The sequence below is a fragment of the Eretmochelys imbricata genome, chromosome 23 (genome assembly GCF_965152235.1).
Source record: "Eretmochelys imbricata isolate rEreImb1 chromosome 23, rEreImb1.hap1, whole genome shotgun sequence".
Lineage (NCBI taxonomy): Eukaryota > Metazoa > Chordata > Testudines > Cheloniidae > Eretmochelys > Eretmochelys imbricata.
The window spans coordinates 847,727-981,837 of record NC_135594.1 but is presented as its reverse complement, the minus strand read 5'-3'; the positions used below and the strand labels follow the sequence as shown (position 1 = coordinate 981,837).

The window sequence follows — 134,111 nt, the reverse complement described above, 5'->3', positions numbered from 1 at the left end:
GGGGAGAGGCGGCGAAGGGGCGGCGAGGGGGTGTCCGGGGGGAGGGGCAGGGAGGAGTGTCTGCGGGGAGGGGCAGCGAGCGGGTGTCGGGGGGGGCAGCGAAGGGCTGTCCGGGGAGAGGGGCGGCGAGGGGGTGTCTGCGGAGAGGGGCGGCGAGTGGGTGTCGGGGGGGGGCAGCGAAGGGCTGTCCGGGGAGAGGGGCGGCGAGGGGGTGACAGGGGCTGTCTTGGGGGGAGGGGCGGCGAGGGGGCTGTCTTGGGGGGAGGGGCGGCGAGGGGGCTGTCTTGGGGGGAGGGGCGGCGAGGGGGCTGTCCGGGGGGAGGGGCGGCGAGGGGGTGTCGGGGGCTGTCCGGGGGGAGGGGCGGCGAAGGGGCGGCGAGGGGGTGTCTGCGGGGAGGGGCGGCGAGGGGGTGTCGGGGGGGCAGCGAAGGGCTGTCCGGGGAGAGGGGTGGCGAGGGGGTGACGGGGGCTGTCTTGGGGGGGAGGGGTGGCGAGGAGGTGTCTGGGGCGGGTTCAGGCCCCCTGGCCATGGGGCACCTCCCTGCAGTGGCCTTTGGCGGTTGCTGCCTGCGAGCTCGTTGGTGGGGTGAGGTTGGGGGGTCTCGCCCTGTCCCCAGGGGCTGGCTGTCTCGGGGACCCCCCCATGGCCGGCATCGCTGGAGGGCCCCTCGTGGGCAGCCCCAGCAGAGCGGCCCGTGGCTGAAGGGGCTGAGGAGAGCCAGCTTCTCCAGCCTCTAAGCCGATCGCGTGGGGGTGCCCCCCTGTGCCAAGTCCCTGTGCCCTGGGGTCCCATCACCCCAACTCACCTGCTGTCTCCTTCCCGCAGCCTCCAAGCGCCGGCTGCCGGCCGCCTCCTCCAGCATGGCTGATCCTCACCAGCTGTTCGATGACACCAGCTCCAGTGCCCTGGGCAGGGGCTACGCTGCCCCGCAGTCCCCCCCTGTGGGCTACCCTGCACAGGGCTCCTTCCTGGCCGAGCCCATGTCCAGCTTCGCCATGGCCTACGGCAGCACCCTGGCCAGCCACAGCAAGGAGATTGTGGACAAGAACGTGAGTGTGGGGCCAGGGGGAGGGGAGCGGGGGGAGACGTCCCATCCACAGCACGGCCTCCAGTTGTCCTGTTGCTGGGACAGAAGACTGAGTGGCTGCTTCTCTCTGATCCTACCCTCTCCTCGTGATGCCCCCTGCTCTGCACTTGGTGCTCCCTCCCACACATGGGGCCCCCCATCCTACACCCCTGCCCCCCTGTGCCCTGAGTTGCTTTCCTCTCCTTGCAGATTGACCGCTTCATTCCCATGACTAAGCTGAAATATTACTTTGCCGTGGACACTGTCTACGTAGGCAAGAAGCTGGGGCTGCTTCTCTTCCCGTTCATGCACCAGGTAAGCCCAGAAAGGCTGAACCTAGCTGAGTAACTGGAGCCACGGCCTTGTTCGTTAGCAGGTTGGGTGATGGGTGTTGCAAAGGGCTCTTTAGCCTGCAAACTTCAAATGGAGGATTGAAGAGTCCAGGACGTCACCTCCACCATCCACCTCCAAAATCAGCTGGCGCCTAAGTCTGACTGCGCATACAGGGTTGTGCGTGTCGTCCGCATCTAGGGCCGCTCCGCTCCCTGGTGTGGGGCACACTCTCTGGATGGTCAGTCTGACTCCACCGGGCCCATTCTGCAGCCCCTTACAACCACTCTGCTGTAGTGTTTGACACCCATGGGAGGGGGGACGCTGGCGGTAGGGCCGTGCTGCCGGCAGGGCTCAGGGTGATGCAGCACCCCCAGACCCGCACACTACATAAGTGACTCTCCAGTGCAGGGCTATTGGCCCCGGGGCGCTGGCTCCTGGTTGCTGAGTGCCGCACCAAGGGACGCTCGCTGGGTGGCCTGGGTTTAAAGCTAAACGAGCTTCCTGGCTGGCTCGTACTGTGAGACCGGTTCAGGAGGATGGGCACCATGCAGAGATTGCCCTCCCTTGCCAGCTCACCCCTTCTGGCTCTGCAGCACTCGGGTGTCTGGGGTTCCCCTCACAGGTGTGTCTCTTGGCAGGACTGGCAGGTGCGATACCAGCAGGACACGCCTGTAGCACCACGGTTTGACATCAACGCCCCTGATCTCTACATTCCAGGTACCTTGCTGGGCAGCAGCGCGTGGTCTGATTTGACCCCGTGCAGAGGGCAGGCCCTCGTCCTTCCGGGCTTGTAGGCTGAGTCCCGCAGTCCCTAGCCAATGCATCACTGGGCGCTGGGTGTTATGGCCTGACTTTCAGGGGTGCTTGCATGGGCAGTTGAAAGTTGCACAGGTCACTGTGGATCCGAGCAGCAATATAGATTAGTTTGCTCCCTGAAACCTTCCCTGGTTTCCGAGGCCTTGTCTACAGGAGGAAGCTGAGCGGCCTGGCTACGGTGGGGGAATTATTCTGCTGTTGCCAACTCTTCGGGAGTAAAGGCAGCAGAGTTACTCCCTCCACCATCTCGGAGTTTCCTGTGGGCATTGTGAGCCCTCTCAGCTTAGTAGCCCAGGTTGGCATCTCCCATGTGCTCTTTCAGGGAGATCTATGCATTCCCTATCCCCTGGGCCGGACTGGTCCCCTCTGCATGGGAGCAGTGACTCTGGGACTCACCAGCTTGTGTCTCTTTCCTTCGCAGTCATGGCTTTCATCACGTACATCCTGGTGGCTGGCTTAGCACTGGGAACCCAGAACAGGTGAGGAGAGTGCTCCCCAGGCATAGGCGCCGACTCGTGGATGCTCCGAGGCTGGAGCACCCACAGGAAAAACTTGGTGGGTGCTCTGCACCCACTGGCAGCTCCCCACCCCAGCTCACCTCCGCCTCTCCCCCTGAGCGCGCCTTCCCTGCTTCTCCCAGTGCTTGCTGCCACGGAACAGCTGTTTCATGGTGAAACAAGCTGAGGGAGGGAGGCGGGAGGAGCGGGAACGTGGTGCACTGTGGGGGGGCCAAGGCGGGGATTTGAGGAAGGGGCCCAATAGGGACAGGGAGGGTGTGGAGTTGGGGCAGGGGTTGGAATGGGGGTGGGGCGGGCAGGGGTGGTGCGAGCACCTACTGGCGCCAGGAGAAGCTGGTGTCTATGTCCCCAGGTACAGCAGCAGCCTTGGGTCTGTGCTGTCCTGAGGACTCGGATCTGCCCCGTCTGCGTGTGGTTCTCCTGAGCGTGGGGGTGCAGCAGCCTCGTGCTGGGGGTGGGCTCTTTCCCAGACCCTGCGCCAAAGGTCAGGCTGATCCATGTGAACAGAAGCTTGACCAGGGTAAAACTGGCAGCTGCTGAGTGCCCACATCCTTTCCAGGAATGCCCTCCAGGCGGGGGATTTTAGTGGGAGTGGGGGGACCCCAGCCTGAACCAGCCCCACCTTCCCAGGTATGTCAGTTGGGAACGCCATGCTCCTGTGCCTGGAGCAGACCGTTCTGTGGTGGCCTCTAGCCAGCAGTACAGGAGCTCTCTGCGTCTCTCCATGCCCAGAGGGAGGGCGTGGGGTCAGCCTGACCCTGCTGCTGGTGCCCGGCATGCTCTGCTGATCAGTGGCCTGCAGGCTCCCCTGGGGGCTGGGAGGTGGCCGCATGGGAAGCGTTGTAGGTCCTGCCAAGCCTAGGCTGCCAGGAACTCGCCCATCGGCAGGCTGGCACCCTTTGACCCTCCCAGTCCCAGCTGGTGCCCTTTGACTGTCCTGACCCCTGTGCGAATGCAGGTTTTCTCCCGACATCCTGGGCTTGCAGGCCAGCTCGGCCCTGGCCTGGCTGATCGTGGAGGTGCTGGCCATCCTGCTGAGCCTCTACCTGGTGACCGTGAACACGGACCTCACCACCATCGACCTCGTCGCCTTCTCGGGGTACAAGTACGTCGGGTGAGTGCTGGCCCCTCCCCAGCCTGGAGCTGCAACCACCGCACTCGAATGGGGGGAGGAGACCAGCCCTGTGCCCTGCAGGGAGGGGGGATCGTGTCCCAATCTCTGAGCGGCAGAGGGGCTGGGGTCAGCGCTCTGGTGCTGACGCAGATGTGCGGTGTGTGGAGTTAAAGGGGCCTGACTCTGGGTGTGGGTCCAGATCTCTGTCGAATTAAATTAGCGCCAGGGGGATGCGTTTGGAAACGTGTCCCTCCCCCCCAGCCCGTGAGTGACCACGCTGCAGTGGAGTGCTGGGCCAGGGCCCTGGCACGGGAGGGGGGTGCTGGTGGCACGGCTCTGCTACCCCCAGGGCTAGGGGTGGCACCCCACACCCACTCACTTCGTGCCTCTCCTGCGGCAGGATGATTGTCGGCATCGTGTCCGGCCTGCTCTTCGGCAAGACTGGCTACCACCTGCTGCTGAGTTGGTGCTGCCTCTCCATCTTCGTCTTCATGGTAAGGGCTGGCTGCGGCAAGGGGACAGGTGGCCTGGGTCAGTCACGGGGTGGGGTCTAGCTCTGGGGCTGGCTACTGGTTTGGCTGGTTCTGACCTCGGGGCTGCGCTGCTGGTGCCGGGCCCCGTGGTATCAGCGTCTCCCCTGCGCTTCCTCTCCGGATGCGGGAGCTGAGGAGAGCATCCCAGGCCGGGCCCTTGTCCTGGGGACCAACCGGCTAGCGGTGCCCAGTACATTGGGCTCGGACGGCTGGGTGGGGAAGAAGCGGCAGCATGTGCCATGTGGCCAGTGGCCCAGGGCTGCTCCCACCAGGCCCTGGCCTAGCGCTCTCCCCTCTCCCCCCAGATCAGGACGCTGCGGCTGAAGATCCTGTCGGAGGCGGCTGCGGAGGGCGTGCTGGTGCGGGGGGCCCAAGAACCAGCTGCGCATGTACCTCACCATGGCTATCGCCGCCCTGCAGCCGCTCTTCATGTACTGGCTGACCTTCCACCTCGTCAGGTGATGGGGCCTCCCTCATGCATCTCCTCTCCAGCTGCCCGGGACCCTGCCCCTCGCTCCCCAGCCGCGCTCCCTGCCTGGGGCCTGTTCACAGGCAGGCTGATGGCGGGGGTCAAACAACGCCGTGTCCGCTCCAGCTTGTGCTGCGGTGACGTCCTTGTGTTAGGGTTAGCGGGGTGTGGGGGGGCTCCTGGCCAGGATCCTGGGGCGGGGTCCCTCTCTGATGGGTTTAGCCCTTTAGTAAAGAGACACCGCAGGGTTTTGTTTAAGGGCCCCAATCTGGGGCGTGGAAGGGATCTCGCTGTCAACGGGGGAGGCGCTGCCCTTGGGGGAGGCAGCTGGAACTTGGCATATTCCAAGTGACTTGTCTCTGAGAATGGGACCAGCTCGGGAGATCTCAGGCTCTGCCCTGGCAGTGTCTGTGGAGGGGTGGGACCCTCAGCTGGGCAGTGTCTGAGGGGTGGGGGTGTCCCTTACCCTCCAGTGCCTCCTCCGTGGCAGCTGTCTTCCTGCAGGGCCGTGAAGAACCAGCTGCCTGGAGCTCCGTGTGGGCCAGCCCTGCCCCCTGCGCCACCTCGGGGTCTGCCTGGTTCTGCACCAAGCTGCTGGGATGGGGCTAGTTTTGCATGTGAAATGCCAGCCTGCGTTCCTGCCTGGAGCCGCCCCCACCTCCAGGCTGGGCAGCACCAGCCCAGGGCTCACGGGGTGCTGGGGGCATGTCTGGCTGTCTGGCCATTTTGAACCAACAGCTGTTTTTTGTTTCTCTCGGTGCTGGCCGGGGGAGGCTGCCAGGCTGGGGTCTAGGCCGCTGGGGCCAGTCTTGCCCTGGACACGGCCTTTGGGCTGGTGCTACGTAGGTCCCCCCTGCCCGGTCTAATGCGCTCCTGTCACTGGCCTTCAGGGCTGGCTTCCTGCAGCTCCAGCTAATGCCTGGGCAGGTCTCCCCCAGCTTTGCTAGACCCCCACCCCCCTGGCTGCATGTTAATGCATGCGTGCTGCTGCCTGGTGGTTTCTCAGTTACTCTGCTGCGGCTGGGGGGCAGGCCGTGTTAGGGCTGCGTCGCCGGGGCCCGCCGGGGCTGCATGCGGCCTGAGCCACCCCCCAGAGCCTCTGTATCCACAAGCCAATAAACAGTAGCTATGGTGGCTCCGTGTGCTGGCGTGCATGAGGGGGGCACTCACGTAGCCAGCAGCGGGGACACCCCAGGGAGACTGCCTGGCCCCCAGGAGCGCAATTGGAGCATCCCCAAGGGCACCAGCACCCATTTGCTGTCCACACTAGAGCTGGCTGGGCGTACGGCTACTCCCCAGCCCCACACTCTGGCCCCTGCTGCTCCTGCCCTGAGCGGAGCAGCTGCTCCCCAGCACCTGCCACAACTGGCTGGCTTGTCACACACCAGGTCTGCTGCAGTGCAGGCAGGAAGCTGGAGAGCCTGGAGCTGCTCCACATTTCTGCAGCTGGGGGCCGCTCACCTCCCCAGGGCCACCTGCCAAGCTGCTGTTCCCTTCCCTGCAGGTGGGGCTGAGAGCACCTCCTGCCACCTTCTCCTGACCCCTTCAGAACCTGTTCTGTGGGTCAGGCCACACCTGGAGGAAGCTGCCTGGGCTGGCCCTGCCCTAGGCTCCTGCTCGTTAGGGCAGGCTAATAATCCCCTGCCTCACACAGCATCCGCAGGGCAAGCTCAGACCCACCCTTGTTTATTTCCAATTAAGGCTCCAAAGGGACAGATAATGGCAGCGGGTGCCCGGCTGAGCTGCTGGTTCTCCTCCCAGCCCTGCTCTCAGGCCGGGTCTCTGCCCAGCGCCAGGTGTGCAGTGTGGGCCAGACGCAGCCAGTCCTGGTGCTGGCATCAGTGGCTCTTCTTTTCCTTGGACTTCTCCTTCTGCGGCTTCTTCTCCTTGTTCAGCTTCTTCTCCTTCTTCTTCTTGTGCTCGTGGCCTGGGCAGTGGGGCTGTGGGGAGAGCGTGGGGGTAAGTGGGGGAAGGACCTGGGCTCCCCAAGAGCCCAGCTCTGTCCTAGGCCTGCACAAGCCTCGGTTTCCCTCCTCCCTTCATCTGGTGTGTTCAGACAGAGCTTGCAGCGGGGCGGTCTCCTGCGGTGGGGTAGCACCTGGTCCCCTGGGGTCTCTAATCTCCAAGGCTCTGCTGCTGTGATCCACCTCTGTTCCCCGGTGGATCGGGCCCAGGCCCTGACCCTCCAGGACCGTGTTCGCCTGCTAGTGCCAGCTGCTCTCTGCAGCCAGTCCCAGCCCTGCTCTGCCCAGCAGCTGGGGCCGTGCCCGCCCTGGGGGCTGCAGGTCCCGCCCTGGGGGCTGCAGGTCCCGCCCTGCCGCCCTCTGGCCCTGACAGCGGCAGAGGCTGGATTCTAGCCCCAGGCTGGGCCGCGGGGCACCAACAGCCCTGTGGTTATCAGTGTGCGGGCAGCAGAGCTGCCAAGTGCCCTTGGGGGGCTGGGATGGCCCCCAGACCTGGGCAAACGGGGCCAGGAGAGCCAGGAACCAGGCTCCCTGCAGGGGCTGCTGGCCATGTACCCTCCCAGCAAGAACAGGCTGTGGGGCTGTCTGCTGGCAGGAGGCCCTTGGCACCTGGGTGGGGAACAGACCCGCCCCCTTCCCCTGGCATGGGGGGCTCTCCTTATCCCCACCGCATGGGGCTAGGGCAGAGCTAGGAAGAGCACCCAGGAGTCCTGGCTCCCAGTGTCGACCCCCCCCCCTAACGCTCAGCCCCCTTGTCCCCTCCCTACTGTGGGGAACCCCAGAACCCGCCGGCAATGGTGACAGCAGCAGGCGCTGGGGGAAGGAGAGGAGGAGGCTGGGCTGGCAGAGCTGCTCAGGAGGGTGCCTATCTCAGCCCTTCCCCTGGGGGGTCCTGGCCCCTCACCCCCTACCTTGCCATGGTGCTCCCCGCTGCTCTCACTGGAGCTGCTGCTGGAGTCCGAGGAGGATCCGTGCTCGTCCTGAGAGAGAGACGAGGTTCAGCCTTGCCCAGGCCCCACCCAGGCCCAGGGGCCCCCCAGCATTGCAGCAGAGTCAGCGCTGCAGTGGGCATGGGGGGATACCCAGAGCAGGTGCCCCCCATCCAGGCACCCTGAGTGGTTACCCCTCCCCCACCCAGAGCACCCCCAGACACGGGGCCTGATTCCTGCCCTGACCCCACCCTGGCTTCCTGAATCCTGCCCCCCCATACCTTGTGTTTGGTGGGGTGCCCCATTTTCTTCCCTTCCTCATGTTTCTTGAGGTCCGGGCCAACAGCTGCGGGGCAGAGAAGAGTGGGTCAGGCTGTGCCCAGCCCAGAGCCCTCCCCCATGGACGGCTATGGGGCACAGGGGTCAGGAAGCAGGGCAGGCAGGGCCCCTGTGCTGGGCTGCTGGTGTCTCTCCCCCGCCCCTGCAGCACCCAGCACTGGGCCCTGTTCCGCGCCTACCCGCCCCCCAGCCTGGGGAGCGCTGGGGGCCCCCACTCAGCACTGGCAGGGGGAACCTGGAAGACTGGACCCTGGGGTGGTTCTGCCTGGGGGGGCGGGCTCCCGGGGTCTCTGCTGGGGGAGGGCTGGCCCCCGTGGGCGCTCCTGGGGTCTCTGCCCCAGCGGGTTCCTGGCTCCTGGGGGGGGCTCTAGGGGGTCTCTGCCCCGGGGGGGGTTCCTGGCTCCTGGGGGGGGGCTCTAGGGGGTCTCTGCCCCGGGGGGGGTTCCTGGCTCCTGGGGGGGGGCTCTAGGGGGTCTCTGCCCCGGGGGTTCCTGGCTCCTGGGGGGGGGCTCTAGGGGGTCTCTGCCCCGGGGGGTTCCTGGCTCCTGGGGGGGCTCCCAGCTCACCCGCTGCCCGGTTACAGTCCATTACGCTCCCGAGTCGCGGCGGGGCCGGGCCGGGCGGGGTTTTATGGGCAGCTCCAGGGCGGGACCGAGCGAACCTTATGCCCGGCCGCGCCCCACGGCTGGGGGTGGGAGGGGGTCCCCCCCCCGGCTCTGGGTGCAAACGCCTCGTCCCCGCCTGCGGCCCAGCGTGTCGCAGACAGCGCGGGGGGGGGAACCCAGGCGTCCGGGCTCCCGTCCCCCCCCCCCAACCCACCAGACCGGCGGGTGTCACACAGGGCCGGGGGGGCGCGACACTCGCCGGGGCCCAGGGCAGAGCGACGCCGCGCCCTGGGGGGGGCTCCCGGGCCTGGCCCCCAAGCAGCAGCCGGGGGGTTACCCCCTGCGGGGTCCTGTGCCGGGGGCTGCCTCCTGGCCGGAGTTTTACAGCGGGGGGGGCGGGGAACCTGCCGGCCCCCGGGGCGGTTTCAGCGCCCGCCGTTGCGCGGGCGGCGCTAGGACCCAGGGGAGGCGGAGCCCGAGCGGGTCTGGGGATCCCGGAGCCAGAGGCCGCCGCCGCTCCCGGGTCCCGCTCGGTGCCGCGGGTGAGTGAGGCCCGGGGCCGGGGGAGGGGGCGGCGGGGCTGGGGGTGGGGAGGCCCGGGGGTGGGGGCACCGGCGGGGGCGGGGGCGGGGGTGGGGGGAGCCCAGGGCCGGGAGGGGAGGGGACTGCGGGTCGGGGGTGGGGGGGATCAGTGGGGGTGGGGGGAGCCCAGGGCCGGGAGGGGAGGGGGCGGCGGGGCTGGGGGTGGGGGGCATCAGTGGGGGTGGGGGGAGCCCGGGGCCGGGAGGGGAAGGGAGGGCAGGGCTGGGGAGGGGCACCGGCGGGGGCGGGGGGAGCCCAGGACTGGGAGCGGAGGACAGGGCTGGGGGGGCACCGGCGGGGGCGGGGACGGGGGGAGCCCAGGACCGGGAGCGGAGGGCAAGGTTGGGGGTGGGCACCGGCGGGGGCGGGGGGGGGAGCCCAGGACCGGGAGGGGAGGACAGGGCTGGGGGGCGGGGGCGGGGGGAACCCAGGACCGGGAGCGGAGGGCAGGGCTGGGGGGGCACCAGAGGGGGCGGGGGGAGCCCAGGACCGGGAGGGGAGGACAGGGCTGGGGGGCGGGGGCGGGGGGAACCCAGGACCGGGAGCGGAGGGCAGGGCTGGGGGGGCACCAGAGGGGGCGGGGGGAGCCCAGGACCGGGAGCGGAGGGCAGGGCTGGGGGGGCACCAGAGGGGGCGGGGGGAGCCCAGGACCGGGAGCGGAGGGCAGGGCTGGGGGGGCACCGGAGGGGGCGGGGGGAACCCAGGACCGGGAGCGGAGGGCAGGGCTGGGGGGGCACCGGAGGGGGCGGGGGGAGCCCAGGACCGGGAGCGGAGGGCAGGGCTGGGGGGGCACCGGCGGGGGCGGGGGGAGCCCAGGACCGGGAGCTGAGGGCAGGGCTGGGGGGGCACCGGCGGGGGCGGGGGGAGCCCAGGACCGGGAGGGGAGGAAAGGGCTGGGGGGGGCTGGCGGGGGCGGGGGGAGCCCAGGACCGGGAGCGGAGGGCAGGGCGGGGGGAGCCCAGGACCGGGAGGGGAGGACAGGGCTGGGGGGGCACCGGCGGGGGCAGGGGGAACCCAGGACCGGGAGCGGAGGGCAGGGCTGGGGGGGGGGCACCTGACTGGCCGGTTTGTGTTTTTCTGCCCCGGGTCGGCACGTGTCCCTGGTGCGCTCGGTGAGGACGCTCGTGTGACGCCCTTTGGCACGTGTGTGTTTGTGCCCTGGTGCGAGGGCAGCTGGGGTCGGGAGCACGAACCCCTCTCGGGCCGCAAGTCCCCCTGTCCCCTGCCACCCTCCCTTGTCCCCAGGCCGCAGTGTTCCCCCCACCACCCCCGTGCCCGAGGCTGCCGGGGGGCATCAGTGCTGGGTCACGAGGCCGCCCCACGGGCCCCTGTCGATCGCCCCGTCCTGGGTGCAAAGGGGTTTGGAAGCCGCTTGCTGCCAGGGACCCCCCGCCTCCCTGTTAATCCCCTTTGAGACCCACTGGTCTCCTGCCCTGGCCTTCTGGGCCGCGAGCACCGACTGAACCGCGAGGCCGGGGGCCCCGCTGGAGCCTGTGACCCCACGACCCGGTTGCCCCAGCGCCGCCCCCCCGCTCGGGGCCGGGAGAGCTCCCAGGGCCGCACAGAGCCGCCAGCCTGGGGCGGGCAGAGCGCCCCGCACACGCTGGGGCCACGTGGGAGCACACGCGTAGGCAGGCCCTGGTAGCGCCCTCGAAGGGTCCCCGGTTCGGGTCTCGCTCCCTGTGCGAAGCTGGGGGCTGCGTGCTGGGCCCCCAGCCATTGCCTGGTGCGGGCTTGGCGCCCTGCCCCCAGCCCGGGGTGCGGAGCTGCCCGTCCCAGCACCTTCCCTCTGCCCTTGGCAGGATGGCGTGTGAGCTCTTCCTCCTCTCCTCCCTCTGGTTCCTCTTCGTCATCTTCTGGATGGAGACCATCAGCCTCTGGCTCTTCCTGTGCAACTTCTACCAGGACCGAGCCTTCTACCACTGGGGGGAGCGGTGAGTCCCGCGGGGGGGCCCGTCTGGGCCAGGGCAAGGGCCATGTGAGCACCCCCAGCCAGGCCAGCTGCCTGTCACCTCCACACACACAGCCGCCCATGGGCCTTGAACTCTCCCCCCCCCACACCCCCCACCAGCTGGGGTGCCCAGGGCCCGGCTCAGCGGGACCCCCAGCTGGTAGGAGCTGAGCAAACCCCAAGAGTGGCACAAGAGGTTAATCCTGGGTAACCTTGCCTGGGAGATGGTCAGAGCAGGGGGCTGGGAGCCAGGACGCCTGGGTTCTCTCCCAGCTCCACCCCAGACTCTGTGCAAAGTGCCCTGCCCCAGGGTAGAGCTACGAGGGGTCAGGGTGGCCCTGGGCCCACCTGCCAGTTGTCTCCCTCCCCAGCTCTTTGCCCAGAGAGGGGCCAGTTCTGCAGGGTGCCCAAGGCTGCTCACTGACTCTGGTGCAACACGGGGCTTGGCTGCTCCCCAGTGACTCAGCATCTCCCTTGCCTCTCCCCCCAACGGCAGGGGCCCAGGCAGGGAGTGGAGCTGGCGAGGGGCCCAGGCCGGGAGCGGAACTGGCCTCAGTAACAGGAGAGTGGCCTGAGCTGCAGGCAGGGAATCCACAGGGGGAGAGAACCCAGGAGTCCTGGCTCCCAGCCCCCCCTTGACCCCCTGCGCTAACCACCAGACCCCACTCCCCTCCCAGAGCCAAGGAGAGAACACAGGAGTCCTGGCTCCCAGCCCCGCTGTTCTGACCACTAGACCCCACTCCTCTCCCAGCGTTAGGGACAGAACCCAGGAGTCCTGGCTCTCAGCCTGCCCCAAGCTCAGACCCCTCTGGCGAGTTGCCTCCCATGGCAGTCGATAGCAGGGGTTAGCCGTGGCTCTCCCCAGCCTCAGCGGGTGCCTCATGCAGCCGGCGGGGCTTGAGCCGGTGCCTCGAAAGCAGGCTGCTCCTGTGACCAAGCCCCATGGCCCCCTGGGGAGAGCGAGGCAGGGTCGGGCCTGGCCCCACGTGAGCTGGGTTCAGGAACCACCTCTGCTGACACCACCCCCTGGGGCAGCTCCATCTGTGTGAAAGGGGGACTGACCCCTAGGGAGGCCGGGAGGAAAGTACAGGTTGGTGGGGCCCAGAGGCCAGGGGGATGGCCCGCTGGCCCTGGCTGACGGACTGTTCCCTCCTGCAGGGTCTTCGTCTCTGACCCAGGCCATATGCTCTACGTCTTCGTCAGGTGAGCACCGGCTGGTTCCAGGCCCTGCCCGGCCGTTCAGGTACAGAACCGGCACCGAGCCTTTGCTGTGTGAACTCCCTGGGTCCCAGGCTGCTTGGCCAGGAACAGCCCCGAGCCAGCGGATGCAGTAGGGGCCCTGGCCCGGGGCAGCCCCAGGGCAGGAGCTCCCAGCTGGGACTGTTCCCCCTGCCTGGCAAAGACAATCCCTGTTGGCCCACGAGGGCAGCAGAACAGGCCTGTGCCAAGCGCTAAGCTGGGGTGATTCTGGGGGGAGACCTGAGGCTGTGTCCAGGGCTGCACAGCTGGTGGGACCCCCTATTGCTCATGGTCCGGCTAACAGCAGCAGGGCTGGGCCTGATCCAGCTCTGCAGCTCCGGGAGCACAAGGGGCCGAACGTCTCTGACCCAGGCTTTATCTCCTAGCAGCGCTGGGCCTGGCCAGCTGTAGACCTGCTCCAAGCACAGCGGCTGGGGAAGACGAGCACACAGCTGGTCCCTGGCCAGCAGGAACCGCCAGGCGGCTGGAGGATGCTTGGCCACTGCAGAGCCAGGAGGTCAGAGGCGGGGATCCCAGGGTAGGAGGCTCCTGCTGCCGCCCCCATGAGCCACGTGCCCCCGCCAGGCTCAGAACCAGCACAGGCTGCAGGAAGCCAGCCAGGCACCATATTGAACCCTGGCCATGGGCCAGGGCATCGGGCCAGAACTCTGCCCAGCTGCTGGAGCGTGGCAGGGGCACACAGACGCTGTCCCCTACCCCCCGCTCTGAGGTACAGAGGCAGCCCGGTGCTGCAGGCTCAGTGCAGGCAGCCTGGGCCATGGCTGGGATCCAGAGCCAGGACACCTGGGTTCTTCTCCCCTTTGTGGGGCCTCCAGGGATTCTGCCCTGTGTGCTAGGGCGAATATGGAGCTAGCTGCTGCGAGAGGCACAAGGCCGTTAGCCAGCCCCTCTGTAGGGGTGCAGGCCGCTGTACACCTTTGTGCTGGGCCCTGCAGTTAGAGCAGCCACAGGGTTGCTCTCAGTTCTGCTCTGCCCCCCATGGGCACCAGGGAGCAGCGATTGTGGGCGTGGAGACTTCTGCCCAGGACCCTGCTCCATGGGCACCAAAGACCCAGGGGACTGGTCCCCTCCACTGTCAGAGGAGCCCCCGGGGGGCTGAGGAGGCGACACAGCCAGGCGGTGCGGCCTGGACACCTCCACGACCCACGGGAGTCTTGTGTAAATAAAAGCTTTGGCACCAACCTCGTTTCCATTTTATACCAATGCTCCTGCCCGTCCCCCCCAGGGAGCTCTGCCCCCCCCCAGCGCCCGGTGCCACCCCCTGCTCTGCCTTGGACAGACACTGGCGAGTGCACCAGGAGCCCTGCAGCAGCCCCCCAGCATGTGTCACAGGCGTGGCACGAGGCCCCTGCCCACAAGCTTCAGCCAAAGGGGCCAGGTCCGAGGCTGGCTTAGCTCAGTGCCCACCCAAAGCCTGGCACAGGTTGACCTAGGCTAATCCAGCACGGTGCCAGCCCTGGGCCCAGCCATCCCACGGCATGTGTCCCTTAGCAGCTGGCTCTGCCCTGGGGGCCAGTAGCCTGGGCAAGACAGACGGACTCCCGGGGCTGATCTCCCTGCTCTGCATGTCACTGCAGCTGGACGAGTTGTGTGGCCCCCCAGCCTGGCCCTGGCCCCCAGCCTGGGCAGGAAGACAACGGCCAAGGCTCGGCCCCAACTACTCCCGAGTCCCCCAGCGCTCAGGGGATGGGAGAGCGGCTCCTGTCCTGGGGCGGGAGTGGGGAGGAGAAAGTCCGCTCTTGTGCACTCAGCTTGTCTCCATTAAAGAACCCCAGCGGGTGCGATGCTCACAGGTGAGCAGGTAGGGCTGGGGCCCAGGCTGGAGGCAGGCGCAGGAGAAGAACGGTTTCCTTCTTTCCTTTATTCAAAGAAATCTCAGTGTAAAAAACCAATTTAACAGCTAGCCCAGCGAGCTCCACGCCCCACACTGTAGAAAGACTGCCAGCGACAGGGGGCTCAGACGCAAGAACGGGCCCTGCCCACCCCCGCCAGTACCGGGAGCCAGGTGGCTGCGGCGGGCCCAGGTGCCGGCTGGCGTCAGACACCGAGCGGAGGCAGAGCTGGAATGGGGGAGTGAGTGCCCCACGGCCACAACTCGCTCCAGGGACCCAGCCCAGGGGAGACCCAGCCAGACCGGTCCCTGGGGTGTTTCAAGGAGGTTTATGCCATGGAAAGGCATTGGAGCGTGGGCTGCACTGAGCTCTGGTTAGTGCCAGCCACTGGGAGCACCCTGCAGGCCAGAACGGCCCTGCTCTCCCAGGGACGGGGCACCCTCCCTGGCACCCTGGCATAGACTTGCCCATGCCCCTATTGCGGCTGCCCAGCCCACGGCTGCAGAGCCCTGAAGAGTTAACGGGGCCTAACACACCCACTCCCTGGGAGCCTAAGGGGCAGGCGGCCACAGCTGCTGGGCTAGGGGGGCCTGGCTGGGCCCATGGGAGGACTCGGCTCAGACACTCGCTAGGGAAGCGCGGCGGGGGGGGAGGGGGATATACCCACAGGGCAGTGCTGGATCCCTCCAGCCCAGAAACTTCCTGGCCCCTGTTGTTATGCCAGGTTCAGGGCCAGGGTTTGAGTCACCCACCCCACCCACAGTGCTGCCACCCCGATCCCATGGCACCAGCGTGCCTGGAGCCAGGACAGGTCTGACCAGGAAGTTAGAGCCAGCATAGTGCCGTGCCGCGGGGCAGGAGCCTCGGGGCCTGCTAGGCAGGGGCTGGGCAGAGATGGGGTCCCCCAGGCAAATCAGCTGCTCAGTGGCAACAGGAGGCAGAGCGGAGGGGGGCGGTTGGGGACTGGGCAGGCTGCTCACAGAATTCCAGACCCCCTGCCTGTGGGGCACCCACCATGCGTTTATACCTCCGATGCTCACGACGCCCATGCCGGGGACATCCTACCACCAGCTCCCTGAGCAGCCCCGCAGGGCGGGACCCCCAGCGGCTGCTCCGCACTTTAGGGAACAGGGCCCCACAGCACCCCAGGCAGGCATGGGCTGTGAGTGGCCAGCACTCATGGGGATCTGGCTATTTAAATCTCTCCCAACCAGACAACACCCCCCCCCCCCCCAAGATTATAAAGGCTGGTTAAGCAGAGGAACAGCACCAGAGCCCCAGCGAGGCCCTGCTGGGTGGGCAGGTGTCTGAGACCCCAGGTGTCTGCCACTAGCAGTTTTCACAGTAATTATTCTGGTAAAAAAAAAAAGTTTAAAAAAAAAGTTTAAAAAAGTGGAACCGAGGACACCAAAAAGAGCCCTTGGTGCAATGAAGGCCCCGCCCATGTGGCCGGGGCACAAACACGCAGCGGCTGCTGGCGCGGGGAGTTTATAACCCAGGGATATTCCTACAGACCCGGCTGGTGCCGGTTCGAGTCGCCCTCTCCGGACATGTGCCGCTCTCTGCTGTATACACGCGGCCAAAGCCCAGCGGAGCAGGGGCAGCCCCTGGGCCGGCGCCCGGCCTCACAGCGTATAGGCATTGCTCATCAGGTACTCCTTGTCGTCCAGGGGGCTCCAGGGCACACTCAGGGACAGCTCCCGGCTCCTCCTGCACAGCCAGACGAAGAAGACGACCACGGAGCCCAGCAGGACAGCGACGAGGATGGCCAGCAGCACGGCCAGGGCCACCGCTGTGGGGAGGAGAGGCCCAGTGAGCCGCAGGGTTCGGAGCCAGACCCCTCCCGGCACAGCCTGAGCAGAGCAGCAGGGGCCAAGGAGTGGGGAGACCCCAGCTGGAGCCAGGGCCAGCTCTGCCCACCTCCCCAGCCCCAGGGCGGAGCCCAGCCCGGCCACGGGGATCCCACCCAGACCGCGTGGCAGACAGAGCGCTCGAGCGCCGCTTACCTCTGGTAGAGTGAACGCCCGGCTCCGGCCCCTCAGCACCCCCTACAAGCGGGAAAGGCGAGTTGAGACGGGCTGCGCCCTAGACGGCCCCTTTCCTGTCTAGCCCCCTGAGCATCTTCCAACTCCCTGGGTCAGCAGCCAGCTGAGGGCCTGGCCCAGCGCCCCACGCAAACCGCAATCCCCAGGGCCGTGCCGGCCAACCCAGAGCTCCGCCAGCCAGCCAGCCCGCCAGCCCCCTACCTAAACCCTGCCTCGCTGCAGGGAGCCGCCCAGGGGGGCCACGAGCGGCTCCCAGGGAGCAGGCACCTCCCTCACCCGCAGCCCCACGGCACTGGTGTAGACACAGCTCCTCCTGCAGGTAGTTGTTCTTGTTCCCCTTGCAGCCCCCGTAGACGAACTGCTTGCAGGCCTGCGCAGCCGGGTCGTAGTACCAGCGGGGGAAGGCAGCGCGGCAGGGGCCGGTCAGGCGGGGCGCAGCACAGGACTCTGGGGGGGACAGGTCAGCGCATTAGCACAGGGACTTGGCTCCCCACTCCCTGCCCCACAGCACCAGCTCTGCCTTACAAGGAGACGCCCACAGAGGCCGGTGAGCCAGCCTGCTCCTAGCCCCGCACTCCCCCCGGCGCCAGGAGCCCCGGCCACGGCCACTCAGCCTGCCCCGTGCGGTTTGATGGGGCAGGGACAGAGGTTGCCCAGGGACTGGCCCCGGCTCCTCGCCCTTTGGCACGCGACGTCGGGGTGTCAGGAGGGGCAGGCCTGGGACTCAGAGGCCCACACATGGCCGCACTCACCTGAGCACCTGGCCAGACACTCGGCCTCACTCAGGTAGTTGTTCGGGTTCCCTCCGCAGCCCCCGTAGGTGAACTGGCGGCAGGTTTTGGACTCCACGTCGAACCACCAGCGTGGGAAGGAGGCACGGCACAGGCCGGTGGCGGCTTTGGCCAGGCAGCGTTCTGGGCACAGGCAGGGCGAGGGAGCAGCGTTAAAGCTCTCGCCTAGAGCAGGGGGGCACGGTTATCCCCCGCCCCCGGGGGGTCCCCCCCCCCGGCAGCCCAGGACAGAGGAACCGCTGCCCCAGCAGGACCCGGCTTGCTTTCCCTAGGCTCACACACTTGGTGCATCGCCCCAGTGGGGCAGGCTCAGTAACCCGCCCCCAGCTCACCTGCTCCAGCCAGCGTCCATCCTGCCACTGCAGCAGACGGACGGACACAGCCCTCGGAGTGCAGGGAACCGAGCCCCTCGTCTCCGCTCCTGCCAGCGCCGCTCGGATCTCCCTGCGAGTCGCCGCTCAGCGAGGGGGCAGCGTGACCAGTTCTCCGGACACCCACCCCCGGCACGTGGCCTCACCGCCCTGCCCATGGGGCCCCGGCCCACGGGGCAGACGAGCCTCCCCAGAGGCGTGGAGAAACGTTACCTTCGTAGGTGAAAGTGTTGTTGGCCGGCTGGACGCGCCCGGGGGACACCTCTGGGACAGAGAGAGAGAGAAAACAGGCATGTCAGGGCGGTTCGCGGCAGCCGATCCAGCACCCAGAGCTGCTGCAGAACCAGCTCCAGGCTCCCTTTGCAGGGCAGGTCCCTACTGAGCCCTGCAGCCGGGTGCACCTCCGTCCTTCCAGGCCACCGCCCCCGTTCTGCAGACAGGCCCAGGGAGACTCACGCCAGGGCACAGGGAGGCAGGGCAGAGCCGGCAGTCTCAGGCCCTAGCCCAATGCCCTAAGCGCGGCCCATGCGCCCTGCTAAGGAGGGGCGCCAGGTGGCTTTAACACCCCCACTCAGCCCCAGAGCACTGGGCTGGATGCTGCAGAGCCGCGGGGGTCACACGGGAGCAGCCTGGGGCCGATGGTGGCCGTTGCAGATTGTTCTCCAGCCGGTAACTCCCGCAATACCTGGCCGCTTATTCAGACTCGGGTGGGGTGGGTCCTGCCCCCGCTGTCCAGGCACAAGGTTCCCAGCCCTGGACGCAGCCCGGGACTCACCGCAGGGCAGGAGGCAGCCCCCGGGGGGAGGAGACCTCAGTGACCCTGGCCTGAGCGTTCTCCCTGCCTCGGGGGGGGGGGGGGCAAGAGCGGGGCTGAGGGGCTCCAGAGTCTGCCATGCAGACCCCCACTCTCAAGGGAATGGGAAGCCGGGGCCAGGGGGAACAGCAGCTGCCAGTCACTGGGAAGGGAGGGTCGAGCCGCCACCATCAGTGCCCACGGTCCAGCTCCACACAAAGCCCTGGGCTAAGGGGAACGACAGGCCTAGACGGGCTGCAGGGCTCACCAGGGCTGGGCCGCAGTCAGCAGGGTGCTGAGCAATGCGCCATGAGATGTTCCTGGTTCACCAGAAGGGCACATTCCTGGCAGCTGCTTATCTCAATGCTACGCAAGGGAAAGGCGCCCGGCCCCAGCAAGGAGCCACTCAGCATGTCCTGTTTATCAAAGTCAGGGCTGGGAGAGCCCTAAGAGGGCTCTGTCCCAGGGTGGGGAGCAGGATTGGTCCCTCAGAAGAGCCAGAAACCCCTGCCCCCCCCAGCGGCAGGGGCTCCTGATGCTCACCGTCTGCACTCTGCACAACTCTGTGGCTGGCCTGCGGAATCTCGTTCACGTCCTCCCCATCTGGCAATCAAGGGGGGTTAACGTCAGACCTGCGCTGAGAGCGAAACGCGCAAGCCAAGCGTTCCCCCTCCACTAGGCCAGCCTGCTAGAGGAGACCGCGTCAGTGCCCGCTGGCTATGGGTACCGCACCTGGCGATCTATTGCCTTGCAGCCGAGCTTGGGGTTCCCTGGAGCCAGGACAGATGATTGTCCGTTACACAGACTCTCCTGAGTCCCAGCCCCTTCGCCGCGAGCCCACTGGGCCTCTGAGCAGCTCAGGGGCGAGAGACGTTTCTTCCCTAGTCTCCTGCTCGGTCCCCAACCCTGCCTTAATGCTCCCTGCCTGGCAGGCGTGTGCTGCGGCCGGGCACCCCACAGCCCCCTAGACCTTCTGCCAAGCTACGCAGCAGCCAGGCCACACGAGGCCGCAGCCCGAAACGACAGCGGGACCCCCCCGCGCACTCACCTCCGGCCGCCACGCACCTCACCCGGCAGTCGTCCTCCACCAGGAAGTTGTTGAGGTTGGCCCCGCAGCCGCCGTAGGTGAAACGCTGGCACGCCCGGCTTGTGGCATTGTACCACCAGCGCGGGAAGGCGGCCCGGCACTTGCCCACCACCTTGGGCAAGAGGCAGAGCTCTGGAGACGAAAGCAGAAGCGTCTCAGCAGCGGTAAGCTCACGTTTCGTAAGCGCCCGACCCCGCGGCACAAACCGGACCCAGACGGGCCCTGCCCCGAGCGGCCGGCAGCCTAAGCACAGCACAGACGGCCCGACGGACGGGGAAATCTACAGACAGCTGGTCAGCGCAGCAGGCCACCCGCGCACTCAGCCCACCCAGCCAGGCGTTAGTCGGCGTGGCGGGTAAGGAAGTGGCCTCAGCTCCTCCCGTGGCCAGGAGAAAGCCCGAAACGGCAGCTCAGCCGAGAGGACACTGCGCGGAGGGGGCCCCCCCTCGGCAGCCATCTAACCACTGCAGGGCGAGCGCCGCTCAGACCTGTCCCATCCGCTGGGTTTGGCAGCGGTTCTCAAACGGTGGGTCGGGACCCGGTTTTAATGGGGTCGCCGGGGCTGGCGTTACGCGCGCTGGGGCCCAGGGCAGAAGCCCGAGTCCCGCTGCCTAGGGCCGAAGCCCTGGGTGGCGGAGCTCAGGTTCCAGGCCCCCCAACTGGGGCTGTAGCCCTTGGGCCTTGGCTCTGATCCCCCCCACCCAGGGCAGTGCGGTTCGGGCATCTGCACGTGGTGCAAGCGACGGCCTGGGATGCCAGGCCGAGAACTGGGCCAGAGCGTTGCAGCCATTGCTCTGCCGGGTGGAGCCCAGTTTCTTCCCGCAGCTGCGGGACCAGGGCTATGGCGGGTCGAGAACCCCAGCTCTCCCCAGGGCTGCCTGTAACGGTGAGGGGCTGCCCCCCCCCGGCCCCGTGTGGAGCCCCCAAAATGCTTTCTGGTTTTCACAGCACTTCTTGCAAAGCAGTTTCTAAATTAGACCCTCCAAGTGCTTCCTGGTTCCAGGACTGGTTCCATGGTTGGTAAACAGGGATTTAGCAAAGGCCTGGCAGAAGGCAGAGGGGAAAGCAGGAAACGCTCAGAGAGGCTGTTCGGGGTTTGCCCGCCCTCCTTTCTGTGTTGTTTCAGGTGGAAGCAGGTCTCCCCCGTTCCCCCCCCCCCCCCCCGTCAGTGTCTGGGCCAGGTCCGGATTAACTCTGTACCCAAGGCGCCTGCATCCAGCCAGGGAAGCCTTCTCCCAAACCAGCTAGCACAGCGGGAGGGCAGCCTTGGGGCCACAAGCAGCGCTCAAGCCAGCTCTCCAGCACCTTCGTCTTGCTTGGAACGAAGCACAGGGGTGTCAACCCCTCTTAAAACGGTCAGACACGCAGGGCACCAGGAGCCAGCAATGCCTCCACAGCCAGGCCCCTCCCGCCTGGCCAGAGCCAGACTTGTTTACAGAAATCCCCATTGCGCAATCCCAGCTCCAGCCCCTGCGCCAGGGGCTGCACAACAGGCCACCAGCGCGGGAACAGCCCTGAGTGACCCAGATGCAAACCTGACCAGCTTTCTCCCACAGAACCGTGACCCCAGGAGGAGCCCAGGTCCCGGCCTGTTTACAACGCACTCCTCCCACAAGGGGCAGGGAGGCTGCCAGCTAACAGTCGCTGCATTCCCAGCTCCTCGGGGGGGGGGTCCCCATAAAAACCCCTTGGCTCTCCGTACATCAGAACTCACTTCCCCAAGTGCCTGCTGCAGGCTAAGCCTGCTGTTCTCCAGGCCCACGGCCAGCCAGGGGGTAGCCAGGCCCCAACGGCTGTCCTTTATTTTAACCCTTTCAGGCTTGAGCCACCATAAAGCAGCAAAGACTCAAGCCCAGTGGCCTCCCCCCGCCGCTTTGTAAGTCACCTTTAAAAGGCAGGTAGCAATGAAACAAGTCTCCGTGCCCAGCCCCTCAGCCAGTGTCCCTGTCCCAGACCCCTCAGTCCATGGGGCTGGGAAGAGGAAGGAGGAGTTAGAAAACAAAGGGATCAAAGCAGCTTTCCATGCCGACCTATTCTGCCAGACAAGACAATCCCCTAATGCAGCTCCCAGGAAAGGCAGGTAAAAGCCTCCATGGGGCCCCTGCACCAGCCCTTCGGCTGGTTGATCAGGGAGCCGGGGAGGGGAGGAAGCTGTGGGAACAGAGGCTCAAGCCTCCCATGACTCCTCCAGCGCGGCGAGTGCCAGGAACGCCAGCTGCCAGGCAGGGCAACTGGAGCCCCCCCCGAGAACACCGGCGCACCTGTTCCTGGCACAAGCTATTCCGGCCAGAGCCTTCGGTGACCCAGAACAGGCTGGACTGGCTTTGCCACCCGCAGTTTCATTCTGGATCACGCCCCGGAGCTGCGGCTCTGCAATAACCCGAACCCCCGGACGCTCGGTTTGCTGAGGGTGCTTGCCACCATTATTTACATGGGGTAGCATCTCAGAGCCTCAGTCCCAGACCAGGACCCCCCCCCCACGAACCAAGAGACACCCCCTGCCCCAAAGCAGTCCCCTCCCAGGGCCTGATCCAACCCACTGGCCTCAGTGGGCTGCTGGCTCAAGCCCCTGGCGCCCAAGCCACGTGTGTGAGGTCAGAGAGGTGCCCTTATCTGTGAGCTCGCTCAGCCCCCTCCCTACCCCGCTGCAGCTCACAGTGGAACAAGGCAGAGAGGCAGGAGACATGGGAAAGCCCCTGATCCCTGCTCTCTATGGACCCTCTCAGCAAGGGAGCCGCAGTGACACTTTGTGCTCCTTGGCGGCGCTGATCGACTAAAGCTGCCAGGGGCTGGGGTTTGTTCAATGCACCAGAGCTCACCAGGCCGGCATCGTCCTCTCGGCACACGCACTGCCCACTGCAGGCAGGGCCTGAGCCAGACGTGCACTCGTTTACTTCCCGCTGCCAACAGGAGGCCCACCTCCAGTCTAGACAACACCGAGTTCCTCCCGCTTTCCTTGGAACAGAGGGCTTCATTGAGAGACGGAGCTATGATTCACTCCACTCAGACACAGGGAGGGGCGGGGGGAGACAGATGCTGTGAACCTGTTTGCTCTGCTTCTGTTCACTGAGGGTTTGTTCTGTAATCCCAGACACGTAGGACCTGAGAGAGGAAGTTCTGAGCCACCGATCAGACCGTGACCTCCCTGGGCCAGGAACTGGGTCGCCCTGTGACCCACTGGTGTGGGCAGCTCCCAGGTGTGTACAGCGCCTGGCACAACGGGGCGATTGCAAAGAATAATTCTAGCCCCATCAGAGGCCACTCCAGTGTGCCCACCCAAGTTTAAATGCAAGTTGCTTCCTCCCTCCCAATGGAGAGGCGGGATTGGAGTGAGTATTTACCTGCTGGAGTTTCTCACATCTCCACTACACCCCTCCCCGCCCCTCCGGAAGCAAGTGACCTGCCATTGGGCCGGGCAGGGACCGGCCAGCAACTGAGACATCACAGCCAGGGCACGCAATAGCGTAGTTACCACCTTGGTGTGACCCCAGCACACGCCCTCCCCAGCCAGGCCACCGTGGTTTCAGGAGAGCAGTTCTCATCGGCCTCATGACTCATGGCTGGCGCACGCATGGCTGACGAGCCAGGGGAGGGGCGGGTCACACACCAGGTTCCAGAGGAGCTGCCAGCCCCGTGGGCACCATTTCTGCTGCCCTGAGCCTTGTGCAGGCGTTTAACCCATTCCAGAGCGGGCATGAAGCAACCCATGTCAGAAGGGTGGCACTTTGCACCTGTCACGGAGCCCCCGGGCGATGCTCTGGACCTGCTCCCCATGAAGCCAGGCAGGACTCTGGGGCAGTCGCCTTCCTGGGAGCAGCCTGTCTTCAGGACACACAGCTCCCCCGGCTCCAACTTCCTGGGTCTGACCTCAGAGCATTCAGCCTCCTCTGCCCCTCCGTGCGCTTCCCACAGCGAATCCGCTCAGGCGAGGCTCCTGGGGAAGCCAGAGGGTCCTGCCCCCCAACTCTGCAGCCAGACGGACTCTCAGCCAGCCAGTAAAACAGAAGGTTTACTAGACGACAGGAACATGGTCTAACACAGAGCTTGTAGGTGCAGAGAACAGGACCCCTCAGCTGGGTCCATTTTGGGGGGCAGGGAGCCAGACAACCAAGTCTGCCCTTCACTCCATGTCCCAGCCAGCCCCAAACTGAAACTCCCTCCAGCCCCTCCTCCTCTGGGCTTTCCCCTTTCCCGGGCCAGGAGGGCACCGGTTTCCTCTGTTCTCCAACCCTTTAGCTCTCACCTTGCAGGGGGGAAGGGCCCAGGCCATCAGTGGCCAGGAAACAGGGTGTCGGCCATTCTCTGTGTCCAGACCCCTGCACACACCTGCCCTCTAGGGCTCTGCAAGGATCATACACCCTTACCCCACCCCCCCCAGAGACTTAAGAACTGCCTGGGGAAAACTGAGGCACCCACACACTATTCAGAGGAAACAGTAAGAACAGTCCCACTTCGTCACACCACCGTGCAAACAACAGCACAAGGAGACTCAGACCCCGCCTCCCGCACCGAGTTTCCCTGCCCCAAGGAGAGAAATCGAGCTGCCCTGGCCTGGAGAAACACGGGAAATAACCCCTGAGCCATGGCCGTCTCGCACGGGAGGAAAGCGCTGTGCAGGGCTCAGAACAGCAACAGCACTAGCTTTGGAGATGCAGCTGCTGCAGGAGAGCCTCCTGGCCTGTGTTCGTACAGCCCCTCCCTCGCACACCCGGCCCCTCCCTCGCACACCCGGCCCCTCCCTCGCACACCCGGCCCATTCTCAGCCAGCCCTTAGACGCTCCCATAATAGATGCGGTTAGCAATGTTTTAACAGCCCTTTGAGTGCAGGAGGGTGACCGGCTCCCACCCCACGTGTGTGAATTCAGCATCCCACAGACTGCACGTGTCCAGTAACAATTGAGGCTATCCCCTGTGATGCTCTCGCACTTCGGCCTCACCGGCACCCCTCTGAAATTCTTCAGACAACCCTGAATCGGCAGGTCCCGAGTCTCCGGACCACACGGCCTCAATGAAGGGCAAGTCCCTTCATCTTTGCCACCCCCCAGTTTTAGCGCTGGGGAGCTATCGCATTCCCGGGGCCCCTCTGTGTCTCTGCACATTACACCCTCAGAACAGACTTGTCTACGGGGGGAATCCAATGCCATTTATATCTATTTAAAAGCCAAGTCCAGTTAAACAGTGCGAACCCGTGTGAGCACTCGGGTTTCCTCTCGCTGGCGGGAACAGGGTTAGGTTAAGCAGCAACAAGCTGTTCTTCAACCCAAATCGGAGCAGCCACCCTGAGGGTTGCACCCGTTTAACTAGCCCTGTTTAAATTCACCCCTTGGGTTACACCGGTGCAGGGTGAGCTCACCCGTGGGAGGCCGGGGCCCGCAGAGCAGCCAGCGCTGGGCCGCAAGCAGCCTGCGCTCACCAGGAAGTTGTGTTGTTGACAGGGTGGAGGTGGGGTGGGGAGAGGAAGCTGCAGAAAGCTTCCTGCTGGAGGCCAATGACCTTCAGTCGGCACAGAGTCAGAGCAGCAGGGCAGAGGAGCCATCTTTACCCCGCGGGGGCTGGTTCTGGGTTACAGAGGATTGCACGGTACACCAGGGAAATGGCAGCGACTGGCACCCTCTTCACCTGTGAGCCACGGTTCCGCCCCAGGGTCTGCGCTGCTCGGCTCCCCTGCAGCCTGGGCCTTGGCGCCCCTCCATGGCGAGCTGCCTGGGGCTGCCCTTAGCCGGATGTGACTGGCCCAGGTAACCTGATCCTGGCTGCGAGAGCCCCGCCAGCATAGCCCCGCCAGCGTCCCTTTCCCTCCAGCCCCTCTAACAACACTTCTGGTGCTGACAATCCCTAGTGTGGGGCGAGGCGGGGAGGGAGGTGTCTTGCGTACCCCAAGTTTCGCTTCACTTAAACACTTGCTTACAAAATCAGACACAAAAATAGGGACGTGTCCCAGCACAGGAGTACTGAACAATTGCCGACTTTCTCACTTTTACCATATAATTATACAGTAAAGCGACTGGCCTATAAACAGGGCACTTACATTTCAGTGGATAGTGCATAGAGCAGTATAAACAAGTCATTGCGTGAAATTTTAGCGCGTACGGACTGTGCCAGGGCTTTTCATGTAGCCTGTTGTAAAACGAGACCAGTCTCCAGGTGAGTGGACGGACCTGGCACCCCCCAGGGTAAGCACACCCCTGGTTGAGAACCACTGCGGGAAGTCACTAGAGGGGAGGGCAGGCAGCCTCCTATTGAAACCTGATCCCATCCGCCTCCAGGGATGAGCAAGGGCGTGAGAATGCCCATTGCTAGAGCCCCTGCCCCAGGAAAGGATAGCCCAGAGACAAGGTGGGGGAGGCCATCTCTGTTACCAGCTTGGCTCTCTCACCAACAGCAGCTAGTCCAATAACAGACACGACCTCACCCATTGTCTCTCCAATATCCTGGGACCCACAGAGCTACACAGAGGATACTCGGCCCAGTGGTGAAAGCACAAGGTGCGAGGGTCAGGACTCCTGGGCTCAGGTCCCAGCTCTACCACCCCGCCTTAGGGACAGCAGACCAGCTCTTTGGGTCAGGCGGCACCTTTTTGCTTTGTTTGTACAGCCCCTTGCACAGCGGGGTCCCAGCCCACAGTGGGGCAGCGAAGGGACCTTACAGGAGGCCTAGCCTCGGTAAAGAGCTTTGAGACCCTCTGCCAGAGAGCGCAGTGTAAAGGCAGGGGCAAACCTCAGTGAAGTGCAGCCACTTCTGGGGTGGGAGGGCAGCAGGCAGAGGGGACCCTTTGGCCAGGGACACGAGCGCAAACACCCTGCCAGTGCCCTGGGACTCAGAGTCCGCTTCCGGTGGCTGTTAGGGCTCCCCCACCCAGTCGAGTCACTCACACACCCGCCATCTGGCTGCACAGCGCCAGGGAACATCCACCACCCTGCCAGGTGGTTCTTCCAGGAAGTCTCACCAAGCCGGGGTGGGCTGGCTGGTGTGCGAACCCCCCACCCCGGTGTCAAGACGGGCTCCCTTTTGCTGGGGACCCCAGCCAAGGGAGGCTCCCGCGGCCCCCGGGCGGGGGCAGGGCAGGGGGTGAAGTCCCTGGCAAAAAGCCAGGCCCTGAAGGACATTGAACAGGTGTTAAAACCCCAGCAGCAGAGCTGGGGACTGGAGGAGGGGAAGCGATCCACACCCCTGGCTACAGCCCCAGGGTTTGACCCGGAGGCTGCCAGGGCAGCAACTGGGGTCACACGCCCCCGCCCCACAGTCATGGGGAGCCAACGAGCAAGGCCCCCCTTCAGCCTACACCCCTATCCCCACAGGGCTCCCCCCCACATCTCTCACCCATGCTCCCAGATCGCACCCCCACATTCTCCCCAGGGGGCCCCCTATGCCCCCACTTTCCTAACGCCCCCCACAAGTCTTCCCAGCGCACTCCCCACACCCGCTCAGCACCCACGCCCCTTATCACACTGCCCCCGCCCCAGCTGTGCTCCCAGCCCCGCCCCCAGGTCCCCCGGCCTTACCCGGCGGCCCCGGCGCGGGGCTCCCCGCGGGCTCCCCCGACCCCTCGTGGCCCCGGACCCCGGGGCCGAGCGCGGCCAGCAGCATCAGCATCAGCAGCCCCGCGCGCCCCATCCCGCGAGCGGCTCCTACCGACTGAGCCCGGCCCAGCCCCGGCCGCGCGCGTCACACAGGTGAGCTCCCGCCCCCCCGAGCGAATACCCAATCGCAGCCGCCCTCACCTGGGACGCGCCCCCCCGCCCCCCTGCACGGGGAGGCCACGCCCACTCGTTTGCATACGGGGCGGGCTCTTCCCCACCGTCCTGGCTGGCTGGAGGCGGCGGGAGCGGGTCCGAGCCCGGGCGGGGGGCGGGGAGGGGAGATCGGGGGGCTGCGGGTGCCGGGGGAGGGGCCGCGCGTGGGGGGGGGCTGCAGCGCCCCCCACCCCGGCAGGAGCTGCCCGCGGCCCCGGCGGCTCCAATTTGTGCCGAAACGCCACAAATCCAGAGGGGGCGAGTCTATGGCCCCCACGTGCTGGGGACCGCAGAGGGACCCCCACTCCGGGGCTCTGGGTCCCGCCTCCCAGTTCCGCAACCCACCCCCAAACTCCAGCCCCTCCCCAAAGCATGTTCTGAGGGGAAATGGGGTCTATGGCCCCCCCGTGCTGGGGGCTGCAGGGGGACCCCCACCCCAGGGTCTGGGACCCTCACCCCAGTTCTGCAACCCACCCCCAAGCTCCAGCCTCTCCGCCCCTCCCCAAAGCGCCGCCCGGCCTGGCACACCGCAGCACCCAGTCTCAAGGTGCAGGGCTTGTGGGGGGCTCCCGGGGAGTGGCTGCCCCAGGGCCCAGGCTCCAGGCGGGGTGCTGGGGTGAGGGAGGCCGGCAAAGAGGGCCAATGATTGAGTCGGGCTCGGCCTCTGTGTCGAAGCGGGACTGTTCTTAATGTTTCCTCTGAATAGTGTGGGGGTGCCTCAGTTTCCCTTAGGCAGTTCTTAATTCTCTAGCTGGTGGGATAAGGGTGTATGATCGTTGCAGAGCCCTAGAGGGATCTCCAGGCAAGTCTAGCTGGGCCTTCTGTCACCATACCTAGATCTCCCCTTCACTTGAGATCCAATCTCCACACGATTCAGAGGAAACATTAAGAATAGTCCCGCTTGGTCACAGCCTCCTCCTGGGGTTATTGCCGTGTTATGGCTCTAACACCCTCATTCGTAACCCCTCCTGCCCCCGCCCGGAATCACACACACACCTGCCCCAGTGGGAGCCTGGCATGAACTGGGGGGCTCACGCCCCCACAGGGCACCAGCCCGGCCAAGCTGCTGTATCCCGGCCGGCGGCCAGTCGTGGGCAAAGAGGATGGGGGTGGGGGGCGGGGGATTTTCCTGGCACAGGAAGCGGGTTTCTTGTCAGTGTTCTGGTCTGGGAGGTGCTTTTCCCTGCGGGTGCAAGGCCAGGCACCTGTTCGCCCTGGCTGGCAGCCCCCCTCGGCCAGGGGAGAGCCCTGGGGCTATGCCCTCAGAGCCGTGATGAGGTGTGTTTCTGCAGAGCCTGGGGCCTCAGCCACGAACCCGGCCCTGCCCACACCAGTCCCTGCCCCAAAGAGGGACCTTACGCACAGCTGCCAGGGCTGCACCAAAACCTGGCCAAGTCTCTCCCCTCGGGCCTGACAAAGCCCCTTTAATTCAGGCTGATAAAAACACTTGGGGTGTTGCTTAGGGCAGCGTTCCTATGGAAGACCGGCCCCCGGCTGCAGTAATGGGCCAGGGCTCCTGGTGGGGCTGCAGGCTTCACCCCTGAGGAGGGGTATGTGCATGTTAAAGATTCGAGCTGCTTCCAGCTAAGGGCTGTAACGATTCTCAGGCCACATTTCTGCAGCCTCTGGCCAAGCAGACCTGCCACACCACCCGTCTGTTTTCAGCGCGCCCAGAGCCTGCCCCACCCCAGGCCACCTCTGAGCTGGGGCCGGGGGTTATGCCCGGTCCTAACAAGCTGGAGGTAAATGAGGGACCATCTAGGCAGGAGAGGTGCTAAAGCTGCCAGACTGTGTCCCACGCCAGCCTGCGGGATGGTGGTTAATTACATTTGTCTTCCCACTGCAGAAGGAGAATCGGGGCCCCCTCGGGGGAAAGGCCCCGTGTCCCACCCCCCCGAGCCAGCCAGAGCATGGCCCAGTTCCCACCTCCCACCCCTGGGCCAACCAGTCTCCCGGACCCAGCGCTGGGCCAGAGGTGGCGCCCCCTAGTGGAGACAGACACCTGCCATTGCCACAGAGTCCCACAATTGGGTGGGGGGATGTCGCCTCAGCTCCGGCCGGTGTCGACGCTGTGACCTCCCTCCCCCACCAGGGGGCAGCAGGGGGGTTCTCCTTGGGCACGTGGAACGGCCCCCAACACAGGGCCCGACCCAGCAAAGAGGCCCTGGATTCCGGTGCGGGTCACGGCCTGTGCCACTCACCGGGTCTCCCGGGCCCCCCCGGATGGGGAGAGCCGCCGAAAGGCTCAGTCGCCGGTAACAATAAAGGCTGACGGGGCGAGGTGCACAAGGGAGACCCGCACGCTGGGTTGGGCCACCCGGGTCCCAGCCAAGGGCGGTGTGGAGATCGGGTTCGGTAAACAAAAGAGAACGGGGCGGAAAATGAATGGACCAAAACTGGTGCACTGGACACTAGGCTTAATTGGCAGACGACATAACGAGGAGGCTGGACTAAGCCGCCCACTCCCCCTCTGGAGTCCTTGGCAAGAGATGGTGGGGTGACGAAGTGGGGGTTTTATTCGTCTTGCTCTGTTACATGGGAGTCCTGCTGTCCTATACGAATACAGGGTGTGCCTTAGTGTCCCTGTGTGCTGCGCCAATGCCTCGGGGGTGGGAATTGGGGCTGTGGGTTTGCGGAGGCCCTCGGAGCAGGTGAGGCTGCCCAGCTATTTGCAGCTTTGTAACCTGAGACCTAGGCGGGGGGGAGGGGGTGCGACCAGGTGACACCTTTGGCCCGGGAAGCGAGACAAAGAGATGGAGGAGGGGCAACGGGGGGGGGGGGGAGGGTCGGACGTCGGGTGGCTGGTGGCTGGAGCCTGGCAGTCTCCGTGGGGGAACTGGAAGGGGGGAATCCAGGGCGTCTGGCCCAGGATTTCCAAGATGGACTTGGCTGAAAGTCACTGATGTCTGAAATAACAAGCTCTGTTCTGTGCTGTGGTCCTGTCGACTAATAACCTGTCTGTTTTACGCTGGCTGAGTCCCATCTGACTGCGGAGTTGGGGGGCAGGACCCTCTGGCTTCCCCAGGACCCCGCTTGGGCGGACTCGCTGTGGGAAGCGCACGGAGGGGCAGAGGATGCTGAATGCTCCGAGGTCAGACCCAGGAAGGGGGAAGCCGGGTGAGCTGTGTGTCCTGCAGACAGGCTGTTCAGAGAGAGGAGGCTCCCCCAGAGTCCTGCCTGGCTTTGTATGGAGTAGTTCCAGAGCATCCCACTTCTGCCACCTGTCACGGGGTCCCTGGGCGATGCTCTGGAACTGCTCCCCATGAAGCCAGTCAGGACTCTGGGGGAGTCTCCTCTCGGGGAGCAGCCTGTCTGCAGGACACACAGCTCACCCGGCTTCCACCTTCCTGGGTCTGACCTCGGAGCATTCAGCATCCTCTGCCCCTCCATGCGCTTCCCACAGTGAGTCCGCGCAGGCGGGGTCCTGGGGAAGCCAGAGGGTCCTGCCCCCCAACTCTGCAGTCAGACGGGACTCTCAGCCAGCCAGTAAAACAGAGGTTTATTAGACAACAGGAACATGGTCTAAAACAGAGCTTGCAGGTGCAGAGAACAGGACTCCTCAGCTGGGTCCATTTTGGGGGGCAGGGAGCCAGACAACCATGTCTGCCCTTCACTCCATGTCCCCAGCCAGCCCCAAACTGAAACTCCCTCCAGCCCCTCCTCCTTTGGGCTTTGTCCCTTTCCCGGGCCAGGAGGTCACCTGATTCCTTTGTTCTCCAGCCCTTTAGCTCTCACCTTGCAGGGGGGAAGGGCCCAGGCCACCAGTGGCCAGGAAACAGGGTGTTGGCCATTTTCTGTGTCCAGACCCCTGCACACACCTGCCCTCTAGGGTTCTGCAAGGATCATACACCCTTACCGCACCACCTAGATGCTTAAGAACTGCATAGGGGAAACTGAGGCACCCCCACACTATTCAGAGGAAACATTAAGAACAGTCCCACTTCGTCACACCACCGTGTGAGGATGGGGTGGGAGGGTGGAAAGAAACAGCTTTGTCATCTATCTGCTGGGCCCCAGGATCCCATCTGCCATGGCACCTTCACCGTCCAAGTCATGGGACGTCCTGGCCAGGCCAGAGAAAGGGCCTCGATGAGATCGTCCTCTCCAGCAACTCCGGCTAACTCTCTCAATGCCTTCTGGGCCACGAGACGGGGGCTCCTGCGGCTGCCACGCCCGCCCTTGGTTTCGTTTGTCTTCCTCAGTGTATTTTTTCCTCGCTGGTTCCTATCTGAGCCAGCCGGGCCTGTCTGGTTGCCAGGGCTGCTGGGAGCCCGTGCCCAGAGAGGCAGTTAAAAGCAACGCCCTAAACAGCCCATGTTGGTATGAGTTTGCCAGGTCTCGGCGCGGCTGCTCAGACCACGGCCTGGGCCCCTGTTTCTCCAGCACTGAGGCTGCATATGAGAGTCAGCAGTGGGGACAGACGCCGGGGCCCCCTCTCTCTCTTTGCCTGGGCTTCGCTTGTTTAGTTGTAGGAGAAGCAGGGATGGTCTTTAACGACAGCAGAGGGACGGTTGAGACCCTCTTCAACGGTCTCTGAATCTGTGCACGCTGCTGCAGCCGCAGGGATTGGGGGTGCTGGGAAAACAAAAGCCCGACAGATGCTCCAACTATTCGCCCTTCTTTTTTCCGTAGTAAAAGGCTATAAACAAGGACCGGTGCCTTTGCCAGGGGACCGAGCGGGCTGTGTCTCCCTGCGCAAACCCCTGCCCCAGGCGTAACTCTGCGTGGTGCCAGGGTCCCGTCACGCCAGGGACTCTCTGGCCCATTCATTGCACTGCAGGCGGCATACGGAATTCGGACCTTTGTGAGCGACCCGGAGCCGATGCTGTGCCGGGGAGCGGGACATCAGGAGAGGAGCGCTAGCGATGCGGGTGGAACAACGAAGACTGCAGAAGTCCCCGGAGACGCTCACAGCTCCCGAGGTCGGGGGAAGAGAGGAGAAAATGGCACAAAGACGGAAGCAGCGGAGCCGTCTCGATGCAAATGAACGTTTGGGGCCAGGCCACTTCTCCATTCCTGAGCAGCTCACCCAGCCCAGGGGAAGCACTGGTGGGGCCGTGGTCAGGGCACGCACCTGGGCCACGGGGAACCGAGATCAGATTCCCTGCCCTGCCTGCCCGTGGGCACGGCCCTGCCTCTCTAGGGATGTGCCCAGGTGTAGGGCCACTGAGTGCTCCCTGGGAGGACTGGGGGCTCCCCGAGCTCTGCCACGATGCTGGGCACGCACCTGACACCAACCTCTGCGGAGAGGAAGCACAGTCTAGTGGTTAGGACGCTGGCCTGGGGTGCAGATAGCCAGGTTTCAATTCCCCGCCTCCCCAGACTGGCTGTGTGACCTGGGGCAAGTCACCAGGGCCCAGACCCTCCCTGGTGCAAAGTGTCCTCACACAGTGAACGTGGATTGACACCGGCTGAGGGTTGTCTTCCTGCGCCTCCCTTCCCCACCTGCCAGAGCACGGGATCCGGTGAGACCGGGAGCCACGGCAGAGCAAGGGCCCAGCCTGACCGAGAACCCTGGCCAGCCTCCCACATCAGACCTGCCCAGAGGCCGATGGCTGATGCGCTGGGGGGGGCTGCCACCCAGTGCCTGGGCCTAGCCTGGGAAAACCCCTCCCCCAGCGCCTGGGTCCTGACTGTGGGCACCCCAGGCCAGGCAGTGCGCTGGCCTCGCACCGAGCCCCCCGCCGTGTGCCCCCAAGCACCAGTGCCCCCCAGGCTCCAGCCCTGCCTCCCCCAAGCCCAGTGCCGCCTTGGCCCTGCCCCGCTGCCCCTCTGCCCTGCCTGCCTCCCTCCCGTGCCTCGCTGCCCCCCAGTGCCCCCCACGCGCGGTGCCCGGCTAACCTTTCCCCATAGCGCTGCCCGCCCTCCCCACGCACCGTGCCCCCGGGCCGTGCGCTTCCCGAGGGGCAGTGCCTAGCCCGGCCCGAAGCCCCGCCCTGCCCCGCCCCACGCCATAAGCCGCCGGCTGAGCGGGGTTGCGGCTCCCGTGGCGGCGCAGGGCAGGGATGGCTGCGAACCGGGTGGGCAGGCGGCTGGGACGGGGGTCCCCGGCGCGCTCTCCGGGGAGTACCCGAGCGGAGCCGGCCCGCAGCCCCGGGATCCAGAAGCGCCAAGCCCGGGTGACGGTGAAGTACGACCGGCGGGAGCTGCAGCGGCGGCTGGACACCGAGAAATGGATCGACGGGCGCCTGGAGGAGCTGTACCAGGGCCGGGTGAGCTGCGCCGGGGCGCACGGGACGGGACGGGAGAGCGCCGGGGCCGAGATGGGGGCGCTGGGGCACGCAGAATTTCTTCTCTCGGAACTCGGGACAGAACTTGGCACCTGCCTAGCGCTGGATGGAGATCACTGGGTAGGGCCATGGGACAGCCACTAGCCCCCACTGCCCTTCCAGAGCCAGGAGAGAACCCAGGAGTCCTGGCTTCAGCCCCCCTGCTCTAACCACTAGATCCCACTCTCCTCCCAGAGCCCTTGGCCGAAAGGGGAGCTCCTGCTGCTGCCAGGGCCCTCCTTCCCTGAGAGCCAGGCTCGGTGCTGGGGTGACCCTGGGTATGAGGCACCCTCTGCCAGGGGGTCTGTTAACGATGTGGGGGAGGGGTCTCTGCTGCGCCCCACGCAGACAGCAGCCCGCGGCTCCTAGGGGTGCACAGCGGCTGGCGGGGGTGTGCTGACTCGGTGCCTCTGGCTGTGAGGTTGGAGGGGCTGTGTCTGAGCTCGAGGCTAATGGCTCCCCAGCCCTTTGCTTTCGGGGGCCATGATGGGGCACGCTGGGTATGTACTGCAGTCAGCCCCGCTCTGGAGGGCCGGCTTGGCAGCCCCTGGCCAGGCTGGCTGCTGGGGCCACTAGCCACAGGTTGGACAAGACCCTTTGCCTTGGGCTGGGCTGGTGTCGTGATTAGCCAGGACTCCCCGGCTGTCCCGGGTCTGGGGTGTAGGGATGGAGAGCAAGGAATGGAGACCTGAGACTCGGGGCTCCCTCCCTCTCTTGGGTCTCCACAGGGCGGCTGCATCCCCGGCTGCCCTGTGGGTCTCTTCACTGCCCTGCTGCTTCTCAAAGGGCTACAGAACTTCGGAGGGGCTAGGGGCAACTTTCCAAAGCAACCAGGGAGTGTGGGGGACCCACCAGGAGCTACCCCAGCCTCAGTGCTGTCTGGAAAGTCATCTGGCCCTGCAAGGGGTCTCAAATTGGGGCTCTGACAGCCCCTGGAGCCGTCTCCAATCCAGGGCTTGGCCTGAGGGCTGGACCCCTGCACCAGGCTTTCCTGGCTCAGCTGAGCCGTTGGCTGGCCGTGCTCTCCATTTCTTCCTGATCCCCCCTGAGATCGGCCGTTTGATTCTGTTAAGTGTCTCCGGGCAAGACCGAAGTGCCGCCCAGTCGGGCCTGGGCCAGGTGCCCGTGTGTGGCTGTGTGAAACGCGAGTCTCTCTGGTCAGGGACGTGACTGTCTGAATTCCTAGTGCGGCCACACACCCGGCACCGGTACTCGTGCAGAACGCCCGGCCCAGGCTGCCCGCTCTGGGCTGCCCCAGGGGCCGGTTTAACACTGCAATGTCTCTAGCTGGGGGGCTGGTCTGCAGTCAGCACGTACCTCCCCATCCCAGCTGACCTGGGCTCCCACCTCTGCCTTCCTCTGGGGCTAGGATTAGCCAGGTCTGGCCCTTGTGGCGAGAGGCTGAAGTTGGCTCTGTCTCTGCTGGGGTCCGTTCAGCATGTCGGGCTGCATGCGCCGGGGCTTGTGCCAAGCTGAGCCGATCTCTGGGGGCGAGCAGCCGCGTCTCACGCTTCAGAATATTGGGCCCGATTCTCTGCTGTCCTGCACCCAGCGCGGACACTAGAATCCGGGCCAAACGCTGCCCCTCCGCTCTGCGCGGGTGGACGTGGCTGCCCAAGGAAGTGCAGAATCAGGGCCTAGCTGCCTCCCCCAAGCCCTGAAATGCACCTTGGGGCTGCTCTTTAATTTCTCCTTCAGTGTTCAAACCCTAAAACACTTTTGCCCCCGCCCGGCTGGCCGGCCTGGGGAACCTGCAGCCTCAAGTGCTGCGAGTCGGGAATCTCCAGCTACAAAAATAGCAGACTTTCCCTTTTGCTTCAGCCCTTCCATGAAAGGAGAGAGCAGCTGGTGCGGGCAGCCTGGAGAGCTCCAGCTGCGTTTCCCTCCCAGGCGAAGGGAGATCTCTGCTCTCGCCCAGGGCTCTTCTCGCACCGAGGGAGCTGCAGGTACCTGGTGCAGATGAGCCGTGCACGGGTGCAGCCTTGTCACGCCGCCCCGGAGCAGCGTCTGCAGGAAGGGTTTGCCCCACTGCAGCGTAGAACAGGCCTTGGAGAAGGCAGCTGTTAACGCGGCTGCCTGGGGTGTGAAGGGGCCAGCAGGCGAGACCAAGCTGTTCCCTCTAACTCACCCCTGCTTCGGGCCAGGGCTCTGAGGAAGCCAGCCCCCAGCACGGGATCCCTGAGGCAGCTCCTACGTGGCGCTGAGGGAGCTGTTTGGAAGAGAGTCCAGCGAGGCTCAGCTCCAGATGCTGGGGAGCAGCTGCAGCGGGGTGTTGTGACAGCGGGGCCCTCCTGGCTCGCCCTGGCTGGGTGCTGGGTGAGGTGAGGCGAGGCAAAGCTCCCTGCAGATGCACGTGAGGCCTGGTGCTGCCCAGCCTGCAAGGGACTGGCCCCTGGCGCTCAGGCCGGGTACTGGCTCGGGCAGGGAGGGGGAATGGCTGCAAACCTGTCGCAGGGGAAAGCCATGGGGAATCCATAGACACCCCCCCGTCAGGCCCGGGGAGCCCATCCCTCTCTGCAGGGCTGGCTCCCCAACCCAGGCAATATGAACGCACCTCTCTAGCTGGCGCGTGGGGCAGGAGCCTGCGGGGGCCGGCAGGAAGAGGCGGCTTGGCAGCTGGCTCCCACGCAGATGCCTGGCTGGGCAAGGCGCAGGTGTTCTGGGCTGGGCTCTCCACATCAGGAAGTGGATCTGTGGGTGGCCTGTGGCTGGAGGCATGGCTCAGACTTCCTCAGCCACCTCCACGTTCACATCCTCTACTGGGGGGGGGGTGAAAGGGGGGGCTTCGATGGCCCAGAGCCTGGCCCAGCTCTCAGGCAGATGCCATAAAACCCAGGGCTGGAGCCTGCTCCACGTATCCCGCTGTTAACCCGGGTGCAACGCCCAGCCCCTTCTCGAGAGCAGCACCAGGCTCTGTGCCACGACTGCCCATGGCCTGCACCCAGCTTGGAGAGTGGGGGGGGGCGCTGGGGGGCATAAGGACCTGCATTGGTGGGTGAGGGGTCGTGGTACCTCGATCCCATTGGCTGTAAGTGTGTGGGAAATTCTGGTTTAACCCTTCACATGCCCGGCTCAGGCTTCCCCCGCCCCCAGCCTCCCTTTCTCCAGGCCAGATGGGGTGGGACTGGGAACAGCTGTTCCATTGTCCTGAGTTGTTCCCCTCCTCCTGGGGGCTGATTGCTGGTGGGGGATGGGAGCCTCTTTCCGGGCCTGGACACTGGCTTGGGGAGGGGGGACCGGCAGGTCCCTGCAGAGCAGCCCCCAAGCCGAGCGGACCCGTGGGCTGGTCAGTCCGAGCTGTGTATGGCCCAGAAGGAGCGGAGTGTGGGGGGAGGGGCCTGCAGCCTGTCTGGTGACTGGTAGGGCTGGGGGGTGCCGGGCACAGGGTTTGTAACCTGGCAGCGCAGGGCACCAGCAGGACAATGGGGCTCTGTACCGGGCAAGTCCGGAGCAGCCTGGCCCTGGACCCGAGGGAGGGGGCAGCTGCCAGCTGGATCTGGGGTGGGAGTGCCCAGGGGGGTGTGGGGTGTACAGAGGAGCAGGCTCTAGCAGGCCCCTCAATTCACAGGGGGTGCAGGGCTGGCCCCTGGGCTGCAAGGCTCCGGCAGGTCGTCCGGGATGCCAGGCCAGGAGAGCATGGTGGAGGGGGCTCTGCCCCAGACAGGCTAGGAGAGGTGGGCGTGGGGGGAAGGGCTCTTCCAGAACTGGGGGAACAAAGGGGTCTTAAAACTACCCCACCACGGGGCCGAGCTCTCTGCCCTCACCCGCTGGGCTGGGTGCCTGTGGGTGCTGTTGGGTCAGGCTCTGGCACTGGGTGTGAGGATGGACCAGCTGATGTGGGCCTTGGGGCCTGGCCCGGCTCCCTTCGCCAGACCGGGGCCAGCTGCTCTTGTATCGGGCTCTGGCAGGAAGCAGCCTGCATGCCCCAGGCTGATTGCTGGCATTTCCTGGTGCTGAATGAGCAAACGGGCCAGGAGGGAGGAGATCCCAAGTGACAGCAGGGCCCGGCCTGGGGTCACATGCAGGCTGGGCACCGTGAGAGCTGAAGGCCCCCGCGAATGTGCACGGGGCACGGCTTTGCCTGCCAGAGGGGCTGGAGCCTGGCGCTCCAGGGCTGGGGGGTGCTGGCTTTAACAGGCTCTGGGGGTGCCCAGTGCTTCTGCAGATCTGGGCAGAGCTGGGTCTGGAGCCCAAATTCCTGCCACCTGCTCTAACCCACAACCGCTGCTGGGGTCCTGCATCCCGCTTGGGTGCCCACAACTCATGGAGGAGCTGGGTCAATTGGAGGGGTCCGAGAAGAGCCACGAGAACCAGCAAAGGGTCAGAAAACTTGCCCTGGGTTGGAACGAGCTCCGTTTAGCCTCGCAAAGAGAAGGCTGTGGTGACCGGAGCCCAGCTGATCCGTACCTACGGGCCCCGGGGGACCAATACTGGATCCTCGGCTCGCCCGTCTAGTGCAGGAAGATCTGACATGCCACGGGCTGGAGGCTGAAGCAAGACAGATGCAGACTCTTAAATGTTTGCACCTTATTTCCGGCGAGCAAAATCCCCCAGGAACAGTTCACCAGGGGGTGGGGGGATCTCCATCACCCCCCAGCTCAAAGCAAGAGCAGCTCTGCCCTAGGAGTTACTGGGGGGGCTGGGCCCTGTGGGGTCAGCTGAGATGAGCACAAGGGTCTCTTCTGGCCTCGGGAGCTAGGAATCCTCTGGCCCCAGCTTCCCGGAGCTGGCAAGGGCGGCTTTCAGTGTGTGTGGGGGGGGTGCTGGGAGACCCTGCAGGGCGGGAGGGAAGCCCCAGGGTGAGGTTGGGGCAGACAGGGCCCCTTGCACATGGCTCTCCTGTGGGCTGGCATGGGATCCACTCCCCAGCACAGAGCAGCTTGGAGGAGATTACAGCAGAGACCTGGCAGCTCTAGGGAAGTTGGGGGGGCTGTCTGGGCTGCTCAGTGCCCCGGGCCATGTCCCCACGGCTGCAACACCCCCACCACCCTCCTGAGCCCCCTCTCATTGCAGGAGGCAGAGATGCCGGATGAAGTGAACATTGACGAACTCCTGGAGCTGGACGCAGACGAGGCACGGGCCGCACAGCTGCAGGTGGGTGCTGGGGTCCAGCCAGCCCCCTCCCCTCTTGTCGGCTCGGGGCTCTGGCCTGGGGCCTGTCTGTCAAGGGCGCGTCTGGCCCTGTGCTGCCCGCAGGACTGTGGGGCATGGCCCGGGCTCTGTCCTGGCACGGAGGTGGTGCCCGGGGGGGTCAGGTGGCGCTGGCCATGGGTTGCAACTGCTGTCAGAGGACTTGTTCCACGGCTTCTCTTCTGAGCTGTGTGGGGCTTTGACCAGCAGGGCCCCCCGGGGCTGTGTAATTCAGGCAGAGAAACAGCCGGCGCTGACAGGGCCAGGGAGAGACCTTCTCCTGGGGGCCCGGCAGGCCGCATTTCTGCCTCTGCGGTGAGGCAGACCCCCTACACTGGAATCACTCCAGAGCGCAGGGACGGGGAAAGCTGCTCCACTCTCAAGTGAGGGGGACGGCTCTGCCCCTCGAGGCCTCCTGGCTTGGCATGCCGGAGTCTGGGGAAGGATTGAGCCCCCCTGCTGTAGGGCACGTGCCAGTTGGGGGGCAGGTCCTGAGCTGGGGTGGGTTGTCCCATGGCTGCCGGGGCCCGGAGCTGGCAGGTCCCATCCTCCCGCATGGGTCGGGGCGTGGATCTGCAGCAGGGACCCCGGGCGCCACGCTCAGGTCCACCTGTCTCTGTTTCCAGGGCATCCTGAAGTCTTGTCACAACAACACGCAGGTGAGTGGCGGTTGCCGAGACCCCAACCGCGTCACTGCTCCCATCCTGGTGGGGCCCCAGCGCCCGTATCTTCATTCGCAGCCCACGGGGGCCCTGCCGCCTCGGGGGAGAGCCCGCAGCTCCCCAGCAAAGGGACCCAGGGCTGCTGCCAGCGCCGGGCTGGCCCCTGAATCTACCCCCAGCCCAGCTCAAGCCAAGGGCTTGGTCGCCAGCCAGCCCAAGGGAGCAGGCTGGAGCTCCCTTCCCAGACCGTGCCCAGTGCTGGCTCCAGTCACAGCTTTCCCAGCACTGACCCCGGCCAGCGGTTCCCACGGGACCTGGCTGCTCCGGAGCATCGCGGCCCCACCACAGCCGCCGATCAGGGCTTTAAAAGGGAAAAACATTCGTCCCTCTGCTTCCTCCTTGGTGGCGGGGGGCGAACGGGTGGGGGGGGTGGGGGGCAGCCTTGGAACTCCCCTCCCCCACCCCCGCTTATCTCCAGCTCAGCCAGCTGCCCCATCCCCCAGGTTGGCGACAAGCTGCTTGCAGGAGGCAGCTCTGGCCCCTCTAGCGCTCTGGGTGGGGGGCAGGCAGCTCCAGGGACCGGGGGGTGCAAGGCCCAGGGCTGGCATCCTGCCCTGCCCCCAACAGTCCCTGCACCGAACCCTGTTGAGGGCTCCCCCTTCAGACCCAGCTGTGGCCTGCCGCCCCCTTGCTGCACATCTGGCCTTGTGGCTAAGAGCTTGGGGAGCTGGGCCCTATTCCGGGCTCTGCCAGACACTCTCGGGGCCTCTGCAGCACCGGGGGTCGGGGTTGGAGCCTTCCTGTGTCTGCTGCGACCAGGCCCCTCCCGCTGTGGGGCTGCAGCGTGCGGTGCTGGGGCCCTGCTCTCCCAGCAACGGTCTCCTCCCAGCCCAGACCTGGCTCCTTCCCTCCTGGTACTGCAAGGGCACCTAGACTGCAAAATCTTACCCCTCTTAGGGACGCCCTGAGCCCCAGCACCCGCTGGCACTGACCTCCACGCCTGGTACCCAGATGCCCTGGTGATGGGCACGCTGGGGCTCCCGGGAGCTGGCATCCCAGGGTTTCCCAGGCGGTGAGGGGCTGGGTGGCGTGAGAGCCGCTGGCTCGGGGCAGGGCCGCGTCAGCTCCTCCAGCTGTTGGGCCCAGCTGGGAAGCCTCTGGCAGGAGCGATGATGTGGGAACAGCTGCAGATCGGCCTCCAGTGCGTCTCTGCTCCCGTGCCGCCGCCCCCCGCAGCGGTGTTCCCGGGGAGATGTGGGGCAGGCTTATTCGGGGCTCCCTTCCCCCAGGGGGGTGACCAGGGACGGATGCTCTGCAGCCTCTGTCTCCCGCAGGCCTTCGTGCAGGAGCTGCTCCTCAAGCTACGGGGGCTCCAGAAGCACCAGGCCCTGGGGCGGCCCAGCCCGGAGCTGCCGGAGCGAGCGTGACCCCTGCCCGGGGAGGGCCCCCGCGGCCCTTGGCAGCGGCAGCTTCCCCCAGAGGAATGGGACCAGCGAGGCCCTGCAAATCCAGCCTGGGGCCGCTCGGCGGAGCCTCCTGACGCCACAGCTTGTGCCCCTGCAGCCGGGGGTGGCACAGGCCTGGCTGTGCACAGAGCCCCCCCCAGCCCCCTGGACAGTGTCCCCCTGCCCCCGGCCTACGACTGGCCCCTGTGTAAATCTCGGACGAGCTGGGTGCTTGGGGCTCAGCGGCTGCCTTTGGTCTGTAATAAAGCCTTGCTCTGGCGCGCTCAGGGCCGGCTCTGGGGTTTTTGCTGCCCCCGCTCAGGTGGGGCTGGGGCTCGCGGGCAGCCCTGGAACGGGAGGGAGTGACGTCGCCTTCCCCCAGCGCCTGCAGGGGCTTCCCTCCCCCCCCCGGCCGCGCAGAGAAGCCCCCATCTAAGGGGCGGCACAAGGTGGCACAGGCCTGGCTCCCCGGCAGGACTCGCCCTCTCCGCCCCAGGTAGCGGCTGGGCCCTGGCCGCTCAGCAGCCCGGGGCTGGGGCTTCCCCTTCCCGCTGCGGCCGGGGGCCCGGCGCCCTCGCCCCGTCTATGTGGTGCAGCGCCGAGAGAGCCGCTGCCCCGAAGGAAAAGGCGGGCTGGAAAGGGGCCACCCCAAGCACGTGCTTGCTTTGCTGGTGCCTCGAGCCGGTCCTGGGCGTGGGGGCCTGGTCCCTGCCGCGGGCGCCGGGCCCTTCAGGACCTGTGGCTCTGCCGGCACTGAGCCACTGTCTAGACGCCCAGCCAGCCCCGGGGCTGGGCTGACCTAGCTGGGACTTGGCCTTGGGCCTGGGGCACGCTCAGCTGAGCCTGGGGGAGCTGCCCTGCCTGCACCCTCTGTTCCTCTCTCTGGCTGCAGGAGGGATTCCCAAGCCAGCAGCCTCGGTGGGGCCATGCTGGGCTAGGCTGCAGTGGGGGCAGCTTGGGGGGTGAAGCCCCACCCCTCTGACTGCGGGGCAGGGTGGGGAACCCCTCTCGTGGCGATAGGGCACCTTGTCCCTGTTTTCCCTTGCCCTGCCCCAGGCGGGGCTGCTCCCCACAGGACAGTGCCAATGGCACGTGGCCTGGCAGGGTGCTGGGCAGGGGCCGGGGGAAATCCCCCTTCTGTGGGGCCGAGCAGCTGCTGTAGCTCCCTGCCCTGGGGCAGCGCCCACTGGCGCTGGGGAGATCGGCTCTCCCTGGGCTGGGTCTCAGGCCGGTGCCTCGCTGGTGAGGAGGCTGGGTGGTGCACCAGTACCGGGCTCATCACTGTGCAGGAACCTGCTTCTGCACCTCCCCTAGCCAGCTGCTTCTCCCTCTTTGCTTTCCGCCCAGCCTGCACTGCCGAGGAGCCCGCCCAGGTGCCCTGTGCAGCTCAGCTGGGCTGGTGAGCAAGGGCTGGGCCAGCCCCGGTCAGCTCCATATTTAGCCATGTGCTGGGCATTCCCGGTGGTCCTATCCATCCTGCAGACAGCTGGCATGCCTGGCAGCCATTCCTGGGCGGGCCTGGAGCCGAGCTCCAGCCGGGAGTTGCAGGGAACGGCTGTGGGAGCGGGCCAGTGCTGGGCCCCCGCCGGGGCCGGGGGCAGCTGGGACACCTGGCAGGGACCTCACCTGAGCTGTTCACCTCTCTTTGCCTGGCTGCGGGGCACTTGGCACAACTGGACACTCCCCCTTCTGCCTCCCGTGTGGGACTTGGAATGTGGCCCTGCCTGGAACCCAGGGCCAGCTGGAAAAGTTGGGCCTTCCCCTGGGAGCCACCTGGGTACAATTCCACTTGGGGGGGTAGAGGGCCTGGCCCCCAGAGCCACCGGGCTGGAGTCCTACCTTAGCCAAAGGTCACAGCAGGGCCTCCCACTGCCAGATGGAGGCTGGCTTAGTCACTGAAATGGTGCCACCTCTGGGGTGTAACGGGGCAGCTGGTCGAGCAGCTGCACAATGACAAAGCCGGGCCGCCAGTGAAGGCGAATCCTGTGAGTGAATCGGGCTGCGGGGCGCAGCTGGGTGAGCGTGAGTGGAATGGACGCTGTCGTTGCTCTTATGCGCCCTCTGCCCTAGGGGTGAAAGCAGCCTGCCGTGCGCTGCTCGGGATCCCTGCTTAGGCCTGAGCAGCTGTGGCTGCTGGCGTGGGGGGCTGGGGATCAGGCAATCACCCTCCATCCGGTGTTTATACCTCCCTGTAAACACTGGGAGTAAAACGCTCTGCTGGGGCCGCTGGCTCTGGACTATCTGACCCCTCTCAGCGCTTTCCTGGCGGCAGAGCACGTCCCAGGACCTTCTGGATCCCCAGGGGGCCGTGCGCCAGGCGCTGCTGGGCACAGTCACGGGGGGCATGTCAGACTTTGCCTTACATGGTGTATCCTGCTTTCTGGGGTCCTATCACTATCACGCAGCCGAGGGGGGTGGGGGGAAGCCCCGTGCTCGAGCCAGGTCACCTACTGCTGGAAACACACCCAGGGGCTTGTCATGGGGGGGCCCTTAGACCCGTGGGCCCAGGCCCTCAGCTGGCACAAATCAGCTGTTTACCGGGACTCCTGGTGTTGGGAGCTTCTGGCCAGGACTCGTCCTTCCCCTGCTCTTGGCGGAAGGCATCAGCGGGGGCTGTCTACAAGGAAACAAAGTCCTGGTGACTGGGGTCCTTGCAGGCGGGCTGGGAGGAGTGAGGGGTCTCTGGCACGATGGGGCCCTGGTCTCGACCGGAGTCTGGGCTGCATCCTGCCTGGCGTGACGGGGCCCTGGTCTCGGCCGGGACCGGTAGGTGCTACTGTCACGCACAGGGTAATTAGCTCCCTGCTGCCCTGGCATGGTCTGACACCCGCCCCCCGGCCATGCTGAGCACTAGGGTCTGCGTGGATGGAAGGGGGCTCGGTCTGTGTCCTGGCAGCAGTTGGGCTGAGAACTCAGCTACCGAACCCCCCCTCCCGCAGGGGGAAGGAGCCCTCTTCTGCCGAGTGATCCCGCCTAGCCGCAGGATGGAGATGAGGGCTGGCTGCAGCAGGAATCCCAAATCCCCAGAGCATCTAAACCCAGGTCTGTAAGCCCCAGGGCACCAGCCTGCAGCCAGGTCTGGGGTCAGCACGGGGCCAGGGGAGGCACCCAGCTGTCATGCCTGCTGTGAGGGGGTGGGGAGGGGGAACGTAGATCAGAACAGGGGTACTGCTTCCCCTTCGCCCCTGGACATTGCTAATAGAGGAAGGAGGCTGAAATAAATGACTTAAAATAAGAAAGTGTTACGGGGAATTAGAGTCTGGTATGGGCAGGGGGACCACTAGCCCCCACTTCCCTCACAGCGCTGGGGAGAGAACCCAGGTGTCCTGGGTCCCGCCCCCTTTCTGAGGGGTGGGGGCACAAGCTGCTCTGTGCTCGGAGCCACGGCCCAGGCTTGGCCACTTCCCCACCAAGGGGGTGAGCAATGCGTCCCTGCAGCGATAGCCGGAGAGCTGCACAGCCTGGGCTAGGGCTGCTCGGGGAGATGCGTGTGCACACGCCCACCCACGCCCACACACCACTGGTGAGTTACACTCTGGACCGAGGCCGCCCTGCGATGTGCCTGGGGAAGGAGCCAGGCTGGCAAGGCCCAGTGAAGGGGGCACAGGGGGCTCGTTCTCCTGGGTCTCAGACCACCTTCATTGTTACGTTCTGGTTCCCGCGCCCGGAATCCCCAGGCGCCCAGGCAGAGTGGGGCAAGCAGCTGTCCGGGAGCCCAGCGGGCAGGCAAGGGGGCACCTGCCCCCTGGCGGCCAGGCCAGGTCTCTGCCAAGCCCTAGGAATTTGTACGGGGGGCCGGGTCTGTGGGTGCAGATGGAGCAGGCAGGAATGGGCCATTCTAAAGCTTTAGGTCCCAGCGGGTTTGTTAAATCGTCCCAGGGTTAAACTGGCCTGCGTGAACCTCGCCCCCTCAGCCCCAGGGCCAACACGAGGGAGACATACCAGAAAGTCCCACTTCAGCCCAAAGCACCCACTGGTTAGAGCAGGGGCTGGGGGCCAGGACTCCTGGGTTCTCTCCCAGTTCTGGGAGGGGAGTGGGGCCTAGCGGGTGGGGTGGGGGCTGCAGCCAGGGCCAGGGCTGCCGTTGCGCTCTGCAAGGGGCAGGAAGGCCAGGGTGGTGCTGTCTGTGTACCTCCTGGGGAGCCCCGCGGAGCCCCCTGCCCACTCAGTCGCTGGGAAGCAGCCAGCCGTCAGAGCCAGGGTCAAAGCACGGGGGGGCGGGGAGGGCTGGGGCAGAGACAAACACTCCCGAGGGAAAGCCCCAGCCCCACACTGCTCTGCTCAGAATAACAGCCCCGGGCCTGCAGCGACCAGGGAGACCCTACAGAAAGAGCCCAGAGGAATGGGAGACCATAGGTTGTTCCACTCACCCCTGGAGCACCCCCTGGCGCACCAGCATCCCCACCTCCAGCACCCCCTGCACCGCCAACTGGTCTCTGGTCACAGGTCCGGGCCCAGCCGGGTCGGGGTCAGCCCCAAGAGAACAAGTGTCCAACTGACGGATCCAGCACAGCCCCCACAGGCGACGTGGCCATTCCCTGCTCGTCACCCCACCCCTGGGTGCTGCAGGGCTCCTGCTTCGCCCCCCGGCGGGGTACAGCTCCCTGGGGCCCTGCCTGCCAGTCGGTGGCCCCACGGCCTCCCTGCTTCTCACAGGCTGTCCCTGGACCTCCCCTGCGGCCTGGCTACTCCCTGCGGCTCCTTCACTCAGCCCCTTCCCCTCATTTGCCGCCCTCCCCAGGAACCCGCCACAGCTGGGCTCGTTAGTGCTAACTACTGCTCAGACCGGGATCAGCTGGGGGCCAACTGCCCCCTCACAGGCCAGGCTGAGCCCCACTCCTTGCAAAGGGTCACCAGCCTGTAACAGGCCCCACTATAACAGCCCCATGTGTGCAGCCCGGGGGGCTCACGGGAGACCCTACGATAACAGCGCAGGCTATTTGGGATGTCTCAGCCCCGCAGCGCAGGGCCCGTAGCTGTGGTGACTTGCGCACAGTTCGCACGCTGTCACCGTGCACCGGGGCACGTCTGAGTGTGTCAGAGCCCAGGACACTGGGGCGGCCAGGCTGATTGTCACGGTCACAAGGAGGTGGGCCCCCCCCAGCGAGTGAAGGGCACAGACAGGGCCAGATTGTGCGCTGGGCAGCGAGGAATGCCAGGCTGGTGATGTGGTGCGCGGCCTGTCACACCCGCTGCATGCCAGGGCCCTGGGTCACCCACTGGAAACAGCCACCCACCGTGACACTCACCGCCCGCTCTGGAATGCAGCGGTTCAAATTCCCGGGGGTGGGGCCAGGAGCCAGGACTCCTGGGTTCTGTCCTCAGCTGTAGAAGAATCAGAGTTGGGGAGCCTGGTGTAACTTCAGGGCTAGACCAGGCCTGGGAGTTTGGTGCCAAACGTGGCTCATGAAGCCTGATTCTGTCTCCCCCGATCCCTGTGCTGGCATCTCCCCGGGGGCCAAGCCCTGCCCCTCAGGCTCAGCGGTGACCGCCCAGGCGCTGCGACAAGGACCAAGGCACTAAGCCCTCTGGGCGCTCTCAGCGGGGTGGAGAGGGAGCGTGGCCCAGTGGTCAGGGCTCTGCCGTGGGACTCGGGAGACCTGGGCCAAGTCCGGGCTCCAGGGAACTGCATGGCCCTGCCTCACCCGGCACAGTGAGGGCAACGCCGCGGCTCTACGGCGATGGGGGCCAGAGACGAACCGGAGCACAGGACAGAGCCCTGGGAAACCGACCCTCCTGGCGAGGGGGGGCTGTTTCGAGCCTTGCCCAGGCGGAGGGGCTCTCCCCTTCCCAGGCACCCTGGGGTTCTGGCCTGTTTGGCTGCTGAGGATGCAGAGCCGTGGGGCTGGGGCACGCCCGGGGCGCAGCCGGTCGGGAGCCTGGGTCACTCGCTGGCCCTGTGGCGCCCGTGGGGGCCGGGCGCCATCACAGGAAGCGGGCGCTGGGGACGAAACACTTTTATTGCTGACACACGACTCCAGGGGGCAGGAGAGAGAGGGGTTCAGAGGCCACAGTGATGGGCAGAGGGGGGATGCGCTGCGGGGGGCTCACGAGGGGAGGGCAGGAGCCGTTCTGCAGGGGGCAGGGGCTGCTGAAGGGCCAGAACTAGACGCCAGCCAGACAATCCCACGCGAAGCCACGCACCAGCCTCTGTGGTTAGAGGGGCAGGCGTCACCAGCTGGGATTTGCCAAGGATGCTGCAGGGGCCCAGGGCAGAACCTGGGGGGGCCTGGCTGTGGCTGTGGGGCGGCCCCCCTCCCAAGGGGGCAGGAAGGTTTGGTGCCTGAACCCCAGGGGCGCTCCCCCGGCCTGCTCCATCCCTCAGCCTGGCCCCCGCAGAAGGGCAGCAGCATCCGCTGGCTGAGATGCAGGAGCCGCTGGGTGCTGGCAGCAAACAACCCAAGAACAGTATGAGTGAGTGTGTGTAGGGGGGGGTGTGTGTCTAGGGGGGTGTGGGGGGGTTTGTGTGTATGGAGTGTGTGAGCATGGGGCGTGAGTGTAGGGGTGTATGTGGGGGGGCAGGGGTGTGTGTGTGTGTCTCCCCACTCCCCTTCCCGGCCACCAACCCTCCCCGTCCTTTCCCACCTCACGCCCTGGCGGCCCCCAGTCCTCGGGGCTCCGTGCGCAGGGACGTGGGGGGAGGTGGGGGAGGGCTCTGGACAGGGGCAGCCCCTCCCGGTGGGAGGGGGGGTCAGAGGTGAGGATGCTGCTGCGTGCCTGGGCGGGGACATGCCCAGACCTTCCTGCTGTGGAGCGTCACATGGGTCACCCTGGCCCCAGAACATTCGGGAGCCCCCCCACCGGGGTCAGCAGCCAGCCAAGGCCCATGGCAGGAAGCAGGGACGTTTGGGGGAGGGGTCTGCGGTTAGGCTGGGTCGGGGGGTTAGCGTTTAAATCTGGGCTCTGTGCCCAGTGGGGCAGGATCCCGCATCCCCGAGCTGGGTCCCAGCTCGTTCCACAGGGCCCGCGAGTCTCCAGCTGCGGGAAAACCCAGCGGCGGGGCCGCAGAGCGAGGAGCCCGGGGCTCAGCGCACGGCTCAGCCCGTACCCTCGCCGGCCCAGAGCCAAGCCCGCCCCGGGGCAGAGCCGGGCAGGGAGCGCCGAGGGCCTGAAACTTCCTGAAATCCAGCTGGTGTTGGTGACAGGCAGAGCCGGAGCGAGTGTCCATGCGCCGGGTTCCCCTCCAGCCAGGCGACCCCCGAGGCCGGTTCCTGAGCCGCGATGGGTCAGGGGCTAAGCCGTGCCCCTTGGTCCCCTCTGGGGGCCAGTCCCAGCAGGCTGGGGAGCTCCCCACAGACCCCAGGCTGCTCGAGCCACGGTGCCCCTCCTGGGCCCAGGCCGTGGGCGGCTCAGAGGTCAGGGCGTTTTCTGAGTGGGCAGCACCCTGCAGCTGGGCGGGGGGCTGCCGGGCCAAGGAGCCTCCATGGCGTGGAGGACGGATCTACAGGGCCTTGGCGCCCGGCAGCTTGTACTCCTCCATGATCCGCAGCACGTCGTCCAGGATGGAGGGGCCCAGGTCCAGGTCCAGCCCCAGCAGGGACTCGGAGCGCGGGACAGAGGCCCCGGGGGAGCACGGGGGCTCCTGGGTGTCCGTGCCGGCCCGGGTGCCGTAGCCCAGGCCCCAGGGGCCCGGGAAGGAGCCCTCGGAGGAGTCGGCGGAGAAGGAGACGGAGGAGGGCAGCTGGTCGTAGTGCGGGAGGGAGAAGGGCAGGCCCTGCCCGCTGTGGAAACAGCCCTCACCGCAGCTGACGGACATGGAGCGCTGGCTGCTGGGCAGCTCCTCCAGGTGCAGCCGGGGCGGCTTGGGGGGCGCTTGCTCCGGGCTCGGCGCCCCGCTGAAGACAGGCAGGGAGACGGCGCTCTTGAGCAGGCTGCGGTAGCTGCTGGCGGCGGGGCCCCGGGCCAGCTCCTGGCCCACGGCCTGGGCGCTCTGCGAGGCCAGGCGGCGGCCCAGGGGGGGCAGCAGGTCGTACTTGCCCTGCAGGAAGGAGAGTTCCCCGAACATGTCGCCCTCGCCCGCCGGCCCGATGTGGGCGCTGTGCCGGAAGTCCCCCAGCGGCGGGCTGATCATGTCGCTCGACAGCACGTCCCGCAGCCGCAGCTTCCGGCCCCGCTTCGGCGTCGAGGGCTTCAGGTAGATGGGGGTCTTGGCGGGCATGGCGGGGCGGCCGGCGGCTCTGAGGCCTGGCAGGCGCCCCCGGGGGCCAGGCACTTCCCCGAGGCCCAGGCCCTCCCCGGCCCGGTGGGTGCTCTCGGGAGCCCGGCTGGGATGGTACCTTGGGAGCTCAGCCACCAGCAGGACCGGCCCAGGACGTCCCCTTCTTCTGGGGTTTCGCAGGCACCCCCGGTCGGCACGCCAACTCAGGATCCCGGCGTCGGGGCGACCGCCCTCGCTCTCGCCCCCTCAGCCGGCCGCGGGGGGCAGCATCTCCATCTGTAACAGCCAGAGCAGGGAGCGTTACCGGGGGGCCACGGCGCTGCCTGGGGCACCCAGCCTGGGGGGTGTTCGCGAACCACGCGGCAGGGAGTGTGGGGCCGGGGCTGAGGCTGGGTTCCCCCAGGGACGGGCCAAGGCAGCAGGGGGGGCTGGGACTTGCAGAGCCGAGACCTGGCATTGCTGGGTCTCAGGGACGCGGCTGCGGAGCAGCCCCAACCCCAGTGAGAACGACCCCCTCCCTGGGGGCTGGTTCCTGGGGCCACTTCCACCCAGCCGGCCTAACGTGCTCCGGGCTCAGACACCTGCTGTCCCCAGTGGGATGGGTTAGCAGCGGCTTCACGTGTGCAAACACCCCCCCACACACAATGACGTACACCGCACACACTTGACAGCCACATGCATACACACACAAAGCTCCCAGCACCGTGCGGACCCCCCCCCCCATCCCACCAGCAGCTCCCTGCCCTGCCCGGGGCACGTGCATCACTAGCCGCGGGGGGTCAGGCCCTGCTCCACTTCCGCCGTGCAGCGCGAGGCTCCGACTGGAGCCGCCAAGGGGCCAGGAGCAGACCAGGGAACCCTGGGCTGGGCTGTGCTTGAGGGACCCCAATGCGGGGCGCTGGGCAGCCAGCGGGATCCTTCCCACGGGCACGTGGACCGATCCACGGGCACCGCTACAACCCGGGCCACCAGGGCTCCCTGGGGCAGCTTTCCAAGAGCCTTCAATGGGGGGGGGGGCTGAGTGTGTGCACGCATGGGAGTGCACACGCGTGTGTGCATGTGAGTGCGTGTGAGTGCACATGTGAGTGTGTGCATGTGCAAATGTGTGAGTGTGCAAATGTGTGAGTGTGCATGTGTGCGTGAGTGTGTGAGTGTGAGTGCACGTATGTGTGACGAAGTGGGACTGTTCTTAATTTCTCCTCTGAATAGTGTGGGGGTGCCTCAGTTTCCCCTAGGCAGTTCTTAAGTCTCTGGGGGGTGGGGTAAGGGTGTATGATCCTTGCAGAGCCCTAGAGGGCAGGGGTGTGCAGGGGTCTGGACATAGAGAATGGCCGACACCCTGTTTCCTGGCACCTAATGGCCTGGGCCCTTCCCCTCTGCAAGGTGAGAGCTGAAGGGCTGGAGAACAAAGGAATCCGGTGACCTCCTGGCCCGGGAAAGGGACAAAGCCCAGAGGAGGAGGGGCTGGAGGGAGTTTCAGTTTGGGGCTGGCTGGGACATGGAGTGAAGGGCAGACATGGTTGTCTGGCTCACTGCCCCCCAAAATGGACCCAGCCGAGGGGTCCGGTTCTCTTCACCTGCAAGCTCTGTTTTAGACCATGTTCCTGTCGTCTAATAAACCTGTTTCCCCGGCTGGCTGAGAGTCACGTCTGACTGCGAAGTTGGGGGGCAGGACCCTCTGGCTTCCCCAGGACCCCGCCTGGGCGGACTGGCTGTGGGAAGCGCACGGAGGGGCAGAGGAGGCTGAAGGCTCCGAGGTCAGACCCAGGAAGGTGGAAGCCGGGTGAGCTGTGTGTCCTGCAGACAGGCTGCTCCCCGAGAGGAGACTCTCCCAGAGTCCTGACTGGCTTTGCGGGGAGCAGGTCCAGAGCATCGCCCGGGGACTCTGTGACAACCGGTGGCAGCGGTGGGATGTACTGCACCCCGTGGATGGCGCTTCCTGCAGTAAGTGACGGGGGAGCAGTAAAACGAAGGGGGATTGACGCGGACCAGGTGTGCTGAAGATTCAGAGAGAGACGGTTTCAGGGGGCGGTTAACCCCTGGGAGTGTGTGACCAGCGAGAAGGACTTTTGCAGTAACAGGGGCCCCCTGGGGATCGCAGCGAGCAGTCCAAGGGGCGGAGGAGTCTGCGGCTCGACCCTGGCAAAGAGGGGGTGACCTCGAGAAGGGCTGGCACATGAGGGGTTCTCCCTGGAAACCGTGGGGAGCTGAGAGCACACAGGCCTGTGAGTCCACAACAACTTGGGAAGAGCGGAGTGGCCTGTCACCGTCTCCTTCAGAAGGACATTGTAACCCTGTGCAGAAAGAGAGGGTTGAGCATTGGAAAGTTCACCAAAGCACAGTTCATCGTGCAGCTGGAGGAGGATGACCGCTCTAAGGAACAGATTCCTGACCCCAAATGGGGCTACAGCAGGATCTGGGAGCAGCTGGAGTGGGAGCCAGGCACCCCCAAGACTCCTGTCCCCGACCAGACGAGGGTCTTCACGATCAGGTTCCCCATCAGGGGATCGGAGACGGACGGGATTGGAGCTGAGTCCGAGAGAGCAAGAGGACTGTGGGAGACAGCGAGAGCCCGACAAAGAGCTGCAGAAGCAGCAGCAGCATGAACTGGCGGTGGGGGAGCGGAGAGGCCTAGGGGACCCCCCAGAGGTGAGTGGGGATAGACCCCGGGGGGCCAGTTCCGCAGGGAACCTCGAGACTAAATTGCTGCCCCTGGTTAAGGAGGGGGGGATGTGGATGCCCACCTCACTGCCTTTGAGCAGGCTGGTGATTTGAACCAGGGGGACCCTGCGGAAAAGCCCCGGTGTCTAGCTCCCTTGCTGGGTCCCAAGGCCATAGACTCCGTCAGCCAGATGGGTGGGGAGGTGGACAGGCTCCCACTCCTGATCCCAACCTATATGTCTGTGTGGAGTTTCCTGGGGCCAGGCCCCTCGGACCCCCAGTGGGAGAGGAAGGGGATGGTCAATGGGGAGACATTCCTGGGGTGGCGAGATCCTGGGACAGAGAGAACTGTTGTCAGGCCCTGGGTGGTGCAGCCTCAGATGCTGAGGGGCTGTGTGAGCTGGGTGAGGGTCCCAGGGATGAAGCCCCTCGCCCTGCCTATGGCCCAGATCCCTGTGCAGACCCAGGAGGAGTGGGGCTGGCTGGTCGTTGGGGTTCTCCAGGACACCAGCTACGAGACCCTGTTGTGGGGTGACTGTCTCTCTTTGGAACAGGATCCAGGCCCTGTTCCTGTAACGGCCAAGGGTTTGAATTTGAATCCAGGGAACCTATCGGTGGAGAGGGAAATGGTCAGTGAAAATGCAGATGACCTGGCTGGCAGGGGGAAGGAGCGGCTAGGCTCAGGCTACCTGCCTGCCTGTAACCAGAGCCCTGTGGCTGGGTGGGACAGAGAGATGCTCCCCGCCCCCTTGCACACCGGAGAGGGGGACTCAGGGGGCTCACCCTGGCTCTGATGCAGTGAGGAAAGCAGCGAGTTCGCTGCCTACCCCCACTGGGACAGCAAGGGCAGCGCTGAGCACAGTGGGAGCTGAGACCCCAGCTGAGTGGGGGGAGACACAGGCAGGGCAGGGGATCTGTGGGGAGTGGCAAGGTGCTCGGTAAGGAAAGTCTGGATGAGCCTAGGCAGCCTTGTGAGCTGATGGCTGTGTCTAGTCAGCAGTGGGGGAAGGCGAGGAGAGTGGAAGATGAGTGTCCCTGGACCTTACCTGTTAGCTGGGTGGAGAATTGTGACAGGGAAGGAAACGTGTCTGTCAGGGGTATTGACTTGCCTGTGGAGGGAGCTACCCTGGTCTCCAAGCAGTTGTCTGTGACCAGCCTTGTGTGCTGGGACAAGGGGAATGAGATCCCAAGCTGGGTGTCTGGGAAAGGAGAAAGTGTGTCCGGCTCTTCTTTGTCTGTGGAGCAGACAGAAGGGGCCTTTCAGCCTGTGATGGTTGAGGGGAGTGCAGTTGTCTCAGAGCTGGTTCTGGATTCAGCTAAAGCCCAGGAAGGGAAGGGTCCTAAGTTTGTGTCTGCTCGGGAGAATGGCCCTGTAACAGGTCGCATCCAGTTAGTGTCTATGTAATCCCAGAGACCAGACAATTCGGGTGCTTGTATTTTGCCTGTTGCTAGTGTGTTGTTGGGAAAGGGTGTAGCAACTCTGTCTAATCAGGGTGAGATCCTAGCCAGGGCACAAGGAGAGCATGAAGGTGATGTGATTGTGTTACCTACTGAGGGTGTGGAAACCTGTAGCAAGAAGGAAAAGATTCCTGAACTTGTGTGTGGCAAAGGGAAGGAGAATGCTTCTGACCGTTTATCTAGGAAGTCTGTCAGTTTGCCTGAAAGGGGATTGTGTAGGAATCCGCCTGATGGGCCAGAGGTGATTCTGGATGTAAGGGAGACCCAGAAAGAGTCTGTTGTTGCTCAGGAAAGTGTTCCTCTAGAGCAAGCCCTAGGGAAAGAGGGTAAGAGCAGAATTTCTGTGAGGGGTGACTTGTTGCATAGAAAAGCCCCAGGGAAAGGAATCCTCCTGGAGTCTTTGCAAGCAGTTTACTGCCACTGAAGGGTGTGAAAGTGATTTAAACAAGAAAGTTTCAGTTCCTAACAGCCAGAAATTTTCTGTTGTGAATGGATCCACCGACTTTCCTGTTGAAAGTCCCAGTGTGGAGAGCTTTGAGAAGGTCTCAGATGGAGTGAAAGCTGTTAAGGAAGTTAAACAGTCCTATAACCAAGTGGCTGTGTTTGGCCAGCTTGTTGGGGAGAAGACCCAATCCCAGTTTGACCCCCTGGAGTTTTGGGGTGTCCAAAGGGCATGGGCCGCATAAAGCTTCCCACATGCGGCCTGCAAGTGCTATCGACCACCCCCCCGACCTAAGGGAGGGCGTGAAACTGGAAGGGCCTGGTGTAACTCCTACCAAGGAATGGGAGAGATGCTGGGGCATCCACGGGAACGTTGGTGGCTTCGAACTTCCCCAGTTCACCGGCTAAAGTGACCCCACTCAGTTCGATCTCGAAGGGGGGAGAGATGTGACGAAGTGGGACTGTTCTTAATGTTTACTCTGAATAGTGTGGGGTGCCTCAGTTTCCCATAGGCAGATCTTAAGTATCAGGGGGTGGGGTAAGGGTGTTTGATCATTGCAGAGCCCTAGAGGGCAGGTGTGTGCAGGGGTCTGGACACAGACAATGGCCGACACCCTGTTTCCTGGCAACTGATGGCCTGGGCCCTTCCCCCCTGCAAGGTGAGAGCTAAAGGGCTGGAGAACAAAGGAATCCGGTGACCTCCTGGCCCAGGAAAGGGACAAAGCCCAGAGGAACGGGGGCTGGAGGGAGTTTCAGTTTGGGGCTGGCTGGGACATGGAGTGAAGGGCAGATGTGGTTGTCTGGCTCACTGCCCCCCAAAATGGACCCAGCTGAGGAGTCCTGTTCTCTGCACCTGCAAGCTCTGTTTTAGACCATGTTCTGTCATCTAATAAACCTTCTGTTTTACTGGCTGGCTGAGAGTCCCGTCTGACTGCAGAGTTGGGGGGCAGGACCCTCTGGCCACCCCAGGACCCCGCCTGGGCGGACTGGCTGTGGGAAGCGCACGGAGGGGCAGAGGATGCTGCATGCTCCGAGGTCAGACCCAGGAAGGTGGGAGCCGGGTGAGCTGTGTGTCCTGCAGACAGGCTGCTCCCAGAGAGGAGACTCCCCAGAGTCCTGCCTGGCTTCGTAGGGAGCAGTTCCAGAGCATCGCCCGGGGACTCTGTGACAGCATGTTCATGTGAGTGAGTGTGCATGTGTGAGTGTGTGTCCATGTGCAAGTGTGCACACATGTCTCCCCACCCGGCTCCTTCCATCCTGCTCCCGCTCTCCAGCCAGTCCCTAGTTTTGTTACCATAAATGGCCAGGCTGACTCCACTTCCTGCCGGGAATGGACCCAGCGGGGCAGATTAAGGGGGAGGAAACCCCCCCCCCCCCCGCCCGCCCATCTTTGCACTGGGGACAGCAGGGCCCAGCCCGCCCCCTCCCAGCCTTTGTGCTGTAGGGCTGGAGACGACACAGTGGGGTCTAGTGGTTAGTGCTGGGAGCCAGGACTCCTGGGTTCTATCCTTGGCTCTGGGAGGGGGGTGCGGGCTAGTAGTTAGAGCAGGGCGGGGGGGGGGGGGACTGGGAGCCAGGACTCCTGGGTTCTCTCCCCGGCTCTGGGAGGGCAGTGGGGGTTGGTGGTTAGATTCACTGACTGTGCCATCTAACAGGGGAGGCGACTGAGTGCAGGAGACACCCCAGAGCAGACGGCACACGGAGTCCTCCAGCTGCGACAGGCACCAGCAGAGCAGTGGATTCATTCAGCGCCATGTCCTGCCCAGGGCTGCCCTCGCGCGTCCCACGCCCAGGGCAAATCGAGGCCAAACCTCGACCCTGGGGGTGGCGCAGATGGTGGGCAGATTGGACCAGATTCACCAGGGGGCCCTTCCCTGAGGCCGCCGACTCTGAGACCTACGGAACCTGCCCGGTGCCGAAGATGTGTCCACACAGCCCAGCGTCAGCCTGCAGCAGGGGCCCAGAGCAGCCCCTTGCACACAAGACCCAGCCAGCATCCTGCCTCCCACTGCAGCCAGGCCCAGCAGCTCCAAAGGAAAGTGCCAGGAACCCGGCCTTGGGCAGCCGTGGGACAGCACAGCGCTGCCTGGTGAGAGCCGTGTTCCCCGAGAGATGGCCTGTTACACTCCCGTCCATACCACCTGGAGCATCATCCCAGCAAAGCCTCAGGGCCCCGTCGCGCCAGGCGCTGCCCAGACCCCAGCCAAGATTGGGGACCCGTCGCGCCGGGGGCTGCCCACACCCAGACTGTCTCCATACTGAAGAGCTCACAACAACCCTATCAGACAAGGCAGACTCATCACCCTGGTTTTATGGATGGGGAACAAAGGCCCAGAGAGATTCCCAGATTCCAAGGCCAGAAGGTACCATGGTGACCGGCTGGTCTGACACCCCTTGACCCCGGTATAACACAGAGAACTGCCCCCAGGGGAATCGCTAGAGCAGAGCTCTTAGGAAAACCTCCTACCCTGGTTTACAAATGGTCAGTGCTGGAGAATCCCCCAGGTCCCTGGGAAGTTGCTCCAGTGGTTAATTACCCTCACTAGCAAAACTTACACCTTGTTTCCCGGCTGAATTTATCTAGCTTCAAATCCCAGCCGGCAAGCCTGGCGAGCAGGCCAGGAAACATTTGTTCCCCGCAGGCAGCTACAGACGGGGATAAAGTCACCCCTGAACTGTCTCTGTGCTCAGCTAAGCAGCCGGGGCTCCTGCCGTCTGTCGCCCCCAGGAGCTTCCGAACCTGTCAGTCATTCTCCTGGCTCTTCTCAGACCCCCCGATTGAGCCAGCGGGCCGCAGAACCGGCCCCAGGCTCCCAGCAGCGTCCCACCAGGGCCAAACACAGGGGAAACCACCTCTCTGCTCCTGCTGGAGATTCCCCTGTTCCGGGGCCCAGGGTCGCCAGACAGGGTCGTGTCCAGCTGAGTACTCACCACAACCCGCAAACCTTTGTCAGGGTCCCTGCTCCCCCGGCAGCATCCCTCCCCTGTCAGCACGGGCGTACGGCTCCCGTTCTCTGCTCCTAGCCGTCTACATTTGCGTTCAGCCGCATTAAAACACGCAGTGTTCACCTGTGCCCAGCTTGCCAAGAGATCCGCATCGCTCTGTGCCAGTGACCCGGGCTCGGCTTTGTTTCTCTCTCCCCTTGGTTTAGTGCCATTGGCAGCGACTTGCCTGGGAAGGGTCTGCAGCAGAGCTGGGACAGAATCCAAGTCGCCTGCATCCCTGACCGACCCCGTCACCACGTCGCCACCCTGTGCGAGGGCCCCCGCATCCCTGGCCCGCTCCTCCCTGCCTGGCCCAGCCTGCAGCTGCCAGGACTAGCCCCGGGGCTCAGGACCCCCAGCCCTGAGGTTCAAGGACCTGGGAACAGGGACTGGATGGAAACTCCCAGCCCAGTTTCACTCCTAACCAATGTATGGGGAGGGGCCCCTGCCTGCCGAGACCCACCTGGCTCCCCCCTTGGTCCTGCCTCCTCGGGGGCATATGTTCCTGGCTGAGTGGGGTGGGGAGCTTGACCCCGGCTCAGGGCCGGTACAGGAGTGGGGAGGGGTGCATGCCGTGCCCGGCCCAGGGGGGCCTGGCCGTCAGATGCGAAGCCAGGAATGGCAGGGGGGCGCTGAACCAGCCGAGCAGAGCGTGGAGCGCCGCCCTGCCCTTCCCGGCGGCACCAGAGGGGGATGCTGCCTGGGAGCCAGGCCCCGCTGCATCTCGAGCTGGGCACCCACCGTCCGACGCGGCCTTTGCCTCGCCCCGCTGAGCTCTCCTTGCCCCGGGCCCGTTCCCGTCGGTCCCCATGCGCCCAGGCCCATCCCGGCACCGTTCTCCACCCGCGGTGCACCAAGCCAGGCCCAGCGCCTCCCACGAGCCTCTGGGCGAGACCTACCCCCTGGCCAGGCCGCAGGGACCCCGCCAAGCCCTGGGTCGCGCCACAGGGCAGCCGAGCCCCAGGATGCCTCCGGCTGGTGCCTCTGCACCCGTCCACCCTTCTGGCCGAGAAGAGCCGGCACTTGGCGCTCCCCCCTCTGCACACACCCCGGCGTTGTGTAACACTGCAAGGGCCCCCCTGCCCCCGGGGGAGGATGTGACACGCTGGGTTATAAATAAACCGCACGCCCGGGAGCGGAGCCCCTTTAATGCCAGGGCCGGGGAGGGCGTCCGGATTAGGGACTAATCCTGCCCCCAGGGCAAACCCCCCATTCTGGGCTCTGGGGCGTGAAGGGAGCAAACAGAGACGTGGGTCTGGAAATCTGCCCCTGGCAGCACCCGGAGCTACAGACCTGTCCCCGCGCCGGCCACAGCCCCTGGCCCAGGCCAGCCCCCCTGCCCTGTGCCACGGGGAGGGAAAGGGGTTCACGGGCGCAAACTCCGTGGGCAACCCCGGCTCACCCCCCCCAAAATAAACCACCCCCCACCAACACACACATACAAATCTGGCTCCCACGCAGAACACACCACAACACGCGCTGCTCTACTGAGCCCCCGTGTTAACGCACCGTGTGCACGCAGGGCACGGCCACGCACACCCAGACACACCCACCCGCTGACACGCGCGCCCTGCCCAGCGCAAACGCCCTGGCCGGCCCCAAGCTCCCCCCAGCCCCGGGTCGCCCCCGCACCGGCGGCCCGGGGCCCGGGCTGGCGCCGTTCTGCCCCCCGGGACCCCGCCGCCCCCATGGGCGCCGCACTTGCCTGGGGCCGCCGGCAGCTGCCCCCGCTCGGGTCCCGGCGGCTGGCGCGTCCTGCGCCGGGCTCTGGCTCCGCAGCCTGGAGCCGGGACTCGGGAGCCGCGGGGCGGGGGACGGGGTCGGCTGACGTAAAGCCCCAGTCCGGCCCCGCAGCCCCCGCAAATCCCGGGCCCTGGGGCTGGGGGCTCGGGCGGGGAGGGGCCGCCCGAGAGTGACACAGCCTGGATGTGCGCGTGCAGCTCGGTGTGCAACCGCGAGTGCACAATGTCAGTGCAAACGTGTGCGTGCAAGCACGTGACGGCGCAAAAGCGGCAGGGTAGGCGCGTGTGCAAACGTCTGTGCACCCGTGTGCGGATGGGAGAGTGTGCCCACGTGATTGTGCAGTGGGTGTGCAAATCAATGAGCGTGCGATGTGTGCAAACTTGTGAGTGTGCAGACGTGTGAATGCAGGGTTAGCTGGTGGGGCATGTTTAGACAGGGCTTGGGAGGGACAGGCTGCAGGTGGGGGGCTGTGAGGGGCACAGGCAGGTTCGGGGGAGATCTGGGGGGCACAGAGTGCGGGGCTGTGTTTATGGGGGGTCACACAGACCCATTTATCTGCAGAACTGTTCCATGAGTCAGGGCTTCCTCTTCCCCTCTACAGGGAAATGGCTCCCTCCTGAGTCTTTGACCCCCCTGGGAGTGGGGGGCGACAGAGCGAGGGTGAGTCAGGGACTGTGACTGTGTGACACACGGATTCCCCCCCCCCCGCCCCGACAGACAGACAGACAGACACACCCTGTCAGCACTCAGCTAATAATGGGCGAATGAAGCAGGGCGCATTGTGGGGGGAGCCAGGACTCCTGGGTTCTCTCCCTGGCTCTGGGAGAGAAGCGGGATCTAGTTGGGGGGGGGGACTGTGAGCCAGGACTCCTGGGTTCTCTCCTTGGGTCTGGGAGGGAAATGGGGTCTGGTGGGACGCGGGGGAGGGGGGCTGCGAGCCAGGACTTCTGGGTTATATCCCTGGCTCTGGGAGGGAAGCGGGATCTAGTGGGGGTGGGCTGTGAGCCAGGACTCCTGGGTTCTAACCCTGGCTCTGGGAGGGAAGTGGGGTCTGGTGGGGGGGACTGCGAGCCAGGACTTCTGGGTTATATCCCTGGCTCTGGGAGGGAAGTGGAATCTAGTGATGGGGGGAGGGGGCTGGGAGCCAGGACTCCTGGGTTCTCTCCCCCGCTGTCACTCACTCGGTGGGCAATAATGAATCATCCCTCTGCACCTCAGTTTCCCCATCTCTCAAATGGAGCGCCACACCCGCCCCACATGGGCTGGGGTTGGGATGTGTGGGGCGTGTTGCTGGGTCGGGGCAGGGCACAGAGTCGAATGCCGCTCTTGGCCTCGCAGCCCCTGTGGCACCTTCAAATCCAGTGGAAGAGGCACTAAGCCCCCCAGCTCCAGCAGAGTTTGGACAGAGTGTGAGGCCCTGACACTGGGGCCGGGGGGGGGGGGCAGGGCTGTCTGGACCCCCCAGGGCAGAACAGGCCCCGGGTGACCCTGGGCCCCAGTGTGTTCTAACTGGGAATCCCCTGGGGGATGCTGAGTGGGAAGGTGTGGGTGGGGTGTCCTATGGGAAGAGTTTGATGTTGTGTGGAGCTATGGGGCGGGGAGGTGGGGGGGTTAATCTGTGTGGGACGGGGAGAGATTGTTCTGGGAACTGCAGGAATTTCCCTTCTTTGTTTCCTGCAGAGGAATCCCAGGAACCGGAAGTTGTTGTCCATCCGTCCCTCCGTCCCACACACACACAATCACCCCATGGGGACAGGAGGGGGAAGAGAAGGAGGGGGCAGTTTCCTGACAAAATAAAATAGGAAATTTCACAGGAAAATTAAATTGCAACTAAACAAAAAACCCTGATCCCAGCTCCCAGCACTGGCCAGACCCATCCCCATAGGTTTGCCAGTGCCCCTCAGTCCTGACCCACACCTCTGCAATCCCAGCCCAGGGCTCCCCACACCCAGCTCTGCCGGTGCCCCTCACTCCCGACCCGCAGCCCCTGCCAGCCCAGTCCTGCCACCCCCCCACACCCTATAGCTGTGATTTCTGTCTTTGCAACCGGCCCATGTTCCAATCTCAGCTGGCTGCAAAGAGCTTTTATGATTCCCAGCATCTCTCACTGCCTCCCGCCAATGAGCCCTGTGGAGTCACGGGGGTCCACGCAACACGGGGCCTCACAGCCGCCCCGTGTGGCTCTTGATGCCGGGCTGGGGTGGATGCCTCCCCACGGCACGCAGCGGCCCCACTCACAATGGAGCCATGCCGTTGGCTCAGGTCACTGGCTCAAGCCGCTTCCCCCAGCCAGGCCTGTGCCTTTGAGTCCAACCCCCCATGCCAAACAGCACGATCCAGGTCCCTGAAATCACAAGACTGGCTTGAATCGTAGCCAGCACTGCCTCTTTGCCTCCTAGTGACCGTTGGGCGTCCCCGTTCCTAGCTTCTCTCCCCAACCAGCAGGGATGGAAATGAGCCCTGTCCAGTTAAACCGAGATTCTTGCCTCATCCCAGGACTCCAGGAGCTGGGGCTTTCACAAAACACCAGAAATGGTGAGAGTTGGCAGCACCGTGGAGGGAGCAGCTACTAGAGCCCAGCCAAGGGAGAGTGCAGGGCACGGGGGGCAGCCTGGAGGGGCGGGGGTGGCCTGTGGGGTGGCCTGCAACTCTTCTATTCCCAGAGCAACACCCGCAGAAGTGACAGACACCCTCTGCATCCGGCGTCCTCACTGGTCCCCTCCCCAGCGCAGGGCTTAACCTGCTGCCCAGGGGAAGGAAGCATCAGGCTCCAGCCTGAGCCAGGGCGCCCCCCACGCACACCTGCCCCAAGCACTGCTCCCACCCCAATCTGCCCTGGAGTCCTGGGCCATGCTGGTCTGGGCGCGGTCTCTGCTGCCCTAGCACGACGGCTGAGCGGACAGGGACTGAGCCGTGTGCTGGGGTGGCTCAGAGGGCACTGGGGCTTGGGGGCCAGGGCTGCGTCCCCCAGAAGCCTGGGCCCACAGGGCTCCCTGGCCACTGGGGGCTTGCACATCCTGGCTGCAGAGTGGCATGTTCCCAGCCTCCCCTGCAGTCAGAAGGATGGTTCTGGGCTCGTCCTGGCATCGTCCGCTCAGCACCGCCCCCCACTTGCCATTCCCATGGCCGTGGGGCCCTGTGAGATTACCCAACTCTAGCTGCCAAGGCACTAATCCACCACGGGTTTGGAGCTTCATTAGGTCCCTGACCCACTTTCCCTGTAAGAGGATGAGCATCTATATATAGCGGTCCTTCAGGCGGGGGCTGCATTAGCTCCCCCAAGGGTCGATTAGTCTAATGAGATTGCCCACAAAGACCCTGATCCCAGCATACCACCTGCCTGGCACTGCTTTCCAGGGTGCCAGGCCAGAATGAGATTAATCTCCCAGGAGGAGAGGCAGCTGCAGTGGGAGGGCAGACAATAGCCATCTCCAGAGCAGCTTGTGGATCCACGGGGGCTGAACGACCTGGGACAGTCAAGGCAGGAGTGTCAGAGAACTTGGCAGCCCCATGCTCTGAGCTCCAGGGCCCCCATGTGCTGGTCTGTTACATAACCGTCCGTCTGCAGCAATGACTGTGGCCCTGGACCAACGTAACCAGGCAGGACCATCAATGCAGTAAAGGGCTCCGTGACCTTGGGGGAGCCTTTGCTGTGGGTCAGACCCTGTCCGTGCCCTGAACCTTAATGCACGGTTAGTCCCTTTTGCACCTACTCCTGCAAATACCCCCTATGCGGGGCACTGACCCATGGCCTGATGGGGCACAGTTTCCAGGATTTGGGCAAAACAGCCCTTTGCTTGATCTCACCCCCTCACCCCAGGCTGCATTAAGCTCTGAAGCACTCAGACAAATGCCATCAAATGAAGGCAAGTGAGTTGGGCCAGGTCCACACTAAGAATGGCTAAGTCATTATGCAAGGTAACCTATTTCCCCTTGTTTTTTCCTACCCCCCCTCCCCCGCAGACGTTCTTGTTAAACCCTGGATTTGTGCTGGAAATGGCCCACCTTGATTATCATACACATTGTAAGGAGAGTGATCACTTTAGATAAGCTATTACCAGCAGGAGAGTGGGGTGGGGGGAGAGAAAACCTTTTGTAGTGATAAACACCCATTTTTTCATGGTTTGTGTGTATAAAACATCCTCACTGCATTTTCCACAGTATGCATCCGATGAAGTGAGCTGTAGCTCACGAAAGCTTATGCTCAGATAAATTGGTTAGTCTCCAAGGTGCCACAAGTCCTCCTTTCCTTTTTACTAGGAAAGAGGTCGGTCTAACTACATAACTCGGGGTATGAACAATCCACCCCCCCAAGCGATGCAGTTACCCGGTGCCGACAGCACTAGGCAACGGGAGAAGTCTCCTGTCGACCCGGCTACCCCTCCTGGGGAGGTGGATTAGCTATGCCGACAGGGGGTGGCCTAGGCAGCGTCTCCACTGAAGCAATGCAGCTGTGATGTTTTAAGTGTAGACGAGTCCTAAGTCACGGTCACAAAGCCCTGTGTAGTTCCACCTCTCCCCAGGCACCAGGCCCCTGTTGCTACGAGCTGGCCGTGTGCATGCCAGGGAGCTCCTGTCCCCTGTCCCACCCAAGTCTACCAGTAACTTAGGGCACATCTACACTTGAAATGCTGGATCGCCCCCATCTTGTGTCAGTGTGACACTGCCTGCACTCCCACTGAGCTGTTCTCTCGCCCCTTCGCATGCACCAGGCCTTACTGCTGCCTGCACAATCTGGGCCCCCCATGCTGGCTGCTGTGGGTCGGATCCCGCTCGGCTATGGGAACGTTAAGGCCCCAAACGCCAGCCAGTGGTAGGGAGGTGTCACGGCACCACCTAGAGGGTGTCGGGGTTAGAAGCAATACGCAGACAGCAAAGAAATCCGTCATGCAAAAGACTCTGGGTGTCCCACACCTCGCAGCAAAAGGTGGCTGTGATAAAGTGGGACTGTTCTTAATGTTTCCTCTGAATAGTGTGGGGGTGCCTCAGTTTCCCCTAGGCAGTTCTTAAGTCTCTAGGTGGTGGGATAAGGGTGTATGATCCTTGCAGAGCCCTAGAGGGCAGGTGTGTGCAGGGGTCTGGACACAGAGAATGGCCGACACCCTGTTTCCTGGCCACTGGTGGCCTGGGCCCTTCCCCCCTGCAAGGTGAGAGCTAAAGGGTTGGAGAACAAAGGAATCCGGTGACCTCCTGGCCTGGGAAAGGGACGAAGCCCAGAGGAGGAGGGGCTGGAGGGAGTTTCAGTTTGGGGCTGGCTGGGACATGGAGTGAAGGGCAGACGTGGTTGTCTGGCTCACTGCCCCCCAAAATGGACCCAGCTGAGGGGTCCTGTTCTCTGCACCTGCAAGCTCTGTGTCAGACCATGTTCTGTCATCTAATAAACCTTCTGTTCTACTGGCTGGCTGAGAGTCCCGTCTGACTGCGAAGTTGGGGGGCAGGACCCTCTGGCTTCCCCAGGACCCCACCTGGGCGGACTCGCTGGGGGAAGCGCACGGAGGGGCAGAGGAGGCTGAAGGCTCCGAGGTCAGACCCAGGAAGGTGGAAGCCGGGTGAGCTGTGTGTCCTGCAGACAGGCTGCTCCCAGAGAGGAGACTTCCCCAGAGTCCTGCCTGGCTTCGTAGGGAGCAGTTCCAGAGCATCGCCCGGGGACTCGGTGACAGCATGTTCATGTGAGTGAGTGTGCATGTGTGAGTGTGTGTCCATGTGCAAGTGTGCACACACGTCTCCCCGGGGGCCTGGCCACCCGGCTCCTTCCATCCTGCTCCCCGTGGGGACCCCGTGACAGTGGCTGTAAAAAGTTTTTGGGGTCTGATTTCCTATTAGCTGAGACAAGCTGGGACAACTTCTGATGGTGAGAGACATGTTTTGGGGCTTACACCGAGCTCTTCTTCAGATCTGGGGAATGTACTCGGTGTCACAGCTAAATTCCTCCGAGCTAGGCTGTTTCCAGTCCTAACGAGGATGAGGAGGCGTTTCGGCAGTGATTAGATCGCCTGCCAGCTCAGGAGAAATCCCAATTCCCTGCGCAAGGCTCCTGGTCTCTGTTCTCTGCTCATCTATAGTGAGCAGGATTCTCAAGTGAAAGGAATCTGGTGGCACCGGCAGCTTTTATGGGCACCCTTCACAGAGGAGAGAGCCACAACTCTGCATGAAGTATTTTGCAGTAGTCAAAGATGCTAATGAACCCTGCTGGAGAGGCCAGTGAAGGGCTGCTCCCTACAGTCCATTCCCCATCCCTTGTCCAGTTCTCTCTCAAATGTCTCATGCATTGCAGTTTCCATGCAGTCCCTAAGAAAATTGTCCCACAGCTTCATTGTCTGGAGTGGGCTCCCAATATTAGCCATGGAGTCTTTATCCTACCCCACACAGCAATAGCCCCTCTGGAGCACCCTCAGTCTCCACCCACTCTTCCACTGTGCAGTGCCAACCTGCCTCTCACATCCCCTCCTGGCCACATCCAGGCTTCCCGATTGCCCCCCAATTTCTCCCAACTGCCACCATCCCTTCAGTACTACCGGGGCTTGCCCTCATGTGGTCTCAGCATCTATTGGTGCTAGACAGCCACGCTTAAGGAAGAGGAAGGACAGGCTAGGGTGCTGGACTGGGGCTCAGGACACCTGGGTTCAATTCTTGACTCTGCCACAGATGTCAAGTCACTGAATCCAACTGGTGTGGCAATTCCCCGATAACATGGAGATGATACCTCAGAGGGGGAGTGTGAAGATAAAGTGCCCAGTTGTGAGGTGCTCGGGGCAGAGAGACACACAAGTGCTTGGACAGACAGCAAAGTCACCTTCTCTTAGCAACTCTTTCCTGAGAATACAATCAACCCCTTTAACCCTGCCATTATTTCTCTACGGTCAGCACTCTGATATTCACAGCCAGGATTATTGCTGTTCTCCAAACAATGTTACATGCCTGAATAGGATTGGATTAAAAATGAACTGGAAACATGCCTGCAAAGTGCGTGTCCTCCCACCCCATCTGTTAAACACAGAAACAGTGAGCGGGTTTAAACTCTCTCCCCCATTCTTCAGACCGTAGAACAGTCCTGCCCAAAAGAGTGCTGCAACGAGAAGAGACGGGATTTTTTAACTCCCCTATGAAAATGAAGGGTTACAACTACTTTGTTGCTATAATTTGTAAAGAGCTATCAGGAAACACGTATGTAGTTAACCCACACGTGAGCCAAATGAACCAGAAACCTTTAAAATAACTGCATCCTTTAATGGCAGTAATACAATTACAGAGGATTAAAGAGCTCACAGGAGAAATATAGATGACATTTTTGGAAGACAAATGTGCAATAAAAAAAGGGAAAAAAAAAACACAAAGCCATGCAACGAAACAGTCATTGTAAAAACCCCAAGACAGTATATACATATTTGCATCAACAGCTTCAATTCTGAAATAGTATTTACAGCTTATTACAATCTCAGTTAGAGCATTATTTTTTTTTCTCGTAAAGCTCTGGCAGATGGAAAAATACGAATGAATTAACGATGGGTGACTATATTCCACAATAGAGCGTCACTCCTCTTCATATTCTGGATTGGGATTAATAGGGTTTTTTTATGTATGTTACAAATGTTTAGGGTTATGGTACAAACGCCACTGAATTCACATCTCTCTCACTAAAAGCAATCTCACATGGAGGAACAGGACACAAATGATTGATTTCACTTCTCTCTGTTTTGTTATAGTGATACCAGCCAAACTCCAAAGCCACAAGTCCATGTCACGCGTCACTGCAGGTTAAGAGCTGAGGCTGTACCAAGAGAAGGCATGAGGAAAACCACTTCAACAGTGCCCTATCTACTACACACACATGCCACACGGATTCACTGAAAACCAGTAAACAATTTCAGGGAGAGATGCAAGCAGAAATTTGAATAGATTAGATCTCCACTGGACATCCACATATCAAACAGATGGGCACAATCCATTGGCATCTGAGTTTTCTGGAATCCAGCTGGTTTGAGAGACGTTGTTTAGAGTAAGTTTGATATAACCTTTTGCCTCAAATTAAAGTGGGGTGCAGGAAGAAGTAAAACACATAGCATCCAAAGGGAAGAAGACAAGTAAATTAACACCAAACATAAACGTAACAAAACTTCAGAGTCCAGACTGGGTTTTGTTAATTGACGAGAGTTAATTTTGGCATTATTAATGTTAATCTCACATGCACCAAAAACAAAGAACACCCATTATCTGTAGAACTGTTTCAAAACAAATTATACGCTTACAGCAAAACTGAGTTGGTTTTTAAGCAGCTGTTCCACTGTTGGACAATTCATCCTAAACCAGATTCAATGACGGTAGCCAGCGTACTGAGAAATGTTTTTCCTCTCACACTACTCCTTATGCAAACACCAGCCCGATGACAAGCCACCGTGACATGATGCAATGGATGAATTCTCAAACCAGACAGGTACAGCCACTTGGGAAATATTCTGCAATAAAACGGGAACCTCTCTTGGTGAAGGTGGGTCAGCTGGGATAGCCTGGCACCAGATCCCCATCTAAGCTGGTGTAGCACTCCCTGGTGCGAGGCTCTGGGGAGGGAGAGTTACGACACGCACACTGTGCCTTTAAAACACTCACCAGCACCAAGTATTTGGTCTCTCTGATAAAAGTTCTGGCTTGTACCTCCGTCAGAAGAAAGCGCTGTACTCAGTTCACACGCCATGGACATTTTTCTAATCGTACCACAGACATTGAGCTGGCTGGAAGCGTCAAGAAGAATACACCTGGCTCAGCCATGGTCATAAAACTGTGTTTAAAATTTAACTTAGTCTCCATTATTTCACAGGAGTTGATACTGCATGTTGGTCATGTACATTGTACAGATCCATGTCTTAACATATGGCTAAAAAGGTGCGAGCATTTTAGCTTTTCCTTGCTGCAGTTTATGCTGTAAAGACACTTTGCATAAAATGTCTTTACCTTCCAATACTTGTGAGCATGTTTGCCACAGGCTTTGCCAGCCAAATACTTGTGAGTGTGGGATACTATCAATATTCCCGTGACAAATGGTGGAATCCAGTTAGCTCCACAGTGATACAGCTATCAAAAAAACAAGAAGTAGGGGGTAGGGGACACCGTGACATCGAGTAACCACAGAGGCTACCAAGGGGAACGTGGGAAGGAGAAAAAAAAAAGTTTAACACATTTTCATCATCAGAGGCAAAAGGAATTTTGCCTTTCTGTGTGCAGTGTATTCTAGATTGAGAACAATCTGGGCCTGTGAGATCAGCGGTTTTGACCTATACAAAGAGGCAGCCTCACAAAGATCTAGCACGTCTAAGACAAGTGCGGGGCTGAGGGATGATCAGGAAAACGTAAGCTACAGACTTGTCTGTTGGAAAGGTTTATAAATCTGTTACCCCCTTTACTCACTGAAACAGCCTGTAGCAAGAACACTGAGCCACAGAAAGGAGTCACCCCAGATCTTCCTTCCCTCAACAACCATTTTCATAACCACAGATTCTACAGTATCCCGTTCATCTTTTGAAAAACCTGATTATCTGCCACTCATGTCCCTTCCCCTGTAGCTGCTTTTCCCTGCACACACTGAAAGCACAGTTCATTGTACTCAACACTTCCATCTACACATTTGTTTCTAAACACACAATGAATCAGAAAAAGTACTCAGCACCTAACATCACTTTGCTTCATCTTTTCTGAAGAACAGCCTCTCTTTCTTAGGGTGGCACTATAGGACAAAACTCGGCCTCCTGAAACGCACGGCATGCAGAGTTCACCCATCCCATCTGGATGGAGATGGGTTTTACCCCTGGTGGGATGGGGTGGGGATCTTCTACTGAAAATCTTAGAACACAGATTTGTGTTTATGGAAAAACCCTCCATACGCAAAATGCATACAAGTGAAATCTGATTGAGATTAATAATTTAATTTCAATAATACAACCTGTTTTTGGTAGACTGCACAACTTTTTGGGATGCAAATACTCCATGGCCATCCACGGACGGCCTCGAGAACGCGAGTCCTGTTACAACCCAGCTGGGTCTTACAATCAAACCACCTCCAGAAAATGGCATAAAATATTTACTTAAAACAAAAGCAAACAAACCCCCCACAATTACAAAAATAATCCCACATGGTTATGTTTCCATGGTAATTCTGTTCATTGTACTAGAATTTTAAAAAAGACTATGATACAAATACTTTAGTTAGTTACAGTTCAGAAGTGAACACATTCTACTCATCTGCATGGCTCACAGCTTTAATCTGCTAAGCAACACGTATGAACCACGTTTCTCTGCCATCCAGTCTGTCACTACCCTTGTCCTGAATGTAGTATAGGGGACCTGCTCAGCTACTGCAAAGAGAGAGGACAAAAGGGTGGCGTGACAGATCGGCCACAGCTTCCCAAGGAGATTTCAGACAATTCATTATTTTCCAAGAATGATTTCAACTGCACTTTGAAAGAAAGCTCTAAAACAAACGATTGGGGTAGTCAAAGAAAATGCTGGTTATTACTGCACAAGGATACTTTGATTATTAATTTAAAATGCACCTTTGAGACTATATGTTACAGCACTGACCAGAACCAAAATGATTTATATACATGTTATATGGCTAAAGTGAGCACTAATGGAATAAAAAAACGTTACCAACACTGTGCGCTGCAATTCAATACATGGACGCAAGGTCAGTCCTTTAATACTACTGGCAGAACGGTGAAGCTGTGGGATCAAAGCCCTTAAAAACATCTTTCAGAGATCCAGCATCCTGCTGCTCACTGTCCTGGGCAGGACTGTTGCCTGCAAAGGGGCTGCCTGACCCAGGCTTTGTGGTCTGCTTAACCATGCCATAGACGGAGGGCACAGGGAGGTTATGAACCCCTGGCTGAGGTGCAGTCTCCTGGGTGGGTGTGGAGGAGGCAGCGGGGGCGGTGGAGGAGGAGGAGGCCTTGGGACGCGGCCTGTTATAGCTATTGTATCTGTCTGTTGCAAGATCAGTGCCTGCCTTCTCGGCCTCGGGCTGATCCAACGCAGACCTGCGCACAAACAGAGGCTCCTTGGCCTTGTTAGCACTCTTGCTGGCCTCTGGGCCTTTAAGCGATGCATTCCCTTCGCTGGGAGACTCTGCGGCTTTGCCACCTGAACTCGGAGTCCTGGGGTCATACAGGCTAATCCCACTGAGCACGCTGCTTTGGCTACTCCCTTTGCTTAGTCCTCCAGCTGTCAGCAGCCTGGGGTCGTAGGGAGCAATGGTGGGAGCTGTCTCGCTGCTGGGCGTGGTAGCAGCCGTTGGCTGAGCTGGCTCTGCAGGTTTAGTGGCTCTGGCAGCTGCTGGCTCTGCTGGTTTCTGTAACCTGGGATCAGCTGGTGCTTTGCGCATCCGAGGGTCACTCGGTTTATCGCTCTGCCCGGGCCCTGGACTGCCAGACGCATTCACAGTCTTTAATATTCTTGACAACAGCTCGAAGTCAGGGATGTTGGTGCCAGAACTGGTGGCAGGCTCTGCTTGGGCTGCTGCTCCTCGCTGTCTGGGGTCAGAAAGGCCTGTATTTTGGGGCCTGTTGAGTCGCGGGTCAAGGGCAGGTAATGACTGGAGAGCAGCTGGGACAGGAACAAATTCTTGCTTTGGGACAGGCAGTGGGATCAGATCCTCTGGGCTCCACAGGACCATTCGGGCAAAGTTTGGCTTGTTTAGGATCACGTCTTTCTTTATGTGGCTGAACTGCTGCAGCTGAGACCTGGGGTCTCGCAGAGCGTGGGCTGGCAGTGCGTCTAAGGGGATATTGACCGGTTTGTCCCTTAGTGCTCTTTCCCCTTCTTCCTCCTCAGGAACCAAGGCAGCCTTCTGACTGGCAGCAGTGTTGGAATGAGGAGCATCCGGTTTCAGGGCAGGCGTGGGAATGTGTCTTGCTAGTCTTGGGTCAGTGGGCCCTGCGTCCCCAGTGCTAGATGGACCACAAGTATCGGCATTTCGAGACAGCCTGGGATCCCGCAGCACACGTGGATCCGCAGGCCGACTGCTCCCTGCTGGCTGGGCCTTCTGCAGGCGAGGGTCACTCACACCTGGGCCGATGCTGCCACTGATTTCTCCATGGGATGCCTGGGCATGAGGCCTGCTTGAACTTTGCTGCCTTAGGGTTTTCAGTATGGAAGTGACGCTACTTCCACCGTCATCCTCGTCACTGGAATACCAGTTGCCAGGATCACCTGGGAACGAGGAGAAGAGAGTAAGCAAATACCACAGTGTGCACAGCTGCAGCTAACCGCAGGGTAACTGGTTCTGTTGGGTCTGCAGCAACTGGTCTCACACGAACAAGCAGCTCCCTCAACCCCTTGGCAGCTCACGATGCTGCAGTGCTAGAAAGGGGGATCCACAAACATTTAGCAGGCACCCAACCTCACCAAACTACATTAGCTTTGCTGGATCTTTCAGCCAGCTGCTCTTATTTCTGTATCATACTCTTGCCATTTTTCCTCTCACCTATTTCATCCTTCATGAGCACCTTCATCCTCGGTGCTCACCCCAGGCCCTCCTTATGAAGGGAGTTTCTGAATCAGTGCTTGGAAGATTTTTTGGCAAAAGACCCGAGTGCACATTCTTCAGAAACCTCCAGTGCCCTTCAGTACAAAACCAAGATGGCCATCTGCAGAGAATATCTCCCCAGCTCCAACGCGGAGGCCCACGCTGGCACCAGGCACTGTCTGTCGAGATCACAATCTCTATAGCTCCTCTTTTTGTTTTAAGATTTGTCATTTGTAAAATAAAAGCACAAATCCCACCGCCAGCCTGAGCTGTCAAGTATGTTCAAAGAGGAGCTGGGGATGGAAGGGTTGGGATGCAGAATGACATTCCCACAGGGCTGCTAATTTGGAAAACAGGGAGGATGTCTGCCCCCCAAGACATCTTAGCCCTGATAGGGAGGGGCTGGCCAAAGACAGATCTGGGACAGCATTCTCATCCCTGTCACTGACAGACCTGCAAGCGTAGGAGTGTCCAAACACAGCATAGAAATGCAGACGTGCCAGTGCTCACAGCCCACACGGAGGGGGAAGGCAGCGACCAACTCCAGACAACCAGAAATGGTGGGAGGAAACAGGCCAAGGCCTCCTAAGCCAGGACAGCATGTTAGTCTGGTGTGGGACCCCTGGTCGGTAGGGTGCAGGGGCATCCTTCACAGACATATCTTTGAACAAGCCTGGTACTCTGCCACTTGCCTTCCTCATTCTCCCGCTCCTGCTTACTGCTCTCGGCCAGTCTTCGAGCCCTCTCCTCCTCTTCCTGCTGCTTCTGCTGGATCCTCAGGTACAGGGCTCTCTGGGCAGATGGCAGGAAGTCAGGGATGTTGGCTGATGGTTTGTGTAACCCTGGAGCCCCTCCTTCACACAAGGAATCGGGTTCCAAGGACTGGTCAGGGAAAAGATGCTCTGCCAGAGGCTCGTCCATATCCTCGTAATTCCCATAGTCCTCTGCATAGAAGGAACAGGGCAAACATTCACAATCACAGGACACTGAAGTTATTTCTCATACAGCTGAATATAGCAGCCGATTCTCAAGAAAGCAGTAAAGAGAGACTTATGCCCATGAAACCAGCCAATGTTTGAGTCTTGTCTGGTGCAAGTTCTGCCCAGCCACCCAGAGCAGCACGTTAAGTGCTCACAGGCAGCTAAAAGAGACCAGGCCAACATGGCATCTCCAGCCACCCAGAGCAGCACGTTAAGTGCTCACAGGCAGCTAAAAGAGACCAGGCCAACATGGCATCTCCAGCCCCCCCTGCATCAGACCAACTCCTGTCATGGTAAACAGAGACAACCGAAGGACAGTCAGTAAGAGGAACATACCTGGGTCACCCATCAAGCCAGGGTCCATGTCCAGGCCCCCCTCTTGCTGTTGGTAGAAATTATCATAGAAGCTTTGTGCAGGTGGGCCAGGGGGCATCATTCCGGAGTGTGGAGAATCGTCCGGGCCATATGGCATCATTGGGGGCCTGGGACCCATTGGAGGCCCAGGATTCATCCCTGGGCCCATAGGCATATCTGGGTGCATGTCGGGGTGCATATCTGGATGCATGTCCGGGTGCATGTCAGGGTGCATGTCAGGGTGCATGTCAGGGTGCATGTCCAGATGTATGTCAGGATGCATATCTGGGTGCATGTCAGGATGCATATCTGGGTGCATGTCAGGATGCATGGGTCCTGGCATAGGCCCAGGTGGTCCACCAGGCCCAGGGAAGCGGGGAGGTGGTGGAACTGGGTGCCTGGAAGAGAACAGAGGGAAATTTAACTTTTAAAATGCAAACCTGAGATCAGTCACATTTCCCTACAAAGAGCAGGGCTTGCAGCAGGGTCCTGGAAGGACAGGCACAGTGCTGCAGGGAATGCCTGTTGAGGATCCCTGCAGGAACAGACCATGTTGTTTTAATGCACCCACCACAAGAGCTGCCCGAAAAGCCTCATTTCCACACAAAAGGTGCCTATTCCACATCTCTCCACTCCAGCAGCCAGCTCTTTACTGTCAAGTTTCAGTAGCAGCAGGACTGTGTCCTCAGCCCTTCTGTACACTGCTATGAAATGGCAGCAGGATGTTGAATTCACACAGTGCACCCCCCTCCTGCCTAGACCACCATGCCATGGCACAGAGGTCTCTCTGGGCAAGGAAGACAGGCTAACCTTGTAGCAAACCAGATGTCAGGAGCAGAACCTTGGCTGGCCTGTTTCCGAGCCTACTCCATAGCGAGAGAACAGGAAATACAGAATGTTCTGATTACACTGTCTCCGTGACTGCAGTAAGGGGTCAGTAGCACTCTGCGTGCAGTGAAGCAACACACAGGTTCCTATTTACCCTGTACTGTGTCTAAAGGATCCACAGAAATTCCGAGATGCATACAAGGACAATTTTACTACTATGCCAATAACACAAAGAAATTCCATATATTAACTACATTAAATAACAACTAGGCTACAAGTGGGAACATTCTGCTTGTGACTGAGAGAGGCTGTGGATGAATTTCATCCTGTAAAACTACTTTAAGACCCTCAGAGAAAAGAGTATGAATAATAACCTATCCATGGCATACATAACCCCCCCTTCCTATTCCTGACTCTCCCACTGAGCGTTATTCCTCTTAACGCATCCATAACTAGTTGGAAGGGAGGGTCATGCTTACCGCACGCCTAGTTTCTCTGCCAGCTGCCCAGTGGGCCGCACCACAATCTCAAACAGAGATGGGATTTTCTTATACATGTCCTGCTGCTGCTGAAGCTGCTGTGGTGAGAGAGGTTCGTGCGGCGGAGGTGGCAGCTGGGGTGGCCCTGGCGGTGGAAGGGGGGGTGGTGGAGGAGGTGGCGGTCCTCCAGGAATTGGCCTGCCATTGGGAGAAGTTGGAGCTGGGGGTCCAGGAGGACGAGGGGGTGTGGGCAGCAGGCCCACTCCGGGTGGAGGTTTCGGTAACGGATTGATGCCCTGTTTCTTTAGCTCTTCAACTTCCTTCTCATCTTCTGCACCTGCTTCTGCATCATCAGCCAGCATCTGAGGGAGAGAGAGAAATGAGAGGCAGTTAAAAGCAACGCCCTGAACAGCCCATGTTGGTATGAGTTTGCCAGGTCTCAGTGCAGCTGCTCAGACCATGGCCTGGCCCATGTTTCTCCAGCGCTGAGGCTGCACATGAGAGTCTGCCAGCACGGGCTTGTCTCCTACGGTACATTAAACAGTGTTCTAGCAAGCTGAAAGTGTCCCAAAGCATGGGGCTTCTGCTCTGCAGAGTCAGACCAGGCTCCCTGCACTTCCCTTTTCAGAATTCAATCTCAGGACTCCAAATGACACCCTTGTTACCCGACCTTACAAGCTCCTCTCTCCTTGCTGTGAAAGTTTCGCATGGGCAGCAAAATCAGCCAAGGAAAGCCACTCCGAAAGGAACCCACATTACAATTCCCTTTTACCTTGTCCAGCAGCTCCCGCGTTTCGTCTGTGAGCGGCTCATGGGAAAACATACAGTCGTCCCCATTGATACAATTCCCAGTGGTGTGGAACAGTTTACAAGGAAAGTCTCGTACAAAGTGTTAAGGAAAATAAAACTCCTTTGAGTAATTAATAAAAAATCTGTCAGTGGGCAGACAGGTTATTTTTTAACAGTGCTCCACCAATGGCTCTGATGTGGTACATTCTTACTAAGAACGTGAAACCTCTGCAGTCCTGACACTGAAAATAAAACACAACTGCCCCACACCCCACATTTTCCTTTTCTAAAACTCCTGCAAACTCACCTGCTCTGTGCAGCTCTGCAGCCTGAAGACCCCATTCCCTTGTGCTTACTCCATACTGTATTGTTCGCAAGCTGAGCCCACCTTCACCAACATGAAGCCACTCGTGTCCCTGCAGCTGTCATACACTGTTAAAAGCCTACACATCTTAAGGTATATGTCTTCCACACTCCCATGGCTAGTCCTAGCCTCCCTCTCCCCGGGGAAACATTAGTGCAGATCTTCATCATGAGACCCTTCCCTTCCTTTCTGACACGCTCTGGTGAGCTGTGAAATAATGAAGATGCCATCACTGGCCTCTGAGTCAGCACCCACTGAAATGAATGGGGCTGTTCACACCTCAGCGTCCAGGCTCTCTGCTGGCTCAGGCAGGCATAAGTTACACTCAGGGTAGTCTCTCCCCCAGTTCCTCCCGTTTCAGGCTCTCTGCAAGCTTAGGTAGACGTCTCTGCATCAGTTAACTCAGATCACAATGTGAAGGGTTTGTCTACAATTCTAACAGCTAGAGACCGACTTTTTTTAAACCGAAAGCTGAGACTGAAGAACAAATGAGAGTTCTGTCTCTACCTTCAGCTAGCCCCTCACGGCCCCCTCCCATAAGCCGGTGCACCCCACATTCTGGGAACCGAGATCATACAGGCACTTGCCTGTAGATCGTAAGCCACTTGGTGCAGGGACCTACTCTTCTGGCCCATTTTCCCTGTTGCATAGGGCCGCACACGACTGACTTAAAGCCACTGATCTCCGTGGTGACTGGAAACACAGTGAACAAGAGGAAAGGATATCATGCATGTAAGGGCAATTCTCTGCCCTCGCACAGTAACCAGTAATGTAAAACTTGCACAGTTCCCGTTTCTTTGGTAGTTCGATGTCATGGCTGAAATTGCAGTGCTCCCCCTGTATAGAAAAAGTACAACACCCCCACTGTTAATGAAACAATAAAAGCATACACAATAACAGGGGGAAGCAAACACCTATAAGGCACTTGTTATAGAACTGATTCTCTGCTGGGGTTCTGGCCCTGAAATCCTTGGAAACTGGGCTCTGTGGCCCACGGTTATCCTGTGTTTTTAAAATTGGAGAATCAGGAAGTAGAAAGTAAAACAAGTGTTTGTCTCAGTTTGGTGTTTGCACACTTGATTTTCCTTACACTCGGTGTAACTCTCCTAGCACTCAGCACGTTATCACTTTCAACATGTATTCTAGACTCTATGTTCTTTAATGCAAGGACCACGTATGTCTCAGTTCATATCTTGTACAGACCTGGATGCATTTTAGGTACTACTGAAATGCTTAACAGTAAAGTCAAGGCCACTATTAATTATCTCCTTACCCAGGTACACCTGCCTTCCACAAAGTATTTGCAGATAACTTTTCCTTTTTTATCCGACTGCTGGTGGGGTTTATCATGGTCATTCCGTCTGTAATTTCCACCACTTCCTCCGTCCTGCAGGAATTGTAAGGGTGTAGTTAACAAGCACGAAGAGGCAAATCCTAGCCATGGAAAGAAATTAACCATCTTCCTACAAAATGCATTTCAAAGTGCACATGAAGGTCTTGCAGGAAGGCAGCATAAGACTTGCAGCCTGACCAACTGTAGCTAGATGGAGGGACAGATTTCAACTTGGTTTGTCAGTCAACCCATCAGAATCCGAAAAATCCATCCTGCCTAGAAAAGGGATTATTGTCATGAAGACTGGGTCAGTCCCACTTTTACACTGCTGGGAAATACACAAAGATGAAGTCTAGACTTTGGGCTCATTTCAAGGTATTTCAGAGATCTTTTCTGGTGGGTGGGGAATGGGGGTCATTTTCTGACTGTAAGGTCAATGCATACACTTGGTGACATGAACTCCAATAAGGGCTCCCCGAGATGCCTCCCTCTTTTTAGCATTACTTGGTGCCAGTCGAACAGTGCCTGAGAGCACTACATCCCAGACAAAAACAGGCAGAGGAGCCCCTTGAAAGAAGGGAGAAAATCAATGCCCGAGGTTCAAAAATTGGGCTGCTTGAAAGCTTGACTGCCAAGCTCAGGAGTACGTGACCGATTGCCAGTCTCCTGCCACTGAAGTGCAGCTAGGATGAGAAAAGTGGCTAGATAAAAGGAGCCCAGCCTCTTGGCAGATCCGCTCTCTGTGCCGGTCCAGTGTCACTTTACTGAGCAAGACCAACCGTTACTGGCTTTACCCCTGGAGGCCCTGCCAAGCCAAACCCGGTGGGAAAAGGAGCTGGGGGTATGCTCTGCTCTGCATCATCAGGACTGTTAATTATTTCCCAAGTTCTGTATTCCAATGGGGTTGCAGAAGCCAGAGGTCTGGATCTTTACTCTCAGCGATGATGAATGAGATAGAAGGAAGTCAACTTGTGGCTCTGAGCCTAAGGCAATATGCAGCACTGGCGGGCAGAGAGCCCTGGGCAGGCTCAGAAAGTCCAACTTCAGTCCCAAATTTCAGAGTTCAATACATGCAAATGAAATTATTTCTGGGGAAGCCTGTCTGGTATGTTGGAGAGAAACCCTATGGGCACCTTTCCACAGGTGACCCAAGTGCAGCAAGACCCCAACGGAGACAAGGCAGAGCTGCTTACCCCCATGTCCTCATCATAGTAATCGTCATCCTCGTTCATTCCGCCACCTTTCCCCATTCCACTTCTGCTCCCGCCTCTTCCTCTTCCCCTGCCCATCCCCTTGCTTCCTCTCCCTCTGGGGCCACGGCCACGCCCCCGATTTAAACCTGCAATAGAGCAAAACAACATAATTATTTATACTCCCCCCCGCCCCCCAAATAAAACCTGACCATTATGATACCACAGGCTGGCTCTACTCTTCGGACTGCGCAGAGCCCCCGAGCACCGTCTAATTCACTCTGCTCTGGGCTCAGTTGTGTACCTCGCCCTCTGCCCTCTTTGCTCCTCCGGTACTGGTTCAACTCTTTTGAATAGTCGTCGTACTCCTCGTCACCCATTGGCTCTTCATTGTCACCATACTGCAATTCAGAAAGAACAGAGCGGTCAGTGCACCGGACTCTTGGCCCAAAACTGATGCTCACCCCACCGCTTCTAATTCCAGAAAAGAATGTTCTCCCACTTAACGCTCCCCATCTCTGGGGGACTCAGATACAGCTCAGAAACGGGCCTTACTTCCATTTCGTCCTCATACATTTCCTCCTCCTCTTCCGGATGTTCACCTCTCCCTCTCCCACGGCTTCCTCGGCCCATGCCTCGCCCTCTCATTCCACCTCTGCCTCCACGCCCTCGGTATCCTCGGCCTCGGCCTCGACTGCCTGTAGAGCGAGCAAACAAGCGTCAGTCTGCTACTGCAGTACTTGAACACTCCGACAGCCATGTGGCACCACGCCTGACGACTGGCTGTCTTTGGAGCAGGTATCAAGTCAGTTCACAGGAGTAACATGGTTGTCTCTCACTTACAGAGGACAATCAGATCAGATTATGACAGCAAATGATCTCTTAGTTACTGCTAGTGAGATCAATGAGTTTGCGAGGGTGTGCTGGGGCTTTTTAAGCCTACTAATACAACATAGGGTCATTTTCCTAAGGAACACAAACGTAAGTGCATACCTAATTGAAAGGAAAGTCAATGGCATTCCAGTAAGGGTTATCCGTCACATTTAAATAGTGAAGAATATGGCAAAGACAATACATGCCGGGTACAATATCTGTACTATGGTTCTGTTTCAGGCTCTATCAACCTGTAACCAGAATCCATCCATTTGTGGTAGTTACCTGCCCCCCATTACCACAATATCTGAGTGCATCACAATCTCTAATGTATTTATCCTCACCACACCACTATGAGGGAGGGCAGGGCCACTCTCCCCACTTTACAGACAGGAAAACAGAGCTATAGAGAGACACGGTAACCTGCCCAAGGTCCCACAAGAGGTCTATGGAAGAGCAGGGAAAAGAGTAGGGAACTGAACTCAGATCCTCCGAGACCCAGGTTATCACCTCTACCACTCAGCGATCCTTTTAACAGAATGTATATATACACATATATATTACACACCCGCTTAGTAAAGACATTAAAACACCGGCCTCCTCCTTGTAAGAGCAGGTTCTGTGTATTTTAGACTTTTCATAGAATAAGTCTTGGTGCTATTTGGTTTTAAGTGGGTTAATGCTTTTTAATATTCTGAAGCAATTACTTTTAAAGTGCCTAAGATGTAAACATTTTAAAGTAGCCATTGTGAATGCAGGGCAATTACCGCACATAAAGTTTCATCTTTCATGCAGGATTACCGACATGGTACACTTCAGAGTTTACTCTGAATACACTTTAGCAGGATGAAATCTGACTTGGCATATTATCCTGGCTTTGTTTTCTTTGCACACAAAGGACACACACTGTTTTTTAACCTCACCTGTATTTTTAAATCTATCTAGATATAAAAGAAAGAATGTGCCTTTAAATATAAAGCTACAAAACTGGGATCTGACCTTTGCCCTCGCATAATAAAAGATGTAAAGAAATGGACGTCTCTGGGTCTCGCTGTGCAGAACTAATGGGTTATTTGGCCCTGCCACTGCAACTGCAGCAGACCTCTGTCGTACCAGGGGCTCAGAGCAGGCACAGCAGTCCACCTGCATGCCGCCAACTACAAGATCAGAGCCTTACGTGGTGACTGATCATCAGCCTTAATAAGCCAAGCGTTGTAACATGTTGATTAGAAAAGCGTGTTGGCCTCGGAAGGGTGTTGGCAAAGGCAGCCATACCTCGCCCCCGATGTGTCCCCTCCTTAGCTCTCCGGTACTGGTTCAGCTCTTTTGTGAAGTCGTCATACTCTTCTTTCCCCATGTCTTCATCTTCATCCCCCTCGTATTCGCCATAGGCCTCATTCTCGTAATCCTCATACATGCTGTAATTCTTGCTCTCCATTTTGGAGTAGCTCTTCTTTGGCAAGGGGGCACTGTGAGAGGACTGATACTGCTGGTGAGACTGAGAAAAGTAGACAGACAGGAAGGGGTAACAATGAAGCAATGATCAATTTGAAACAGCAGGGTGATGGCTGACGCACAGCAGGTCCCTGGGGCATGCCCTCTTTCCAGACTTGCCAAGAAACTGTGGAAGTAGAGCAGTCTTTATCCCCAAACCTGCAAAGCCACAGCCCCCTCATGGTTTCATTTAATACCTATCATTCACCCCTTCCCTGGCAGCTTTCTCCCAGGGCCTCCAGAACTCTGTAGAGACAGACGAGCTCTTCATCAAGATTGTATATACAAAGTGCGGTTAGAAAGGGTGTAACAGACCCATCAGACAGAACTAGAAGGAGACACTGAAAGATGCACTCAAGTCACCTTCCTTCTCCCAGCCACTACTCTACAGGATTAAAGCTTGGGAATAGGTAGCTCCTTGAAGAGGGAATCACCAGCATTCTTCAGTGTCCCCTCTGGAGTCAGAGGACCATGGCCTCTGAAAGAAAACCACACCTGCTTCAGGCCGAGTTCCCAGGGTAACTGCATGCAGCACCTACTGTTGTTTGCTCATTTCCCTCTGCTCTTCCCTGTCTCTTTGTTGGGAAGTGGCTGTTTCAGGTCGACAAGGGAAGGCCAAAGGGGACATCTGATGTAATGATTCAATTTTTAAAAGAAACGGAAAAAAATGAAAGATGGAAGGGGCTCAGCACCTGGAGCAAAGCCAGGAGCCCATAAGACTGGCCTTCAGCCCCTGCGTGCAGCGAGACAGGTCTGTGTGTGCAAAGCATGCAACATTTCCAACACAGTGCTGGAGAGAGCAGCTTTCTCCACAACTGGTTGATCGCGGGTACTTACAAGAGGGTAAGGAGGGCTGTATTCCCGGTACTTTCTGTGCCCCTTCTCACTGGGGCTGAAATCAGAGTCCTCGCTGTAGTCAGAGAAGTCTTCACTGGAAGATGCATGGCGCTGCAAGGAATGGCAAACATATTGTATGATTTTAGTACAGCGGCTCTTGCGCTCTAAGCTTGAATTGCAACTCTGTGGCCAGGCATCTGGACTGCCACACACAATATAAACGAGTCTTTCTTAAGATAACTCAGATTCTGGCTTGCAAAAATCTTGACAGTGTTCCTTGAATTGACCATTTATGATGCAAAAGACTTCTAGTGTATTTCAAACGTCACTGTAGATTCTGTCCGAATTGGGAACGTTTCCAGTTTGTTTAATTGGTTTCTAATGAAAGCAATTCATATTACACCGTCTGTTAGCTTGAGGGTCTCATAAATATCTTTGACTTTACAAGCCAGACATTCTAATTTACCATATACTAGTCTTCTTGCAAGCACAGGTGTTCACAAAAAAGAGATTTACTTTACCAAATGAAACTGTTTTTCCTTTCCATTCCACCCATAGATATATGCAAACACAGAAAAAGAAAAGAGATTCCTTACTAGGGTATCTTCTACCTCCCCACTGTTTCTTTACTTGTTACCTCCTGCTGGGTTACGTCTAATTTAAACAGTAAGCTCATATTTCCTTGTAGGTGAGGTACAATGCACCACATGGTGCCATAATGATGGGCTACATCCATACGGCAAGGCCTAAGGCAGGGAGATTCTGCCTAGGATACTATAGCTAATATGTTCTCTACAACAGTGGTTCTCAACCAGGGGTCTGGGGCCCCCTGAGGGGCCACGAGCAGGTTTCAGGGGGTCTGTCAAGCAGGGCCAGCATCAGACTCACTGGGACCCTGGGCAGAAAGCCGAAGCCCCACTGCATGGGGCTGAAACCCGAGGCCCTGAGCCCCCGGGCTGAAGCCGAAGCCTGAGCAGCTTAGCTTAATGGGGCTCCCTGTGGCATGGGGCCCCAAGCAACAGCCCTGTTTGCAACCCCCTAACGCTGGCCTGACGTTTATATGCAGATGGGCTGTGGAGGTTTTATAGTTTTCGGGGGGGGGGGGGGGGGGAGGGGCTCAGAAAAAAAAAGGGTGAGAACCCCTGCTCTACAAGGTAGGTATGTAAAGGCAGCCATTGGAATCACTGACTCTGTAAGTGAACCATGCTGTGGTCTTGGAGGAGTGGAGTTGAGATCCCTATTACCATACCTGGCAGGACTAAGGTGTGTTTGTTTACTCACTTTGTGCTTGGATTTCCTTTTCTTTTTTGCTCTTCTTTTCTCTTTCTCTCTCTCTCGCTCTTTCCTCCTCTTGCGCTTCATCCGCCGATGAGCCTTTTCCTCATCCGAGTCACTTTTGTGCTTCTCTCCCTTCTCTTTCCGGCCCCTCTCATGTGACTCAGAAGCATTTTGGGGCTCCTCTCCCCCATCGTCCTCCAGCTCGCCTTCTTCCAGCTCCCCATCCTCCCTGCAGAGCAAACACCCACACTGGTATTTCACTCCTCACAAAATCACTCAAGGCACTTAAGCCAGCTGGACATCTTGGGGCTTCCTAAATCTAAAGGTAACACTAGTCCCAAATACCTTGGTTTGAGACATCTGTAACAGTTGACTTTGTTATCATCTGTGTCACTGGAACATACAAACAGAGCCTATTCAACTCTCTCTCACGCTCACACACACACACACGCCTCAGACCAGAAGTTCCCATCTAGGCACATTTTTAAAAAATGAAAGCCTATAAAATAATTCTACTGAACAACATACGACAGCAGAGACTGCAAAATTACAGCTTCAAATCTTAGAGAACATTATCACAAATTCCACCAGCCTTTGAATTAAAGTCAACATACAACAAACCATGTGGTCCTACGAAGATAAAAATAAAACAAATCATCACAGAAACCCCATTATTCCTGTTGTCTATCCTAATTATTATAAGAAATCCGGCAAATCATGTACTGAAGAAGCATCTAGCTCCTCTTCCAGGGGTTTCAAACAGGCAACTTCTTATCTAAAAAGCATCTGTGTGTGTAAATTTAAATAAATAAATAAAACATTGGTTTAATCTACAATTATCTGGACTCTTGCTTGGAAAGAATAGCTGTTTGAGCCCTCATTTCCAAGTGAGAATGCTGCCTTAAGAAAATTTAATTTGTCTCTTAATTTTGGATTGGTGAGACAAATCTGGAAACACACGCACTGCTGCTTCCTGATCTTTAGACCACATTAGGGTTCACACGTAACTACGGTTCTCATGAGATGAGATAAAACAAATCAAGATCGGAAATGTCCTCAGAGAATTTTCCAGTCACATTCAGTTTAAGAATTACTGGGGTTTGGTGAAGGGAAGCTTTCTCCAAGCTCAAAATAAATCAAATTTACAAATCAAGTAAGGGTGCAAGCAGTACTTGAATTCTCTTTTTATACTGCTCACTCCTTCCCGAATCCTACAAATTCTCATGTTCTTAATCTTGTTCTAATTTTCCATCTCTTCTATGCTCTGACCAAAGAAGTACATACTTATCACTGTTCAAGTCTTTATTTAAAATGATGATTTTGAGTATGATGAATGGATGGAATTTTATCCCTGAGTTTGGAGAACAGGATGTATATGCAATTTAAGGGTAACCCTTTCCTCAAAAGCCTTAGTAGCAAGCAGTACCACAGTGAAGGGAAACTTCAGAGGGAGTGTCCCCTTGTTGGCAATTCTATATAGGGTACAGGGCATAGAGGCAATGCTCTCCCTCAAGATGCAAACACCTTCAGACCTCAAATAGCTATCGTCATGTCTGCTTTCACAGGGATCTTTCTACGTTGTCTTCATTATTTACTTGGCAGAAGTGCCCAAGATTAGCTCGGAGCTGTGCAGACATCTTGGAAGGCACTGTCCCTACCCCAGCGAGCGTACAGTCTAAAACTCATGACAAGATCTCCCCCCTCCTTTTTTGTTAAAAGCAACGCACAACAATAATGGTGGCGTTACTGCTTTTCAGTGGCAAGAATTCAAACAGAAACAGCATTTAGGACATTAATCTTTGGCCCCGCTACAAAAACATCTCCTATTAATTTCACTGCTGCTGAAATATGCTAAAATGGACAGCCCTAGAAACTGAAACCATGCCTTTAGCTGCAGGACAGATACAGCACCGATGGTGCAAAGTTCCACTCTCTACATTGCCCCCTGCTAATGTGTCTCACCCCTTCCACGGGGAGACACTGAGCTCTGGGGAAAGAAGGGACTTCAGTCATTCAACCTCCCTGCTGAGACTGCAACCAAGGGGCCCGGTCTGTTTGTGGTTTTGGGGAATGATTTATCTGGATTTTACCAATGGTAAAAGGGCATCCCCCCAACCCCCTCCAGGATTCTGGATGACCTTGGCAATCTCTGCATTACATAAATGAACAGAGTAATCAATACCACCAAATTACATCAAACAACACACTGATCATGTACATAGAAATTAATCGACCCCCATGCCAGAGTCCCATGTCAGCACAAGCCCTGCCCAACCCCAATCTCCCCGCAAGGCCAGGGAGGACAGACAGTAGGGTGACCATACTTCCCAAAGGGAAAATGGGACACTGCACAGGACTGGCCTGAGCCCTCTCCCCACCCCAGCACCGGCTGCCCTGAGTGTCCCTCCCTCACACAGGGATAGCCCAAGTCCCCTCCCTACCCCGCCCCCCCATGAGGCTGGGGTCGCTGGTACCCCTGTCTACCCTCCCTCCACCCCCCCCACGCGAGGCTGGGGTTGCTGGAACCCTGCCTGCCCCCTGCACAAGCCGTGCCCCCCTGTAAGGGGCTGACATCTCCACTCTTTCCCTCGTATGTTCCTCCGCACAGCACGCCACTTGTTGGACAGAAGTGGGCATCTGTCCAGTTTGCTCTTGCCAACTGATCAAGTTGGCAAAAGCAAACAGGACAAATGCCCACTTTTGCCAAAAAACTCGGGACGGCCGGGACAAGGCTTAAAAAAGGGACTGTTCTGGCCAAACGGGACATATGGTCACCCTAACAGACAGGCACTGTAATACACCGGTAGGTTAATAGTGACCTGGGGAGGATGCGAGTTTCAAAGGCCCAGGGCCTTAATAAAAAACATTCCACCAACAAATCCCTCTAGCCTATTCTGACGGGACTCCCGCTCAGGTGCCTCTGTTGACTGCAGCTATGATAGCGTCATGGGACAGAGGCATCTCTTAGACAGGGAGATCCCAGACTATCTACAGCCGTGTAAGTCAAAACCAACATCTTAAAATCAATCCAGAATTCAACATGCAGCTAGGGCAGGTCATGCATCACAGGTCTAATGTTAAAAGAAAAGGAGTACTTGTGGCACCTTAGAGACTAACCAATTTATTTGAGCATGAGCTTTCGTGAGCTACAGCTCACTTCATCGGATGTATACCGTGGAAACTGCAGCAGACTTTATATATACACAGAGACCATGAAACAATACCCCCTCCCACCCCACTGTCCTGCTGGTAATAGCTTATCTAAAGTGATCATCAAGTTGGGCCATTTCCAGCACAATGTCTAATGTTCTCAAGGTCTAACGTTCTCAGTGGTAGCTGATGACAGAACAAGAAGTAATGGTCTCATGGTCTCAAGTTGCAGTGGGGGAGGTTTAGGTTGGATATTAGGAAAAACTTTTTCACTAGGAGGGTGGTGAATCACTGAAATGCGTTACCTAGGGAGTTGGTGCAATCTCCTTCCTTTGAGTTTTTTAAGATCAGGCGTGACAAAGCCCTGGCTGGGATGATTTAGTTGGGGATTGGGCCTGCTTTGAGCAGGGGGTTGGACTAGATGACCTCCTGAGGTCCCTTCCAACCCTGATGTTCTAGGATTCTATGAAATAAACACTGATTAACAAGCAAGCCGACAAATTCTGCACCATCTGCAGTTTCCAAATAGATTTAAGAAGTATCCGCATGTAGAACGCATGGAGGAATCTAATTTCAAAGGCAGAGACGAAAGTGGCAGAGTCTGCATATGAAAGGAACGGGCACAACTTCCTAGCTGCCAGTAGATGGAAAAAGGCCAAAGCGGCTGTAGCTACTACCTGCTCTTCTAGCAGCAGGTAGGAATCTCATTAGACACTGCCGTCCCAGGTCAGGAACCAGGTCAACCACAGACAGGCGCACACCTTGAGTGAACAGAAATAATCCCTGTCATCTCCTCTGGTAAACTTACCAATCCAACCAACATCAACACAGTCTTATCTGGGTTGAGCCTCAGACAGCTAGCCCTCAGTCACACCCCAATATCTCCCAGACAGTGAGCAATGCAGTTAACACTTCTGAAGTTATTTTGAATGGACTAAGGTCCTGCAACTCATTACACAGACAGCTGAACAGACATTAGAAGACAACATTTGGTCATCATCTGCTTGGATTGGATGGAAACCAGCTCTAGCCCCTTAGAGATCAAAGGTTTCAGAGTAGCAGCCGTGTTAGTCTGTATTCGCAAAAAGAAAAGGAGTACTTGTGGCACCTTTTAGAGATCAAACACTCTGGATCCCACCATTGCCAATTTCCCTGAGCCATCCATTCCCACTTTAATCCAAAATTCCAAACCTGTTTTGGTTTGTATTTGCAACATATTAATAATAGATTTGTTCAATCCAAGATCAGGCTTGCTGCAGGACTACCTGTTCCTGCAAGCATGTGGAATTTTGAAAGGCAAGCACCAGCTGAATAAGCTTCAACTAGTCACTGAAGTACAGTGTCCATCCGGGGTTCATGTTCATGTTCCACACATCCAAATGGCACAAAGGTAGAAACCAACATGAGAGTGCTTGGAGCAATATCTGGTGAATTCAGACCCTATACACATTTCTGACAGAGAATCAAATAATAAATGTATAAAGCCAATGAGAAAAAAAATAGGTAAAACAACTCCAATTTCCCCTTCCAGCAGCCATCTCCCTTTGTCCCCACAACAATTACCTCAGATACTCCAGAATCTCAAAACAATGGCTCAGTACAATACCTGGTGCCTGACAACCCTTTCTCCTTCCCCCAGCAAATTACGCTTTGCTACTAGTTAAAAACAAAAGCCCCTCTAAGATCACCAAATCTCAGCAAGTTATGATTTCCAAGGAAACACTTCCAAAGTCTAACGCACACATGACAAATCGAAAACACACGAGAAACTAGGAGTACACATAACATGAAAGATTTTCCTCCCTTTAGAGCAGCCAGAGAGAAGGCAAGAATCCCTGAGTTCTAACATTATATGTGCCTGGGGAGTGGCTCGTCGGTTTTCATTTTCCCGGGTAGCACTGAGAAGGCACTATAGGTCAGGATCAGGCTGGAGAATCCTCCATGACTGACCCCTGCAATCACAGGGCACCCAGGACACTGGTGCATCTGACTCCTTCTAGAAAATAGGAAAATCAACCCTGGACTAGATGAACCAACGGTTTTAATGGGATTGGAGCCGGTTTAAAATGGCAGCTTCACAAAGGAAAGAAACGATGTTCAAACTTTCATACCAGCCTCCCAGAACCAACAGAAACCGCATTATTTCAGACATTTACAAGCAGATGGAAGAACGATGTGGAAACAAAAGCACTGTCAGGAACAATCATGCAGTCTGGCCACAAAGGACTGGGCTTCAAGAGACACAGGGTACAGCTACACTGGAAATGCTACCATGGCACAGCGCACCATTGTCGTGTAGACCCTTACTAAAGTGCCGCAGTGAATCCATCTTGTCAACAGGCGGTAACCAGACTGACGGAATTCTTCCATCAACCTAGCAGTGTCCAGCGTGTAGCTGGATACAGTACCGAGGAGAAAAGAAAAGCTCACGCTATGCTGTGAGAGAAAACAAGCTGGGCAGGCTATTTACAGTATTCATATTCTCCTATGGCCACTGCTGATGAGCCAGTATTTTAAAGGCCTGCTGTGGTATGGTAAATTCATTCAGCCACATATGTTTCACCATGCATGCTACCATCCAAGGGGAAGAACGGCTACTCCCATTAGCATCGCTCTGCTTAAATCAGCATTACCTTCCCCGAAGCACTTGCCAATTGGGCATTGCAAGGTTGCTCTTAATTTCCTATCTTCCCTGTTGGCTTTAAACAGGAAGGAGTGCTCTCATCAATATCATGTTGCAATCACCCTAATTGCAATTCCCAGCAGTAAGAACAACTGGCATTTTTGTTGAGTAAAGTACACAGTTCTTCAGCTCTGCTTTGAATTACTCTGGCCTATGTACATTTTGGAGAAAAGAATGTATCAGCCTGCTCCATCATGGCATATATGAACGACAAACGTCATGAAGAACAAGAGGACAATCTGAAAATAAGCGTAAAAGCCTGTGCCTACTGCGAGCCAATTTGTGAACCAGTTGCTAGGACTCCAAACAGAACTAATTCTGGTGATACAAGTTACTTCGTCATTGTACAAATCTTCAACAGAATAAGAGAAAGTCTAATAAAGCACTTTTATACAGATGTTTAGATATCAAGCAAAATCTTGGGCGAAATGGCACAGCGTAGCACCCACCACGGGGCAAGGAGCCATACATTCCTGAATTCCTTAACTCAGGTTCTGCCACTGACTCATTTTAGTAGCTTTGGTCCCATTATTTAATCTTTTAACCTCAATTTCCCAGTCTGTAAAATGGAGATTATAATACCTACCTCAGAGAGAGCATGTGAGGGTTAATTCATTAGTGTTTGGGAAAGTGCTTTGAGGTCTTTGGACAGAAGGACTCTAGAGGGCTTAACATTATTTCACCATTAACTTTGGGTTTGGGTTTTCACACAAACAAAATAGAAAGTAACACCAGAATCTGAAATCTGGCAAGTTATAAAGGCATCTGAAAGTTAGGGTGAGTAAAACTATGAATTAAAAAGTGTGAGTAAAAACGATTATAAAGTGACAAGGCTGTGCCAATTTCATAAGCTAGCTCACCATTTACATTCACTGTGGTTATACAGTAAAGAAGCCAAGTTGGTAAAGTGGTTAACGTATTTGTAGAGAAAAATGCTGACTGTGGGAAAATCCTTAGCTAAGTGTGTACCCATCTTGTGGCCTTCCTATAGTCCCCTCACATTTTTTCTATCAAGGGCCGTCTCCAGTACAGAGCTCGCTGCTACCTTAACAGAATGCTGAGCTTTATCTATCGCACTGCATCTATGACATCACAATCCTAGTAATGACCTAAACACAGCCCTATGAACCAGCCGCCACCTCAAGCAGACATGGTGTCATAAAGGTGAACTCTCTCATATGACAGCAGCAGAGAAAACAAAAATATTATTCACACCAGCATAAATCCGAAAAAAATTGGGAAAAGTGTCGCCTTTTGGAAAACAATTTCTAGTTTTCTGATTTCTTCTTTTTTAACCATTATATATTGTAATCAATTCTAAAATGGGACACCAGTTGTTTAGAAAGATTTTTTTAAATCACAGAAATAAGTAGCAAAAATAATACATGGTTTTTATGTAAAAATTGGAAATTTGGTGTATGCTCAAGGTCTTTCACTACCACGTATTGTTAGAAATTAGAATGTCACAGTTATCCAAACTATTTCAGAACTTTGAGTTACATTTTTTGTGATGAACTGAAGGTAAACAGGAGTTCAGCCACACAAGGTGTGTTTGTATATATGCACATATAGAATGTTAAATCATCCATTGGGATTATGGGGATTAAAGCGCAAAATGCAATATTATGCACAAAACAGAGTTAAGAAAGAATTTTGCTGAGAATAATCTTGCACTTGTGAGTTACTAAGTATTATTTTTTTGCTCTCTGTTTTCTTTTAACAATAACTTCTGTTTCATGTGAATACAGGAAACAACAACATGTTTTATGTAATAACAGCATTTCTACTATGCAAATGTGTCTATTAAAACAATTCATGTACTTTTTAAAAATAATTCAAAATGGCTTAGAAAAATTAAGGGCTAAATATTTACAAAGTTCCATTTCATATAACTAAACAATACTTGGTTGAACTAGGAAAAACTCATATGAAACTGACAAATTATGAAAACATTTTGCACATTACTGACAGCTGTAACTGAAATAATTTACTAGTTATGCTAAAGATTTTATAATTATTTTCCTCATCACAGCTACAAAAGTTGGTCCAGAATAACATGCTCTCCCTCATGTGCCAACTTCATATGGAAACAAGTGGTTTTACTATCTATGGAAGCTGGAAATGGAAGAGAAGGAAGTTTGTCTGACCCAAGGGAAAGAAAAATTTCCTCTATAAACCCACCTGTTACAAAACGTGGGAGTATCTTATTTACAGTTATAAAAAACAGCTTTATCCAAAGTGTTGATCACAGGGGAGGAGAGTTAGGATGGTGATTAATATCTGGGCTGCCAGACTACTGCAGAAAACCTTCCTTTTTACAACAGTTATTTGCACAACAGGTGCAGCTGAGCATGAAATCCCACGTACAGTGCGATCTGTTTTAGCGGAGTGGATCCACGGACTACAAAACCTGAACGTTAACATACAAAGAAAAATGGCTGCAAGGTAACTGAGGTCAGCATGGAAGAATGCAAAAAATGTGGCAAAAATGCATCTTTTCAAAGCAATAGAAGGGGTGGGCTCTATTAGAAAATGAACCACAAACATAGGTTAACAGGAAGTTTACTGGATTGAAAAGTCTGCAAGATTTAATCTCACAATCATGAAATATTAACTTCTAATCTTGCGTGAATTTAAGCCAAATATATGAAACTCTAGCTAGACTGTATAGCACATTTCCCTATCCTGGGATAAATGTCTTTCTTCAACCTCAAGAAAGGTATGATCAGGAGGGTTTAAGATGAATTTTGTTTTCTATTAATAATCTGATATTTTTACAGCACATTCAATATGGGGAGGAAACAAACTACACAACAAAATCAGCAAAAAGAAGAATGAACGCTGAAAACTAGTAAGAAAGCCACTAAACAAGCTGAAAATGTAGGGAATGGAGAAAACTTCATGTGGGAGTGGGAAGAGACTATTCTAGTTGAGAACAAGTTTCCAGTCATGCCATGCCATAGCATCTTTCTGAACAAGATTTAAACGGCTTTTTTCCGGTTTTGCAGTATGTACAGCACGGTGGAGATCTTGTGTTGTTTTATGGTGCGTTGTGGCTCTTTTTAATGTAGGCAGTGGTACACTGTCTTAGGTTACTACCTGAGTTCTGTAAAGGCCATCAAAGGACTGGATGGACGGGAGATCTCTACATTAAAGATGGGATTTTCAAAGGAACCTTTCAAAGAGAATTACCTGTCTATCTCAATAGGATTTGGAGTCCTACCTCCCTCGATACAAATATTGTTTAATTCACTAAAACCCCGAGAGACTCGGTACAATCCTGAAGTAAAAACGGAACTGGCCAGAACTTGCCTCTTCTCTGCTCCTTCAGAGTGTTGCCATCTTGGATTTTCACCTCAAGATGGTAACAGCGTGAATAAGGTTAACTGAGAAACCAGGACAATATTCACTTTGCAAACTGGTGTGGCCTCAAGAACGCAGTGTACTTTGTTGCCTACAGAATCATTCAGGTTGGAGTAGAAATTCCATCCCAAGTTTCTCAGCCTTTCTGCAAGCTACATTCCATTCAATGCCTTTCTTCAACCTGGGACATTAACTGTGGGTTCTCCACAGGGAGTTCTACGAGACATTCCTCTCAACCCAAGGTAAAACACTGATGTCATTCCTGCACTGGGGTCTCGCTCACTGCCTCTCAGTTTGTAACCAAGTTACAAACTGCTGCTTTTCTTTTCTATTTTGAAGGGACTTTTATACCGGGGGAAACTTTCACATATGGCTTTAAAACCATAATCCAGCTCTCACTTGGCATGTTTTTGCCCCAATTGCTAACTACTGAAGTCATTTGAGTTTAGACAGTTGGCTCCTTCCCACCCCTGTTACTAGATCCTGCAGTGAAGTAATAATGTTGTTTTGATATTCTAGACATTGCTACAGCACTAGACTGATGTCACAAACCCAGGAGTATAACAAGGCTATTGAAAAGGCTATTCTGGGGTTTGGGATTTGCTTTAATCACTTCTCAACCAGTGCCATAAAGTACTGCCAGACCGAAGGACCAACACTTTGTTTGCAAGGGCTAGTATCTTCTGAAGCAGCAGCTGAGAAATAAAATACCATATACCCAAGCTTTCAACTTTCCAAAGAGGTAAACGCTTCACTTCTAGTCCTAGCAGGATTCCAGGTGAAAGACTAAATCATTCCGAATACCATCTTGCTTCATCTATCTGCACTTCAATTCTCACCTGACATTATTAGTGGCTAATTCAAGAACTGCTAAAACTAGAAATCTTTGCCTTAAACTATCTGGAAGTAACCAAGTAATACAAAATATTAACAAACATTTAGGCATGTGTTGAATTTACTATGAAAAGCAATTCCATTGATTTGCACGGGCCTACTCATGGCAGTAAAGTTAAACCCATGCCTATACGTTTTCATGACTGGGGCCAGAGTCTTGAGTGCTGGATTATGGTCATGACAGAACTGAAAATGCAGGATTGTAATCAGAGGAAAACATTAAAAGATTGAGTGTCACTTCATTTACTAACATTTAAAAAAACTCCAAAACTTGAATGTTCATTTTGTGAAATCTCTCAACAATTCCACAAAACTTGGCAGTTTAAGATTCGACTGCTTCTGATTTTACAACAATTCCTATTTCCATGAAGAAGTGGCACTACATTAGCTCAATAAAGTGGAAATTAGTATAAGATTCTCCTCCACCAAATATCTAGTTTCTCAGCTGCATTTGGCCATTCTAGTTCCCAATGACAGTTGATACAGAAACTGCTGATGACATCAGTCAATAGTAGATTAAGACTCAAAAAGCCTTTCAGATTTTGCTTGGAAAATGATCTACTATGGAGGTATAAAAATTAACTTTTATTTAAATTTTGTGGAACAACTGACAGGTTTACCATGAAGATGTTATTTAAAAAAATATGGCTTTAACAAATTAGGAGAAACCCATACTGTCAGGTCCCACACCTCATGAACTGCCAGGGCTAGAAACACCTTAGCCAGGTACGTAAACATTTTCCAGCTCTGACCCTGGCCCATTGATCAAAGAGACATTTCAATCCCTATGACTTCATAGCAAAAGTAAGCTGCCAGAGGTAGGATGTTAGGGAGAAAGGTCCCATTATAAAATAAATCTAAAATAATAGTAAAAGGAATAATACAAGTAAATTGCATTTTTGACACCTCCTCCCCCACCAGTTTTACTCAATTGTGAAAGTCCCATTCACAATGCACCAACATTTGCAACAAAAATCCTCCACTAGTCTTCGACAATGGATTAGGAGTGTTTGTGCTGTTTTATAATGGACGTTTTCTAACAAATGTATACAAGTTACTAATTATTTTTTTTTGCAGTGGAAGAAGAGTAAACAAGAGGGAAATGAAACAACACAATTCCACATAAATATACTTGTGCGTGCTTTTAAGAAACTAATTTTGTCTTTTCCACATAAGAAAAACGTAAACTGGATGGAATACGAATACTCCAGGACAATATGTGTGTTTTTGTTCAATATGAAGGACAGAAGGAATGACTGAGGGTTTTTTTAGCGGGGAAGGTGCGGGGGCAGTATACTGTACACTGAGGGGGATACATGAGCTAATTTATTTCATGTAAGTATTGTGAGGAACAAACTTATATGAACTTTTCATCATAATACGTTGGATAAACAAAGGGATCATGGAAACACAGGCCGAAGAGAAACTAGGACATTGTAAAACAGATTCCTATAAACGATGTGCTTATACTGTACAACACTATTTGTCCTGCTTAAACTTCTCCAGGTATCAACTATAACACTGTAAAAGGCAGTTGGGGCAGGGGGAGAGAATGTGTGATGACATTCGGGAAACAGTGATTTCTTTTGCCACAATTTTTTTGCACACTTGTGAGTTGGTCACCAAATATTTTTAACAGGACAGTCTGCCTGCTTTCAACATAATGGAATGAGGATGGAGTTTGCAAACAAAGTAATGGATCCACATCCTGTTTCTAGATGGAATCAAGGGGTTTGAGCTAGATGACCTTTCACTCTGGTACCCGTGCCGTTTAAACGTCACAGCAGACCTATTTTTGGAGAAAACTGTGTGCTTTTGTGACATTTTTTAGTTCACATCTGCGGGGTGCATGAATCTAAAAGTCAAGTCAACACAATGGGGCAGAATCCCGCTTGGTTTGTATACATACTGTATTAACTCATTCCTTACATGAAATGTATAAAATGATGGTCTCCGGACTTTTTTTTTGGTGGTGGGGAAAAGAAAGGAAAACGTATAATTGAATTATTCAATAAAAGAGAATACTTACCACCCCAACCCCTGCATCACATGAAATACAGAACTCCTTAGAGAGGAAGGCACACTAACACAAACAAGCAGCTCTCTGTACTACACAACTGCCTTCAAAGGGGAGTGGGAAGGGGAGCATCTCTCTCTCTCTCTCTCACAAATGTACATGATTAAGCTGTTTATTTTTGTGCACTGCATTCAATAATCTCTGGCTCTACCTTTTCAAATGACAGCAAGTGCTAATACTAACAAAGGGAACAGTTGCCTTATGTTTCTTTGGCAGGGGAAAGGTGCTTCACATACTTCTCTGAGGATAAAAGGAGAGAGGGTTTTCCTGGGGGACTATAAACCTTTCAGTACCTTGATAGACTGGGATCACTTGAGATTCCAGCTGTGGAAGAGAGTCTCTCTATATACAGTGGGTAGGGGGAGGGGAAACAAGGGGCTCAACACATCCCACACCACTACACACTCCTCATTACACCCCATTATGCCTTTCTGCCCACACTGCACTCCCTAAAGCCCCCATGTGGCCTGCAGGGGTCCATGAAACCACTGAGAACAAACGGGACATTAATGAGGCCAATACTGCCCAGCTGGGCTATGGGGTCCATGACCTCATTAAGGAGTCCATAAAGCCTTCCCTTAACCCCCCACCAAAGCTGGAAGACCAGAAGAGCCCCCCCCAGCGCCTCTCACTCCCCTCTAGTGCCAGCAGCTCAGCTCCCTGCCAAGCCTCCCTGCCAAGCTACCCCCCCCCGAACATAACCCCTTCCCTACTGCTGCCTCCCCCAGCCCCTAACGCTGCACCCCTCTGCTAATCTCTGGCCTGACCCCCACCTCTGGTTAGTTCCTCCCTTCCTCTGTGACCCCCCCCAATCCCTGATGCTCCCTCCACAGGATCCTGCTACCAGACCCTGTCCCCCAGGTTCCCCCTTTTCCTATGACCCCTGATGCTCCCCGCAAGGCTGCCCCATATACAACCCACCCCAGGTTAATGTCCCTGGCTGATCTCAGGCCGTGACCCCCAGGTTCCCCCTTTTCCTATGACCCCCGATGCTCCCCCCAGGGCTGCCCCATATATAATCCCCCCCAGGTTAATGCCCCTGGCTGATCTCAGGCCCTGACCCCCAGGTTCCCCCTTTTCCTATGACCTCTGATGCTCCCCCCAGGGCTGCCCCATATACAACCCGCCCCCCTAGGTTAATGTCCCTGGCTGATCTCAGGCCCTAACCCCCAGGGTCCCCCTTTTCCTATGACCCCTGATGCTCCCCCCCAGGGCTGCCCCATATATAACCCACCCCCCCAGATTAATGCCCCTGGCTGATCTCAGGCCCTGACCCCCAGATTCCCCCTTTTCCTATGACCCCTGATGCTCCCCCCAGGGCTGCCCCATATATAACCCGCCTCCCCAGGTTAATGCCCCTGGCTGATCTCAGGCCCTGACCCCCAGATCCCCCCCCCAGGGCCCCACCCCCCCACGCAGGTCCCGGGCACCCCCTGCTTCTGGCGCTCCCCCCGCCTGATCTGAGTCCCACTCCCCCCGCCCCCCCCGGCGCCCTGCCCCGGGGCTCTCTCCCCTCCCCGGCCACCGCCCCCCGGGCGCCCCCCGGCTCAGGCCCTGCCCCCGTCTCCCGGGCGGGCGCCGCCGGCGGCCCGCGGGGGGCCCCCGGCTCCGCGCCCCCCGCGGCGGCCCAGCCCCCCCCAAACCTGGTCCGGCGGGCCGGGCGGACCCGCGGACGGGCAGAGGCGCTCGGGAGAGGCGGTTACGGGACCTTTCGTCCGGGCCGTGGTGGTGGAGTTGTGGCGGCGGCCGGGGGAGGCCGCAGCTGCCGCTGTCGTGGTGGCGGCAGGACGGAGATGGGGGGGCGGAGTGCGGGCTGGGGGGGGAGGCGGCGGCGGCGGGGGGGGCACTCGGGCTCTCCACGGCCATAGGGGGGCACACGGGGCACAGTCACTGTACGGGGGGGCTCACTCGGCGCGGCCCCGCGCTCCGCGGCCAGGCCCACAAAATGGCGCCCGCCGGGCACGCAGCCGCGCCGAGCCAGCGCCCCGCGCGGCCGGCGGAAGCGGCCGGAGGTTGCCGAAGGGGAGCCGAGCGGCCGGCGGAAGGGGCCGGAGGTTGCCGAAGGGGAGCCGAGCGGCCGGCGGAAGGGGCCGAGTCCGAGCGGGCGACGCCGGAGATGCCCGAACGGGGAGTCGGGTAAAGGGAGCGGCTGCGAGGGGGAACTGGCTCCCGCGGGGGTGCGGTGCGACTTGTTCAGCCCCACCCCCACGATACCTGGTACTCCCCCCTGTACCCCCTCATCTCTGGGTCACCGACCCCCCACCATGCACCTGGCGCCCCCCTGCTGAGCTCCCTGCTTTGCCCCCCATGCACCTGGTGCCCCCCTGCTGAGCTCCCTCCTCTGCACCCCCCCCATCACTGGGTCACTGCCCCCCCATGCACCTGGTGCCCCCCTGCTGAGCTCCCTTCTCTGCCCCCCCATGCACCGGGCGCCCCCCTGCTGAGGTCCCTCCTCTGCCCCCCCATGCACCTGGCGCCCCCCTGCTGAGGTCCCTCCTCTGCACCCCCCCATCTCTGGGTCACTGACTCCCACCCCATTACCTGGCGCCCCCCTGCTGAGCTCCCTCCTCTGCCCCCCCCTCAAGCCTCCCGAGCTCGCCCCCGGGTTCCCAGTCCCGCCGGGCTGCGCTGCCAGCAGGCAGGCCTGGAGGCCAAGCAGAAGCCTGGGGCAGGGTATTGCTCAGCAGAGGATGGGCAACCACGGTCGCTGTGTCAGACGGCGGGTCCCTGGAGGCCCTTGGCCCCGTGCCCGGGGTGACCCTCGGGACTGACTCCATCCTGACGCCCTCGGTGCCCCGAAATACGCGTGCTAGGGACACCAGCCTCGCCTGGCCCCGGGTCCGGCAGGAAGGGGCTCCGCTCCTCCTGCGCGGGGGGCTGGTCTCCCGGGGAAGGGCTGCGGGGGCATCGGGCGCTGCGAGGTGCTGGCATGGGGCAGGGTGACGAAAGGAGCTGCTCTATGTGCTCAGTCACGGGGGCATCTTCTATGGGGGTAGCGGTGGGCATAGTCCCTGGGGGTCAGGGCCGGGAGAGGGGCTGCCCCGTGGGCGGGGTCAGGGCCTGGGGGGGGAATTTGCCCCGTGGGCGGGGTCCGGGGGGCGGGATCAGGGCTGGGGGCGGGGCTGCCCCGTGCGCTCAGTCCGGGGGGCGGGGGCGGGGCTGCCCCGCACGCGGGGTCCGGGGGGCGGGATCAGGGCCTGGGGGGGGGATTTGCCCCGTGGGCGGGGGCCGGGGGGCGGGATCAGGGCCGGGGGCGGGGTTGCCCCGTGGGCGGGGTCCGGGGGGCGGGGTCAGGGCCGGGGGAGGGGCAGCCCCGTGCGTTGGGTCCGGGGGGCGGGGTCAGGGCCTAGGGGGAGGGGCTGCCCCGTGCGCTGGGTCCGGGGGGCGGGATCAGGGCCGGGGGCGGGGTTGCCCCGTGGGCGGGGTCCGAGGGGCGGGGTCAGGGCCTCGGGGGGAGATATGCCCCGTGCGCTGGGTCCGGGGGGCGGGATCAGGGCCGGGGGCGGGGTTGCCCCGTGGGCAGGGTCCGGGGGGCGGGGTCAGGGCCTAGGGGGCGGGGCTGCCCCGTGCGCGGGGGCCGGGGGAGGGGCCGCCCCGTTCGCTCAGACTCTGGGGGGGGCGGGGCGCAGTCACATGACGCAGGCGCGGCGGGGCGCGCGGCCCCTGTCACGTGGCGGGGGCGGGCGCCGGAGTCACGTGGCCGGGCGCGCGGCGGCGGCGGCGGCGGGATGGTGGAGCAGGAGGGCGGCGGTGGCGGCTCGGGCGGCATCAGCGAGGAGGAGGCGGCGCAGTACGACCGGCAGATCCGGCTGTGGGGGCTGGAGGCGCAGCGCCGGTAGGGCCGGGGGCGGGGCGGCGATGGGGGGGGGTCGGAGTGATGGGGGGAGCGGTGGGGTGGGGGGGCACTGCAGGAAGTGGGGGCGAGGAGGGAGGGGGAAGGGTCAGTAGGATGGAGTTGGGGGGGATGGGGAGCAGACGGGGGGAATGGGGAGCAGTGGGGTGGGGGGCGCAGCAGGAAGCAGGGGCGAGGAGGGAGGGGGATGTGGAAGGGTCAGTAGGATGGAGTTGGGGGGGTGTTGAGCGGGCGGGGGAATGGGGAGCAGTGGGGTGGGGGGCGGCGCAGGAAGCGGGGGCGAGGAGGGAGGGGGATGGGGAAGGGTCAGTAGGATGGAGTTGGGGGGATGGGGAGCAGTGGGGTGGGGGGTGGCGCAGGAAGCGGGGGCGAGGAGGGAGGGGGATGTGGAAGGGTCAGTAGGATGGAGTTGGGGGGGATGGGGAGCAGACGGGGGGAATGGGGAGCAGTGGGGTGGGGGCGCTGCAGGAAGGAGGGGCGAGGAGGGAGGGGGATGGGGAAGGGTCTATAGGATGGAGTTGGGGGGTGGGGAGCGGGCGGGGGAATGGGGAGCGGTGGGGTGGGGGACGGCGCAGGAAGCGGGGGCGAGGAGGGAGGGGGATGGGGAAGGGTCAGTAGGATGGAGTTGGGGGAATGGGGAGCAGTGGGGTGGGGGGCGGCGCAGGAAGCGGGGGCGAGGAGGGAGGGGGATGGGGAAGGGTCAGTAGGATGGAGTTGGGGGGATGGGGAGCGGGCGGGGGAATGGGGAGCAGTGGGGTGGGGGGCGCTGCAGGAAGCGGGGGCGAGGAGGGAGGGGGATGGGGAAGGGTCAGTAGGATATGATGGAGTTGGGGGAGATGGGGAGCGGGCGGGGGAATGGGGAGCAGTGGGGTGGGGGGCGGCGCAGGAAGCGGGGGCGAGGAGGGAGGGGGATGGGGAAGGGTCAGTAGGATGGAGTTGGGGGGTGGGGAGCGGGCGGGGGGAATGGGGAGCGGTGGGGTGGGGGGGCGCTGCAGGAAGCAGGGGCGAGGAGGGAGGGGGATGGGGAAGGGTCAGTAGGATGGAGTTGGGGGGATGGGGAGCAGTGGGGTGGGGGGCGCTGCAGGAAGCGGGGCGAGGAGGGAGGGGGATGGGGAAGGGTCAGTAGGATGGAGTTGGGGGGGATGGGGAGCGGGCGGGGGAATGGGGAGCAGTGGGGTGGGGGGGCACTGCAGGAAGCAGGGGCGAGGAGGGAGGGGGATGGGGAAGGGTCAGTAGGATGGAGTTGGGGGGATGGGGAGCAGTGGGGTGGGGGGCGCTGCAGGAAGCGGGGCGAGGAGGGAGGGGGATGGGGAAGGGTCAGTAGGATGGAGTTGGGGGGATGGGGAGCAGTGGGGTGGGGGGCGGCGCAGGAAGCGGGGGCGAGGAGGGAGGGGGATGGGGAAGGGTCTATAGGATGGAGTTGGGGGGGATGGGGAGCAGACGGGGGGAATGGGGAGCAGTGGGGTGGGGGACGGCGCAGGAAGCGGGGGCGAGGAGGGAGGGGGATGGGGAAGGGTCTATAGGATGGAGTTGGGGGGGATGGGGAGCGGGCGGGGGGAATGGGGAGCAGTGGGGTGGGGGGGCACTGCAGGAAGCAGGGGCGAGGAGGGAGGGGGATGGGGAAGGGTCAGTAGGATGGAGTTGGGGGATGGGGAGCAGACGGGGGGAATGGGGAGCAGTGGGGTGGGGGACGGCGCAGGAAGCGGGGGCGAGGAGGGAGGGGGATGGGGAAGGGTCTATAGGATGGAGTTGGGGGGGATGGGGAGCGGGCGGGGGGAATGGGGAGCAGTGGGGTGGGGGGGCACTGCAGGAAGCAGGGGCAAGGAGGGAGGGGGATGTGGAAGGGTCAGTAGGATGGAGTTGGGGGAGATGGGGAGCAGACGGGGGGAATGGGGAGCAGTGGGGTGGGGGGCGCTGCAGGAAGGAGGGGCGAGGAGGGAGGGGGATGTGGAAGGGTCAGTAGGATGGAGTTGGGGGGTGGGGAGCGGGCGGGGGAATGGGGAGCAGTGGGGTGGGGGGCGGCGCAGGAAGCGGGGGCGAGGAGGGATGGGGAAGGGTCAGTAGGATGGAGTTGGGGGGGATGGGGAGCAGACGGGGGGAATGGGGAGCAGTGGGGTGGGGGGCGCTGCAGGAAGCGGGGGCGAGGAGGAAGGGGGATGGGGAAGGGTCAGTAGGATGGAGTTGGGGGGGATGGGGAGCAGACGGGGGGAATGGGGAGCAGTGGGGTGGGGGGCGCTGCAGGGAGGAGGGAGGGGGATGGGGAAGGGTCTATAGGATGGAGTTGGGGGGGGATGGGGAGCAGACGGGGGGAATGGGGAGCAGTGGGGTGGGGGGTGGCGCAGGAAGCGGGGGCGAGGAGGGAGGGGGATGGGGAAGGGTCAGTAGGATGGAGTTGGGGGGTGGGGAGCGGGCGGGGGGAATGGGGAGCGGTGGGGTGGGGGGGCGCTGCAGGAAGCAGGGGCGAGGAGGGAGGGGGATGGGGAAGGGTCAGTAGGATGGAGTTGGGGGGGATGGGGAGCGGGCGGGGGAATGGGGAGCAGTGGGGTGGGGGGCGGCGCAGGAAGCGGGGGCGAGGAGGGAGGGGGATGGGGAAGGGTCAGTAGGATGGAGTTGGGGGAATGGGGAGCAGTGGGGTGGGGGGCGGCGCAGGAAGCGGGGCGAGGAGGGAGGGGGATGGGGAAGGGTCAGTAGGATGGAGTTGGGGGGTGGGGAGCGGGTGGGGGGAAAGGGGAGCAGTGGGGTGGGGGGCGGCGCAGGAAGCGGGGGCGAGGAGGGATGGGGAAGGGTCAGTAGGATGGAGTTGGGGGAGATGGGGAGCAGACGGGGGGAATGGGGAGCAGTGGGGTGGGGGGTGGCGCAGGAAGCGGGGGCGAGGAGGAAGGGGGATGGGGAAGGGTCAGTAGGATGGAGTTGGGGGAATGGGGAGCAGTGGGGTGGGGGGCGGCGCAGGAAGCGGGGCGAGGAGGGAGGGGGATGGGGAAGGGTCAGTAGGATGGAGTTGGGGGGTGGGGAGCGGGCGGGGGGAATGGGGAGCAGTGGGGTGGGGGGCGGCGCAGGAAGCGGGGGCGAGGAGGGATGGGGAAGGGTCAGTAGGATGGAGTTGGGGGAGATGGGGAGCAGACGGGGGGAATGGGGAGCAGTGGGGTGGGGGGCGCTGCAGGAAGCAGGGGCGAGGAGGGAGGGGGATGTGGAAGGGTCAGTAGGATGGAGTTGGGGGGGATGGGGAGCGGGCGGGGGAATGGGGAGCAGTGGGGTGGGGGACGGCGCAGGAAGCGGGGGCGAGGAGGGAGGGGGATGGGGAAGGGTCTATAGGATGGAGTTGGGGGGGATGGGGAGCAGACGGGGGAAATGGGGAGCAGTGGGGTGGGGGGCGCTGCAGGAAGCAGGGGCGAGGAGGGAGGGGGATGGGGAAGGGTCAGTAGGATGGAGTTGGGGGGATGGGGAGCAGTGGGGTGGGGGACGGCGCAGGAAGCGGGGGCGAGGAGGGAGGGGGATGGGGAAGGGTCAGTAGGATGGAGTTGGGGGGGATGGGGAGCGGGCGGGGGGAATGGGGAGCGGTGGGGTGGGGGGGCACTGCAGGAAGCAGGGGCGAGGAGGGAGGGGGATGTGGAAGGGTCAGTAGGATGGAGTTGGGGGGGATGGGGAGCGGGCGGGGGAATGGGGAGCAGTGGGGTGGGGGACGGCGCAGGAAGCGGGGGCGAGGAGGGAGGGGGATGGGGAAGGGTCTATAGGATGGAGTTGGGGGGGATGGGGAGCAGACGGGGGAAATGGGGAGCAGTGGGGTGGGGGGCGCTGCAGGAAGCAGGGGCGAGGAGGGAGGGGGATGGGGAAGGGTCTATAGGATGGAGTTGGGGGGGATGGGGAGCGGGCGGGGGAATGGGGAGCAGTGGGGTGGGGGGCGGCGCAGGAAGCGGGGGCGAGGAGGGAGGGGGATGGTGAAGGGTCAGTAGGATGGAGTTGGGGGGAATGGGGAGCAGTGGGGTGGAGGGCGGCGCAGGAAGCGGGGGCGAGGAGGGAGGGGGATGGGGAAGGGTCAGTAGGATGGAGTTGGGGGGGATGGGGAGCGGGCGGGGGGAATGGGGAGCAGTGGGGTGGGGGGTGGCGCAGGAAGCAGGGGCGAGGAGGGAGGGGGATGGGGAAGGGTCAGTAGGATGGAGTTGGGGGGATGGGGAGCAGTGGGGTGGGGGGTGGCGCAGGAAGCGGGGGCGAGGAGGGAGGGGGATGTGGAAGGGTCAGTAGGATGGAGTTGGGGGGGATGGGGAGCAGACGGGGGGAATGGGGAGCAGTGGGGTGGGGGCGCTGCAGGAAGGAGGGGCGAGGAGGGAGGGGGATGGGGAAGGGTCTATAGGATGGAGTTGGGGGGGATGGGGAGCGGGCGGGGGAATGGGGAGCAGTGGGGTGGGGGGCAGCGCAGGAAGCGGGGGCGAGGAGGGAGGGGGATGGTGAAGGGTCAGTAGGATGGAGTTGAGGGGAATGGGGAGCAGTGGGGTGGAGGGCGGCGCAGGAAGCGGGGGCGAGGAGGGAGGGGGATGGGGAAGGGTCAGTAGGATGGAGTTGGGGGGTGGGGAGTGGGCGGGGGGAATGGGGAGCAGTGGGGTAGTGGGCGCTGCAGGAAGCGGGGGCGAGGAGGGGAGTATGGGGAAGGGTCAGTAGGATGGAGTTGGTCGGGATGGGGAGCGGGCGGGGGGAATGGGGAGCGGGGGCGTGGGGGGCGTCGCAGGAAGCGGGGGCGAGGAGGTAGGGCGGCATCGCTGTGTTAAACATAAACCACTGAAGGAAGAAAGGGAAGGCAGGTTTTTGTGCTGCGTGGGAACGTTTCCAACCTGTGTTCGTCAATGGTCCGTTGTCAACGTTGGAACCGTCACGTTTTCTTCAGCCTTGGGAACAACCTCCCTTCCCACGGTGTTCGCCTCTCGGAGGCTCTCCTGCTGTTCAGGGCCTTCCTAACCCTGGCTGTGCCACGGCCTGGGCAGCAACTCCTCTGCCCCCTTCGCTGTGTCCCCACTCCGTGGCCTGGCCCTCTGACCCCAGAGCCCACTTCACGTAGCAGGGTTGGGGGTGGCTTGCAGATCCGCGGTTGGGCCTCCCTTGCCTGGAGGACGCCCCTGGTCGATTGGGGCAGCGCTCGCTGCCTTTCCTTGCGTCGTTGGCCCTGTGAGATGCTGGTTATCCGTGTGTGCTTCTTTCCTTGCCATCCTGTGGCTGTGAACGCAGAGCTGTTCTCCTCGCCTGCCGAGTCTCAGCTGGTGCGGTCCATCGTTAACACTGCCCATGCATCTCGTTGCAGGCTGCGAGCGTCCCGGGTGCTGCTGGTTGGCATGAAGGGCCTGGGAGCAGAAGTGGCGAAGAACCTCATCTTGGCAGGCGTCAAAGGCCTGACCATGCTCGACCATCAGCAGGTAGGAGCTCTTGGCTTGTCTCCTCTGGGATTTCTGAGCACACAGGTCCCTGCAGACTGGCCCGCCCCCCGAGCCATGGCCACGCTGGAGCAAGTGGAGGGGGAGGGCTTGGTTCTTGGAGGCCTTACGGCAGGCTCGTTGCAGGTTGGGGCAAGAAGTTCCCGTCTGGCTGCTTCTCTGACCCCCGTCATGGAGTCTCTTAGCGTCTCACAAACATGCATGGATTCTATCCCCACCCACCCCTGTATGCGCCTGGGTCTCTGTTTGGGGAGCCACGGGGCAGAGATAAGTGACTCCCCAAGGTCACACAGGAAGTGCATGGCGGGCCTGGGAATTGAACCAAGGTCTCCCCTGTCCAGCACCCGATTCCCTGGCCCTCCCTCTCAAACTGTCCCTTGGAAACCCTGCTGCTCGCCCAGCTGGGGCCATGCTTCCTTGTCGCTGCATCATGCTGGCATCCTCCCATGTTTGTTACCACTCGGGGGCATAGCCTTTGCCCAGGTGGCTCTCTCTGACCTGGTCCCTGTAGTCCTTATCAGTGCTCTGAGATGTGTAAGGTATGGAACAGGGCAGTTCTGGAAGTGCTGATAGCCTGGGGGCTTGCCACTTCTGCTTTAGCTGGGATGGAAGGTGGGTCATGGTAAGTAAGTGCCTCAGTTGAGTATTTCCATTCCTTGGCCCTCACCCCACCGGTGTGCAGCACCCTGAGGAGCTGACTTTCATTCTGGGGCTGTGTCACGGAGTCCCCGGGCGATGCTCTGGAACTGCTCCCCATGAAGCCAGGCAGGACTCTGGGGGAGTCTCCTTTCTGTGAGTAGCCTGACTTCAGGACACACAGCTCACACAGCTTCCCCCTTCCTGGGTCTGACCTCGGAGAATTCCACATCCCCTGCCCCTCCGTGCACTTCCCACAGCAAGTCCGCTCAGGCGGGGCTCCTGGGGAAGCCAGAGCGTCCTGCACCCCAACTTCGCAGTCAGACGGGACTCTCAGCCAGCCAGTAAAACAGAAGGTTTATTAGACAACAGGACCATGGTCTAAAACAGAGCTTGCAGGTGAAGAGAAAGGGACCCCTCAGCTGGGTCCATTTTGGGGGGCAGTGAGCCAGACAACCCCGTCTGCCCTTCACTCCATGTCCCAGCCAGCCCCAAACTGAAACTATCTCCAGCCCCTCCTCCTCTGGGCTTTCCCAGGCCAGGAGGTCACCGGATTCCTTTGTTCTCCAACCCTTTAGCTCTCATCTTGTAGGGGGGAAGGGCCCAGGCCATCAGTTGCCAGGAAACAGGGTGTTGGCCATTGTCTGTGTCCAGACCCCTGCACACACCTGCCCTCTAGGGCTCTGCAATGATCATACACCCTTACCCCACCACCTAGATACTTAAGAATTGCCTAGGGGAAACTGAGGCACCCCCACACTATTCAGAGGAAACATTAAGAACAGTCCCACTTCGTCACATCTCTCCCCCCTTCGAGATCGAACTGAGCGGGGTCACTTTAGCCCATGACCTGGGGAAGTTCGAAGCCGCCAATGTTCCCGGGGGTGCCCCAGCATCTCTCCCATTCCTTGGTGGGAGTTACACCAGGCCCTTCCAGTTTCAAGCCCTCCCTTAGGTCGGGGGGGGTGGTCGATAGCACTTGCAGGCTGCATGTGGGAAGGTTTATGCGGCCCATGCCCTTTGGCCACCCCAAAACCCCAGGGGGTCAAACTGGGATTGGGTCTTCTCCCCAACAAGCTGGCCAAACACAGCCACTTGGTTATAGGACTGTTTAACTTTCTTAACAGCTTTCACTCCATCTGAGACCTTCTCAAAGCTATCTACACTGGATCTTTTAACAGGAAAGTCAGTGGGTCCATTCACAACAGAAAATTTCTGGCTGTTAGGAACTGAAACTTTCTTGATTAAATCACTTTCACACCCTTCAGTGGCAGTAAACTGCTTGCAAAGACTCCATGAGGATTCCTTTCCCTAGTGGCTCTTCTATGCAACAATTCACCCCTCACAGAAATTCTGCTCTTACCCTCTTTCCCTAGGGCTTGCTCTAGAGGAACGCTTTCCTGAGCAACAACAGACTCTTTCTGGGTCTCCCTTACATCCAGAATTACCTCTGGCCCATCAGGCGGATTCCTACACAATCCCCTTTCAGGCAAACTGACAGACTTCCTAGATAAAAGGCTAGAAGCATTCTCCTTTCCTTTGCCACACACAAGTTCAGGAATCTTTTCCTTCTTGCTACAGGTTTCCACACCCTCAGTAGGTAACACAATCACATCACCTTCATGCTCTCCTTGTGCCCTGGCTAGGATCTCACCCTGATTAGACAGAGTTGCTACACCCTTTCCCAACAACACACTAGCAACAGGCAAAATACAAGCACCCGAATTGTCTGGTCTCTGGGATTTTACATAGACACTAACTGGATGCGACCTGTTACAGGGCCATTCTCCCGAGCAGACACAAACTTAGGACCCTTTTCCCTTCCTGGACTTTAGCTGAATCCAGAGCCAACTCTGAGACAACTGCACGACCCTCAACCATCACAGGCTGAAAGGCCCCTTCTGTCTGCTCAATAGACAAAGAAGAGCCGGACACACTTTCTCCTTTCCCAGACACCCAGCTTGGGATCTCATTCCCCTTGTCCCAGCACACAGGGCTGTTCACAGACAACTGCTTGGAGATCAGGGTAGCTCCCTCCACAGGCAAGTTAATACCCCTGACCCCTTTCTTTCCCTGTCACACTTCTCCACCCAGCTAACAGGTAAGGTCCAGGGACACTCATCTTCCACTCTCCTCTCCTTCCCACCCTGCTGACTAGACAAAGCCGTCAGCTCACAAGGCTGTCTAGGCTCATCCAGACTTTCCTTACCCAGCACCTTGCCACTCCCCACAGATCCCCTGCCCTGCCTGTGTCTCCCCCCACTCAGCTGGGGTCTCAGCTCCCACTGTGCTCAGCGCTGCCCTTGCTGTCCCAATGGGGGTAGGCAGCGAACTCGCTGCTTTCCTCACTGCATCAGAGCCAGGGTGAGCCCCCTGAGTCCCCCTCTCCGGTGTGCAAGGGGGCGGGGAGCATCTCTCTGTCCCACCCAGCCCCAGGGCTCTGGTTACAGGCAGGCAGGTAGCCTGAGCCTAGCCGCTCCTTCCCCCTGCCAGCCAGGTCATCTGCATTTTCACTGACCATTTCTCTCTCCACCAGTTGGTTCCCTGGATTCAAATTCAAACCTTGGCCGTTACAGGAGCAAGGCCTGGATCCTGCCCCAAAGAGACACAGTCGCCCCACAACAGGGTCTTGCAGCTGGTATCCTGGAGAACCCCAACGGCCAGCCAGTCCAACCTCTCCTGTGTCTGCACAGGGATCTGGACCATAGGCAGGGCGAGGGTCTTCGTCCCTGGGACCCTCACCCAGTCCCTCAGCATCTGAGGCTGCACCACCCAGGGCCTGACAACAGTTCTCTCTGTCCCAGGATCTCGCCACCCCAGTAATGTCTCCCCATTGATGATCACCTTCCGCTCCCACTGGAGGTCCGAGGGGCCTGACCCCAGGAAGCTCCACACAGACATATAGGTTGGGGTCAGGAGTGGGAGCCTGTCCACCTCCCCACCCATCTGGCTGACGGAGTCTATGGCCTTGGACCCAGCAAGGGAGCTAGACACCGGGGCTTTTCTGCAGGGTCCCCCTGGTTCAAATTGCCAGCCTGCTCAAAGGCAGTGAGGTGGGCATCCACATCCCCCCCCTTCTTAACCAGGGGCAACAATTTAGTCTCGAGGTTCCCTGCGGAACTGGCCCCCCGGGGTCTATCCCCACTCACCCCTGGGAGGTCCCCTATGCCTCTCCGCTCCCCCACCGCCAGTTCATGCTGCTTCTGCAGCTCTTTCTCGGGCTCTCGCTGTCTCTCACAGTCCTCTTGCTCTCTCGGACTCAGCTCCAATCCCATCCGTCTCCGATCCCCCTATGGGGAACCCGATCGTGAAGACCCTCGTCTGGTCGGGGACAGGAGTCTTGGGGGTGCCTGGCTCCCACTCCAGCTGCTCCCAGATCCTGCCATAGCCATTTGGGGTCAGGAATCTGTTCCTTAGAGCGGCCATCCTTCTCCAGCTGCATGATTAACTGTGCTTTGGTGAACTTTCCAATGCTCAACGCTTCCTTTCTGCGCAGGGTTACAATGTCCTTCTTAAGGAGACGGTGACAGGCCACTCCGCTCTTCCCAAGTTGTTGTGGACTCACAGGCCTGTGTGCTCTCAGCTCCCCACGGTTTCCAGGGAGAACCCCTCATGTGCCAGCCCTTCTCGAGGTCACCACCTCTTTGCCAGGGTCAAGCTGCAGACGCCTCCGCCCCTGGGACCACTCGCTGCAATCCCCTGGGAGCCCCTGTTACTGCAAAAGTCCTTCTCTCTGGTCACACACTCCCAGGGGTTAACCGCCCCCTGAAACCGTCTCTCTCTGAATCTTCAGCACACCTGGTCCCCATCAATCCCCCTTCGTTTTACTGCTCTCCAGTCACTTACTGCAGGAAGCGCAGTCCACGGGGTGCAGTAGATCCCGCCTCGGCCACCAGTTGTCACAGAGTCCCTGGGCGATGCTCTGGAACTGCTCCCTACGAAGCCAGGCAGGACTCTGGGGAAGTCTCCTTTCGGGGAGCAGCCTGTCTGCAGGACACACAGCTCACGCAGCTTCCACCTTCCTGGGTCTGACCTCGGAGCATTCAGCATCTTCTGCCCCTCCGTGCACTTCCCACAGCGAGTCCGCTCAGGAGGGCTCCTGGGGAAGCCAGAGGGTCCTGCCCCCCAACTCTGCAGTCAGACGTGATTTTCAGCCAGCCAGTAAAACAGAGGTTTATTGGGTGACAGGAACATGGTCTAACACCGAGCTTGTAGGTGCAGAGAACAGGACCCCTCAGCTGGGTCCATTTTGGGGGGCAGTGAGCCAGACAACGATGTCTGTACTTCACTCCATGTCCCCAGCCAGCCCCAAACTGAAACTCCCTGCAGCCCCTCCTCCTCTGGGCTTTGTCCCATTCCGGGGCCAGGAGGTCACCTGATTCCTTTGTTCTCCAACCCTTTAGCTCTCACCTTGCAGGGGGGAAGGGCCCAGGCTATCAGTGGCCAGGAAACAGGGTGTCGGCCATTCTCTGTGTCCAGACCCCTGCACACACCTGCCCTCTAGGGCTCTGCAACGGTCATACACCCTTATCCCACCACCTAGAGACTTAAGAACTGCCTAGGGGAAACTGAGGCACCCCCAGAATATTCAGAGGAAACATTAAGAACAGTCCCACTTCGTCACAGGCTGGAGCTCGCTGAGGGGACAGGCCTCGTTGTTCTCACCTAGAGCTGCCCACTTTAGAAGATGTGCCCGTCTTTAAGCACCCCAGGTTCACAGAGGTGGCTGCCGTGCTGCCACCTGCCCTCTACGACAGGCTGGCAAACAGAGACCAGGGCGCCCCTGCATGGTGTGTCGAGAACACAAACGGGCAGCATGGCCTGGTGGCTAAGGGAGCACTCGCCCGCAGCGGTGAAGTCTGCACCGAGACGTGTCTGCAGGGCAGGCGGAGACCACGGTCTGTGAGTTTGGCGAGGCCAAGGCTGAGTTCTCTCTGCCCCGGCATGTGGAGCAGGATCATTCCCCTGGACTGAATAGCAGCCGGCATCCTCCCTTGCTGTGCCTCGCTTTGCTTGCAATTCCTAGTGCAGGCGCTAGGCCGCGGTGCTGGGCCGTGCAGTGTGGCTGTGACTTCACGTCGGGCACCAGGTGGAGCTCTTGGCTTTAGAGCCGCTCGCTGGCTAAGGCACAGAGGGCGGGAGGAAGGCGAGTGGAGGGAGAGCAGCTGCATCAGGGAAGCTTCCCCTTGTACCTGCTGCATGTGCCCTAGGGGGCTGTCTTGGAGGGCACTGCAGTGGGTCTGAGCCGCTGTGAGCACAGCCGGGGTTCCGTGGTGTGACTGGGGGCTCTGACTGGTAGGATGTGACACCCCCAGCTCTTGCTGTTCGACAGCTCCCGCTCAGACTGGCTGGAATTGTACCATTTAACCCCCAAACCAGCCCCTTCCTTCGTGCCTCATAACTGTCACTCTTCTCCCTAGTGGCTTTGGATGAGTGTTTTCGTTCCTGTGTGACAAGAACTGCGCCCTGCTTGTGGGGAAGCTGGCCCCTTGCAGGCCCATGTCTCCTGTGTTCCCACTCGTGATAAATGGCCCGTGGTGATACTGCCTCTCGGGGTCCTGCCACTCGCCAACCGTTCAGAGATGGGTTGGTTTTGTTTCCCCCTGCCCCAGGTATCGCAGGAGGACACGAGAGCTCAGTTCCTGATTCCCGTGGGCTCGCTGGGCCGCAACAGAGCCGAAGCCTCTTTGGAACGGGCTCAGAACCTCAACCCCATGGTAGACGTGAAAGCTGACCCGGAGAATATCGAAAACAAAGCCGAAGATTTCTTTACTCAGTTTGATGCTGTAAGTGGAAGGTGGGGTGCGTGTGGGGTGGGGGGCATTGGGCAGAGGTGTCCTTGGGTGGTTAGTTGAAGTTGGTATAAAAACAGATGTAGTTAAACTAGTATGAATCCCTGTGTAGATGCTTTTAACTCGCTCTAAAGCTGGTAATGTCAGTTTAGCTTGCACCTGTATGTTTCCAGACGGAAGCTAAACCAACAGACCAGGTTTAAACCGATTTAAGCACAACCCTGCAGGGATTCACACCCGTTTAGCTAAACTGGTTTAAACCATTATCTTTAATTAACCTGATGCACCTTTGTGTGTAGCCACGGCTGTGAGTTGGCATGGATCGGGGAGGATCTTTATACCATTTGTTTCCTGTTTGCATATACTCTGTTTTGGATGGGTTTACTTCATTTTCTGGCTCCCCTGGGCTGGCATCTTGTGGGGCCATTGAGTTTCCAGCACTGCAGGAAAATTTTCAGGGAAAAAAAATCCTGAAAATGCAAACCTGTTACCATCACATAGTTAAGGATCATGACTGGGGTTGCTTTAGTCCATTTTCCTGATTTTATATTATTTCCTTCCAAAAAACCACCCCAAAACAGTAAAATCCATTCCTGCCCAACCTAACTTTTGGGCATAAGCTAATGGAGAGTGTCCCTTTAAATCTGTGTCACCTGGCTTCTACAGAATGACTGGGTTGGTCTGTGGGTGCTTTGCTGAAGGGTTGTCACTATGCGTCTGGTTTGGCAAGCTGAGTATCTGTTTGTAAACAGCATCTGCTTCTGTTCTGGCCTGTCTCTAGTCTGCAAAGCTGGAAGATGGGCAGGAGGGAATAAGGCCTTACTTATCCAGGAGACTTGACCAGAGTGGCTATTATGGCACACGCCGGACGCTAGCTACTCTGGGATGTGTCTCCATGCAGGGAGTGACTCTGGAGTAGCCATGCTGGTCCATTGCCCTGTGTGGACACGCCCTGCGTTTAAATTAAATGAAAAGTGTCTGTGTTTGGCTTTGTTGCCCGGAGCAAGCTGGGCTCTGCCACCTCTCAACTCCTTATCCTCCCTGGAGAGGAGCCTGTTGGAATTAGCGGCCGTCACAACGTAGTGCTCTGCTGCCAGGAGGGATAATTGATAGTAGCTGCATGTAAAGCACCGTTCTTTGTCTCGCTGTGAGTGGAGGGCTGCCCTGCCCAAGACCCCTGCCATTGCCCAGGAGGGGCGGGGGTTCACTCCCTCCTAGGGAACAGGGCCTGTTTATCTAACCCTGGTCTCAGAAGGGGGCTGGGGGGGGCGGAGGTTTGTAAATGTGCAGGTTCTGCTGCTCCTGTCCGTGTCGGGGTGGGGGGGAGTGACTGGTGCTTCTGCCTCCTCCCAGGTGTGCCTGACCTGCTGCTCCCGCTGCGTCCTGGTGAGGGTCGATCAGATCTGCCACAAAAGTGGCATCAAGTTCTTCACCGGGGACATCTTTGGCTACTATGGCTACATGTTCGCCAACCTGGGGGCGCACGAGTTTGTGGAGTAAGTCTGGCTTTGCGGGAGGAGAGCGGCCATCCCCCGAACACCCCCACGCTCGGGGGGTGCACTGAGACCTGTGGTACTAGCATAGGCATGTTGGCAAAGCCCCAGGCAGCACCTGGTATGTGCGGAACGGAGCAGCCCACGAAACCACAGGCCGCGGCGTGCAGCTGGCAGCTCCGCGTGTTGGGCTCTTACCCTTGTTGGCCATCGTTCCATTTTTGGGAAGTCACCGTGAAGGCCTAACAGGCGGGGGAAGCTAAGTTACCAAAGGGGGCGGTCTGTGTGCTGGGAGGTGGGGGGAGATGCGCTGTAAATGGGTGTAATTGTGGCCATGATGTTTTGTGAGACAGTTCAGGCATGGAGGCTCTTCTGTGAGCCAGTGGGATTCTCTTGCACAGATCATCTGCTTCAGGGCGGATGGGTTTTGCCCCATAGCAGCCTTTCTTCCCCTCAGCACACAGCTGTGTGCGGAAGCCTGCTGCCAACAGGCTCGGCCTGTGTTAAAGCTGAGACCTAGTGTACTGTGTCCAGGGCTCGGAGGTGCTGGGCCTGCCGTCTTTCTCATGAGAGCGTGAAATATGATGGGTTCCAGTTCTGGCCTCCCTCAGCCAGGGACTGCGGTAGTAAATCTCTCCCTGTCTCTCTGCAGAGAGAAGACCAAGGTCACCAAAGCCAGCCAGGGAGTGGAAGATGGGCCCGACACCAAAAAAGTCAAGCTCGATTCAACAGAGACAACCATGGTGAAAAAGGTGCGTGACAGCACCCCTGTCAGCCACCAAAGAGCACCCATGTTACGGGGAAACGTCAAGTCTACGTCTAGGTAGATTACCCCCCCCCGGCCCCCCCCTCCCCAGCAGAGGCGCTGGGTCTGTCTGGTGGCTTGTGGTACACAGGATGCAGTTGTTAAGACGACAGCTTCAGGGTGTGCATGGTGAGCCATGGGTGGGATGATTGCTGCGTTGGGAAGACGTTATGGAGTTCCTGGCTTTGCTTCTGTCTGTTGCTGGTGAGCCATATGGCCTGGGTCTGCACCCCCTGCCTCATTTAACTGTGTGAGCTCAATGTCATGAGAACATAAGTGTTTTCCTCTCCCTTTGAAATGAGGGGCTGTGATGGCCGGTTACCTATCCCAGCTTGACAGCACGTTGTCTGTAATGGGGTTTGAATGATGAACCTGTTGTTTGCAGGAACATCTCTTTGTCCTGAGGTCTCTGTGATCATTCAGAACTCTGGTCCTTTCTTTATAACCAGAGCCTAGATCCTCTGGGGGGTTCTGAATGGAGCCTTAAGAGTTATCCCGTGGTAACGTAAGGTAGCCCCAGTTGGCCAGAGCCAAGGGTGGAAGCCATGGGTAATATCAGTACAGATGATCTTGGGAGGTGTTGAGTGAGTGAAGGAAGTGTAAGGTGCCACGTTACCCTGGTGGCTGCAGAGTTTTCATCCCCATGAGAATCTCCTTGAATGGCTCCGAGCCAGAAACTTGCTGTGGAATTTCCCAGCTGTGTGTTGGTGTTCGTTCTGTCAGGCTGGGCTGTTGAGAAGCCAGCCTCGGTATGCAATAAATGAGTCTCATTGGCCTTGGCTCGGGTCAGCGGCTGTGCACATTGAATGGCAGGGGTCCCTGAGCTGGTTCTGTCTAAAATTCAGCTACTGGACCCAGCCTTCTGTGACTAGCTTGTTGGATGAGTTAGGCTCCATCTACTCGCCCCCGCTTCGGGTGGGGAGGGGTTTTTACCAATATACCTGCACGGGAACAGCCCCTAGCATGGACACCGCTGTACTGTGATAGGTCGTTCCCTTTCCTGTCTGGGAACAGCTGTGCAGGTGGAAGGCACCATTATCCTGGTATCACTGTGCCCTGCTGTAACTAGACCGGTACACCTTGGGTGTGTAGCCAAGCCCTCTGCTCCCCCCCCAAACGCCAGGGCCAGCGTGTTGCTGCTGTCAGCTGATTGCTAAGCCCCTGTGTAAGCGGGAGGGTGGCTTGGGGGTGAAGGGAGACGGGAGAGGGCAGAGGCTTTCACGTTTAAAAGCCTCGGGCCTGGCCATTGTTAGGGTCTCGCAGCTGGAAGTGGAAATCCCCCGGCTTTATCTGGCTATGAGGAGAATGCGAGCAGCTTAATGGCCTTTTGTGTCCTTTCTCTCAGCTTGTCAATCAGGGGGCGTTTAGTGCACTTTGCCCCAAGCTGGGCCAGATCGGAAGATATGGGAGTATTCCCCAGATGCCGCTGCTAGCCAGCTGTCCTCCTCCCCCGATCGGGGCTGGGATTCCGATCCGTGTCAGCTCAGGTTTAGTATGCAGCGGATTCCTATAGAGAGTTTCCAGCATGCCGATGCCTGGGACAAGTCCCCTCCAGGGAATATGGATCTAAAGGCCTGGGGGCAAACACAGTGCTTCCTGTGCCTTCTCTGGTGGCTTCACTGCAAATTCCCGAGCCCGCGGCGCCGTGGTGCGCTGGCAGCAGCCTGGTGGGTTACTGCGGGGGCAGCTTCCCCAAGTGACAGAACGCAGCGAGCGGTGTTTAGCGCTGCTTGTCGAGGCAAGGCCTCCGCTCTTGTTTGGCGGCTCGTCTGTCCTCAGCTTTCCTTGTGACCTGGCTGGGGTTGCTTTGAGGGTCATGTGCCCTCCGGTGGAGCAGAATTGGTCACCTCGCAGTCACTCCACCGCCCGTTTCTCTCCCCTGCTGCAAGTCTGAATGCAACCAGGGCCTGGGAGGGTGGCAATCTGCAGTGCCGCTCTCTGCCGCTGGGGTGCCAGAGAAACAGGAGCTTCTTGGCATCACCTTTCCTTTGTGTAACCAGACGTGCTGCACAGGGAGGCTCAAGGCAGCTTGTACGTGTGTTCTCTAGCAGTTAGGCAAAAGCAGGGATGGGGGGAATCAAGTGTTGGAACCAGTGTCCTGCGGGTGTGGTGGCCCTTTCAGCCCGTACACCAAGACTGGGCTTCTGCCTGGAAGATCCTCTCTAACTCAGCCAGATGTTCTGGGTGGGACGCAGGAGCTGTTCTCCTGACAATTAATCCGACCGCCTGAGGCAGATGCTTTCTGGGACACTAGTGGCCTGAGCCCTGGTTCTCTGCTCCCCATTTAGACTCTGCATCCCGGGAGCTGAGCGCAGTGGGTGGGATTTTCCGGAGCTCTTAGCACTGGCCAAACCCTGAGGACAGGGAGTTTGTCCAGTGATTCTAGCGGGAGAGCCCTCTGCAAAGCGCTCTGAGCACAGAGTGTCGTTAACACTCTACTTCCAAGTCTCAGATTGAAACCTCCCCCTTGTCCCAACTCTGCATACTTCCCAGTCCCTGGGCTCTGTGGGCTACTGGGCGGGGTGGTACATTGCAGCATTGTGCTGAGGATTGAGAGCCGCAGGGAGAGACTGCCCGGGAGGCTCCCCTGCAAGTGACTCATGGCGTTCCCAGGGTCAGAGCTAATTCCTTGACAGCATCCCTCCTCCGGGCTAGGCCATGTATTCAGTCCAGCTGTGGGTAGCCGTGGTGGTTCCTGCAGCACTCAGCACTGCATGTAGCCCCCGGCGCTCCTCTGGACCGCTTCCCTTGCCGGGCTGCTGTCTGCATCGCATGTGCGCCTGCATGAGACCAGCGAGCTGTTCTGGCTGGGGCAGATTGCGCTCTGCAGCTGGCCGGAGTTAAATGTTTGAATTTCTGAGACCCCGAGAGGTCTCTAGCCAGATTCCCGTCTGGCTGTGTTCCTGCTCTCTGGAACCAGGGCAAGAGAGTGCCCCTGAGCGGGGCTCTTAGAATACCCCGCCCCAGGTGAATCCCGGACGAGCGTGCAGAGTTTGGGAATCAGGGAGTGATGGTGATCGGCAGAGGCCCCTGCAGACTTTACCCACTTAACCCCTTCATAACTCTTCCCCATCTCTTGCCCCTACAGCAGGCTTTGGACCAGGCACTCGGCTCCGTCCGCTGGGTGGCTAGCTCACTTCTGCCTCCACAGCCTGATCTTGTGTCGGTCCCTGGCCACCTCACACTGAGTCGAGGGCTGGCGTCACTGGGCCCGTGGTTAGTCTTGCGGGCCGGCCTGTGGCCCGGTCACTGAGCCCAGGGCTGGCGTCGCTGGGCCGGCCTGCAGTCTGGTCACTGAGCCCAGTGTTTGTTCCCTGATCGTTCCGCTCTCCGTAGGCAGGACCCCCGGGCCCTCCGCCCCAGCCCCTCTCACGCTGGCTTTCCCATTGCAGCGGGTGGTTTTCTGCCAGCTGAAGGAGGCGCTGGCAGTCGACTGGAGCAGTGAGAAGGCGAAGGCAGCCCTGAAGCGCACCGCCCCGGACTACTTCCTGCTCCAGGGTAAGGGATGCCTGGGAGGCCTTGTGCTCGCACCCTCCCAAGGAGGGGTGGGGTTGGGGAGCAGGCTGCTTCCCCACTCTGTGACTCAGCTTCCCCATCCTTGCCGGGAGGAGGCCACAGGCCCAGTTCCCACGAGGTGCGTAGTGGGGGTAGGCTCTGAGGCTTTATCCTCCCACACATGCACCCCAGTGTTGGCTGGGCTGGCGAGAGCCACGCACTGTGCCTGGCTCTCTGAATGCTGTGCTCTCCTCCTGGGGAGACGGCTGTTCCCCCAGAGAGCTGCTCCTGTCCTGCTCTTGGCTTGCTCAGGCCTCTGCACTCAGCTGGGAGTGGGGTCTGCTCGTCTCTGCCCAGCGCAGGCCTGGCCAGCGTGCTGTCAGCGCCAGACTCTGCCGAGGAAGCGCCAGGCCCCGCTCAGCCGAGCAAGCACGCGGCACTTCCTGTGGCAGGAGCTGGCTTTGATTTGTTGGCTTTGAGGTTAATGCAAGTTTACCATAACAGCAGTGAGCTAAAAATACCCGGGCGAGCGTGGAAACAGCCGCGCTCCCTAGAGCGGAAGCGCCCTGCCAGCTAGGAGGGACCGGCCCGGCCCCAGCGTGTGGTTTGCCCGCTGCCCTCTCCCTCCAGCGCGCCGCGCTCAGGCGCCGGTGCCCACACGGGCTGCAATCTCGGTGAAGCCACAGCCCCAGGCGGGGTTTTCCAGTGACGTGAGCCAGCGCTGGCTCCCAGATTAATAGCCTACACCACTTCTGTCCCAGAGTCGGGGCTGTGAGCTCCTGCCCACGCCTGGCAGCGCCCACCTCCCCGCACAGCAGGGGGTCCAGAGGGTAAAGCCAGGGCTAACGCTCGCTGGGGCTCACTGCAGGCATCGGACACGCCTGCCGCTCCTGGCTGCCTCGGAGGTATCCAGGCCTCCCATCCCCTCCCCGCTGCCTGGCTAGGATTCCTCCTGCTGAGTCAGGCTCTGGGGGAGGAGGTGTTGGAGTTGCAGGGCTCCAAGCCTTGTGCCGTCCCGCTCACTGGCCTGTTCCCTCCAGAGCTGCATTGGCTGCTGCTGTGGCCGAAGAGCCAGCACTGCCTGCCTGCCTGTCTGATGCTGGGCGATCGGCTCTGGCTGCCCCTGCGGCTGGGAGGGGACTTGACCCTGCCCGTCGCTGGAGACTGTTTTCCCGCTGGCTGTCGGGCAGCACTCGGCGTCTGACTGACACTGCTCGCCTGTGTTCAGTCCCCAGCCGTGCGGGGCTTTCCCTAGCCATCAGAGGCAAAACACCTTAAACAATAGGAGAACATGGCTGTCAATTGGCAAATTGTCCCCGGGGCTCGCAGGCAGGGGTAGGACGGGAATGGATTCAAAGCCCCCCTTTGAAATGAACGCCGTATTTGTATTCCTTTGTTCTGGCAGTGCCCGGGCCCGGACGGAGAGCGGGGCTCCATGGGGCCAGGGCCTGCACAGACAGTGTGAGCGAAAGTCCCTGCCCCAGAGAGCTTGATCTGAACCCACAAGGGAGACACTGGAGGGACTGAGGCACTGAGAGGGGCCGTGACCAAGGTTAGCTAGCAGGTCAGTGGCAGAACTGAGAATAGACCCCTGGATCCCTGAGCTGCAGTCCCGTCACACTGTCTGGTACATGTTGGTGCCTCTGTATTGGCCTAGGTATTCAGCAGTCACTGGAGCTGTTCCCGGCTCTGCCGGGGCGCTGGCTCCCACTGAGGGTTAGTGGTGGCCGAGGTCCCTGTTCCCGGCTCTGCCGGGGCGCTGGCTCCCAGTGAGGGTTAGTGGTGGCTGAGGTCCCTGTTCCCGGCTCTGCCGGGGCGCTGGCTCCCACTGAGGGTTAGTGGTGGCCGAGGTCCCTGTTCCCGGCTCTGCCGGGGCGCTGGCTCCCACTGAGGGTTAGTGGTGGCCGAGGTCCCTGTTCCCAGTTGTGCCGGGGCACTAGCTCCCAGTGAGGGTTAGTGGTGGCCGAGGTCCCTGTTCCCGGCTCTGCCAGGGCGCTGGCTCCCACTGAGGGTTAGTGGTGGCCGAGGTCCCTGTTCCCAGTTGTGCCGGGGCACTAGCTCCCAGTGAGGGTTAGTGGTGGCCGAGGTCCCTGTTCCCGGCTCTGCCGGGGCGCTGGCCCCTCATGAGGGGTTGGTGGCCGAGGTCCCTGTTCCCGGTTGTGCCGGGACACTGGCTACTCGTGAGGGGTTGGTGGTGGTCGGGCGCTGGCTCGCTGTCGGGGTTTCCTTCTCTGCTGGCCTGTAGCGGGCTGCAAAGTGCTGACGCTCCCAAAAGATGAGTTAAAATAGCTGCTCCTGTTTGCTTTACCGTAAGTCATTGCAGACACGCTGGGCCTCTTGGCTGCTTTCCCAGCAGCCCCCAGGACCCTGTCAGATGTGGCAGGGGAGGTAGCCGCCCGGTGCCAGCCTGCCCCCTCGTTAGCGCCTGGGCAGACGGCACGGATGGCAGGCAGGCAGCCCAGATAAACACCAGGCCCAGCTGCTGCCTGTGTTCTCTGCCCTTCCTGGATCTTCCGACATGATCTGTGCTGGGCTGGGAGTCGCTCCCCTGGCTCCGGGAAGATGGATGGCGGGGCCTAGACTGACCCTTCGGCTCTATCGCCTGATGAGCCAGCAGCTCAAAAGAAACGAGCAGACCTAAGGGCTTTGGCCTGTGGGGTGGCTGGAACGCAACAAGCCAGGCCAGGGTCTGGGTGGGGAGAGAACCAGCCTTCAGACCTGGCGGTGGCAGTGATCGGGGCGTTCCGGCACCGCTGTGCTAGGAGGGGGTTGGGCGGGGAGCTCGGCTGCTGAAGGGTTTTGTTCCAGGGCAGGGCTGGAGCCGCAGCTTTGCCCAGCTCAATAAGAACCTGTCCAGCCGGCAGCGCTGCCTCCCCAAAGCACTCTGCGTAGCTTGGGTGACCCCGGCACCGGCCTGAGAGCGAGCGTGTCCCTGTTCTACAGACGGGGCGTCCAGCGATGTGCTTGGGTCACTAGGCCTGGCCTCTCGCCATGTCACCCCGAGTTATTCTTTGCCGTCGGTACATTGGCAGTGCTCTGTGCCAGCCGAGATCAGGGCACCATGTGCCCAGCATGACACAGGCAGACCATCCTCTCTTGCCATCCAAGCAGGTCTGATGGGAATAGATCCTAGCCCTCCTGAACCCCAGGCCAGTGCTCTGTCCACTGGTCCAGGCTACCTCCACCTGGCATGAACCGTGTGCACGTGCATCTCTGACCCAGGCACGGGGCAGCTGTGCCAATGCCCTCGGGCACGCACAGGGTCTGTAGCAGGGAATTTTCCTGCAAGTGGAGCAGTGTTCTCTGGATTCTCCCATTAGCACTTTTCTTGGCCCCCGGCGCAGTAAAGGTCTCCCTAGGCAGAAGCCCAGTGAGGAATCTCGTTGGTTATCGGAGAGGGTAACTAGCACGCTCAGGGATTGGGATTGTGACCTTCCCCTCCCCACCTCCAGTGCTGCTGAAATTCCGGACGGATAAAGGGAGGGACCCGTTGCCGGAGAGCTGTGCCGAAGACTCGGAGCTGCTGCTGAAGATCCGAAATGAGGTGCTGGACTCCCTGGGCGTCAGTGCAGACCTGCTGCCTGACGACTTCATCAGGTGCGCTGGTTTGGCTGCAGTCCAGAGTCGGGGCTGGGATCGGGACTCTAGGCCTCGTGCCAAGCATGCAGTTCAGTCACATCCTCACGGGAGAGTACCTTCCCTTGGCCAGGTACCATTGTCCGCCCTGGGTGCTCCTCACTGCCCACATGTAAACAGGAGCAAAGCGGGTCCCAAAGGAAGTGCCTATCCAATGGGCCCGTCTGCCAGACACACACACACACACACCCACACACCCCCGTGTGTCCCGGCTACGTCCCTTGGGGGCTGCCCATCATGGGGTACTGGAGCTTGCATGTGCCCACAGGTACTAGACTGAAAACTTGACTTTGTGAATCACCTGGGGCCTGTGTCCGTGGCTTGTGAATAGCCCCCTGGCTCCATAGGGTGTCTTGGTGTGTCTCTTCCGTGGGTGCAGGGATTTCTGGGGGGTGGAACTGCCTTTCCTGTACCAGCTCTGCTGGGGTTCAGAGCCTCCTCGCCCACCTCGTGAGGCACAGCTCCTCCCTGCGCTGTGAGGGGGATGCCTGCTCCAGACTGGCCCCTCCAAGGGTCCGGGCCCCACTGCCTGGGGCCCAGCATGGGGCCATGCCGCTGCCTGCAGCGCTGAGCCAGCCCCACAGCAAGGAGCGCATCGCAGGATCATTAATCTGGCTCTGATCCCTTCTGGGCGGCCGCGGTTCTGCATCACCAGTGACCTGAGCCGTCTGGCTGCGCCGCCCCGTGGGTGAGCACAGAGCCTCCCGGCCACGCCTGGCTGGGCTCCGCTCCCTCGCCTGGGTCGTCTCGAGCGCTGTTCTGCCCTGCTTGGCTGTGTGGGCCGGCACATCCTACCCTGACGCGAATGGATGGGCTGCTGGGAAGGCCCGGCTCCTCCCTGCTCTCCCAGGCTGCGTGCGATCCTGTCCCTGCAGCTCCAGGGAGACCCTGGCTCACTCTATCCAGCAAGTCCCGGTGCTCAACGGGCAGATGAGAGCTGGATGCAGTCCCAGCTGCCCTGACCCAGGGAACTGCCCCATTGGGCGGAGGGGCCCTAGAGCAGTGATGCCCTGGGCTGAGAAGGCCCAGCTGAAGCTGTGGACATGGGGCAGAGATGGCTCCAATCAGCCCTGAGCACATGGGAGAGACCCGGGTACCTGGGCCAGGTGGAGGCAGTGATGGGCTGGACCAGCGGGGATGTGGGAGCCAGGGCAGATGCTGCAGGTTCCCCTTTCCCCCGTGAAGGGGGAGGGGTGCTGCGGGATGGGAGCTGCTCCGTGGGGGGCGGTGCATGACTCCCCACCCTCTGACCCTGCCTTCGTGTGTGGGCTGGAAGGACCCTCCCTGCGCCCCCGGATTCATTTCAGCCTGAAAATCCCACCCCGCCTGCATGTTGCCACACGCTGCCCAGGGAGCTGCAGGCCGCTGTGCGCCAGCAGGAATGGCGGGAATGCGCCCTGGGCACACGGCAGATATTTCTGGCCCTATTTTTAGAAGGGTCGCATGCAGCATGCGAGGGGCTGGGACAAGACACCCGTGTGGCTAATGAGCTCCCAGCAGTGACGGCTGCTCAGTGCTCACCTCTTGAAGGCCTTGGACCCCCCGGGGCCTCGTCGCATTGGGGTCTATCTTGGGCCCGCTACCCCGTCCCCTCTGGCCATGGCTCCTGCCCCTGTCCAATTGTCCTGTCTCGCTGCACCCCTGCCCACCTTTTTCTGTCTCTCGGGGCCCCTCCCGATCATCTCGGGGGTCGGGCCAGTTGACGTACCCAGCTGGGAACGACTGCCAAGGCAGCCCTTTCCCTGAGGAGCCCTGTGCCCCACGCCCCCCAAAACGCTTCACCCTTAGCTCAGTCCTCGCTCTGGTTCTCTGCCCCAGCCCATGGATCTAACAGTCACGCTCTTTGCAGACCCCAGCGTTCCCCCTGCCCGGGAGTTTTCCTGCCAGGCCTGCCTGGCAAGGGTCACCCGTCTCATCCCTTCCACTGGGCTCCATGCCTGGGCTAGTGATCTTTGGGCCGGGCTGTTAGTCGCTTCTCTCTCATTCACTAGGGCGGGAAGGCTGGGTGGCTGGTCTGGTCATGCCCCGGACACGGGGCAGCCGGCAGCACATTGGCACTGGGACTTGGGGTGCTGAGCCAGTCGGGCACTGACCTGGCGTGTTTGTTCCTTTCAGCTATTGCTTCTCTGAAATGGCTCCCGTCTGCGCAGTGCTTGGAGGGGTCCTGGGACAGGAGGTCGTCAAGGTAACGGGTGTGGGGCTAGGCTCAGCTGTCAGAGATAGGGTAGTACACCATGGCCGGGAGGAGAAATTTACCCTCCATCACACAGAGTCAGTGCAGAGTCAGGATAGAACCCAGGTGACAGAGTTCCCAGCCCCCCCATCTCTAACCACTAGCCCCCCCATCCCCTCCCAGTGCCTGGAATAGAACCCAGGTGTCCTGTCTCCCAGCACCCCCCCTTCTCTAACCACTACACCCCATTCCCTTCCCAGAGCTGGGGATAGAACCCAGGAGTCCTGCTTCCCAGCTCCCTCATTTCCCCCGCCTGTGCAGACAGAACGGGTGGGGACCAGGCGAGGCTTTTGCGGGGAGGTGGACCGTGCTGGGTTCGTGCGGAGGCGCTGTGCCCCCTCCCAGCTGCCTGGCACAGCTGCTGGGCAGCAGCCTGTCGCTGCTCCTCCGGCCTGGGAGCCCTGAGCATTCCTGGGGCTGGGTGTGTCTGGAATCCCCGCCCAGCCCGGCTTGGTTGGGAAGCTCGGTGCCCTGCGCCAGGCACGGCCCTCCCTTCTCCCAGCCCCCTTGGCGGCGCTGCTCTGCTGGGCCCAGAGGCCTGGCTGGCAGCTGGTGGGAGGGTCCTCTCCCTGCCCCCCGCTCGGTCGGCTGGTACCCGTGGAGCGCCCCGGGAGGGGTGCAGTGTGGCTGGGGATGGGGGCTGCTGGGTGAGTCCCAGGCCGGCCACTGACTTGCTGTGTCCAGGGCTGACCGCTCCCCGCCTCTCCTGGGGCCCTAAGCTGGGCCCCGTCTCCGAACTCCCCGTGCTGGGTTTGGGCCCTGGCGCCCCTGGCCGAGAGCCGCTCTGCAGTGGGATTAGTGCTGCTTCCCCTGCTGGGCCCCTGCCCGACCTCCTGCCCCCTGTGCAGGAGCTGCTTCCGGCTGTGCTTGCCCCCACGGGGTGCTCTGCCCCCCACGGGTGCTGGGCAGCCCTGGCATGGGTATTGCTCTCTGCAGGGCGGTGACACGACATCCCCCTCGGCGGCGGCTGCGGCTTCCCTCTTACCGCGCTCTCTGCTGGAGCAGCCTCTGCTCCTGGGGCCGGGTGTAAAGCAGTGTGAGCGGGCGTGTGCCCCCATTTCACCTGAGGTTGGGGACAGTGGGTGGCAAGTGCCCCCCTGGCTGATGCTTCTCCACCCCCCAGGAGCCACCCATGTGGGGTGAAGGAGTTGCCCATAGAAGCTTCTAGCAAGGGGGGGGCTTTCCCCTCCCTGCCCTGGGTGGGTTCCTGGAGCTGGGATTTCGGCTCCAGCCAGGCTGTAACAACGCCCTCTTCCCCCCCCCCCTCCTCCGCAGGCCCTGTCCCAGCGGGACCCACCCCACAACAACTTCTTCTTCTTCGATGGCATCAAAGGGAACGGGGTCGTTGAGTGCCTGGGTCCCTGCTGAGCCTGGAGTCGCTGGCCTCCCAGTGCGTCTGCCTGCAGCTGCGGTTCAGCACCTGGAGCCCCCCCAGCATAGCCCTGGAGTACCACTTGCACCACCGTCCCCTCCAGCTGCAGCCCTGCGGCCAGCACAGATGTGGCCCCCACGGGTGCCGGAGGGGCGTAGCCCTGCTGAGGCCTGTGCGGGTGGGGGGGGCGGCAATCCCCCACTTGCTTGCCCTGTGCATTCTCCTGGGCTCTCAAATAAACTCTCTTCTTCCCAACTGGCTTCTTTCCTTCCAGCGCAGCCCCCTCCAGGGTGGGAGCCCAGGCTGGTGGGGCTGGCAGTGCTGGGGCCCGCCACCCTCCTCGCTACGCTGCTGTAAATGCACCCCAAGCTGTCCGGTGCTGCTGGGCCCAGGCCCCCTTGGTCTTGCTCCCGACCCACCAGCTACTGCTGGCCTGGGCCCTGCTTTGCCCTGCTGCAGGGGAAACTGCCTCTGTGCATCTCCTGTCAGCCGTGGCTCAGGGGAAAGGGCACAACCAGGCCGGTGTAGGGCAGGCCCCTCACCCCTGGCCAGCCTCCTTGTGCAGAGCTGCGGGGTGGCTGGTGCAGGGGAGCGGCCCGCAGCGCCTATCTTGAGCTTTAGGAAGCACTTAGGACTAAAATAGCTCGGCTAAGTGGCACTTAGCTGGGAGGGGGCTGGGAAGCCATGGCTTGAGTCCAGGGGCTGGGCTCACCCCCTGTGCCAGGGCTGGCTGTGCTGCAGGGCTCCTGTAACTCCTGGGCTGCCCAGCAGCCAGGGGGCCCAGGGCAGGGATGGCACTGCTGTTTTCCACGTGCCCCCACCCCCATTGTGCTTCCAGACAGGAGCTCAGACAGAGCCAGCTGCCCTTCCCCAAAGCTGGCACTGTGGGGGGTCGGTTGCTCCCTGGCCCTCACTGGAAGAAGGTGGGGTCAGGCAGAGGGGGGCTGGGGTGAGAAGTCTGGGCCATGCTGCACCCCAGGTGGTGCGCAGGGGTGCGGGACTGTGTCCTGGGATGGGTGAAGCCAGAGGCCCCTGGCAGCCATTCCCTTTCCACACCCAGCTCTGGCTCCGTGGGCAGGGGCCCTGGCTGGGCCAAGTCGGCATGTGGCTTCCTGTTCTAAAACTGGCCTTGACCTAGCTCTGAAATAGCCCCTGAAAGTGGCCGGGCCAAGGGCGCTGGGGATCCCCCACCGCTGGGAATGACAGATGCAGGTGCCTCTTTGCTTAAATCCAGTTTTATTGAAAAGGAAACGTACAAAAAAAGCCACTGGTCATGTACAGCAAGTGCATCCCCCTATGTACAGTGTCCCCGTATGTACAGCACCTCTCCCCCTGTACAGTGTGCGACTGCCAACCCCCCCCCCCCCAGGACTCCCCCGCCCACCTGAGCACGCCTACCGCTCCCCCTGCGGTGAACCTTGGCCAGCACCTCACCTGCCCTGACCCCCAGGGCAAGGCAGAGCTCTGGGCTGCCCATGCCCGAAGCCCTGGCAGCAGCGCCCCCCCGCCCCCCCCCAGCAACCTGTGCGTGGGGAGGGGGTGGTACCAGAGCCAATGTGGCAAGGGCATGGGGGGGTCACAGGTCCCCCTCCCCCAGATCTCTCAGGACGCCCAGCGGTCAGGAGGCGGCAGCTTGCCCTGCAGTGCAGGCAGGGAGGGAGCAGCGAGACGGCTGGCTGAGCCCCCCCCTTCATAGTTTGCCTTCCCTGCTGCCCCGAGGGGAGTCGGGGGTGCAGGCAGAGGCAATGCCTGGGGCTGTCATGTGCCACCCCCCGCCACAGTCACAGGGCGCTCCCCGAGAGGAATGCTGGGGGGAGGGGGGGGCTGAGTCCCTGGAGCACCAGCCGAGGGCTGCGTCTGCTGCGGCCACTCCCCATCATGGGGCCCTGCGGGCACATCCCTGCCGTGCGGGGCTCCCACTCAGTACTCGGAAATAAATAAATAAATACAGTGCCCGCGGCCGGGGCAGCAGCCTGGGGCCCAGCCCGCAGGAGCCATGGCTTGCGTGGGGGGGATTTTTTTGGTTACGAGAACCAGTTATGAGCTCTGGAAGTTGCTACATTTTGCCAAGAGGCTCCGTAGTCTGCGCTGGGGGCTGGTCTCCCCCCACGGCTCCGGCCCCTGGGCGGGCTAGTTGGGCTGCAGCTCGGCCATCACGTCCACGGGCATGTTGTAGAGGGCGCCCAGCAGCTGAGAGATGAAGTGGTAGAAACGGGCCCAGAGGGCACCTTGTCGCTGCCGCTCCCGCCACTGGGAGGACATAGAGAGGCCAAGTTAGATAGCAGGACTCTCTGCCACCCCCCGCCCAGCCAGGCAGAACCCCCCGCTCCCCATGGGGCTGGCCCTCTGGCAAAGGCCTCCGGGCACGGCTGGCACTGGACTCCCTGCACTAACCACCAGGCTCCAGTGGGGCTGGCTGCCTGTTTGCTAAATCCCCGGGGCGCCCAGGGCTGGCCGTAGCCCCAGGCAGCCTCCCAGTCCCACGGCTGCCCCAGAGGGCGGTCAGGGCGCCCTGCTGCGGGGGTGGCATGGGGCTGACCAGCGACGCTGGGCTGGTGGGGGAGCCGGGCTGCCTCTCCCATGCTCACACTAAGCTGCCTGCCACTCGCTCCCTGGCCTTATATACCCAGTGCTATTTATAGCTCGTGACTCAGCGGCTCGCTTGCCCAACCGCCCCTTCCGCACGGGGAGGGGTGGTGTGAGATTCCCCTGCCTGCAGGCCAGCCGGGGGCTGGATCAGCACAAGCGTGCGGGGGGGGGTCCTACCCCTGGCTCTGGGAGGGAAGTGGGGCGCAGTGGTGAGAGCAGGAGGGTTGGCAGCCAGGACTCCTGGGTTCTATTACCACCTCTCTTTCTCTGGGAGGGCCACTAACCCTTTCCAGCCCCCAGCCCGTGGAGCATGACTCCAGCAGAAGCTGGGCCCCTCTGCCCTGAGCTCGCTACCCCAGCAGCAAGACCAGAGTCCCCCCTAGGCTGGACAGGTTCCCTTCAAGGATCGCCACCCACAGCCCCGGCTCCCTTCCCTAGGCACCGCCCCCTGCCCCCTCTGATCTTCCCCCACCACCCTGGTCTCTCCGATGGGACTCACCTGCCTCTCGTGGGCCTGGTGGAAGGCGTCACCCATGCGCCGCAGCTGGGCCCCCAGCGCATGCTCCGGGTCCAGGGGCTCCCTGGGGAGGCGGCCGTTGGACACGGCGCCCTCTGGGGCTGGCTCTGTGGGGGGCTGCTCTCTGTTGGGCCCCTCATCCTGCATGGGCTGGAGCTCTCCTGTGGGGTGGCAGATCCAAGCGGTCAGGGCAGCAGGACCCACGGGGGGGGCAGGCTGCAGGGCTGGTGCCCCAACGGTGAGCCCAGCGCCTGCCCTCCCCCCAGTGGTTGACACCCCAAATCCAGGCAGGACCTTCCCCAGCAGGTCAGGGGTGGCAGGGGGCTCTGACCCTCACCCCATGGGGAGACCAGGGCTGGCAGTGGAGCAGCGGCCGGTGAATGGTTGCTGAGGCCTCGCTCCCAGGGCTGGCGTCGGGCCCAGAGGGGTCGGGCCAGGATACGGCTCCCGATAGACACAGGCCCCAGCGCTCGTCAACAGGAAAGCCCAGAACAATTCCCGTGTACGGGGTGGGGGGGGCGGCCCCAGGCCAGCGGATCAGTAGCCCCATCTCCCAGCTGATCTGCGGGATGCCCGTTTCAACCGACCTCTGGCAGCGCCCCGGCCTGAGCTCAGCAACGGGCGCGTGCGGCTGCTCTGGCCACGTCTTCTGCCCTCGGTCACCGCCCCGGGGCCCTGGCACCTGCAGCCTCGTGACCATGGCAGTGCGAAGCTTGGGGGCAAGGGGTACAGACCTGCCCCATGCCCAGCCTAGAACTGCACTGCCCGTGGAGACTCACCCAGCCCCCCTGGCATGGCACCCGGGGGGAGCCCTGCAGAGATGTAAACTCTGCCCGGCTGGGACATGCCCGAGCTTGTCAGCCCAACTGAGCTGCCCGGGTCGACCTCCCCATCCCCACAATCACACTCTGCCATCTGCCTGCCCGGCTCCTTGCCTCCCGCCAGCTAACGAGCAGCCCCTCGTTAGCCAAGCGAGCCGGACGGCGCCCTGGGGGAGGAGAGCCATGAGTCAGCAGCGCGGTCTGGGGCCGTGCACTGTTTACTCAGACACGAGGTGTCTCAGCTCCATGCGGGCAGGGAGCCTGTCGTCGCTGGCTTTGCTGCCGGAGCCCCAGCCGGACGGTGACACAGATCCTGCCGGGCTGGGGCAGCACGGCGACTCCGGGCCACCACGGGAAGTCTCCGGCAGGGGCTAGCAGGGCCACGGCTAATGGTGTGTGGCAGCTGGGGGCGCGGGGAGGGGAGGGGGTGTCCCGCAGGAAAACCCAGGGACCAGTGCAGCACAAGGGAGCAGGGCCACCCCCGAGCCCCGCAGGCTCTGATGGTGCATCAGCCTGCATGACAGGTGACACTGGACCTGTCCCTTTGGTGCTTGTGCGACCGCACTAGGGTGGGGGTGGAGACTAGCTGGGGGTATCTGGGTTGCCCCCACTCCCCTGAGCTCAGCTGCGCTGCATGGGCGAGTCAGAACGTGGCCCGGCTCATTCTCCCAGGCTGCCTTAGTCCTGGGGTTGGAGGATCAGGGCCTGGCACTTGCCCTGCCTGTGACCCCACAGGGCTCCAAAGGGTCCCTGTCTAGGGAGGAGACAACCAGAGCTGGTGCCAGACACAACGGGGCTGGGCAGCCATGTGCCCAGCTCACCGTGCCCGGCACATGCCACCCCTCCCAGAACCACTGCCCGGACCGAGCCTGCCCTGGCCACAGGCTGCCTACGGCACCCACTGGCACCTGCAATCGGGGGGCACGATTAGGCTGCAGCTGTGGCCACAGGGGGCAGCTGCCCCGGCCCCTCAGGGATGAGTGGGAACCCAGAGATGCCCCGGCTATAAAAGGCAGGGGCCGCTCAGGGCAGGAGCTGACCTCTAGGGCCAGGCGGTCTCATGCCCAGGGCAGGGCATCCCCTCAATGCTGGTTTCCTGCCCCTTTCTCCACCCCCTCTGGCCGTGCCGGTCCCCAGGGAGAGAGATGCCGTGCCGGGTAGGGGGGGTGCTCGCCTGGAGACTCACCATGTGCCCTGCTGCTCCTGGTCCTGCCAGCTTCGGGGGCGTCCCAGCGCCGGGCACCGCTGCCGGCGCTGCGGCTCCTGGGGGGCTCCGGCCCCCGGACACAGCGGTAGAGCGAGCAGGGAGTGGGGCCGTCGGGGCAGAGGCCGCAGTTCAGCCGGGGTGGCAGGGAGAGGCTGCCCGGGCAGACGGCGGGCGGCACGGCCACCGGCCCCCCCAGCAGGAAGGCTGGGTCCCCTGGCAGGGCGGCTGTCGGCTCAGAGCGGCTCCCCTCCTGCAGTGGTCTGGCCATGGCGCTCGGTGAGCTCTGCAAGGCAAAGGACGGGGCGGTCAGGGGACCGGGCAGGACCCGGGCAGGGGGACCGGGACCGCGGCCGGCTGCCTCCGGGGCGCAGGGGCCCGCGCTCCCCGCCAGGGGTCGCCGCAGAGCGGGCGGGGGGGGGGCGACACCAATGTTTGTAAACAAACCCAGGCAGCCCCGACGGTGCCCGACCCCCCTCCCGCCGGGTGCCAGCAGGTCCCGGCCCGGCTCAGCCCGGACGGGGTTTGGTGCAACCGGCGGAGGCTTTTCAGGAGAGATCTGGGGGTGGCGAGGGGGGCTGGGCATCTGCCCCCCATCCACAGGCACCGGACCCCCCAGGTCCCCACACACTGCCCCCCCAAGCCACGGACACCCCCGAGCCCCAGCTCTCCTAGCAATCCCTGCCCTGCGTCCCCCCAACGCCGCCCCACGCCCCGGGCGCTGCCCCTCCGCAGGACCGAGCCAAGACACCCGGGCCCCGCCCCGGCTGCGTCCCCGCCCGGCACCAAAACAATCTCCATGTGCCGCGGGCGCCTGCCCCCGCCACCCGCGCCCCGCCGCCTCCGGACCCTGCTCAACCGCCCGGGCCTCGCTTACTGCAGCTGCATGAACCCTCCCGGGGCGGCTCGGGGGTCGCTGGGTCCCGCGGAGGCTCCGACTGTGCGCGGCGGGCGCGGGGAGCTCGGCTGCACCGGGACCAGCGAAGCCACAGCAAGTCGCGCGCGGACCCCGGCCGCTCCCGGGGCTCGAGGCTGGCGCCGCCCCCCGGGCCGTGACGTCAGCGCCGGCCCGCCCCCGCGCGGACAAGTTCGGGCTTGTGCAGGCGCCTGGGGCGAGCGGGGATCCCCCGGGGGGAGGGGTGCAGGATGCGCGTCCGGGGGTGTCCGGGCTCTAGAGGTGGAGGGGTGCATGGGGGTGCAGGGAAATGGGGGTGCCAGGAGGGGTGCGCATGGGGCTGCAAGCCCCGGGGTGCCAGGGAATGGGGGGTGCAGCAGGTGTGGCGGGGGTGCGTGCCTGGGGAGCAGGATGGAGGTGCAGGCTGCATGCCCTGGGCTGTGGGGGTGCACGCATAGGAAGGGGGGTGCCGGGTTGCGCTAGGTATTGAGAGAGGGAGGGGTTGGTGCATGCATGGATCGTGGGGGCGCACAGTGGGGCATGGGGCTACATGGGGTGAGGGCTGGGGGCTTAGGGCAGGGAGAGAGTGGGGGGCCTGCTGGATCCGTGAGAGGGAAAGGGGGCCTGGGCTGCCCGGGGCATAGTGCTGCGTGGGAATGTGGGGAGCGGGGTGCACGGGAGTCGGGACCTCGCAGAACTGGGGCGGAGGGCGGTTGGTTGGGACGCGAGATGAAGTTAGTCGGAGCCCTGCTAGGCAGAAGAAAACACTCCGCTCAAGTCAGTCCCTGGCCCCCCCGAGGGGACATTTAGAACCTGCCGCCCCCAGTGCAGCCCTACCATGTGCACCCCCCTTCCGCCACGTGACCCTCCCCCTCCCCGCACTGGATACGGCAGGTCTTGCCCCCGCGCCATGGGCAAGGCGGGTGAATGGCACAGAGCAGCGTCACTCCAGCAGGGCGAATCCCCTAAAGCCGCCCGGCCCGATGGCTGAGCTGCCGGTGGCTCCGGGGCCCAGGCCTCACGCAGGCTGCGTCGCCGCACGCTTCCCGGGGCGGATGAAACATGACACTGAGGGGACCATGGTGATTCCAGACGCCCCTTCTCCTTGTCACTTCGGTGAGAATAACCTTAGCTCTGACCCCAGGCTTCCCCCAGAGGCAAATAACACGTCCCACGGCCTCACAAACCTGAACTGTGTCCCTGTCCTCTGAGACCACAGTCCTGTGGCTTGCACCGTTAGGACGACTGCTGTTTGTCATCTGTGCTGCAACAGTGCCTAAAGAACAGAGTCCCCGCTGTGCCGGGCGCTGCCCAGACCCCGACCGAGATCAGGGCCCCATCACGCCGGGCGCTGCCCAGACCCCGACCGAGATCAGGGCCCTGTAGGTGCCAGGCACTGCCCAGACCCCGACCGAGATCAGGGCCCCATTGCGCCGGGCGCTGCCCAGACCCCAACCGAGATCGGGGCCCCGTCGGGCCAGGTGCTGCCCAGACCCCGACTGAGATCAGGGCCCTGTAGGTGCCGGGCGCTGCCCAGACCCCAACCGAGATCAGGGCCCTGTAGGTGCAGGGTGCTGCCCAGACCCCGACCGAGATCAGGGCCCCGTCGGACCCAGAACAGCACAGTCCCTGCCTCAAAGACCTTACAAATACACATGAATCTTGCATGAGTTCAGGCACCAATTCCAGGCATTTGGGGCACCTTGGGCGCCCGCGCTGGGCATTACAGGTGCCAGCAGGTGGGAAGCTGGACGGATACAGACCCTGAGACGTCTCTACCCAGCTGCATGCGTGCACATGCTCTCTCCGGGGAGCAGCAGGCTCCAGGCTGCGGTGGCCAGCCCAGCGTTCTGCAGGAAGCACCGGTTCCCAAAGCCGCTCGGGGCGTGTGACTCCGCGGTGACTTGTGTCAGCTTTGTGTTTCCGTCTGAAGGCTGCGGGGGGGAAGAGCCGTCCTGTAGCGACACGGCCCAGGATGTACCAGCCGGCCTGCGGCACGCAGGAGTGGCCGGGGGGCCGGGACGGAGGCAGCAGGGGCTCCTGGGGGAGGAGCTCACGGCTGAGGAGAGCTGGGTTCAGACCCTGGCTCTCCCAGGGGCTCCCCCAGTGACCAGGAGCAAGTCGCTGCCTCTCCCAGGCCCTCAGCTCCCATCGCCGCCGCGGGGAGAATGCGCCAGGCTTTGGTGTTATGCCCGCCGTGCGCCGCACCAGGGGCCGTGCACCGCACCAGGGGCCGTGCGCCACACCAGGGCCGTGCACCGCACCAGGGGCCGTGCGCCGCACCAGGGGCCGTGCGCCGCACCAGGGCCGTGCGCCACACCAGGGCCGTGCACCGCACCAGGGGCCACACGGGACGACTCCAGCACGCTCAGGGCAGCGACTCCCCCTGGGCTCCGAGTTCAATGGGGCGACTCTGGATTTGCCCTGCTGTTAAAACCCACATCCCCGGGCCGACACAGACATGCTCACACCAGTGCGGGGCCCGCAGGACTCCTGGGGGCAGCAGCGGTGGCCTAACACCAACTGCCAGGGTCAGAGGCACCATTTCTGAGGTGTGTGGGAGGGGGTCCAGTGGCCAGAACGGGAGGCTGGGAGCCAGGACACCTGGGTTCTCTCCCCAGCTCTGGGAGGGGAGTAGGGTATGGTGGTCCGGTGGTGGGGGCTGGGAGCCAGGACGCCTGGGTTCTCCGCAGCTCTGGGAGGGGAGTGGGGTCGGATGGTCACGGTGGGGGGAGCTGGGAGCCAGGACACCTGGGTTCTCTCCCCAGCTCTGGGAGGGGAGTGCGGTCTGGTGGTCACGTTGGGGGGAGCTGGGAGCCAGGACACCTGGGTTCTCCGCAGCTCTGGGAGGGGAGTGGGGTTGGATGGTCACGTTGGGGGGAGCTGGGAGCCAGGACGCCTGGGTTCTCCGCAGCTCTGGGAGGGGAGTGCGGTCTGGTGGTCACATTGGGGGGAGCTGGGAGCCAGGACGCCTGGGTTCTCCGCAGCTCTGGGAGGGGAGTGGGGTCGGATGCTCACGGTGGGGGGAGCTGGGAGCCAGGACGCCTGGGTTCTCTCCCTGGCTCTGGGAGGGGAGCGGGGTGTGGTGGTCACGGTGGGGGGAGCTGGGAGCCAGGACGCCTGGGTTCTCCCCAGCGCCGGGATGCGAGGGGCCGGGCCCAGCCACTCAGCGCGGCGGCTCGGAGCAGGCGCAGCAGCGCGGCCGGTTTCCAGGCGAAGTTGCGGCGGCAGAAGCCGCGTCCCCCGGTAACAGCGGCCGGGCCAACCAGGGAGCGGCGCCGGGCGGCGAATCCGTGCGGCCCGCCCGCGGGCGGCGATGGCTGGGACCGCCCGCTGCAGCCTCCGCCCGCCCCCCCCAGCAGCCTCCCCCCCGCCCCGTGCAGCCTCCGCCCGGCCCCCCCGTCTGTCTGTCCCCCCCCCCCCCCGTGCAGCCTCCGCCCGCCCCCCCGTGTCTGTCTGTCCGCCCCCCGCCCCGTGCAGCCTCCGCCCGCCCCCCCGTGTCTGTCTGTCACCCCCCCGCCCCGTGCAGCCTCCGCCCGGCCCCCCCGTCTGTCTGTCACCCCCCCGCCCCGTGCAGCCTCCGCCCGGCCCCCCCGTCTGTCTGTCCCCCCCCGCCCCGTGCAGCCTCCGCCCGCCCCCCCGTGTCTGTCTGTCCGCCCCCCGCCCCGTGCAGCCTCCGCCCGCCCCCCCGTGTCTGTCTGTCACCCCCCCGCCCCGTGCAGCCTCCGCCCGCCCCCCCGTGTCTGTCTGTCACCCCCCCGCCCCGTGCAGCCTCCGCCCGCCCCCCCGTGTCTGTCTGTCCGCCCCCCGCCCCGTGCAGCCTCCGCCCGCCCCCCCGTGTCTGTCTGTCCCCCCCCCGCCCCGTGCAGCCTCCGCCCGGCCCCCCCGTCTGTCTGTCCCCCCCCCGCCCCGTGCAGCCTCCGCCCGGCCCCCCCGTCTGTCTGTCACCCCCCCCGCCCCGTGCAGCCTCCGCCCGCCCCCCCGTGTCTGTCTGTCACCCCCCCGCCCCGTGCAGCCTCCGCCCGCCCCCCCCGTGTCTGTCTGTCACCCCCCCGCCCCGTGCAGCCTCCGCCCCCCCGTGTCTGTCTGTCTGACCGCCCCCCCGTGCAGCCTCCGCCCGCCCCCCCCGTGTCTGTCTGTCTAACCGCCCCCCCGTGCAGCCTCCGCCCGCCCCCCCGTGTCTGTCTGTCCGCCCCCCGCTGCAGCCTCTCCCCCCCCCCCAGCAGCCTCCGCCCGCCCCCCCCCGTGTCTGTCTGGCTGACTGCCCCCCCGTGCAGCCTCCGCCCGCCCCCCCGTGTCTGTCTGTCCGCCCCCCCGCTGCAGCCTCCCCGCCGCCCCCCCAGCAGCCTCCGCCCGCCCCCCCGTCTGTCTATCCGTCCGTCCCCCCATGCAGCCTCCGCCCGCCCCCCGTTCTGCCTCTGCCCGCCTGACCCCCGTCTGTCTGTGTGTCCCCCCCGTGCAGCCTCCGCCCGCCCCCCCATCTGTCTGTCCGGCCCTCCGCCCTGTGCAGCCTCTGCCCACCCCCCCGTGTCTGTCTGTCTGTCCTCCCCTGCTGCAGCCTCCGCCTGCCCCCCCGTCTGTCTGTCCGTCCCCCCGTGTCTGTCTGTCCGTCCCCCCCGTTCAGCCTCCGCCCGCCTGCCCCCCGTCTGTCTGTCCATCCATCCCCTCCCCTGTGCAGCCTCCGCCCGCCCCCGCGTCTGTCTATCCGTCCGTCCCCCCATGCAGCCTCCGCCCACCCCCCGTTCAGCCTCCGCCCGCCTGACCCCCGTCTGTCTGTGTGTCCCCCCCGTGTCTGTCTGTCCGTCTCCCCTGTGCAGCCTCCGCCCGCCCCCCGTCTGTCTGTCCGCCCCTCCGCCCCGTGCAGCCTCCGCCCGCCCCCCCGTGTCTGTCTGTCTGTCCCCCCCGCTGCAGCCTCCGCCCCCCCGCCCCATGCAGCCTCCGCCCACCCCCCCATGTCTGTCTGTCCGCCCGCCCCCCCGTCTGTCTGTCTGCCCCCCCGTGCAGCCTCCGCCCGACCCCCCGTCTGTCTGTCCGCCCTCCCCGTGCAGCCTCCGCCCGACCCCCCGTCTGTCTGTCCGTCCGATCCCCCTGTGTAGCGTCCGCCCGCCCCCCCGCGTCTGTCCATCCCCCCTGTGCAGCCTCCGCCTGCTCCCCCGTCTGTCTGTCCACCCCCCCGTGTCTGTCTGTCCGTCCCCCCATGCAGCCACCGCCCGCTCCCCCGTCTCTCTGTCCCCCCCCGTGCAGCCTCCGCCTGCCCCCCGTCTGTCTGTCCGTCCTCCCCGTGCAGCCTCCGCCCGACCCCCCGTCTGTCCCCCCGTGCAGCCTCCGCCCACCCCCCCGTCTCTCTGTCCGTCCCCCCCGTGCAGCCTCCGCCCGCCCCCCGTCTGTCTGTCCGTCCCCCCCGTGCAGCCCCCGCCCGCCCCCCCCACGTCTGTCCGTCCGTCCGTCCCCCCATGCAGCCTCCGCCCGCCCCGGTCTGTCTGTCCGCCCCCCCGTGCAGCCTCCGCGTACCCCCCGTCTGTCTGTCTGCCCCCCGTGCAGCCTCCGCCCGTCCCTCATGTCTGTCTGTCCGTCCCCCCTGTGCAGCCTCTGCCCACCCCCCATGGCTGTCCCCCCATGCAGCCTCCGCCCGCCCCCCATCTGTTTTTCCGTCCCCCTCCGTTCAGCCTCCTCCCGCCCCTCCCATGTCTGTCAGTCCCCCCTCGTGCAGCCTCCGCCCGACCCCCCTCTATCTGTCTGTCCACCCGCCTGCCCCCCGTCTGTCTGTCCCCCCGTGCAGCCTCTGCCCGCCC

At 60.6% G+C, this 134,111-nt stretch overlaps 8 protein-coding genes and 1 long non-coding RNA gene across 14 annotated transcripts in view; 4 read left to right on the top strand and 5 right to left on the bottom strand.

Moving 5' to 3' along the window:
- Positions 1-4,975, top strand: part of YIF1B (Yip1 interacting factor homolog B, membrane trafficking protein) — a 5,555-nt gene extending 580 nt beyond the window's left edge. The window contains 8 exon segments of the mRNA XM_077840557.1: positions 827-1,050; positions 1,278-1,382; positions 2,039-2,117; positions 2,638-2,695; positions 3,693-3,848; positions 4,249-4,342; positions 4,687-4,752; positions 4,754-4,975. Of these exon segments, the coding sequence (XP_077696683.1) occupies positions 827-1,050; positions 1,278-1,382; positions 2,039-2,117; positions 2,638-2,695; positions 3,693-3,848; positions 4,249-4,342; positions 4,687-4,752; positions 4,754-4,843 (872 nt within the window). The 3' untranslated portion in view covers positions 4,844-4,975.
- Positions 4,976-6,483: 1,508 nt separating this feature from the next.
- Positions 6,484-11,758, bottom strand: C23H19orf33 (chromosome 23 C19orf33 homolog). 3 transcript variants are annotated; one of them, XM_077840693.1, is made up of 4 exons: positions 10,324-11,072; positions 8,025-8,089; positions 7,726-7,794; positions 6,484-6,790 (listed from the first exon to the last, which is right to left on the bottom strand). In XM_077840693.1, the coding sequence occupies exons 1-4, from the start codon at positions 10,562-10,564 to the stop codon at positions 6,689-6,691; spliced, it is 477 nt and encodes a 158-aa protein (XP_077696819.1). In that variant the 5' UTR covers positions 10,565-11,072; the 3' UTR covers positions 6,484-6,688. The 3 variants fall into 3 exon arrangements, with proteins under 3 accessions (XP_077696819.1, XP_077696820.1, XP_077696822.1); XM_077840694.1 differs by lacking the exon at positions 10,324-11,072 and adding an exon at positions 11,569-11,758 and having other exon boundaries at positions 6,485-6,790; XM_077840696.1 differs by lacking the exon at positions 10,324-11,072 and adding an exon at positions 8,649-9,066 and having other exon boundaries at positions 6,487-6,790.
- Positions 9,133-13,661, top strand: LOC144279209 (uncharacterized). Its single transcript, XR_013348658.1, has 4 exons — positions 9,133-9,229; positions 11,072-11,203; positions 12,379-12,463; positions 12,849-13,661. It is a non-coding gene; the product is annotated as an uncharacterized LOC144279209 (long non-coding RNA).
- A 698-nt stretch (positions 13,662-14,359) lies between these two features.
- Positions 14,360-27,055, bottom strand: SPINT2 (serine peptidase inhibitor, Kunitz type 2). Of its 3 annotated transcripts, XM_077840571.1 has the most exons (8): positions 26,902-27,055; positions 19,361-19,531; positions 18,856-18,915; positions 17,733-17,783; positions 17,110-17,271; positions 16,634-16,804; positions 16,319-16,360; positions 14,360-16,104 (listed from the first exon to the last, which is right to left on the bottom strand). In XM_077840571.1, exons 1-8 carry the CDS (start codon positions 27,011-27,013, stop codon positions 15,938-15,940), a joined length of 936 nt encoding a protein of 311 aa, XP_077696697.1. In that variant the 5' UTR covers positions 27,014-27,055; the 3' UTR covers positions 14,360-15,937. The 3 variants fall into 3 exon arrangements, with proteins under 3 accessions (XP_077696697.1, XP_077696699.1, XP_077696698.1); XM_077840573.1 differs by lacking the exon at positions 17,110-17,271; XM_077840572.1 differs by lacking the exon at positions 18,856-18,915.
- Positions 27,056-33,100: 6,045 nt separating this feature from the next.
- Positions 33,101-40,926, top strand: PPP1R14A (protein phosphatase 1 regulatory inhibitor subunit 14A). Its single transcript, XM_077840574.1, has 4 exons — positions 33,101-33,344; positions 38,415-38,495; positions 39,158-39,190; positions 40,528-40,926. The coding sequence occupies exons 1-4, from the start codon at positions 33,138-33,140 to the stop codon at positions 40,618-40,620; spliced, it is 414 nt and encodes a 137-aa protein (XP_077696700.1). The 5' UTR covers positions 33,101-33,137; the 3' UTR covers positions 40,621-40,926.
- Positions 40,927-46,626: 5,700 nt separating this feature from the next.
- LOC144278925 (cdc42 effector protein 2-like) lies at positions 46,627-57,362 on the bottom strand. Its single transcript, XM_077840308.1, has 2 exons — positions 57,241-57,362; positions 46,627-49,072 (listed from the first exon to the last, which is right to left on the bottom strand). Exon 2 carries the CDS (start codon positions 48,794-48,796, stop codon positions 48,080-48,082), a length of 717 nt encoding a protein of 238 aa, XP_077696434.1. The 5' UTR covers positions 48,797-49,072; positions 57,241-57,362; the 3' UTR covers positions 46,627-48,079.
- A 7,928-nt stretch (positions 57,363-65,290) lies between these two features.
- ZC3H4 (zinc finger CCCH-type containing 4) lies at positions 65,291-95,678 on the bottom strand. Its single transcript, XM_077840719.1, has 14 exons — positions 95,270-95,678; positions 81,398-81,623; positions 80,117-80,227; positions 79,061-79,283; positions 77,468-77,610; positions 77,217-77,313; positions 76,916-77,061; positions 75,663-75,776; positions 75,115-75,226; positions 74,009-74,118; positions 73,237-73,598; positions 71,912-72,327; positions 71,288-71,539; positions 65,291-70,279 (listed from the first exon to the last, which is right to left on the bottom strand). Exons 1-14 carry the CDS (start codon positions 95,425-95,427, stop codon positions 68,775-68,777), a joined length of 3,975 nt encoding a protein of 1,324 aa, XP_077696845.1. The 5' UTR covers positions 95,428-95,678; the 3' UTR covers positions 65,291-68,774.
- Positions 95,679-97,248: 1,570 nt separating this feature from the next.
- Positions 97,249-122,548, top strand: SAE1 (SUMO1 activating enzyme subunit 1). Of its 2 annotated transcripts, none has more exons than XM_077840568.1 (9): positions 97,249-97,396; positions 102,702-102,813; positions 109,080-109,253; positions 110,613-110,755; positions 111,405-111,504; positions 114,950-115,055; positions 118,505-118,649; positions 120,804-120,873; positions 122,197-122,548. In XM_077840568.1, the coding sequence occupies exons 1-9, from the start codon at positions 97,290-97,292 to the stop codon at positions 122,287-122,289; spliced, it is 1,050 nt and encodes a 349-aa protein (XP_077696694.1). In that variant the 5' UTR covers positions 97,249-97,289; the 3' UTR covers positions 122,290-122,548. The 2 variants fall into 2 exon arrangements, with proteins under 2 accessions (XP_077696694.1, XP_077696695.1); XM_077840569.1 differs by lacking the exon at positions 97,249-97,396 and adding an exon at positions 102,154-102,316.
- Positions 122,549-123,512: 964 nt separating this feature from the next.
- On the bottom strand, positions 123,513-128,493 carry BBC3 (BCL2 binding component 3). The gene is made up of 4 exons (XM_077840387.1): positions 128,302-128,493; positions 127,407-127,710; positions 125,382-125,560; positions 123,513-124,543 (listed from the first exon to the last, which is right to left on the bottom strand). Exons 2-4 carry the CDS (start codon positions 127,693-127,695, stop codon positions 124,424-124,426), a joined length of 588 nt encoding a protein of 195 aa, XP_077696513.1. The 5' UTR covers positions 127,696-127,710; positions 128,302-128,493; the 3' UTR covers positions 123,513-124,423.
- Positions 128,494-134,111: the final 5,618 nt, after the last annotated feature.

Excerpts from the sequence above, each read along its gene's own strand:
- C23H19orf33 (XM_077840693.1), bottom strand. The coding sequence starts at position 10,564 with ATGCCCCCCGGCAGCCTCGGGCACGGGGGTGGTGGGGGGAACACTGCG. Across the intron at positions 8,090-10,323 it reads AACACAAACCGGCCAGTCAG|CTGTTGGCCCGGACCTCAAG; the intron begins GTGCCCCCCCCC and ends TCTGCCCCGCAG. Across the intron at positions 7,795-8,024 it reads GGCACCCCACCAAACACAAG|GACGAGCACGGATCCTCCTC; the intron begins GTATGGGGGGGC and ends TCTCTCTCTCAG.
- SPINT2 (XM_077840571.1), bottom strand. The coding sequence starts at position 27,013 with ATGGGGCGCGCGGGGCTGCTGATGCTGATGCTGCTGGCCGCGCTCGGC. Across the intron at positions 19,532-26,901 it reads CCCCGCGCCGGGGCCGCCGG|AGCTCTGCCTCTTGCCCAAG; the intron begins GTAAGGCCGGGG and ends TTTCGTCTCCAG. Across the intron at positions 17,784-18,855 it reads AGTTGTGCAGAGTGCAGACG|AGGTGTCCCCCGGGCGCGTC; the intron begins GTGAGCATCAGG and ends TCTCTGTCCCAG.
- PPP1R14A (XM_077840574.1), top strand. The coding sequence starts at position 33,138 with ATGGCTGCGAACCGGGTGGGCAGGCGGCTGGGACGGGGGTCCCCGGCG. Across the intron at positions 33,345-38,414 it reads AGGAGCTGTACCAGGGCCGG|GAGGCAGAGATGCCGGATGA; the intron begins GTGAGCTGCGCC and ends CTCTCATTGCAG. Across the intron at positions 38,496-39,157 it reads CACGGGCCGCACAGCTGCAG|GGCATCCTGAAGTCTTGTCA; the intron begins GTGGGTGCTGGG and ends CTCTGTTTCCAG.
- LOC144278925 (XM_077840308.1), bottom strand. The coding sequence starts at position 48,796 with ATGCCCGCCAAGACCCCCATCTACCTGAAGCCCTCGACGCCGAAGCGG.
- ZC3H4 (XM_077840719.1), bottom strand. The coding sequence starts at position 95,427 with ATGGCCGTGGAGAGCCCGAGTGCCCCCCCCGCCGCCGCCGCCTCCCCC. Across the intron at positions 77,611-79,060 it reads GGGGACACATCGGGGGCGAG|GCAGTCGAGGCCGAGGCCGA; the intron begins GTATGGCTGCCT and ends CTCGCTCTACAG. Across the intron at positions 75,227-75,662 it reads TGGAAGGCAGGTGTACCTGG|GGGGAGCACTGCAATTTCAG; the intron begins GTAAGGAGATAA and ends TTTTCTATACAG.
- SAE1 (XM_077840568.1), top strand. The coding sequence starts at position 97,290 with ATGGTGGAGCAGGAGGGCGGCGGTGGCGGCTCGGGCGGCATCAGCGAG. Across the intron at positions 109,254-110,612 it reads TCTTTACTCAGTTTGATGCT|GTGTGCCTGACCTGCTGCTC; the intron begins GTAAGTGGAAGG and ends GCCTCCTCCCAG. Across the intron at positions 120,874-122,196 it reads TGGGACAGGAGGTCGTCAAG|GCCCTGTCCCAGCGGGACCC; the intron begins GTAACGGGTGTG and ends CCTCCTCCGCAG.
- BBC3 (XM_077840387.1), bottom strand. The coding sequence starts at position 127,695 with ATGGCCAGACCACTGCAGGAGGGGAGCCGCTCTGAGCCGACAGCCGCC. Across the intron at positions 125,561-127,406 it reads CAGGAGCAGCAGGGCACATG|GAGAGCTCCAGCCCATGCAG; the intron begins GTGAGTCTCCAG and ends GCCACCCCACAG. Across the intron at positions 124,544-125,381 it reads ACCAGGCCCACGAGAGGCAG|TGGCGGGAGCGGCAGCGACA; the intron begins GTGAGTCCCATC and ends ATGTCCTCCCAG.